This window comes from Drosophila mauritiana, chromosome 2R, assembly GCF_004382145.1.
Source record: "Drosophila mauritiana strain mau12 chromosome 2R, ASM438214v1, whole genome shotgun sequence".
NCBI lineage: Eukaryota > Metazoa > Arthropoda > Insecta > Diptera > Drosophilidae > Drosophila > Drosophila mauritiana.
Window position 1 is genome coordinate 1,235,082 of NC_046668.1, and position 129,298 is coordinate 1,364,379.

The window sequence follows — 129,298 nt, forward strand, 5'->3', positions numbered from 1 at the left end:
GACTTCCCGTACTACGCCTATGCCATCAACCGGGACTCTGAGCAGCACCAACACACACAACTTACAGAAGTATGCGAGACAGGGACAGAGAGTTACCACTTTCAGTGTTCCCCTGCAGACTTCCCGTACTACGCCTATGCCATCAACCGGGACTCTGAGCAGCACCAACACACACAACTTACAGAAGTATGCGAGACAGGGACAGAGCGATCTACTTGCGGAACTATGTAGCAAAACACACACATATATATATAAGAGCTGCCTGTGAGCAGCACAATTATCACTATCAAAATATAGTCGTTTTGTTCATTTCAACCAACGAAGACGTGTTTAATTAGAACAGTTTAAACATTCCATAACCAATACTACTAGGAAACATAGTTACCCTAACCCACGACTGGTAACTCGCGCACCAGCTCTCTCTCCTCATCCAAATCCATCACTAAGGATTTCTTTATTAACAAATTAAGCTCTAGATCATTCGGAAGACGCATTTCAGTGCCAGTCAAGATTTTAAAAGGCGACACTAAAGTGCTTCTAGGCGGTGTACTATTGATTACTTGCAGCACTTTACTGACATGCTTATACCAGTCTCGTACACTTTCATGACTTAACTTCGACAACATCGACACTACTGTCTTATGCATTCTCTCAACTTGACCATTTCCACGTGGTACACCTGGTTTCTCACAATACAACTTAAATGCCTGTGCAGTGAACGCAGTTCCCCTATCAGAGATAATCCGTAAAGGATTTCCAAAATTAGTAGCCTGACGCTCTAGACAACTTACAACTTCCTCTGCTCCTGTGCTACGGGTGGGATACAACCATACAAATTTCGAAAAACCGTCAACTATAGCTAAAATGTGGTTGTAGCGCTTGCTCGTCATCTCCATTGGCCCAACATGGTCAATGTGATACGTCATCAACGGCCTATCTCCCTTTTCAATCGGGGTCAAGAAACCTACTTTCTTCCCAGCTTTCGAATTAAATATAATACACTCCACACAACTGTCCACAACCCGAACCACCTTTTCTTTAAGTTTTGGTAAGAAGTAAGATTTCTCAACTAAATCTTGCGTTTTCTTCGCAGCAAAATGTCCTTGCTTATGAACAATCGTAATTATTTCATTTTCCATCTGCGACGGTACAACAATAAGCTCGCGATTAGGATCTTTAAAAAGTATTTGATTTTCTATATAAAAATCTTCATACCCTTTATTTTCTACAAGGCTTCTCACTACTTTCGTCCATTCATCGAGTAATTGAGTAACGATACTCTACTCAACGCATCAACATGTCTCATTCTCGTCCCTGAGCGATGTTCTATTTGATAATCAAAGTCTTGAAGGTATAATGCCCACCTAGCTACCCTCAAAGGAACGTCCTTCTTCTTCATCGTCATAGTGAACGCGTTGCAGTCAGTCACAATCTTAAATTTCAAACCCAACACATACACACGCCACTTCATTAATGCACCGATAACTGCAAGAACCTCAAGCTCATAAGAATGATACTTTTCTTCGCATTGGTTAGTCTTACGACTCATGTATTGAACCGCATGAAACAAACAATCTTCTGGGTCTTTTTGTAACAATACACCACCGAAACCATATTTTGAAGCGTCTGTATGGATTTCCGTTTCTAATTTGGGATTGTACAATTTCAATACGGGATTAGAAGTTAGGGCTACTTTCAACTGTTTAAACGCTACCTTCTGCAGCACATCAAATTTAAACTTAGTATTTTGCCTTAAAAGGTCCGACAAAGGCTTAGCAGTCACTGCAAAATCTTTGACAAATCTACGAAAATACGACGTCAATCCTAAGAATCTTTGAACACCTTTTTTATCATTTGGCAACGGAAAATTAACGATAGCACTTGTCTTCTCTCCAGAAGGCTTAATAGTACCACCCTCAACTATATACCCCAAAAAGTTAACTTTCTTTTGCAACACCTGACATTTCGACCAATTTATTTTTAATCCATTTTCACTGGCAACACTCAACACCTTCTCCAGCTTTACCAATCCTTCACACACATTTTTACTGGGCACAATCACATCGTCCATGTATACTACTACATCTCCACTGTTGATTAGTTCCCTTAAGACTGCCATTATGAATCGAGTAAAAACTGCAGGTGAGTTTGTAATACCAAAGGGCACATACAGAAATTCGTACTGTCCCTTTTGTGTTACAAAGGAGGTATATTTCTGGGATTCCAACTCAACGGGCACATGAAAGAAACCGTTAGTTAAATCCAAAGTCGTATACACCAAAGCACTCTAAAGCTTTCGATAACAGCGTCAACCTGAGGCATTGGAAAGTGATCACGAATTATCTTTTCATTTAATTTCCGATAGTCACAACACAATCGTTTTTTCCCATTCTTTTTCGAAACAAGCACCACTGGTGATGCGTATTCTTTTGTTCACACTCTGCCAAACGTCTTGGTTGTTGGAATACTGGTAAAGCATCGGTTAACAGTATTTTCATCTTCACTAGTGTCGAAAAATTTCGAATTGGCTTATAATCTCCAATTAGACTTAAAGCTTTTTCTTTTTGCACACTACTCAAATGTGATAAATCAACCTCATCCAATATGTCAGCCTGCTCCACCCCCAACATGCACATACTTTTGAATTCAACAAACAACTCAGCACATGATCCTTTGTCCAATGGCTGGATTCTCTGACTATCAACCTTTTTTTTGGTTTACAACTCGACTTATAAACTCTGTGCCACCTTTGGTTACTTTCATATCCACGCTGTTTAAGATTGTTCTTCTTAAAATCGAATCAAAACCCATATCCTCATCAGGAACTACGTGAAATTCAACTTGCATGTCTATACCATCTACCTCAACCGAAATTATAAAGCTACCGAATGTAAGCACCTGTCTATCACCTATGCCAGTCAAACACTTCGCTAAGCCTGTCAACTTATTTCTGCCCAACTTAGTATAAACACTTTTGCGTATAAGACAAAGGTCAGCACCTGTATCAACTAATCCTTGAAACATCATTGACTTATACTGCACAGTTTTCAACTCTAAGCCTGAAGGAGTGAAAATGCTTAATGGCTTTAACTCTTCCTTCCTATCTTTTACAACATTTGTATTTTGATCCTGCTTAACTTTTCCATCTATTTTACACTCTGATGCTCGATGTCCTGGTTGGTTACACTTAAAACAAACAAAATCTTTCTTCCTACAATCTTTTAGCAAATGGGTATCATCACCGCACTTAAAACATTTACGTGTCTTGTTGTCACTGTTAATCTTCTTGGACTCAGAACTCTGTTTATCAACGAATGATCCAGGCTTGTTTAACGACTTGCTTGAACTACAAACTTTTTTGTAAACAACCAAACTAAGTTTTAGCTCTTTTAATGTTTTTGCTTGATACAGCACTACTTTGTTTGCAGGGGAATCCTGAATGCCACTAATGAAATAATCTATAATACTCTCATCTTCAAGCTTTGCTGGCTTAGCTATTTCCATCAGAATTCATGTCAACTCTCATTTTTTTTCTTTTGCCGTCTATTTAATCTTCGATGTATTTCTGCTGATGACACTTTAACTTCGAACTCATCTAGCAATACAGTTTTCAATATTTCACAACTTCGAATGTTTTGTTGACTTTTGACAAACGATCTAGCAGCACCTCGTAAAAGCTGCTTCGCATAGACAAACATTTGTAATTGGTTCCACTGAACTGTATTCCCACATTCTTCCAACTCATTTATCCACTGGTCAACATCAACACTACCTATAGTAGCTGAGAATTCAAAAATACTACCTTCGACATCTTTTAGAGTAAACCATGACCTATTATTTTCATTTGTCATCATTGGTGCAGTTGCTACTTACTCATCGTCCGAAATGTTTTGTTCTTCATTGTTTAATCTGTAGTGAGCAAGGAGCCGCTGCTGCAGCATGCTTTTAGTACCACTTGTCTGCAAATTTAACTCAGACAGCTTATTTCATACCCTCATACATATGTATTCATACATACATACCCTCTCTTTAAAGTTTTCAAAACTACTTAGCCAACTATGTTAAAACTATGTTAACAGCAAACGATACACAACTTGCCGCGTCGTTTTCGCCTCTTCGTTGTCCTCGTTCTTTTGTTTCTACTGCCTCGCCTCTTTCTCTGTTGCTTCGCCTCTCTCGTCGCTGTTGCCGCTCGATCACCTTCGTATATGTGGCGGCGTATTTCGTTGCGCCGTTATTCTTCTTCTGCTTCCTCTGCCACTGAAGCGACCGTCGTTTTTCTGATTGCTTCAACGTTCTTCTTCTTCTGCTACACCGTAACCGTCGTTTTGCCGTTCTTCTTCAATTGTCTGCTTGCTATTTCTACGGCGTGGCCTTCAACTTTTGGTCACCGCCGTTGCGCTTTTGAATAAACACAGCGTCTCCAACACCTTTGGCTGCTGCCGTTTTCTTCAATTGTCTGCTTGCGATTTCTACGGCGTGGCCTTCAACTATTGGTCGCCGCCGTTGCACTTTTGAATAAACACAGCGTCTCCAACACCTTTGGCTGCTGCCGTTTTCTTCAATTGTCTGCTTGCAATTTCTACGGCGTGGCCTTCAACTATTGGTCACTGCCGTTGCACTTTTGAATAAACACAGCGTCTCTTACACCTTTTGGCTGCTTCCGTTTTTCTTCGAGCACTAGATACGGAATCTCCAACACCTTTCGGCCTCCGTCTTCTGAAGTCTTCCAATGAACACTGCGTCACAAACACCTTTTGCTCGCCGTCGTCGATTGACTTCTCATTGCTTCAGCTTCACCTCTTGCGTCGTTCTCGTTTTCCTTTTAATCGATGCGGCGTCACGTTCTGTCTCTCTCGCACTCATTAAATTCGCACTTATGCATACACAACTTGGGCCTTCTCGGACGAGCCCCCAAATTTGTAGCAAGTTTCTATTATAATGTGTTACTTTATTGTTTAATGACAATTTGTTATAGTACACTTTATATTGTTTGATGACAATAGTTCTCGCTTATTATAATTTAATTGTTTGATGACAATTGTTTGGTTCTAGTTGCGTAAGTATATAGCGCGATTGAAAAACTTGCGACTGCTCTCGTTCACCATTCTACTCGAAGTCCTCTTTTTGTCTGTTTCGTTAATAAGCGTTGCCACTGCGCGTTACTCTCTTGCTCTCTGTGTTATCGATCATTTTAGTTCGCTGATCTGGTTCATTTCCCACAATCGGCCCTCCTGATACATCATTCGATACGAATGAATTTCCCCACGGCTTCATATATTCTGCGACTGTCGATGTCTTAAAAGGTCCATAGCCGTCTCCAAGTTTTTCTACGTCATACCTTCCATGCTTGTTTACCTTAACAGTTTTGTGAGGTCCTAGAAATTTTTCTTTCAACTTTAACCCAGTTCCGTACTGAGTACGCTTAATAGCTACTAAACCATCTATCTTATAAATTATTTCACCTTTGCGCTTTAAATCGAAAACCCTTTTATTTTCTGTCTGCAACTGTTTTATGTTTTCGGAAGCTCTTGCGCGCACCAGCTCTCTCTCCTCATCCAAATCCATCACTAAGGATTTCTTTATTAACAAATTAAGCTCTAGATCATTCGGAAGACGCATTTCAGTACCAGTCAAGATTTTAAAAGGCGACACTAAAGTGCTTCTAGGCGGTGTACTATTGATTATTTGCTGCACTTTACTGACATGCTTATACCAGTCTCCTGCACTTTCATGACTTAACTTCGACAACATCGACACTACTGTCTTATGCATTCTCTCAACTTGACCATTTCCACGTGGTACACCTGTTGTAATCACTATATGCTGAATTTTCTGTTCCTCACAATACAACTTAAATGCCTGTGCAGTGAACGCAGTTCCCCTATCAGAGATAATCCGTAAAGGATTTCCAAATTAGTAGCCTGACGCTCTAGACAACTTACAACTTCCTCTGCTCCTGTGCTACGGGTGGGATACAACCGTACAAATTTCGATAAACCGTCAACTATAGCTAAAATGTGGTTGTAGCGCTTGCTCGTCATCTCCATTGGCCCAACATGGTTAATGTGATACGTCATCAACGGCCTATCTCCCTTTTCAATCGGGGTCAAGAAACCTTCTTTCTTCCCAACTTTCGAATTAAATATAATACACTCCACACAACTGTCCACAACCCGAACCACCTTTTCTTTAAGTTTTGGTATGAAGTAAGATTTCTCAACTAAATCTTGCGTTTTCTTCGCAGCAAAATGTCCTTGCTTATGAACAATCGTAATTATTTCATTTTCCATCTGCGACGGTACAACAATAAGCTCGCGATTAGGATCTTTAAAAAGTATTTGATTTTCTATATAAAAATCTTCATACCCTTTATTTTCTACAAGGCTTCTCACTACTTTCGTCCATTCATCGAGTAATTGAGTAACGATACTCTACTCAACGCATCAACATGTCTCATTCTCGTCCCTGAGCGATGTTCTATTTGATAATCAAAGTCTTGAAGGTATAATGCCCACCTAGCTACCCTCAAAGGAACGTCCTTCTTCTTCATCGTCATAGTGAACGCGTTGCAGTCACAATCTTAAATTTCAAACCCAACACATACACACGCCACTTCATTAATGCACCGATAACTGCAAGAACCTCAAGCTCATAAGAATGATACTTTTCTTCGCATTGGTTAGTCTTACGACTCATGTATTGAACCGGATGAAACAAACAATCTTCTGGGTCTTTTTGTAACAATACACCACCGAAACCATATTTTGAAGCGTCTGTATGGATTTCCGTTTCTAATTTGGGATTGTACAATTTCAATACGGGATTAGAAGTTAAGGCTACTTTCAACTGTTCAAACGCTACCTTCTGCAGCACATCAAATTTAAACTTAGTATTTTGCCTTAAAAGGTCCGACAAACGCTTAGCAGTCACTGCAAAGTCTTTGACAAATCTACGAAAATACGACGTCAATCCTAAGAATCTTTGAACACCTTTTTTATCATTTGGCAACGGAAAATTAACGATAGCACTTGTCTTCTCTCCAGAAGGCTTAATAGTACCACCCTCAACTATATACCCCAAAAAGTTAACTTTCTTTTGCAACACCTGACATTTCGACCAATTTATTTTTAATCCATTTTCACTGGCAACACTCAACACCTTATCCAGCTTTACCAATCCTTCACACACATTTTTACTGGGCACAATCACATCGTCCATGTATACTACTACATCTCCACTGTTGATTAGTTCCCTTAAGACTGCCATTATGAATCGAGTAAAAACTGCAGGTAAGTTTGTAATACCAAAGGGCACATACAGAAATTCGTACTGTCCCTTTTGTGTTACAAAGGAGGTAAATTTCTGGGATTCCAACTCAACGGGCACATGAAAGAAACCGTTAGTTAAATCCAAAGTCGTATACACCAAAGCACTCTGAAGCTTTTCGATAACAGCGTCAACCTGAGGCATTGGAAAGTGATCACGAATTATCTTTTCATTTAATTTCCGATAGTCACAACACAATCGTTTTTTCCCATTCTTTTTCGAAACAAGCACCACTGGTGATGCGTATTCTGACACACTCGGCTTTATAATCTTGTCTCGAAACCATTCCTGAACTTGATCATCCACGATCTTTTGTTCACACTCTGCCAAACGTCTTGGTTGTTGGAATACTGGTAAAGCAACGGTTAACAGTATTTTCATCTTCACTAGTGTCGAAAAATTTCGAATTGGCTTATAATCTCCAATTAGACTTAAAGCTTTTTCTTTTTGCACACTACTCAAATGTGATAAATCAACCTCATCCAATATGTCAGCCTACTCCACCCCCAACATGCACATACTTTTGAATTCAACAAACAACTCAGCACATGATCCTTTGTCCAATGGCTGGATTCTCTGACTATCAACCTTTTTTTTTTGGTTTACAACTCGACTTATAAACTCTGTGCCACCTTTGGTTACTTTCATATCCACGCTGTTTAAGATTGTTCTTCTTAAAATCGAATCAAAACCCATATCCTCATCAGGAACTACGTGAAATTCAACTTGCATGTCTATACCATCTACCTCAAGCGAAATTATAAAGCTACCGAATGTAAGCACCTGGCTATCACCTATGCCAGTCAAACACTTCGCTAAGCCTGTCAACTTATTTCTGCCCAACTTAGTATAAACACTTTTGCGTATAAGACAAAGGTCAGCACCTGTATCAACTAATCCTTGAAACATCATTGACTTATACTGCACAGTTTTCAACTCTAAGCCTGAAGGAGTGAAAATGCTTAATGGCTTTAACTCTTCCTTCCTATCTTTTACAACATTTGTATTTTGATCCTGCTTAACTTTTCCATCTATTTTACACTCTGATGCTCGATGTCCTGGTTGGTTACACTTAAAACAAACAAAATCTTTCTTCCTACAATCTTTTAGCAAATGGGTATCATCACCGCACTTAAAACATTTACGTGTCTTGTTGTCACTGTTAATCTTCTTGGACTCAGAACTCTGTTTATCAACGAATGATCCAGGCTTGTTTAACGACTTGCTTGAACTACAAACTTTTTTGTAAACAACCAAACTAAGTTTTAGCTCTTTTAATGTTTTTGCTTGATACAGCACTACTTTGTTTGCAGGGGAATCCTGAATGCCACTAATGAAATAATCTATAATATTCTCATCTTCAAGCTTTGCTGGCTTAGCTATTTCCATCAGTGCGTACAAGAATTCATGTCAACTCTCATCTTTTTTCTTTTGCCGTCTATTTAATCTTCGATGTATTTCTGCTGATGACACTTTAACTTCGAACTCATCTAGCAATACAGTTTTCAATATTTCACAACTTCGAATGTTTTGTTGACTTTTGACAAACGATCTAGCAGCACCTCGTAAAAGCTGCTTCGCATAGACAAACATTTGTAATTGGTTCCACTGAACTGTATTCCCACATTCTTCCAACTCATTTATCCACTGGTCAACATCAACACTACCTATAGTACCTGAGAATTCAAAAATACTACCTTCGACATCTTTTAGAGTAAACCATGACCTATTATTTTCATTTGTCATCATTGGTGCAGTTGCTACTGACTCATCGTCCGAAATGTTTTGTTCTTCATTGTTTAATCTGTAGTGAGCAAGGAGCCGCTGCTGCAGCATGCTTTTAGTACCACTTGTCTGCAAATTTAACTCAGACAGCTTATTTCATACCCTTATACATATGTATTCATACATACATACATACGTTATTCTTCTTCTGCTTCCTCTGCCACTGAAGCGACCGTCGTTTTTCTGATTGCTTCAACGTTCTTCTTCTTCTGCTACACCGTAACCGTCGTTTTGCCGTTCTTCTTCAATTGTCTGCTTGCTATTTCTACGGCGTGGCCTTCAACTTTTGGTCACCGCCGTTGCGCTTTTGAATAAACACAGCGTCTCCAACACCTTTGGCTGCTGCCGTTTTCTTCAATTGTCTGCTTGCGATTTCTACGGCGTGGCCTTCAACTATTGGTCACCGCCGTTGCACTTTTGAATAAACACAGCGTGTCCAACACCTTTGGCTGCTGCCGTTTTCTTCAATTGTCTGCTTGCAATTTCTACGGCGTGGCCTTCAACTATTGGTCACTGCCGTTGCACTTTTGAATAAACACAGCGTCTCCTACACCTTTTGGCTGCTTCCGTTTTTCTTCGAGCACTAGATACGGAATCTCCAACACCTTTCGGCCTCCGTCTTCTGAAGTCTTCCAATGAACACTGCGTCACAAACACCTTTTGCTCGCCGTCGTCGATTGACTTCTCATTGCTTCAGCTTCACCTCTTGCGTCGTTCTCGTTTTCCTTTTAATCGATGCGGCGTCACGTTCTGTCTCGCTCGCACTCATTAAATTCGCACTTATGCATACACAACTTGGGCCTTCTCGGACGAGCCCCCAAATTTGTAGCAAGTTTCTATTATAATGTGTTACTTTATTGTTTAATGACAATTTGTTATAGTACACTTTATATTGTTTGATGACAATAGTTCTCGCTTATTATAATTTAATTGTTTGATGACAATTGTTTGGTTCTAGTTGCGTAAGTATATAGCGCGATTGAAAAACTTGCGACTGCTCTCGTTCACCATTCTACTCGAAGTCCTCTTTTTGTCTGTTTCGTTAATAAGCAACAACAGTGGCAACTGCGCGTTACTCTCTTGCTCTCTGTGTTATCGATCATTTTAGTTCGCTGATCTGGTTCATTTCCCACATAACTCATCGTGTATCTGATTATTTGGAATTGCTCTTAAACATTCATGAGAATACTTATATGTTCGTTTACATGTTAAAGATTTTAGCGTATATCTATCTCCATCCAATACTTCAATTATCTCAAATGGCCCTTTAAATTTAGGATCGAGTTTAATTTGATGACGTTCTTCGTTTTTGAGCAAAACGTGATCACCCACTTTGAAATGTACTATCTTAGCCTTATTTTTATCAAACCTATCTTTATCGTATTCTGCTTGAGTTTTCATGTTCTTTTTAGCCTCCTTTTTCAAATTTTCTTTGTCTACCTCATCATCGTTATCTTCGTTTAGCGGCAACAAGCCAAAAGGTCGAGCTTCTTTACCAATCAATAATTCCAAAGGGCTAAACTTAGTCACACGATTAATCGTGCAATTCATTGCTAGCTGCACTTCAGCCAACGCATCCTGCCATAATCTCTGACTAGACTCGACAGCCGTTAGCATACCTTTCAGGGTACTCATGACACGTTCTACCTGACCGTTTGCTCAGCTTGCACCCGTAGCAATTAAATGTAGATTAATTTTTTGAGAGGAGCAAAAATCGCGAAAGCTTTTACTTGCGAAACTACGTCCTTGATCTGCTATAATTCGAGTGGGTAAACCAAACAAGGACACGGCTGATTTTACAGCCTTAATGCAGCTATCAGAATCTATATTTAGTGTGTGATGAAAATAAACAAACTTGGTGAAGGCATCTATAAGGACGATGACATATTCCTTCAAATCATTTTGGCCACTCAATTTGCCTGTGATGTCAATATGTATCGTATGCCACGGTATTTCTATTTTAGGAATAGGATGCAGCTCAACCTTCACTTTTCCCGCTAGTGGCTTAGAAATTTTACATGTAATGCAATTTTCTACGAATCTACGCACATATTTAGGCATATTTTCGAACCAGTAATAACAATAGACTTTGTCCAGCGTCTTTTCCCATCCAAGATGCATAATGGATTCATGGACGTGATTTATGACGGCCCATCGAAAACCCCTTGGTATTACCGGCAAACATTTGGTCTTACTATTTCGCTGAATTTTTCTATGTAGTATTCCCTTTCCCTTTTTATCCAGATTTCCTGGTAACTCATTATTCTTTAACTGTACAATTATATCTTGTATCTCAGTATCTCGCTGTTGTTCTGAAACCAACCAGTTATCAGATACCTCGGTCAAATTGATTCGTAACTCTGAAATCTTATTCATACCTTTGTGTTGTTCAAGCACTGGATTTCGAGAGAGAAAATCCACATGCGCCATTCGCTCGCCTTTTCTATACTCTATTTCGAAATCAAATGCCTGTAAAAACGCCCACCATCTATGCACCCTCGGTGTTAAATCTAGTTTTGTGCGGCTGGCCTTTAAAGAATTACAGTCAGTATATACTACAAATTTACGTCCCTGCAAATAATGTCGGAAGTGTTTTATAGCATTTACCACTGCTAACGTCTCCAGTTCGTATGAATGGTATTTAGATTCGGCGGGAGACGTACACTTACTGTAATACTCTACAACATGAGGTTTATTGTCAATTTTATGTAACAGGAGCGCTTCATACCCAATACAACTTGCGTCAGTATGCAGCTCTATTGGGTGTTGCGGATCGAATATGATTAAAACTGGCGTCTGGGTCAATATAGTTATTATTTTTATTCGCAACTCTTCATGCACTGGTAACCAAACAAAGTCAGTGTTTTTCTTAGATGTGAGAAGATACAGAGGTTTAAGTGTTTGGAAGAAATTTAACATGAATTGACGAAAATATGTGGCTAAACCAATGAATTGTCTTAGCTGTGAGACATTTTGGGGTGATGGTAATGCTTTTAAAGCTTGAATTTTTCGTGAATTTGGCCTGACTTCTCCGTTGCTTATTTCAAATCCGAGATACTCTATTTTTGTGGTGAGAAAGGAACACTTAGTGACATTAAATGAAAATCCAGCCTTACTTAATGTCTCCAACACTCTCTGCAATCTAACTAGCGCATCTTCTTTGCTTTCTGCTATTATGAGAACATCATCAATATACACCATTGCATAAGTGTAAGCTAAATCTCCTCGGGCCTTCATTATAGCCCGCTGGAAAACAGATGGTGCGTTTTTCAAACCAAACGGCATTGTCAAGAACTCGTATTGACCATCTGGCGTTACAAACGCTGTTCGTTCAATTGAGTCCTCATGGACTGGAATTTGATAAAAGCCGCTTGCCATATCTATGCACAAAAAATATTTAGCACAATGGATACTTGTCAGCCACTGTGTTTTCATTTAGCATGCGATAGTCCACACACAGTCGATCGGTGCCATTCTTTTTTTTGACTAGCATCATGGGACTAGCGAAAGGTGAACAGCTTGGCCGAATAATCTTAGCTTTTAGTAATTCATCAACTTTACCCCGCTCTTTGCTTTTCTCTTCTTCACTAAGCATATATGGTCGCCGTTGTACTGTCTTTTGCTGATCTATTAATCTAATTTCCAACTGCCCTGTGGTGACCCTAGTCTTTGGTATTCCATCAATAAACCAATCTGAAAAACATTTTAGGATTTTTCTTCAAGGCTGTCTTATCAAGATCATCAAGTTCACGATTTGATTCTATTACTTCTTCATAATTGATAGTTACTAACGATTCCACTCTTTTGGTTGTGTAAATTTGAAATTTGTCAGCGTCCATGGTTACAAGCCCTGGCCTAAAATTTCACGACCAATTAATACGTCATATTTCAAATACTTATCCACAATAACATGTAGCAAAATCTCAAAATAACATTGATCAATATTTATATTACATAATAGTTGTTGAGTGCTACATACTGAATCATTACATATGTCGTTCAATTTTACAATGTTATTAATTCTTTTGCCACTAAATTTATCGGCGACGCTTTCCTTAACCAAGGAACATTCAGCGCCAGAGTCGAAGCAAAGTGGAACAGACTCACCAGTTGAACTTCTTACTATTCCTGATGGTGGAGCTACAGTACAGATGTCAACACGTTTCTCGGTTACTTGGTCGTTTCCTCGTGATCGTCCTTTGTGACAGGCGGATGGACTGTTGACCGGTCTTTTGATCCTTGCGTTTAACTTCCGTTGTGACTTTTTCCTTGATTTTGTGACCTCTGCCGAACACGACATTCAGCATATTTATGTCCAGTCTTTCCACAAAATTGCATTTCGCTTGAGAGAGATACTTAGACTTTTTACGCTCCGGGCCTGTTGTAGATGCGTCGTCATCAAGGTTCCGTTTTTTAAAAGTGTGCGCTTGTAGTTGTTGTTGCATGTCATTTCGAGTTTTAATATTGTTTGTAAAAACCCAGCGCAAAAATTTTTCATCAATTTGTGCCATGTGAGCCAGAGTAAGTGAAACCGCAATATCCTCCAGATCAATAGATTTAAATTTTGACATAATGTTAAGGATTCGGCTCCCATATTTGGTGTAACTTTCTCCAGACTTTGGTCGCCCGTTCAAAATTTTCATCAGAGTGTGGCAGCAGACGTTTTGATGCCAACGAAGCGTTGAATGAAGAGTTCTTTAAATTGTGGCTATGTGATGCCAGCAAAGCATATTTGGGACAGCCATTGTGATGCACTTCCCTCTAGCGCCTTACTTAAAGTTATCATCAGGCTGCTACCTTCGGGCATTTTATCAGCAAAAATGAGATCCACTGTTGTACACCAAGCTGAGGCATCTGCACCAGCTCCCTCAGGATGAAACTTTGGGAGAGTTATATGTTTTCCCTTTTCATCAGTTGCCGATGCCTTAGGTGTCTGCATATTTTTGGTGATCTCCAATAGGTTGTTGTTTTGCATTTGTAAAGCTGCCAGGTATGCATCGGTGATATTTGTAGGCAAAGCAGATCCCACTTCTGATGTCGCAGCGTTGGCATTTTCTTGCGCCTGATCTTCCATGTTGGCAAATAAACTTTTCGAGTGAAGCGAATTCCAACCGGCGTGCGCGATCGTCTGTATGCAACTGAACTCCAAAAAAGGAGGCTTCAGTGTAATTCTTTCCATGGTGGTCAGACAATTGGATTAATTTTTCAAAACTGCATTCTTCGTTCGATTGTTTTTGACCCAATAAGTGGTAATTTTTTTTTGCAAATGTAACCAATACATTTTATAGCCTCGGTCAACTCGGCTGCAAAGCCCTTATTTTAAATGCTAATTATTACTGAATTCAGCACAGCCTGAGCTTTTTCTGCATACGAGCCCTCTTTTGTACACCAAAGCTAAAAAATATGCATGCGTGAAAACACACACTTATAAAAAGCGCCTATGAAAACAAATTCGAAAAAAATTCGCGAAAAATAAAAAATCTTTAAGTTAAATATACAAAATTATACACAAAACACAAATGACAAAAACACACCAGAAGCACAAACATAAAGGAATAGTAGTGATGGCGTCATAAATCTGATATTGAAAAAAAGTAAGAAACCTTTTCTTTATACATGACAATACACAAAACGGCAAGTTACTGCAGCAAAACTCAACGATTTTATTATCTTAAAACAATAAACTCCCCAATTACGATAAAAAAAGTTCAAAGCTGTTGGCGTCAGTCTAGTGTTAGATGAGTAAAGGTAGGTTCACCTGTAGCTAGAACTTCGCTAGAACTAGTTATGACGGCCTCTTGCAGTCGTTTTCCTCGACTGCGTGCCCTTAGGTTGCCCCACCATTGGTGCTTAGCATTGTAATCCCCTCCTGCTATACACTTGGGGCCCAATGTGATCAGTAGCTGATCAAGTCCAACGCTTATTTGGAGGAAGATATAGAGAAGCTATTTTGATAATACCACCACTCGTTGGTACATTGAGACTGGTGACTTGTAAATCAGTGCGCATTGTTGATATATTTTGACTATGGCGAATATGGGCTTTGATGAAGATTGCAGAACCGTCTTTTGCGGTGTTACTTGGATGATTGGCATAATATTGTTCATAGCCAGGAGTGTATACTTTTAGTCCAGGGCGCATATGAGTTTCAGTAATTAGCATGATGTCTATAAAGTGGGCAATAAGAAAAAGTCGAAGTTCTTCATTCTTCTGTACTAATCCTCTTGCGTTCCATAATCCGATTTTTAAGTTTAAAACTATCATTTTTTAGAAATCAGAACGTGGACTAGGTCGTGAAAAGCTTTGTTGGACTCAATTGTTTCCATGACTAATTTAAAAAGTTGATCCAATCTGGCGTATTGGCTTGGTCGAAGGCAATACTTTACAACGATCGATATAGACAAGGGTTTTCACCAAATTCAGATGGATGACAATTGCGAGCACTTGAATACACATTCGTGCCCCTCCAACATTTCACAGATTTATGAACAATCTTTTGGAAGATCTCGTTTACCATATATAATTGTTAGCAGATTTGAAGTGGGTTGTAGTTCACTTCCGGAATGGCTTGTCCTTATTTCAGCTAATAAACATACATACTCGTAAAGTTAGATCGTAGAAGTTGATGGAGCAAATATTGAATCTGCAAGTAATTGCTGGCTAAGCGACGAGGTAACCTGTGCCTTATTTGTAGCGAGAAAGTCTCTTGTGGGGGCTTTTCCGCGCCCACAAATGTGTTTCCGTTGTCGGAATAAAGATGGTCAGAGGTGGCCTCTAAAAGAATGTCCTTCTGTAGCATTCAAATACGCGCACATATGTAACGATTCATAAGGCTAGGATGGTGTTATGAGATATTCCAGGACGCACGCGCGAAGGTCTATCTGCTCCTTGTCGGTTATGTGGGGTGGTGGTCGTGTCTTGGAATCTCAGCATAATTTCATTCTACTGATCATCAATGTGGTTGCGTTCTACGGCAATTAAGAAAAGGGCTGCAAAATCGCCATCCACGAAACAGAAAGATTATTTTACTAGTTTTCTTCTAGCTAGTTACAATCCTGTGGCCGAGGGAGGAAAGCTTCCAAAAAAAACAACTAAGCAGTTCTGAGGTATCCTGCAGTACTGGGTAGACCGAGAGAGGGGGTATGTTAACTCGCTCGATCCTCAGGTGTGGTGGAGGATCGTGTAATGCCCGCCCTACCTTGGTCATTCTTTACAAAAAATCACAAACAGTTGTCATCCTGAATGGCCCCTTTTGGTCGCTAACAGCGGCTCACAGGGAATACATCCTAGTCATAGGCAAACAAGTTAGGTTTCCAAAACATTATATTACCATACATTTCTTACAGCTATCATACATTTTAATTAAAACTTAATAAATTTCAGTCCGTCAATAATAATACTGAAATTTGCAGTTTCCGATTCCCCTTAAAATACTTTACCTAGATGAAATAATTTAAGAGTGGAGAGACCATTTTGGCAACTCAAAAATTAATTAAAGATAAACATACATTTCTTTCGGACATACGTTCGTGTGCTCGGTCAGCAGCCAATAATTAAACGGATCAAAAAGAAACAAAGAAATAAGCGGTATCAATCCATAAAATGCAAAGACAAATTGCAGAGAAAAATTCTGCCCTTGAAAAACAATTCCGATCTTGAAAACGATACCGATTCCACTAATACTTAGGCGATAAAAACGTTGCGGCACCTCTTGCACCGTGGGACCAGGACCGCGATTTATGAATTTAATTTCACTTCTTATCACATGCTTCTTTTTTATTAAAGGAATCAGTCAATAAGCTCACTTACCCACTTTTGGGAATCCACCGACGAAAGCGCTTCCGGGTGATCTTCGTGTGGAATTCAAGGCTTATGCAAACAAAAGGTTAACGATAAAAAAATATAATAATGCGGAGACATGCTGCGGCACTTCCGTTTTTTATTTTACTCTTCTCGCTTATTCCATTTTTCTTCTTAAAAATGCCCTTCAATTTTGGGCTGCACTACACTCTCATTCTTGGCCGACCCCTAAATTTAATGCGGTGTCTCGCTTTCACTTACACTTATACATATAACTTCAAAAAAAAAAACACTAAGAAATTATCACTAACTTTAATTAGTTAATTATTCCGGACCGAGCTCGCTGCCTTGTTACGGAATCCGCCAACTTGGCCTTAAGGTTTACGTCGACGTATCCACGATATTCTCAAAGAAAAAATAATGCCGCAAAAGCCGCGACCGTGTTCGCCGTGTTCTCTTCCCGAACCGTTTGGAAAATTAGAACGCGGACGGGAACCGGGAATATCACGCTGCTCTTAAATTCTCTTAAAAATTGCGGGAGGTCGCAAATTTTTCCCGAACTTTGGAGACTGGCGGCTCGATCGCTATTTCTTTCGAACCTTAAAATTTTCTGAAAAACCAATAACGACCCTCACAAATGCATGCCAGTTTTCCGTATTTCACTCAAAAGTTAGGTTTTCTATCCGTCCTTCTATCCTTCTATCTTCGCCTGGTGATCCAATGCTTCACTCCAAACGACTTCGACTTTGTTCACTTCCAAGACTTCCGTATCCAGCGCCTCCTCCGTCCCACTGCTCCGTCGGACCGTTTGAAATGGAAGAAAACCATTTTGCCCTTCGGATTCCGGCCGAACCCATCTCTCTCTCTCTAAGTACGCCGCCATTCCCATGGAACTGACAATCAGCTCTGTCCGAAATTCTTGAACCGAATTCTGCCCCAATCTTAGTTCTGGGAACCGATCATAGATGGCGGACCCAAACCTTCTTACCCCCATAGATGACGCTGCCGACACTAGCTTCCACAAGCGCTACACATAGCCTTTGGTAATTCGACAGGCGCTACCTGATTAGTTCTTGACATCAAAGGGTCCCACCAAGTCGACTTCTGTGTGCGTAAAAGGTCGCGAAAAGGTTGCTCTGGGCTTAGGTAATCAACGTCAGAGATTTACGTTGAAAATTTTTTCTGCGCTGGCGCGTTCGGTCCCTTTGACATACACAACCAAAACCACGACTCTTTTAGTTCCCCCGTACCAGACGATCCCTCCTCTTCACACTCCTTCCGAGCCCTGGAGCCCTCTTTCACCTGAGAGACTTCGCCTCAAAAATGTTACACCCGCTCTTACGCCGATAAACCGCTCAAAAATGCTACTCCCACACTTTTGCAAAATGTTTTGATATATTTTCATAATTTTAACCGAAAAACGATTTGCCACGCCCACTCTAACGCTCTAAAGCTGCCAAACTGGTCACGCCCACACATTTTAACAATTTTTAAATTTTTTCTCATCTTATAGATTCCCAAAAAAATTATGAAATTTCGCGTCGGCATTCGCACTAAATGAGTAACGGGCATCTGATAGTCGGGGAACTCAAATATAGCATTCCCTCTTGTTTTTAAGCTATTGTGTTCCGATTTAAATTTCGTCAATCTCTAACAAGCCTTCTTGGTTTTTTAAAGAGTTGACACACCTAAGAAATGTAAAGTTCAGCCTTCATACAAAAATTAAAAATACCGGTCTATCCTTTTTCAATTTTAAAATGCTCGGTTAAATGTTACTGTGCGTCAATGCTCAGTGTTACAAGAACTATTGTACTGTACGTTCCAGTTCGCAAAACAATTTCTTACCCCTCCTCGCTATTTTTGAAAATACCACGGATCAGGAAATTTACAAAGTTTTTTCAAAACAAATATTTCACGTTACCACATTACGAACATCCATACTCTTAAACAGTGTCAAAGTCGAATTCAATATATTGTCCCCTTTCTAAAAGAATGCTCATTGCTTTACGAACTTCAGCCTGTCTAAATGTTATCACTGCTAATTTGCAGCACTTCTGTAGTTCAATTATATCACCATGTCAGTACAGTCTTATGAAACGCAGATCAACAACCACTATTGGAGCTAACTTCCATCGAATACAGTGCTTCAAAAATAATCTTCAAACAGATGTCATCTACACTGACTTTAGTAAAGAATTTTACTCTGTCAATCATTCTCTTCTAGTACGGAAACTTTATTTATTAGGTTTCCCTGTTGATCTTCTAAATTGGATTTTAAGTTATTTGAACGACAGGACGCAACTGGTCCTCTTTAATAGTTCTCTTTCTTGTATTTTCCGAGTGACATCTGGTGTTCCACAATAGAGCTACCCTGTTCCGATCCCTTTTAGTTTATTTATTAACGACCTTCCCTTAGCAATAAAACATACTCGTGCATGTTCTTATTTTCTATTCAAATTTTCTCGGTAAGGAGAAAAAAAAATGTAGGGGAAAATATGCTATAATCGAGTTCCCCGAATATCAGATATCCGTTACTCAGCTAGTGTAATTGCGAACGCGAGAAATTTTTCTGGAATATCAATAGATTTTGAGGAATATAATAAGACAAAATTTACAACTTGTTTATAAGTGTGATCGGGACCGTATTTGGGCTTTTTTATGCTGTGAGAAGCGGCGTAGCCAAAATGTTTTTGGTAGAAAGATATTGGCAAGACAAACACCTTGCCATGGTCAATGCGATTCCACAAAATAATGTATTTGATCCCTTGTAATGCTATTGGTCTCTCGTATTTCTTGGGTCAGCATATAGTTAAAATTGATTTTAACCTAACATTATACTTTGCATTTATTTAATAAGTGTTATAATGGTACTAAGGAAAACGTCCATATTATTCTCATTTTTAAACTTCTTTAGCTAATTTTCAAAATCGTTTTCAATCCTGTTATAATTGTTCACTTGTTAACTTCAAATTCCCAGTGCTATTTCATTTGATTTACTATAGTAGCTTCGAGTAAATATTGTTGTAATTCAAAACTTTTATGGAATAATAGACTTTGCGTTTTCATATATTAATCTTGATTTATTTTTTTAATTATTCAAATTTAAACAAAAAATTGTGCATATAAATCTCGACCATTCTTGAAAACAGCCGGTCTGGTATTGAATTGGTTATGTTTGGATTTTTAAACGGTCGCCCCGAAATTGTCGCCACTCATTACCTTATACATATATACTTTATATCACCCGCTAAGCCAGGCAGTTTTTAGTACCGACGAATCCGTTCTAGTGCCGTGTGCACGACACCATGAGCGGCCAGAGATTGATCATGCGCATTTCTCCGAGGGTCCCCTTAAACTGCACTGGAACAAAGATTCCAACCGTATACATCTTGAAGTGACCCACCAGCTACCTGCTATGAGCGCCGGTAAACTAAATGCTCCACAACCCTTATGTCTGAAATTTTTTGGCGGTAATACTTTGTATGAAGTTTAAATACTCAGGACTGGAACAATCCATGAGACCCACCAATACCTGCTTATTCGTCCTCTTTGACTCCGGAAAGAGCATCCCGGACAACGGTAAGCGATCCTCGGCGGTGTACTATTTTAAATCGGAATATTTGAGAAGTCCATTATCGAAGTTTCCTGCCAATTAAGCTAATCCAATCTGAAACAATGTCTTCTCTTTAGTCGGACAAACATACAACCCTACTGAGCTAGCAGTTGCAATTCGAGAGAATTGCACGCACGCTGCGGTAATCGAATTCGTAAGAATTTTCCGATTTCGATTTGAAAAATGCGTGCTACCGCTGTGAAGAGTAATCAGGTGAGAAAATTGTATTAGAAGCCGAGACAGTCTACAGTCGTATAAGAGATGGAGTTCATCATATTGTTGGCCTCTGGAAGCAGTGAGGCATCCGCATTCCCTTAAAAGTCCGAGTTGGTCCATGAATGGAAATAGATTCAGTAACGGACTGGACATTGGAAGGGGAATTTTATTTGCCAGGTACTTTTGCTCTTCACTAGTGGGCCGGGAATTGGGCGGGATCGAGCCCTTGTCGCAGCGCTTAAGGAAACGTCGAACATATGCCAGAACTCGAAGTGCCTTGTCCAGTTTGGAAAAACGTTCGAGGACAAAATGCACTTTGGCCGCGCTCTGCTCTGCTCAGTCTCTGGTGATGATTACCTGCTTATTCATGTAGGTATACGCCTAGACTGCGGCTGGCTTTTGGAAATGGCATTTGGACGTCCTCTGCAGCTGTCGCAGCACTCGAATTGTGAAGATCGGGGCGCAGTTGACCCGAAGGTAAAAGTTTACAATTCGAAGTCTCTGATATCTACTTTGGAACAGAATTCTTTGAAATGGGGTATGCTTTGGGTCGACCCAGATCTGACGATATAATTGTGCAATGTCCGTACTGAAGACGTGTTGAAAATACCGCCACTTCAGGATCTGGATCGTTAGATCGGATTGTACCAGCATGAACGACATCGTTTAAACTCAATTGACCTCAAATATCCTAAATTGGATATGGAATTCTTGGGCTCACAGCATTGGAGCGTCACCAAATACCACCCGCACGCGTCGTTCTTGGTAGTTTGGATAAAGTTCCTTTCGCAATAGGAATCTGAATCTTTTACCATTGTTTGGGAACGAGACAGCCTGTATACGCGAACAAGTCACCCTTTATCTTTGTTTACATTTGTCTGCAGCTTCAGCGGAGCTTATCAGCGGAATCAATGTAAGCATCGCACTGCTGTAATTGTCCGCGAGCTTGCCCAGTACTTTTCCAAACTTCTACTCTCTTCTAACTGTAACTTGTTTACGTCTTATGCTAGTTTAATCGTATGGCGTGAGTACAGCCAAAGCTTAAGTTAGTCACATTTTTGATCGTCGAGAAAACGTACGCATCGGTGTCGAATTAATTAATATTAAGTGTCTGAAATAACCAATAAATCACACTAAACAGTAACACTGGCGGGTTTATTTATGAACATAAAAATTGGTCCTTCGAGCCGGATTACCGGAACTGCGTTTCTTTCGGGCATTTGATTTTGATTATTGGCCTTTTGGCAAACGATAATCTATAGATTCCTACATCGTATAGAATCGTTCCCTTCTTTCGACCACCATGCGGAGTGTGATTCAACAACGGGGCTTCTGCAAAAGCCAAATTACTCGTGCGCATAATAATGCCTTAAAATTTGTTGATGACATTCATTCAATGCATTTAAATCGGAAGCCGATTGGGAGAACCCTGACGAGGATTTTGACGCATATGAGGACAAACATTATGCTACACACGCTATTCTCAGCAATACTTTGGAGGAGTTGAGACGGGATGTCACCTCAAACAGTATTGATGCCACAGTTCAAGCCGCAGACACATCCCAGAGAAGTCATGTCAATTTTCAGTTCGAGCGAATTAAACTTCCGACTTTTTCTGGAAATTATGAGGACTGGAAACATTTTTCGGACATGTTTATTGGATCGATTGCTTCCAATTCGAGCCTGACGGATTGCCAAAGATTTCATTATTTAAAATCGTACCTTGTCGGAGACGCGCTTGCATTAGTTAAACATATTCCAGTTACTAATGACAACTATCGGGAAGCATGGGATCGGCTGGAACAGCGATATAACAAACAATCGCTAATTATTCGATCGTTCTTAAACAGTTTCATGAGCCTTCCGAGTGCTATAAATTCAAATATCGGCACAGTGCGGAAAATTGCCGATGGTGCAGACGAAGTTATTCGTGGTCTACGAGCTCTTAATTGCGAAGAGAGGGATCCCTGGCTAATTTTCATTTTACTTTCAAAATTAGATAGCGATACCCGCCAAGCCTGGGCTCAGTGCGCAGAATCCGAGGAAAAAGGTGTGACCATCAACCGATTCTTGAAATTTCTCACATCACGCTGCGATACGTTGGAGGCTTTTGAATTAACTCGATCAACCCAAGCTCGACGCGCAGCTACCACGCACCACGCAGACACGCATCCAAGACGGGAAGAGCCGAAGTGCACATCGTGCCAGCAGAATCACCATCTGTTTAAGTGTCCTCAATTCATCGCACTCGACATTGCATCTCGCCGAGACTTCCTCAAATCAAGAAAGCTCTGTTTCAATTGCCTCAGCCCGGCTCATATGATGGGCAACTGTACATCGAGGCATACTTGTCGGATCTGCCGCCGCAAGCATCATACTTTGGTTCATGGCTCGTCGCAGCCAATTCAAAATGGCAACCACATTGACACAGCAAGTGTTGACAGCCGCGATCGACCAGCAGTCTCACATGCGGGATCTACAATTGGCCACAATCAACCGCTAGCTCGAGAAGGTCATCGCTTGGGAAGCGAGACTCCCGCGGAAAACAACTTTACGCATCATACTCTGGAGAATATTCCGGCGGCTGGTTCTCAGACTCTGTTGCCAACCATCCTTGCTGACGTCATCGACGCCTGGGGAAACACTACAACCTGCAGGCTGCTCCTGGACACTGGATCTACAATAACCTTGGCATCGGAATCATTTGTTCAGCGAATAGGCGTGCATCGAACGCACGCACGGATTTCTATTCTCGGTCTCGCCGCCAACAGCGCGGGCGTTACCCGAGGACGCGCACATATCAAGCTGCGCTCTCGACATTCGGGCCAAACTGTCGAATTGGTTCATTCTCAACTCGCTGACGTCATCACTTCCTGCCCAAGTTATTGACACCTCATCCTCTACGTGGAGGCAAATCTGCGAGCTTGCTTTGGCAGACCCAACGTTCTGCACACCTGGAGCAATCGATGTCATTGTTGGATCGGATCAACTTTGGTCTCTATACACAGGAGATCGGAAACACTTTGGTAATGACTTTCCTATCGCTCTCAATACTGTATTTGGTTGGATTCTTGCAGGCTCTTACTCTGCATTCGATGATCACCCTACTTCTGCGGTTACTCATCACGCGGACCTAGACACGATGGTTCGTTCATTCATGGAGATGGACAGCATTCAGCCTAACCAGGCTCTCCTGGACGCCAGCGATCCCACAGAGCGTCATTTTGCTGCCACACACAAGCGCTCGACGGACGGGGTGTACGTCGTCGAGTATCCCTTCAAGGAGAAGGCACCGCCTATTGATTCAACCTTGCCACAGGCCATAAATCGCTTCTTCTCGCTGGAACGCAAATTTCGTCGGTATCCAGAATTGAAGCAGCAGTACGAAGCTTTCCTGGACGACTACTTGCAACGTGGACATATGGAACAACTGACCTCGGCTCAGGTTGAGGAGTCCCCAGACACCTGCTTCTATGTGCCGCACCACGCTGTCATCAAACTGGACAGTCTGACTACCAAATGTCGTGTAGTTTTTGATGGATCAGGAAAGGACAGCTCTGGAGTATCGCTCAATGACAGACTACATATTGGTCCACCGATTCAACGCGATCTTCTTGGCGTTTGTCTACGCTTCCGTCAGCACCAATATGTTTTATGCGCAGATGTCGAAAAGATGTTTCGAGGCATTAAAATCTTTAAGCCACACGCCAATTTTCAGCGCATTGTTTGGCGCACGACTGAGAATGAACCTCTGCTTCATTTTCGCCTGCTGACGGTTACCTACGGATTGGCACCGTCACCATTTCTGGCTGTTCGCGTTCTAAAGCAACTTGCCGACGATCATGGCCATGAATACCCTGCAGCAGCTCACGCTCTTCTGCACGATGCCTATGTGGACGATATCCCTACAGGCGCCAACACGTTCGAGGAGCTTATGATTCTCAAGGACGAGCTTATAGCCCTCTTGGATAAGGGAAAATTCAAGCTACGCAAATGGAGTTCTAATAGTTGGCGTCTTCTGAAATCATTACCAGATGAAGATAGATGTTTTGAACCTATCCAGCTCCTCAACAAATCAGCTGCGGATTCACCTGTCAAAGTTCTTGGTATCCAATGGAACTCTGGGAAGGACGTTCTGTATCTCAACCTAAAGGGATGCGATGCGACCATTTCTCCGACGAAAAGAGAACTCTTGTCTCAGCTATCAAGAATTTATGATCCGCTTGGACTGGTAGCGCCGGTCACAGTTCTACTCAAGCTAATCTTCCAAGAAAGCTGGACAAGTGTCCTGCAGTGGGACGACCCCATTCCTGAAAGTCTACGTACGCGCTGGAGAGCCTTAGTAGAGGATTTGCCAGCACTTACGCAATGCCAAGTACCACGGTATATTGCGTCACCATTTCAAGATGTTCAACTACACGGATTCGGCGAGCATCCTCGCACGCCTACGGTGCGGTAGTTTACGCTCGAGTTGCAGTTGGATGCAGCTTTCAAGTAACTCTGGTTGCCGCCAAAACACGAGTGGCCCCGATCAAGCCCGTATCAATTCCACGTTTGGAGCTAAACGCTGCGTTACTTCTATCTCGATTGCTTTCTATTGTCAAAATATCATTAACAATTCCTCTTTTCAGCACGAGCTGCTGGACAGATTCAGAAATTGTGCTACACTGGCTTTCAGCTCCCCCTCGACGGTGGAACACCTACGTCTGCAACCGAACTTCTGAGATATTGAGCGACTTTCCCCGTAGCTGCTGGAACCATGTTCGCACGGAAGACAATCCTGCAGATTGTGCTTCCCGAGGACTTCATCCGTCAAAGCTTCTGGAGCATCGACTGTGGTGGAAAGGTCCGTCCTGGCTGGCCACACCCACCTCTGAGTGGCCACCTTCTACAAGCAAGTTCAGCGTATCTTCAAGTTTCGATGTCAACACCGAAGAACGAGCCATAAAGTCCACGACTCTACATAACTTTCCTGATGAAAGTATACACGAGTTACTCATCCACAAATTCTCAACCTGGACGCGTCTTATAAGGGTATCTAGCTACTGTCATCGCTTTATTCACACTCTTCGATCCCATCATAGGAATTCGGCACCATTCCTTACGTCTGAAGAGTTGCTGGACGCACAGCGCCGACTTATTCGACATGTGCAACAAAAATCCTTTGCCAGAGAATATGCGCAGCTAGAGAATCGACGCCAGCTTAACGCTAAATCGCATCTTATCCGGTTTTCTCCGTTTCTGGATGATTATGGAGTAATGCGAGTCGGTGGGAGAATCGAGCAATCTACACTCAACTACAACGCCAAGCACCCGATTCTGATACCTAAAGATACACCACTAGCTGGACTGCTGGTTCGACATTTTCATGTCTCCTATCTGCACACTGGAGTTGATGCAACGTTCACCAATCTTCGTCAGCAGTACTGGATTCTGGGAGCCCGCAATCTCGTCAGAAAGGCAGTCTTCCAATGCAAATCTTGTTTTCTTCAACGAAAGGGCACAAGCAACCAGATCATGGGAGAGCTACCAATTCCTCGAGTTCAAGCTAGCCGCTGCTTTCAACACACAGGGCTGGACTACGCTGGACCGATCGCAATCAAGGAATCGAAGGGAAGAACTCCACGCATCGGAAAGCCATGGTTTTCTATTTTCGTGTGCCTCACTACAAAGGCACTTCACATCGAGGTTGTTAGTGAGCTAACTACATAGGCTTTCATCGCAGCCTTTCAACGATTCATTGCCCGCCGAGCGAAGCCTACTGACCTGTATTCGGACAATGGAACTACATTTCATGGAGGCAAGCAAACTTTGGATGACATGAGACGTCTGGCCATTCAACAAGCCAAAGATGAGGAACTAGCAGGATTCTTTGCCAATGAAGGGATTTCTTGGCACTTTATACCCCCGTCTGCTCCCCATTTTGGAGGGATGTGGGAAGCTGGAATTCGCTCAATTAAACTCCATATGAAACGGATACTTGGATCAAAGGCTTTAACGTTTGAGGAGCTCTCTACTGTCCTGACCCAAATTGAAGCTATCCTGAATTCGCGCCCACTGTGCCCAACTGGGGATAATTCTTTGGATCCACTGACGCCTGCTCACTTTTTGACTGGATCTCCGTATACTGCATTGCCTGAACCCTGTCGTCTGGATATGCAAGTCAATCGATTGGAGAGGTGGAAGCAGCTGCAAGCCATGGTTCAAGGCTTTTGGAAAAGGTGGCATATGGAATACCTGACATCTCTTCATGAGCGGACAAAGTGGCATCTGGAAACCGAGAATCTGAAGATCGACACACTGGTAGTACTCAAGGAGCCCAATCTACCGCCCCCTAAATGGATTCTTGGCCGCATCACCGCAGTGCACGCAGGAGTCGACAACAAGGTCCGAGTCGTTACAGTGAAGACTGCTCACGGATTATACAAACGCCCAATTGCCAAAATCGCTGTACTGCCTCTCTGCTGAACAACCGTTCAGGGGGGCCGGTATGTTTGGGAACGAGACAGCCTGTATACGCGAACAAGTCACCCTTTATCTTTGTTTACATTTGTCTGCAGCTTCAGCGGAGCTTATCAGCGGAATCAATGTAAGCATCGCACTGCTGTAATTGTCCGCGAGCTTGCCCAGTACTTTTCCAAACTTCTACTCTCTTCTAACTGTAACTTGTTTACGTCTTATGCTAGTTTAATCGTATGGCGTGAGTACAGCCAAAGCTTAAGTTAGTCACATTGTTGATCGTCGAGAAAACGTACGCAACGGTGTCGAATTAATTAATATTAAGTGTCTGAAATAACCAATAAATCACACTAAACAGTAACACTGGCCGGTTTATTTATGAACAACCATCTTGACTGGTAGATTCTCCACCGCCCATAACTTGCTGAGCAACGTGTTAAGCGAATAAGGGTCGCCTATTTGATCCACCCACCTGAAAATAGTTTATGGTGCCTCGCCTTATAGGTAAAACAACTGTGTGTGCTCGTGCAGTCACGTGGCTGATGGCCTCTCGCTAAGCAACTTAGACACAGCAGCTTCTTTTTGATGTAGCCGGAACGCGCGTACATTTAGAGATAGCGCGGGCACAATCATACCGGATCGGTCACCATGGGGCATAAGTCACACTCGCCCTGTTTTTTTTTTTATCGCACGGGTCCCACGGCCACACTTCCCGCCCAACCGACCGGGGGGCGCTGATATGTATCTTAAGGCTCGATTCGCGAGAAGATAGACGCGTTATAGAAAAGAGAACAGAGACGAGGAAATGAACATAATGTAATGAATAATAATTAATAATGTAACTAAATAATAACATAACTCTAATAAATATTAGTGTTATTAGGATCTAATTATGTACTAAAAAAGTTAAAATTGATTGCTTTAAGAGCGGCAGAGAGTCAAGATTACAGATAATAGGATAAAGTCTATTGTAGTCAGAACATAATACTCTGTAAGGGTTATGCAACTCATAGTTAGATCTACAATGATTTAAGATAATTGGTATATAGTTTCTAGTGAATCTAATTGGAACCGAGAAGTTAAGCCGAGTAATGAAGTCGGGACTCTCAACATCACCACGAATAAGCTTACAAATAAAGACTGTTCCAAGCATAGTTCTACGCTTAGCTAGGAAAGGTAAATTAATTTGAAGACGTCTACTGGAATACGGAGGTAATATACGGTTTGCATCTACTAAAGTCAGTGTAGATAACATCTGTTTGAAGATTATTTTTGAAACCCTGTATTACGAAAGAAGTTAGCTCCAAGAGGTTAGTGGTTGTAGATCTGCGTTTCATAAAACCGTGTTGACACGGTGGTATGATTGATCTACAAAGGTGCTGCAAATGAGGAGTGATAACATTTTCGAAAAGTTTTGGGATAGCCGAAAATTTAGAGATTCCTCTGTAATTGCTTGCATCCTTTTTTGTGAAGAGGAATCACAAAGGACTCCTTCCATATATGAGGGAATTGTGAAGATTCCAAAGAAGTTGCAAAGAAGTTGAATATGTTGTTTGAAAAAACTTGGCGAATAGATCGGCTATTGCCTGATCCGATGTAACCGTAGTGTTTTCAAAAAATATCGAGGAAGGGTAAGAACTTGTTTTTCGCTTAGTGCTAACGAAATTATAAAACTGTTTCGGATCCTGTGCAAACTATAACTTACAAAGGTTTAAATAATTCGTGTAGAACTTAGCATTAAGCACGGTAAAGTTAAACCGAGCGCTTAAATATTTAGAAAGGATGGACTGAGAACCGGTATTTTTACATTTTGTATAAAGTCTGGACATTTCTTTTCTTAGGTGTTTTAACTCCTTATTAAACCAAGGAGGTTTAGAGATTGACGGATAGTACATCGGAACACAAGAGTTAATTGCGGTATAAAACATATTAATCGCATCCGCCATTATGTTGCAGGAGTAAAGATCGGACCAATTAAAGCCAGCTATAAAATTGTTTAGCCTCCGAAAATTTGTCTTGCGAAAACAGGGAATTCGCTTTGTTGACTTCTCTGAATTTACTTTTAATACCGTACCTATGTCGATTTCCACCTCGAAAGTAGGATGATATTGATCTTCAGGTTGAGTAAGAGGTGCTACCCTGGGCGGTAAGGCGCTGATCTTTGTCTCGAAGGAATAAAGTTTTTCTGAACTTTTTCTAAGTCGGTTTAATATCCTCGATGGCCTCCAATGTCCGATACATTTCGCTCAGGAAGGTGTTCATTTCTTCTCAAGCTGGGATCTTAAGATATTTGGGCGTTAAGGACTGTTTCAATAAGGAGAGGGCTAGCTTTGACAGTTTTCTCGCGCAGAGGAAAACCAACAGACAATCCCAGTTGTCAGTGGATATTTGAGAATGCCCTACCGCTGATAAAAACACCTCTGAATCGTGGACTGCAGTTCGTTAGGAGCATGAGCAGATTGTTGGGATATCGAACTCAAGTTGAAAAGGAGCTTGAGTGGCCGTCGTTTGTTTTGGAACCGATCTTGAAGCCCTTATTCGTAATAGGGGATTTGGATACAATGGCTTTTGCTTCGCCGCTTGTTTTTGTGAGGAGTTGAAACATTTTCTCGACCGGTGTGCAAGCCTGGGGTTGTTAATATAAACTGCCGTGAATAGGTCTCGGAAAGTTGGCCATCAGAGGTGGTTGCCATCGATGACTTCGGTATAGGCAAGCGGCAATCGGACGAAATTTGCGGCTCGGAGGGGCTTGCGCGACTTGACGCGTTGTCTGTCTATTGTTTTTCCGTTTTGTGCTGCGCATGACTCGTATACTGAGTAGCAGTAGTCTGTTCTGAGGATTCCATTTTTTTTGCTAGATCAGGTTTCCCTTAGGAATTCAGTCTGAACTGCAGAGGGATTTTTGGGGTTTTAAATTCTTGGAGTTGCACTCGAACTGATCGATGGTAGGTCACTTCCTTTGGGAGTTGAAATTGCGGTTCTGCCCGCTGAACTAGCGGACTTCGCGGCTGGCTTAGCGCAAGCGGGGATCTGAGAGTGTGGGCTTAGTTTGGGTTCTTTTTCTGGTGTCTTTTTGTATACCCCTCTATGGGCATACTCAGTTATGGTCGAGAAAAGGAGGCAAATAGGCCTGCACACCGCAAAAAACTGGAAAAGGAAAAGAAATACCAAACAACCCGTTTATGGGTGGACAAGCCCGTCGGAATACGAAAAAAAATAGGAAATGGAAAATTTGAAAAAAAACGCTTCAAAAAATAGCTGAATCCAGCTATTAATATTTTTCGAAATTATTAGCCAATTAAATAAAAGTTAACCCAATCAAGTAAAAATCGGAATTGAAAAAAATTAAAAAAAAAAAAGGAGGCAAATAGGCCTGCACACCGCAAAAAACTGGAAAAGGAAAAGAAATACCAAACAACCCGTTTATGGGTGGACAAGCCCGTCGGAATACGAAAAAAAATAGAAAATGGAAAATTTGAAAAAAAACGCTTCAAAAAATAGCTGAATCTAGCTATTAATATTTTTCGAAATTATTAGCCAATTAAATAAAAGTTAACCCAATCAAGTAAAAATCGGAATTGAAAAAAATTAAAAAAAAAAATTGTACATTAAATGAAAGAAAATAGCTGGAAAAATAGCTATTAACAACTTCTTTTGCAGCAGCACTTAGCCGTTCTTGTAAACATCCTAAAGCCTGACCTATACAGATTTGACTGCTCTCTTTGAATCTTTTTTTACAATCTTAAGAATCCAAGAGCGAGGCTTTCCCGAAATACAAATATTGTTAAAATACTGAAGCTTCTCCTCAATCCAATTTACATTTGATTTTTAGTCTTAAGCTGATATCCGAATAAAGAAGTTCAATAAAAACCTTCGTTAAATAATTCTTCCCGGCGTTGTCCTTAGTCAACTGACGGGACATTTATTCCACTCAAATAAAAAAATATTACAACTAATGTTACTGGCGCAGTCGGTAGGATACAAAAAAAATCCGAAAAAAGAACTTTCGAGTGGAAAATAAGTTAAATTTTATAATCCAGTGCTCGAAACATTTCCCAAAATAAATTCGTGAAGACTCTTCAACTTGGATTATAATTCCAATTCGGTTATCCAATAAAAAGTGGAAAAGTGAAATACGAAACAAAAAAAAAACTTTTATAAAAATAAGAAAAAAGAACAATACCGAAATTTTATAATAAAATACCAAAATTAAAAATTTATATTAGAAAACTTAAAAAAATAGCATTAAATCCAAAACAAAAAAGAAAAAAATTAAACACAAAATTAAAAATTTTACAATAAAAATATCACAACCAATTATTGCCGCACCCCAAATCGTTGCGCTGAGCGACAACAACCTTGCCGAAGCCCGTCGGCAGATTAAAGACATTATTCTATTCAATGGTGATCCAGAAACCGTTCACACCTTCGTCAGCAGAGTGGATTACTTAATTTCGCTCTACCAAAGCAATGATGTCCGACAACAGAGGATTCTACTGGGAGCCATCGAAGGAACTTGGACGGACAGGTTAAACGATCTTTTGGGCTTCCGAACATCGAAGATTGGCCTTTTGCATTTTGATCGGCTATTTCAATTCCTTTTATTCGTTAATGGCCAGGAATCCAGATTTAGCCAGAAGCCAGAATTTTAATTTTAGGCGCATGTTGCGTTATTAGCGCTCGTATTCTGTTGGGGTAGAAGTTCATATTATTTGTATTTTGGATTGAATCTATTGCTGATAGGAAGTCGGAACAGATAATAAGTTTGCCTCTTAGGTTTTTAATAAGTTCTATTGCTTCTAGAATGGCCACTGTTTCGGAGGTGAGGACGGATGAATGTGGAGGCAGTAATGGCGAATGTTATTGTGTAATTAATTTTTGAGTGAATATGTGTGTTCGTATAATTTTCTGTATTGATCTGGAGATGTTTGTTCTTTCTTATGGATTCTGAGTGATGTGTCTATTAGATTGGAGAGGGTCCATGATGGCCTGTATTTATGGAGTTTTAGTGGTTTGTAGGGTAGATTAAGTTCTAGGCTTAGATTGATTGTTTGGTCTATTATTGGTGTTTTTTCTTTTTAGTTTTTTATGCTTGACGAACTTATGAATTGGTGTGTTTTGGGATAGTTTGGCTATTTGAAGGTCTCGTTTCATTTCTAAAGAGAGAGTATTTGATTCGTAAAGTAAGTTATTTATTGGGGTAGAGCGATAGGCTCCGAGAGCTAGACGGATTGCGGAGTTAAACGGTGTTTTTATTTTGTTTATAATGCTTTTGGGAGTGTGGCCATACAGAAACAAACCATACTTTATCTAGTTTGGCTATAACTGTTGCCTATGCGACATTACGTAGTGTATACGTGTTGCAATTAAATTTAAGACTAGATAGGCATTTTATTATATTTAGCTTATTGTGTAGTTTGGGTAGAAGTAGGTGTATGTGTGTGTTCCATTTGTATTTGTTGTTTAAGGTCATTCCTAGAACTTTTAGGGAAGTAGCGGTAGGAATTTTGATGTTGTTGCAGCTTATCTTGCATGTACAGTGGGGTTTTCTGCATATGTGGAGGCATTTGGATAGGGATAGCGATGCCCCAGACTAGGACCCCAATTTTCTATATCGTTAAATAGGTTGTCAAAGTTAAAGTTTGTATTTGTGTTTTTGTTGACATTTTTTATAAGGAAGAAGTCGTCGGCGTATGCATTAAATTTTATTTCTCATTTCGCTGATTTTTGTTGTGGCGCAATCGAATTTGCTTGGAATTCGGGAGTCAGCATAATATTTTCGAAAGTCTTTTTGGATACCACCAGCTATAGTCGCGCCTTTTCAACAAAGAGCAAGCATAGGGATGAAATAAAAGAGGGGAAGGAAGAAAGCAAAGAGAGCAAACCGATAACAGTTACTCAGAACACACGCACAGCTGACCCAGAACCTGGCCTAACGGTAAAGTGATTGTGTCGTACAACAAGGGAAACTTGACAGCGAAACGGAACCGAAAGTCGCCTAAAATCGCGGAGCAGAGAGGAGCAGAGTCCGCCAACCGCGGGAGCCGAAAATCGAAATCACAGTCCACAAAAGCGATTCGCAAAGTACTATCTTGGTGCTACTCTTATACAAAATGTTCCAAGTCCTGCCCCGTCCGTCAAGGTCCACGTTCCACTGCATAGCGGCATCCGTGGTTACAGTCGTCTTAATGGCATGGGCCCGACCGCTGGGCGTGCTATTCCTGGACTACTTGGCTACTGGATCTACTGGACGCGGTGCAGCTTCCGCGTTGTGCCTACGGACGAGCTGCGCGGCAAGATGAACACCTGGCGGCAGAGGATCGACGACTGGCGCCACAGCAGTCCCAGCATGTTCTGCTTGGGCACCCTCTTAGTGCTCGGTCACCTTATCTCCGGATCCACGCTGGTACTGACCATCCTGGTCGTCTCCGCACTAGTCTCCACCAAGTACACCTTCAAGCTGCTGAAGATCGAGCACAGGGACTTTCAGTGGTCGGAGAAGCTGAACTACAAAAACTTGGAAGACGAGGACGATGACGATCGCAGCGACGATATACCGTCGGAGCTCCTCATTCCGGATGCAATACCCGAGATTGACGAGCATTCCACAGACGAAGACGAGGAATTAGCTCCGCTGGCGCCCAAGAGGCAGGAGAAGCCGCAGCCACAGGAGCAGCTGGCCAAAGAGCGAAGATATGAACTTCCGAAAAGGTCACTTCAAGCATGACTCGTCGCTGTCCATCACCTCCTCCTCGTCGGAGGAAAGCCTGTCAAAGGGGCTGCAGTTCCCCGATCACAACACCGTAGATACCGCTGGCAACCCTCAGTTGCGTCAGATAACCGCTGGCACGGATGTGAAAACGCAGGCTCAGGCGCTCCTGCGAACAGCGGGAAGCTCCTGTCCAGCCTTGTTTCCGGCCTGGTGCAATGGGGAGCAGGTGGTGCTGTTGCAGTCGGTACCAGCGATGGCACGGATGCAAGTCGAGATCGTGACCAGCAGCGCATTGTCACCGCCCTGGATTCGTCGGACGAGAGCGATTTTGAGATACTCGAATCGGATGACTTTAAGTAAAGATTGGATAAATCGGCGATCGGCTCGATTTGTCGTATTATAAAGCTAATGTCTTAACATAAATATGCATACACAAATAGAACTTAACAAATCGACAAATCGATTCCCTGGTGGAGATCAGTTATATATTTTGCTGCACACTAGTGCTATATATACTTACATATATACTAAACTAATCATCCTAAAGTTAAGCCAAAACTTTTCCCCATTTTTGTTTTTCTGCCTCTTGCTTTGTACATTTTTTTGTTTTTATAACCCTATGCTTATTACTATTTTACTTTATGACTTTAGTTTGTATTTGTCCTGTGTGCGCTTATCTACTGACCACAAACAAAAGAAAAAACGAGCGACGGCACGCAACTTGTACATATAACACAGATCCACTTACACTTACCTATATGTATGGGTTTATTTTGATGTCGCTGTGAGGGCGTTAGCTACTTATGAATCCAAATCAAAGATTGATTGATAAAAAACCAAAAAGGTGCAAATAAATAACGCAGACAAAACCATGAAGAGATTTGGTTCGGCGCTGTCTGAAAACGTATTCGCCATAAAACGTGCACAAATCATTTCAGCGTTATACAAAATTAGAAGACGCTATCCTTTTTCTGGCGACTGCGCTGGCCATCATTTTGCGTTGTACAACATAAATACAGTAACACACTTTCTTTGTATTCTTAATATTATTTGCGCTTAAAATACATAAGTTATAATTTAAGTTGCAAACCAAAACTAAATGTGATTTTGTAAAAACAAAAACTAAAAAATAAAAATCATAAAGGCATATGATGTTAGATAATTTTGATTGATTTAATTGATTGCTATGAGGAATAGTATCACGGATATGGGTGAACCTTGGGAGATTCCGTTGAATAGGGGTAATGGGTTTGATGTATGCGGGCCAACGCGGAGAGTTATTTTCCGGTTACTCATAAAGTTTTTGATGTACTTTATTATTTTGGGGCCAGTTCTCCATTGCTGCAATTTCTGGATTATGGAGTGCACACCTACTCGATCGAAGGCTCTTGAAAAATCAAGAGTGACGAGGGAGGTGTGCATTTTTGACTTCGTTATGAGAAAGCCTTCGTATAGTCCGAAGTCGATTTTCCTTTTTTAAATCCGAATTGGTTGTCGTTAAGTAGATTGTTATGTGTCACTAGCCACCAGAGTCTTTTCGCTATTATTTTATCTATCGTTTTTGCTATACAGCAGTTGAGAGAGATGGGTCGGTATGAAGAAGTTTTAGTTTCGTCGGGTTTCGGTTTGAAGATTGGGATAATTAGACTTGTTTTGTAGGCTTGTGGTATGTGGCTATTGAATATTTCAGTAAATAGTTTTGTTATTCTGTTTTTTGTTGCAGTGGAACTATTTTTGATCATTTGATATGAAACTCTATTAAGACCTGGAGCACATCCTTTTAATATTTGTAGGGCTGAGCTAAGTTCGAGATATGTTATGTTTTCTTCTGTATTTTGTGCTATTGCGGAGGGGGTATAGTGATGTGGGTTATTTCTATATTTATTGTTTCGGAACTCCTCTAAAAAGTTCCAGTCGCCGGAGAGGTCAGAAAAGTGTTGTGCGAATATGTTAGCAATTTCGTTGCTACCCAATGTAGTCTCATTGTTTTGTGGGTTTGCGATGGCATTTGCTAACTGCGTAATAATATTTTGCAGCTCCCCACGTATTTTGCATAATTTCCACTTGCGAAACTTTCACCACACACACAAAAAAAGAGGTACGAGAATGCAAGCGCTGCTATACAAAAATAAAGTAAAGTCAACTCCAACTCAACAAACAGAATATTAAATTTCAACTAATATACATTTTTTGAGCACATCCACTCTTTAAAGTCGAACTGGAGCCATCGAGTCAGAAAAACAACAAAAATGAAGTACATCCTATATATAAGCCAATATCCTATATATAACCATCCTATCCTATATCGAGATCGTATCACACCAACAATTCACAAAGTAATGGAACCTACAAATACATAAATACATAAATACATCCCTTCGTCTGCCAGTCAGCGAACAATGCCAAAATCTTCCTTTGCAAGTGTATTAAAATCAGGAATCCAGTTACCGACAGAAGTCACCTCCAGCATCCAGCATAAAATTCACCAAACACAAATAAACACACAGAACATGCAACAGCAGCCTATTGGCCTTGAAGAGATTATGCTCTCGATGCAGCAAAGCATGAAAGACTTCATGACCTTCATGCAAGAAACTATGCAAGAGCTTATGAAGAACCAAAACATCCTTATTCAAATGCTCGTTTCTTCTAAAACAGGATAATGACTCCCTTAATAATAGCTACCTGGAACGCTAATGGCGTTTCGCGGCACAAGCTAGAACTTGCTCAGTTCTTAGCCGACAGAAACATTGACGTTATGCTACTCTCAGAGACTCACCTTACCGAAAAGTACAACTTCCAAATACCAGGATATAAATTTTACTTTACGAATCACCCGGATGGCACGGCCCATGTAGGCACTGGCATACTAATACGATTGCGAATTAAGCACCACTTTTTTGGTAATTTATGTACCTACAATGTACCTCTATAAGCCTCCAATGCCATAACGGTGCTCTCACTCTGGCTGCTGTCTATTGCCCACCTCGCTTCACAATCTCTGAGGAAAAATTCACAACACTTTTTGACTCGTTTGGTGAAAGGTTTGTTGAAGCTGGCGATTGGAATGCCAAGCACATGTACTGGGGATCTCGGATAGCGAACCCTTAAGGAAAACAGCTGTACAACGCAATCATCCAACCGCAACTCAATCCTAACTCTTTTTCCCCGGGAGCGCCTACATACTGGCTTTTTGACTTTGCTTTGATTGATTTGATTGACTTTGCCATCACAAAAAGGATATCCCAACCAGTGATTACAGCTGAGGCACTTCCAGAACTCTCATCTGATCACTGTCCGGTGCTCTTTCATCTTTCAGCTACAACGTCTGGAGAGACCGTGTTGGCTTACAAGCAATGGGACCAACTGGGCGAGGTACATAAAATATGTTTGTTTCCATACCGGTTTTTCTAGCCCCCTGGAAGACGAGCAAGACATTGATCAGTTTACTGGTGATATAGAATCAATACTTGAAGCAGCAGCAAAAGCGTCAACTCCACAAGACAACCATGTATGCAGTATAAAGTTTAACAAGACAAGTAGAGATACTGAACTGCATGTGCTTGAAAAATTACGTCTTCGAAGGGACTTCTCGCAGACTTACCAAAGCGCTTAAGAAAGAAGAAGCGGACGCACAACTAAGGTATATCGAGAATCTCACCCCCACAGGCAAAAAGACCACAGGAACCTACAGGCACCAACAGAAACGGTTGTACCTCTCCGTAACTCTACCGGAAACTGGTCTCGCAGTGACACGGACAGAGCAAGAGTCTTCGCTGATCATCTTAAAAAAGTATTTCAACCAAATCCAGCCACTAACTAATTTACTCTCCCGCCTTTAACTGCATCTGACTTAGCACCACAAGATCCTGTAGAATTTCGGCCAAGCGAGATAACGAAAGTCATTAAAGAGCAACTGAAGACTGGAAAATCGCTTGGCCCCGAAAGTGATCATCGAGCTCCCAATGTGTGCAGTTCTACGAATCTGATTGCTCTTCAACGCAATTACTAAAATTGGATACTTCCCTCAAAAGTGGAAGAAATCAATTATAATTATGATCCCTAAGCCTGGAAAAGACAAAACACAGCCATCATCATAGAGGCCAATAAGCTTACTTACTTGTCTATCCAAGTTCTTTGAAAAAGTGCTGCTGCTACGCATCAGCCCCCACCTCAAAACACACAACACACTCCCATTGCACCAATTTGGTTTTCGGGCAAAACATGGATCCATTGAACAGGTTAACCGCATCACAACAGAAATTCGCACAGCCTTTGAACACCGTGAATATTGCACAGCTCTCTTCTTAGACGTTGCACAAGCATTCGATAAAGTATGGCTGGATGGACTTATGTTTAAAATAATCACACTGCTGCCTAAAAATATATATAAGCTTCTAAAGTCTTACCTATATAAAAGAGTGTTCGCGGTCAGATGCAGTTCAAGCACTTCAAGCGATTGTACTATAAAAGCCGGAGTGCCTCAAGGAAGTGTTCTGGGCCCAATTCTATACACCCTATAAACGGCGGGCATACCAACAAACTACCAGCTAACTATATCCACATTCGCTGATGACACTGCAATACTAAGTCGATCCAGATGCCCAGTAAAAGCTACGATGCAACTAGCACGCCATCGTGTGTCGAACATTGTCTTGCAGATTGGCGCATACGAGTAAACTAAGAAAAGTGCAAACAGGTAACATTTACCCTAAACAAACAAAGCTGGCCTTGGTAATAAACCACGTGCACATCCCACAAGCCGATAACGTAACATACTTAGGTATTCATCTGGACAAACAGCTCATCTGGCGGAAACACATAGAGGCCAAGACGACGCACCTCAGACTAAAAGCAAGGGATCTAGACTGGCTTATAAACGTTCGCTCTCCCCTAAGCTTGGAGTACAAGGTCCTCTTATATAACTCCGTTTTAAACCCCATATGGACCTATGGCTCCGAGCTATGGGGCAACGCATCGAGAAGCAACATCGACATAGTACAGCGAACACAGTCTAGGATTCTGAGAATCATGGTATCTTCGGACCGAGAATATACACAGAGACTTTCAAATAAAACTTGTCATTGAGACAATAGCAGAGAAGAAAGTAAAATACAATGAAAAACTAGCCTCACATCCAAATCCTCTTTCAAGAAAACTTATTCGAGTATGCAGCCAAAGCCGACTGCACTGGAACGACCAACCAGCCCAGCGTTAAATTTGTTAGGCCACACAGCACGAATCATTTCATAAAATGATATTTAGTTAGTTTAGAATAAGATTTGAAAAGTTATTGTTAGTCTCATAAGTAAAAGGGAAGATTCAATAAATAAGGAAAACATTGAAAAAAAATCACTGGATAATGTTTTGTCTGAATGTATTCGAGTGGTTCAAGATTTGTTACATTGTTTTTTACATAGATAGTATGAGTATAGTCTATAATTATGTTGGTGATTCATATTTCTTCTAATTGGACAGAACAATTAAATGTTTTTATCATGTTATTGCCTTCTATTATAGTTTCTCTATTGATACAGTTTTGGTTTAGGATAGTCTTGGGAAGGTTCCAAGTTGTGATTATATTAGGTTCTACATATTTTATTTCAAAATCAGAATGTGTTTTACTGTATCTACATTGTGTTGGGACGTGGTTTAGTATACCAGTTATACATTTATTTACAACCAAGCTTTGAGAACTTGCCGTGTATGTTTGAATATTGTCTGAAAAATATTTGTCATGTATTGTTTCGGTTAGTATGTTACTTTTTCCGTCTGGGTAGGGTATTATTTAAAAAACTGGTGTTTTGGTTATTTCTCTTGGAATATGGGATATTATCAGAATTTCGTTCGTATCAGATTTAAGCAAAGCTGACGTTTTTATATTAAGAAGTTTTTCAGAATTGACGTGGATTAATGAATCGTGTTTTAAAATTTTTGGATTAAAGATATGTACCTTAGCTTGTTAGTTTCAAACCAAGCTCTATGTTTCAATGTATTCAGTGAATTCCTGTAAGTTAAAAAGGTTTAAATCTATCATATGTTCTTTTTCAAAGTTATGATTTAAATGACTATTCAATTCGATTCTTTTGTTAATGACTTCTATTACGTGGTTAAGTTCGCTTATTTGTACATTATTTTTAGAGATGTCGGCTATTTGTTGTAATAAAGCTTCTTTGCCTTCTTAATCTAAAGTACCGAATAAGAACAATTTTATTTGTTCCCATAAAGTTAACAAGACCGCTTTTACTACGGCTTACAATTAAAATTAAATTATACCGTTCATTTCTCTGTTAAGTTTTTCTACTAGATACTGTATTTGTGGTGAGTTATTAAAAGGTTGAGTTTGTTTAATAAGTTCTTAATAAGTATTTTCGGGTTTAGTAAAGTTAATAGATAAGTAATGATATTCGTGGTTTATCGGCAAATCTATTGATCTGGTTTGAAAGATTAGGTTTTTGGCCTGGATAGGAGTTACTTCTAGGTATTGTGTGTTAATTGACGATAGGAGGCTTAATATGAGTTTCATGCTCGGGAGCAGGCCTGGAATTATCGTTATTAGATTTACTTTTACTAATTTCATTATTTTATTTTAAAATTAGATTTATAGTGTATTATTTTTCTACCTCTATTTGTTTCTTCGGAATGTTTATCATCTATTTGTCTTAAATTTCCTGTCTTTTTGAATGGGTTAGTCGTTTTTGATTTAAGTAGAGGGGATTCTTTAAAGTTTGTGTCTATGTTAAAGTCGTGTCTGTTTTCAGTGAGTTTGTCAATTTTGTTTACATTATTTTGTTGAGGGTCATAGCAAAGACACTAGAATATTTATTTATTCTAGTTATTCTAGTGTCTTTGTTAAAGTGCAATGCACATGAAGGCGGAGTCTCTCCGTAAAATAGCTCTTTTAGTTTCAAGTCAATCTATACTGCTTACTTCTATCAGGAATTCTTCTCTTCTCTTCTCTTTTCTTATACGCCTTGCCACGCCTACATAATTGGATATTTCTTTCTTTTGTAAGCCGCCCAAAACGGCCAAGCCCACAATTTTCAACAATTTTGGATATATTTTCGTAGTTTTAATAGTCTTGTAATAGTTTACCTTTTATTGTTTACCTTTCAGCTTGTTAATACATAGTATTTTCTACAAAAAATCAATATATAAGGTGGAGTACACCTTTCTGTTCCTTAACTACATATATCGATCATAGCAACCACTTTGTTTATTTACAGACATATGTGACGTTTGAAAAATATACAACATTACGAAGGCCGAAATATATTTAGTTTTCAACACCTATTTTTACATATATTATAAAATGTCTGATCCTGAAGACATTGATTGTGATTTCCCCATTAGCTTTGAGCCTAATCCTGAGACATCTCCTGAACCAGAGGAAATGGGCCTTCTTCCCCCAAATCACCCACTACTAAGCAAGTTTCAGGACTGTTTAAAGGGTCACTTAATACGTACTAAACGTGATATAGAAAATGAAATTGCAGAAATAAAACACCATGTTAAACTGAGAGAACAGCGACGAGAGGAGCAAGGATTGACATTGTATGATATGCAACAGAAAATGAAATTTCAAGAAAAACAAATTATGGAGTTATCCGCTGTTATAGAAAAACATTTAAAAAATCGACAAGATGAAGAATTTAACACAAAAACCTTAAAAGCGGAAAACGAAGAAAAAATTAAGTTAACTAAGTCACAAAAAACTCTTTACCATGAAAGAATGGCAGAACTAGGTGACATGCAAAGTTTAGGAAGTAACATCAAAAGATGGGCTTGTTCCGTTGAGGATGAAGTAAAAAATGCTAAACGCATTGTTAGTAGAGACGCCCAGTTGCAAGACCAGCTATCACAGGAAAAACGAAAATCAGATATACTCTTTTATCGGCTGGATATAGAAATAAAAAAGAGAGAAAACGAGTTACTGTCGATTTGTGAAGAAGAAGCTACAATGAAAGAAGTGATTAATATTTTAAATATGAGCATAGCAAATGCCAATACAGATTTAGAGGTTTTGCAAAATGAACACAAACGGCTCACACAGGCATGGAACGAGGTTATTATAGCCATTCAGTTGAGAGATAAAATTTTATTTCAAGTACAAAGCGCAGCAAGGTAAGCTAAGCAAATTAAAAGGATTTAAGTTTTTTAACATTGATCTTAAGAAAACACAGGGAGGCAATGAAACACAATATAGCGGGAATAGAAGCTATCAAAAAACAAATTGGAAAGGAAATGGAACTAAATAAAAAATTGGATTCATTTAAGCAACGACTGGCAGATGAAACTAATTCCTTAAGAAGGGAATGTAAGTATTTCATTGTATATTTCTAGTTATCTGAATACCTGTTATATCAGATTTCCGATCATATCTGTACATGTCCGTCTGTCCGTCAGCATACACTTCGGGATTACTGGAACAATTAAAGCTAAAAAGTTTAGATAAGATATGCATATTCCAAAAAGACACAGCCCAAGTTAACTGTTAACTGATGTTGCCACGCCATCAATCCGACCAAAACTGTAAAAATGTAAAATATATAAAAATGTATATATTATAGTATATTGTATGTTATATGTATTATATAATATAATTATAATTATAATTTATAATAATTATAATTATATCTATTGTATGTATATGTACATGTATGTATGTATATTATATACATATGTATGTATATTATATGTATATATGTGTATATATAACTTTGTCGTCTTTGTCTGATAGGTGAAGAATTAATTTAGTTCCATGAGTCTTCTTTTTCAACTTACAGTCATATATTATACTCAACGGCAATAAATAGATTTTCAGCTTATCAATCACAAGCTTCAATTCATTCAATTCACAAATGCAGATATTTTGCAATGCTCCCAAATATATATATATATATTACAAGAACAAAATACTACGTGATAGATATACCCCTATATGTATATGTTCAACCATTCCTTCCAACCATTTAGACTATGTAAAATTGTCATATGTATATACTCCCACAGTTCAATACACAAGTTTTCATCAGTGAAACACCGCACAATTTGTATGAAAACTATCTATGTATGAATCGCTAAAACAAAGCATAACAAATCACTAAATCCTCAATGATTTTTAAAGAGACAGAAATTTCGATTGTGTAAGAGTATTGCCCTTTTAGGCGATTTTCATGTCAGTTTTTTCATCTCCTTTCATCGATGAAACATTACTTCTTATTAGTTAATTATTATTTCTATGCGTAGGATTTAAATTTAAGAATAAAAAATACATATTAAATTCCAAAATCTGGAGCGTCTTGTTGTCCTACGGAGTTAGGGATAGTTTCTTTTGTGGAACTTGGGTCCACATGTCCGTCCGATTAACCTTAAAGTAAAATATGGTATAATGTATGCAAAAATGAATTACAACTTTACTTTAAATGATCGATTCTGTGAGTAGTATTTATTGTTGTTAATAAATTAAATCAATTACTTGAAATAATTAATGGATTAAATTCTTAAAAATGGTACTTAATTAAAATCGCTTCTGCTTCTCACAAAAATCTAATCGCAAGTGATCCACGAAAAAAAGGGCATGTCTTTTAGAAACACAATATGTTAGTCCATTTCGTTCTCTTATTGTTATTTCGCTCTTGCCAATTCCCGTCCCCTTTATCTACTTACAGTATGTCAAGAAACTGTTTACACACTGTGAAATAAGTTGAATTTTTGACTTTAAAGGTAAAAATAAAGAGTTCTTTGCTTAAATAACCGCAATTTTTTTAAACAATATAATAAAACAATATTTATTTTACTTATAAATCGAAAAACAAATTAAGCATTTTAAATATACAAGAAAATAAACAACAAATTCCAGTTTACACACTTTTGGTACATATGTATGTACATAATTAGTCTTTTAATGTTCCGATGCACATTACAAATTTACAAATTTCTTACTTGAGTTTTATTTATTCTTTATTATTTCGAAGATAAAAGTTAAATGTCTGAATATTTAATCAGTCACGGCTGCGCTGCTCGCATAAGATGCCAATTTACATAAGATGTTGTATTTATGTAAATTAAACAATTATTAAGGTTTTTCAAATAATAATTATTCTTCTTTATTAAGTGCATCAGAATACGACTGATCCCTTTTGAGCTCTGTCTAAAACTAAAGTACAATTTCATATTCAAATATTTATAGCGGCACTTCTGCAGCTATTTCTGTCAACGTTGCGCCTCGTGACTTCTCACACCACCACGTCCAGAATGCTAACGCTGCGCCTGTGGGTGTCCGTTCACAGTAACCCCAAATTCCGCTGATTTATCGCAATAGATTCCGACCGGATACAGACTTAGCATTCAGTTCAGTATCATTGACCTTACTTATGATAACTTGTATGTACATGCATCGCTTGTGTGATTCGATTGTGCGAACTTGCTGACACTTGCACTTCAAATATATTTTGTTATTTTATAAACATTTTTCTATGGTTTTAATGGTTAGCATATGATCTGTTTATAATTATTATTATTATTTTTTTTTTTTTGTAAATTTTATTAATTGGAATAAAACAAGTTTAGTGCTACCTATGTGGCAGCTTTACCAGGTTTTACATAAAATTTTACAGCATAGGCATACCAATATATACATTACTTATACATTACTTTACAAATTAAGTTATTCTAACAATATTTAATTGATTTCTTTTCCATGAACAAATAATTATAATAATCTCGATGGGAGATTATGTGGGTGGAATCTTTTTAGCCTTCTTTTTTTCGGGGGATGGATAAGCCTTCTCGTCAGGGTTTTGGGGTGGGAACCTAGTCGCCGCATATAACTTTCCGCATGGGTCCTCAATGCATCGCCTATCTTTGGAATATTAAGATCTCTTTCTATATCTCTGGTTCTCATGTACAAAGGGGAGTTACATAGTGATCTAACTACTTTACTTTGAGCAACTCTTATTTTATTCAGATTAGTTCTGGCCGTAATTCCGTATATTTGCAACGGATTTTTTTTTTTGAATTTTTTTTTTTTTTTATTTATTGAATCTTCTTGTATAAGAACTAACAATAAGTTTAAAAATCTTAACTATAACAAGTATTTTTTTAACAGTTGTATTATTTTTCCAACTGTTCTATGATTAAACGGCCCTAATAATTTATTCGCTGGGTTGGTAGGTCCTTTCGCCGGAGACGGGAACGGCTGCTGAGCTGGATTAGATCTCGCGCTAGGTGGTTGGGGTGCGTGTAAAGCTTGCTATGGTATTTTTCCTTAAGTTCCGTGATTGCGTTGGTAACTGATGGGATATTTAGGTCTCTTTGGATGTTTTCACTCCGAACGTACCACGGTGCCCCAGTGATGGTTCTCAGAATCTTTGATTGTGCTCGCTGTATGATGTCAATATTGCTGTTGCTGGCATTGCCCCATAACTGTGAGCCATAGGTCCAGATAGGTTTCAATATAGAATTGTAGAGCAAGACCTTGTGATCTAGGCTGAGCGGAGAACCAGAGTTGATGAGCCAGTGTAAGTTGTTGGCTTTGAGTTTAAGTTGGGTTTTTTTGGCTTCAATGTGCCTGCGCCATGTGAGTCTTCTGTCAAGGTGTACTCCTAGGTACGCTACCTCATCTGCTTTCGGGAGTGGTATGTTGTTCAACAAGAGCGGAGGACAGTCTTGTCTGTTTAGCGTAAACGTCACGTGCTTGCATTTTTGCTCGTTTACTTTTATTCGCCAGTCAGAGAGCCACTTCTCAATGTCGATGAGGTACAGTGCCAACTGTGCTGTAGCTTGGATAGGGGACCTTGAACGGCTAAGGATAGCTGTATCGTCGGCAAATGTGGATACCGTTAAGCGACTATTTGTAGGGATGTCGGCTGTATAGATGAGGTATAAGGTTGGCCCAAGAACGCTGCCTTGGGGGACTCCAGCCTCAATTGTATGATCAGTGGAAGTGGCAGTGTTGCACCGTACTGCAAACTTTCTGTCATAGAGGTAAGACTTTAGAAGTTTGTGTGTGCTTTCGGGTAGGGATGTTTTAATTTTAAACATTAGGCCGTCGAGCCAGACTCTGTCGAATGCTTGGGATACGTCTAAAAATACTGCTGTACAGTATTCGCGATATTCAAATGCAGTTCTTATTTCCGTTGTAATACGATTCACCTGTTCAATGGTTCCATGGCTTTCGCGAAATCCAAATTGGTGGGCTGGGATTATATTGTGGTATATCAGATGTTGATTAAGACGGATCAGCAGGCATTTTTCGAATAGTTTCGAAATACATGAGAGTAGACTTATTGGTCTGTAAGATGAAGCGACTGTGTGGTTCTTACCAGGCTTTGGAATCATTATGATAATCGACCTCTTCCATCGTTGTGGAAAGTAACCAAGTTTGGTGATGGCATTAAAGAGCTTGGTTATGTAGCGAACTGCAGAATGTGGCAGCTGGATGATCATTTCCGGTGTTATAAGGTCGCAGCCGGGGGATTTTTTCGGGCTGAGATTGTCTTTGATTATTTTAGTTACTTCTTTAGGACGAAACACAATTGGGGTGTGTTGCTGGTGGCGGTTTACGGGATAGGACGGCAGCGCGAATGTACTAGTAGCCTGGTTTGGCGTGAACACATTTTGTAGGTGAGCGGCAAATGTGGTGGCTCTGTCTTCATCACTACGGGCCCAGCCACCTGAGGAATTCCTTATCGGCAAAACGGTTTCAGTCGGTGGGCGAAGAGTTGAGTGGGCTCGCCACAGTGACTTTTGTTTTGTGCCTGTCGGTGTGAGTTGCTCTATGTATCGGCGCTGATCGTCGCCCTCTTCTTGTTTCAGAGCGTTGGCCAGTTTCCGTGTGGCTACTTTTAGCTTTTGTTTTGCAGTCGGGGATCTGGAAGATTGCCATTCTCTGCGTAAGCGTCGTTTTACGTGGACGAGTTGCTCGATTTGTACGTTGGTCTTTTTTGAATTAATTGTATTATTTGTTATTTTGGGTGTTGCAGTAAGAGCTGCTGCAGTAAGGATGGATTGCAATGCACACGTGCAGCTCTCTATATCAGATTCAGTATTGAGTTTTGGGCTTAGCTCAATATGTGAACTTATATATTTTTTATACCTGAGCCAGTTGGTTTTGTGAGAAGTCAATCTGAATGGTGGTTTCACGTTTTCTGCGTACCGGCGGAGGTGAATTAGTACAGGCGAGTGATCAGATGACAGATCCGGCAGACATTCAGCTTTAACCAAACTGCGGGAAATATTTTTCGTAACTGCGAAGTCGATCAGGTCAGGCAGCTTATTGAGGTCTGATGGCCAGTATGTAGGACTCCCGGGGGAAACATGGTCAAGTTTATTAGTGGCTTTTATTATAGTCTTATAAAGCTGTTTTCCTTTTGGGTTCACAAGTCGCGATCCCCAGTGAGTATGTTTAGCGTTGTAGTCGCCTGCTGCAATGAAGTGTGGCCCTAGTGCTTGGAAGAAATCCAGGAATTGAGCTTCTAATACTGTGAAACGGGGGGGCAGTATACGGCCGCTAGTGTAAGGAGAGTGTTGTCATCCAGCTGAATGCTGATGGATGTGGCCTGAAGATGATTTTCCGCAAATTCTTTGTAAAAGTGGTGCTTCATACGGTTCCTTATGAGTATGGCGGTGCCACCGTGTGCTTTTCCGTCGGGGTGATTTGTACCGTAGAAATGGTAGTCTCTTATTTGAAAATTGTATTTGCTTGTGAGATGAGTTTCCGAAAGAAGCATTACGTCGATATGCTTCTCATGTAGGAATTGAGCTAGCTCAAGTTTGCGCTGTGAGACGCCATTGGCGTTCCACGTAGCTATGCGTAAAGTAGCCATTATTTATTTGATTGTTGGGCTACAAGCATTTGTATCAAAAGGTTTTGATTACGCATCATGTCTTGAATGGTGGTCTTCATAAATGTCATAAATTCCATCATGCTCTGTTGTAAGGCTTGCATCATAGCTTCAGTTTTTGTTTCCTGCTGCGCAGCTGGGTTATAGTTTTGTTGTGTGTCTAATTTTGTGTGCACTTCATGTGGAGTTTGGGAATTTTGGGTTGGAGGCGTCATACCTGATTTTAAAACGTTTGCAAATGTTGTCTTGTTAGTGTTGGATGTAGGCCAGGGAGCGAAACTTGCTGCTTTCGAGAAAATTACTTCAGGATTTGTCTCTGATGGTATCAGCGTAGCTGTTCCTTGGTGTGCCCGCGCCGTGTTCATTCTATTGTGAAGACGGATTTTCAGCTCTTTGTAGATTGGACAGCCTCTGTAGTTTGCTGTGTGGTTGCCCCCACAGTTATTGCATTTTTTCTCGCATGCATTTTTTTTGTTAGTTTGACACTGTTTGGAGTCGTGGAGATCTCCACAGACTACGCATACCGGGCGAAGTGTACAATACGACCTCGTGTGGCCATACTCTTGGCAGTTTGTACATTGTACAGGAGCGTTACTCGATAAAAAAACGTCTTCACACTGCGGCGGTAAATATGAAATTAAAAAAAAAAAAAAAAAAAAAAAAAAAAATTTGCAACGGATGGATGGATTTATACAGGCGAACTTTATTTGCCATTGTGAGTTTGTTTCTTCGGCGATAAGAGCCACGACATTTTTGCAGCCTTTGAAAGTACTGCTTGCTTGATCATAGTCGTATGTCTTTGAAACGTTAGTCCTCTGTCCAAAATCACCCCGAGGTATTTGTAGAAGGACTCGTGTCGAAGTGTGGAGCCGAGCATGGAAATTCCAGAGCAGTTCAAAGGTCTCTTTGTGAATGTGACGCAAGCACATTTGCTGCAATTAATGCCGATATTCCATTCCGTTGCCCACTTCTCGAAGGCCGTCACATATTCCTGTAGGCTCCTGGTTGCATCACTTATGCTTGTACTCCTGACCATTACCGCGGTGTCATCTGCGTAGGTTGCAATAAGAACATTTTCGTATTCAACTTCTGTACAGCACCAGGAATCCGGCATATCAGAAGTATACAGCGAATAAAGAGTCGGGCCTAAAACACTGCCTTGGGGTACGCCTGCTGAGATTGTACGCGTAGACGATTTGTCGCCATCGACAACCACACTGAACTATCTGTTCGATAGAAAGCTTTTGATAAGAAGAAATAGCTGTGGCGTCAAAATGGTCTTAAGCTTACTTAGAAGACCATCATGCCAAACTCTATCAAAGGCTTGTTGTATATCAATGAATACAGCTATTGTATACATCTTGTCCTCCATGGCCTCCAAAGCAAAGTTTGTCACTCGGTGTAGTTGTTCTGGAGTGCCATGACTTTTTCGGAAACTGAACTGCCACTTTGGAATAGCTTGGCTCACGCTTGGAAGTTTGAGGATGCGTTCTAATATTACCCTTTCCAACATTTTCCCTAGCGCGGGTAGAAGACTAATGGGCCTATATGCATCTACTTCAGTGGGTTGCTTTCCAGGCTTCGGAATCATCGTTATGATTGCAGATTTCCATTTGCTTGGAAAGTGTCCCAGCCTTAGAGGGCTATTGAACAGTAGGACTAAGAAAAGTACAGCTTTGATGGGAAGGAGTTTGAGCGTCCTGTTATCTAGGAGGTCCTCACCAGACGATTTTTTAGGTTTGAGCTTTTTGATCTGCTTTACTACCTCTTCCAAATTAACAGGGTTTGTGGGAAGGGTCATTTGAAAAGGTTGGTCCAACAGTATTTGCACCCTGTTTCGGTGTTCTGTCGGAGTAAAATTCAATGGCTTAAATCTATCCTCTAAGCTGTTTGCAAAGATATAAGCCTTCTCCTGACTGGAGCCGCACCAACCACCAGCTGGATTTCTGATGGGAGCCTTTGGAATAACTTGTCTTTTAAGGTTATTCATGAGTTTCCACAGCGAGTAGTTAGTCGATGCATCAGGACTTGCATTTTCCAGCATTTGATCAAAGTGGTCTTGTTTGTTTTTCACCAGAACTTTGTTAAGACGATTTGATAACCTTTTGTAAATGTTGTGGGCGCGTGCGTCTCGTGTTCTGGAAAATTCTCGTCTAGCTTTTCGTTTGAGATGTATGAGAACTGAAGCGTTATGTGGAAGTACACTGCGTCTACTCTGGGTAGGAGAATTTCTGCTTGCTGGTGTAGCAAATGTCGCAGCCACGTGAATTTTGTCCATGAACATCACTATAGCATCTTCGATGTCTTCCGGATAATTTATGTCCATGTTTAGGTTAACGCTTCTGTCTAGGACATTCCTAAATGTTTCGACAGAGGAGCCGGGAGCTAGTAAGGATTTCTTTCTGGATTTATATTGGGGAGAGTGGCTTAATGTTGCTACTTTAGGTAGGTGATCAGAAGATAGCTCGTATTTTGTTTCAATTGAAAGTTTATTTATTGGCACCCCTTTTACAATAAAAAAGTCCAAAGCTGTTGGCGTCAGTCTAGTGTTAGATGAGTAAAAGGTAGGTTCACCTGTAGCTAGAACTTCGCTAGAACTTGTTATGAAGGCCTCGTGTAGTCGTTTTCCTCGACTGCATGCCCTTAGGTTGACCCACCATTGGTGCTTAGCATTGTAATCCCCTCCTGCTATACACTTGGGGCCCAATGTGATCAGTAGCTGATCAAAGTCGTTTTTAGTCCAACGCTTATTTGGAGGAAGATATAGTGAAGCTATTTTGATAGTACCACCACTCGTTGGTACATTGAGACTGGTGACTTGTAAATCAGTGCGCATTGTTGATATATTTTGACTATGGCGAATATGGGCTTTGATGAAGATTGCAGAACCGTCTTTTGCGGTGTTACTTGGATGATTGGCATAATATTGTTCATAGCCAGGAGTGTATACTTTTAGTCCAGGGCGCATATGAGTTTCAGTAATTAGCATGATGTCTATAGAGTGGGCAATAAGAAAAAGTCGAAGTTCTTCATTCTTCTGTACTAATCCTCTTGCGTTCCATAATCCGATTTTTAAGTGTTAAGACTATCTTTTTTTAGAAATCAGAACGTGGACTACGTCGCGAAAAGCTTTGTTGGACTCAATTGTTTCCATGACTAATTTAAAAAGTTGATCCAATCTGGCGTTAATGTCCAAGATTGCCTTCTCGAGAGTGGCAAGGTTCCTGTTTTAATGGTCTAATTTTTTTGCTAATATCGTTAGGTATTTAATTTCAAACAATTTAGCAAATGTTTCACTTTTATTTCTTCAATATTTTCGAAAAATATTCACATAAATAGCAGTACTATGAAAAAATAGTAAAAAAAATCAACTTGACTTAGAACGAACTTAGTTTTTCTTTTTAATGTGTTAATTAGGGCCTTATACTTGGTTGGATAGCCTTTGTTAGCCAGCACAGCCTTACACCCACGCGAAATGGAGTCCACCAGGTCCTGGCAACGTTCGAGGGGTATTTTTGACCATGCATCCTGCACAACTTGCCAAATCTGAGCCTTAGACATCGGGAAGTTTTTCGACACATATTGGTTAATGTCCCCCCACAGGTTTTCAATCGGGTTTAAATAGAAAGATGATGCTGTCCACGGCATTACATCTATTCTTTTTTGGGTGATCCTATTCTTAGCCGATTTGCTTCTGCGTTTCGTATCTTTATCCTGTTGGAATGTCTATTTTAAGGGCATATTATATTCAGAATATGACAGTAAGACATCACTAAGTATATTTGCATATGCGTTTTGATCTATAATACCATAAATTATATGTTATAGACTCATACCATTGTAAAAAAACAAGCCCATACCAGAATTTTCGGTCCACCATGATTGAAAGTCATCAGTGGGTGTTTTGGGTGGTACTCCGTGTTTGGAGGTCATCAGATATACTGTAGTGAACCAGTTCCACCAAATAGCACTAAGTTTGACTCATCAATCCAAAGGATATTACGCCATTTGGAGACTGGCCAGATTAGGTAGGTTAGGTAGGTTTTAGGGAAGCTTAACCTTGCCTTAATATGCCTAGGGCTAAGTAGGAGATCCTTTCGTGGACTCCTCGCACTTAAATTTTGATTCAGTAGTCATCTCTGAATAGTAACGTCGCTGATTCCCAAGTTCAGCTCAGACTTTATGTCCCTAACGGATGCAAAAGGATAGACTTTGCTCTAACGAACTATGCGCCGATCCTCTCTATCTGTGCATTTACCAATGGTACCACGGTTTGCGGGCTTCCATTCATATTTAATGGCATTGTATACCATTTTGGCAGAACATTCAAGGGTTTTTTGAATGCCCTTATATGTTTTTCCTTCCTTTCTAAGCTTAAAAATTGACATTCTTTTCTCGTGGGAAGAGTGGTGTCCTTTACGTACTAAAATATAATTTTTTTATTTTATTTTTAATTTATTGCCCTTTTAAATATACGAATTAACTTAACCAAACTTACTTTTTAGAAAATATTGATAATTTCGGGACTTTACGTTGGTCAAAACCAGACACTGCTATTCTTATGAACAGCCTAAAAGTTGTGATTTTGCTCAAGAATGCAAATAAAAAAATAATAATATGAAAAACTATCGGGGTTTTCTTTTTTCCCTATCTATTTTACAAAAATAAGTGGAATAAAAAGTGGATTCCGAAAAGGGATGTGGAATTTTTTAGCTTCCGTATTTTTTAGCTTCCGTCGCACTGCTATTTTTTTGAACACAGCTGTATACATACATACATATACATATATGTATGTATATGTACATCACTTTGTATTTTTAATTTTATTTAAATTGAATACTTTTTAGTATTTAATTTTTTCTTATATTATTTAATCTAACTACGAATACATTTTTAGAGTGTGCGCGTTTAAACTTTCGGGTTAAATTTAAAAAAGAACAGTTTATTTAAATTAACCTTAACTAACTATTGTGCACTTTGAAATTTTCTGTGTATTCGTATATTTTCAAAGTATTCGTGGAAAATTTCACGCTATTAATTTCAGCTCATCTGGGGCGGTTGATCGATCTTTAGTCGAGGATTTAAAATATGAGGTAGTTTTAGTTACATAAATTTATATATATACACTGAGATAAATAACGAAGAGAAATCAACTTAATAACCAACAAAATTTTTTTTCCAATTATACACCAGGAAAAATCATGAAAGCTAAATGAACAAAATTAAATAAATTTAAAATTGTTCTTTTTATTTATTTTTTGAATTTGCTTCCCGTATGATTTAAAAAAAAATGCAAATGAATACACTACGAACAATTTATTGGACCGTAATGATATTGCGGAAGTGGGCAATTAAATATGAAAAAAAATCTAAGCCGAAAAATCTAACCGAATCGGTTACTTTTATCTATTTCTATTTAATTATAACATTCTTCTATAACTTTTATACACTTTTTTTTTTTGGATTTACAAAAAACTGACATTAACTGACATTTATACTTAAGTTACTTGCCATATATGTTGGCCGGTTTAATGATAACTGTGTGCTACATGAGTTGGCCGGTTATGTTGTTATGTGCTAGAAAAACGAAATATTGACTAGTAATAATTCAAATGAAATGTAATTATTCTAAGAAAGAGCAGTATATCGAAATTGTTTTTGTTGTGTATCCGTACAAGGTTGAGTTCCAACTGTTTAATTAATAAGTATTTACACGACATTATGTAAGTTGGTGGTAATCAGAGTCTTATGAAATAGATACAAAGATAAATGTTAAGGAATTAAGAGATGTTTGTTGATGTTCTAAAAAAAAAATGTATTATGAGTTATCTACAAACTGTAAACGCACGAGGACGTGTGTAGGTCAGGAAGGCCGTGTCGTATATTCCTTTTTAATTTTAAATTATAACGTACATTTTGTATTTGCTAAAAGTTGGACATATTGTTTTGTTTGGGTATTTCTTCTGTATTCATAAAGCGAGGCAGAAATAGTTTCTGTCAACGCAGCCTGTCATGGGCATGAATGGGACGCATAGAGTCCGTTAAACTCGGAACGAGCGATTAGGAACGAGCTGCATCAGGAATTAAAAGCCTATTCCTATGGTACCACGTCAGCACCATCAGCGAAAAGAGTCAAGACATTCCCTCACATCAAATGCCAAAAACTTGGTCATAAACAGGCTGAGTGTCGTTTAAATAAGGATGCAACTCAAAGCCATAATTCTGCTGGTCAACGTTCTGACTATACTGAAAGTAAACACCTGTCAACCTTCACCTGTTTCAAATGTGGAATAGTTGGGACATGTGGCCAGCGTATGCCCCGGATAATGTGGTGCGTCCAACTACAACCAAAAATAATATTGTGAAGGACGTCAATATATGCAAAGTACTGGAGCCTGTGGGAACGCTGTAGCAGTATGGTGAGTCGTTCCGATTTTATTTTGATTCTAAAGCAGAATGCTCGCTGATTAGGGAGGCTGCTACAATGAGTCTATCCGGAACTAGGAAAGGCAACGTAGTTGTATTAAGAGGCATTGGAAACAGTACGGTTTGTAGTACTACTCAGATATTGGAGAATGTTACATTAAGCGAACACACATTCGAAATTTTATTCCATGTAGTTTTAGATGATTACATTAAGTATGATATCTTAAGTGGGCGAAAAATATTGAGCCGAGGTATCGGTGTTTCAATAACATCTAACCCTCTAATTATATTTAGTAAAAAGCCCGTTTCACCTGTTTTGATTCCTGAATGTAACTTTGATTTCACTAATGTCGATAACTTTCCGCATGGGTCCTCAATGCATCGCCTATCTTTGGAATATTAAGATCTCTTTCTATATCTCTGGTTCTCATGTACAAAGGGGAGTTACATAGTGATCTAACTACTTTACTTTGAGCAACTCTTATTTTATTCAGATTAGTTCTGGCCGTAATTCCGTATATTTGCAACGGATATTTTTTTTTGAATTTTTTTTTTTTTTTATTTATTGAATCTTCTTGTATAAGAACTACCAATAAGTTTAAAAATCTTAACTATAACAAGTATTTTTTTAACAGTTGTATTATTTTTCCAACTGTTCTATGATTAAACGGCCCTAATAATTTATTGGCTGGGTTGGTAGGTCCTTTCGCCGGAGACGGGAACGGCTGCTGAGCTGGATTAGACCTCGCGCTAGGTGGTTGGGGTGCGTGTAAAGCTTGCTATGGTATTTTTCCTTAAGTTCCGTGATTGCGTTGGTAACTGATGGGATATTTAGGTCTCTTTGGATGTTTTCACTCCGAACGTACCACGGTGCCCCAGTGATGGTTCTCAGAATCTTTGATTGTGCTCGCTGTATGATGTCAATATTGCTGTTGCTGGCATTGCCCCATAACTGTGAGCCATAGGTCCAGATAGGTTTCAATATAGAATTGTAGAGCAAGACCTTGTGATCTAGGCTGAGCGGAGAACCAGAGTTGATGAGCCAGTGTAAGTTGTTGGCTTTGTGTTTAAGTTGGGTTTTTTTGGCTTCAATGTGCCTGCGCCATGTGAGTCTTCTGTCAAGGTGTACTCCTAGGTACGCTACCTCATCTGCTTTCGGGAGTGGTATGTTGTTCAACAAGAGCGGAGGACAGTCTTGTCTGTTTAGCGTAAACGTCACGTGCTTGCATTTTTGCTCGTTTACTTTTATTCGCCAGTCAGAGAGCCACTTCTCAATGTCGATGAGGTACAGTGCCAACTGTGCTGTAGCTTGGATAGGGGACCTTGAACGGCTAAGGATAGCTGTATCGTCGGCAAATGTGGATACCGTTAAGCGACTATTTGTAGGGATGTCGGCTGTATAGATGAGGTATAAGGTTGGCCCAAGAACGCTGCCTTGGGGGACTCCAGCCTCAATTGTATGATCAGTGGAAGTGGCAGTGTTGCACCGTACTGCAAACTTTATGTCATAGAGGTAAGACTTTAGAAGTTTGTGTGTGCTTTCGGGTAGGGATGTTTTAATTTTAAACATTAGGCCGTCGAGCCAGACTCTGTCGAATGCTTGGGATACGTCTAAAAATACTGCTGTACAGTATTCGCGATATTCAAATGCAGTTCTTATTTCCGTTGTAATACGATTCACCTGTTCAATGGTTCCATGGCTTTCGCGAAATCCAAATTGGTGGGCTGGGATTATTTTGTGGTATATCAGATGTTGATTAAGACGGATCAGCAGGCATTTTTCGAATAGTTTCGAAATACATGAGAGTAGACTTATTGGTCTGTAAGATGAAGCGACTGTGTGGTTCTTACCAGGCTTTGGAATCATTATGATAATCGACCTCTTCCATCGTTGCGGAAAGTAACCAAGTTTGGTGATGGCATTAAAGAGCTTGGTTCTGTAGCGAACTGCAGAATGTGGCAGCTGGATGATCATTTCCGGTGTTATAAGGTCGCAGCCGGGGGATTTTTTCGGGCTGAGATTGTCTTTGATTATTTTAGTTACTTCTTTAGGACGAAACACAATTGGGGTGTGTTGCTGGTGGCGGTTTACGGGATAGGACGGCAGCGCGAATGTACTAGTAGCCTGGTTTGGCGTGAACACATTTTGTAGGTGAGCGGCAAATGTGGTGGCTCTGTCTTCATCACTACGGGCCCAGCCACCTGAGGAATTCCTTATCGGCAAAACGGTTTCAGTCGGTGGGCGAAGAGTTGAGTGGGCTCGCCACAGTGACTTTTGTTTTGTGCCTGTCGGTGTGAGTTGCTCTATGTATCGGCGCTGATCGTCGCCCTCTTCTTGTTTCAGAGCGTTGGCCAGTTTCCGTGTGGCTACTTTTAGCTTTTGTTTTGCAGTCGGGGATCTGGAAGATTGCCATTCTCTGCGTAAGCGTCGTTTTACGTGGACGAGTTGCTCGATTTGTACGTTGGTCTTTTTTGAATTAATTGTATTATTTGTTATTTTGGGTGTTGCAGTAAGAGCTGCTGCAGTAAGGATGGATTGCAATGCACACGTGCAGCTCTCTATATCAGATTCAGTATTGAGTTTTGGGCTTAGCTCAATATGTGAACTTATATATTTTTTATACCTGAGCCAGTTGGTTTTGTGAGAAGTCAATCTGAATGGTGGTTTCACGTTTTCTGCGTACCGGCGGAGGTGAATTAGTACAGGCGAGTGATCAGATGACAGATCCGGCAGACATTCAGCTTTAACCAAACTGCGGGAAATATTTTTCGTAACTGCGAAGTCGATCAGGTCAGGCAGCTTATTGAGGTCTGATGGCCAGTATGTAGGACTCCCGGGGGAAACATGGTCAAGTTTATTAGTGGCTTTTATTATAGTCTTATAAAGCTGTTTTCCTTTTGGGTTCACAAGTCGCGATCCCCAGTGAGTATGTTTAGCGTTGTAGTCGCCTGCTGCAATGAAGTGTGGCCCTAGTGCTTGGAAGAAATCCAGGAATTGAGCTTCTAATACTGTGAAACGGGGGGGGGCAGTATACGGCCGCTAGTGTAAGGAGAGTGTTGTCATCCAGCTGAATGCTGATGGATGTGGCCTGAAGATGATTTTCCGCAAATTCTTTGTAAAAGTGGTGCTTCATACGGTTCCTTATGAGTATGGCGGTGCCACCGTGTGCTTTTCCGTCGGGGTGATTTGTACCGTAGAAATGGTAGTCTCTTATTTGAAAATTGTATTTGCTTGTGAGATGAGTTTCCGAAAGAAGCATTACGTCGATATGCTTCTCATGTAGGAATTGAGCTAGCTCAAGTTTGCGCTGTGAGACGCCATTGGCGTTCCACGTAGCTATGCGTAAAGTAGCCATTATTTATTTGATTGTTGGGCTACAAGCATTTGTATCAAAAGGTTTTGATTACGCATCATGTCTTGAATGGTGGTCTTCATAAATGTCATAAATTCCATCATGCTCTGTTGTAAGGCTTGCATCATAGCTTCAGTTTTTGTTTCCTGCTGCGCAGCTGGGTTATAGTTTTGTTGTGTGTCTAATTTTGTGTGCACTTCATGTGGAGTTTGGGTATTTTGGGTTGGAGGCGTCATACCTGATTTTAAAACGTTTGCAAATGTTGTCTTGTTAGTGTTGGATGTAGGCCAGGGAGCGAAACTTGCTGCTTTCGAGAAAATTACTTCAGGATTTGTCTCTGATGGTATCAGCGTAGCTGTTCCTTGGTGTGCCCGCGCCTTGTTCATTCTATTGTGAAGACGGATTTTCAGCTCTTTGTAGATTGGACAGCCTCTGTAGTTTGCTGTGTGGTTGCCCCCACAGTTATTGCATTTTTTCTCGCATGCATTTTTTTTGTTAGTTTGACACTGTTTGGAGTCGTGGAGATCTCCACAGACTACGCATACCGGGCGAAGTGTACAATACGACCTCGTGTGGCCATACTCTTGGCAGTTTGTACATTGTACAGGAGCGTTACGTTTGTGCGGCTCTTCTACCGTGATCCTACGGTGCAGAAGGAGCTGGAGTTTGTAAATTGGGTGAACCTCGTTTTTTCTAGGAGGCTTGTTTTCTGGTTCAAGCTCAATCTTGAACAGTGGTTGGGGCTGCCTGTTTCTGTTTTTGATATTGAACACGCTTTTGGCGTAAAATCCCTTTTCCTTTAACGCCTCAGTTATCTCTTCGGGCGTAACATCAGACTCAATGCCCTTCAGGACTACTTGCAGGCCCTTGCTGCTTTTAAGCTGGTAGGTGTAGAAGCCTATTTTTTGTGCGGTAAAATAGTTTGTGACTTTTCTGTAGTTGTCCTCCGTTTTCGTCTGATAGTTGATTTCGTTGATAGTACCTCTTACGAGGGGAATTATATGAAAGCTATCTTTTCCAATAAGGCCAATCAAAGTATTTACAAAACCGCTTGTGCTCTTCTCGCGAATGTATATTGGCGGAGGTTTTGTTTTCTTCGGTTCGATATCAACGGATCCCAGCGGCACGTCCTCAGCGGTGTCTACCAGCAAGGCAAATCTGTTGGTATTTGCAGGGGCTACATTTTTGATCAAGGTAGAGTTGTCGCGTGTATTTTTCGGCTTCTTTTCCAAATCTGAATTTTTCGGGCTGAGCTTTCGCTTTATTGTAATGTAGCGGTCCATTCCAGTCTGCCAGGTCGACCCAGCTTTTTTGTTTACGTTTTCGTTTTGTTTTGCTGGTAGTGCAGCAGTACCGTTTATTGCTTGCGGTTTTGCTTTCGCTGACTCAGTCAGAGCGTGAGCGGGTGCAGCCGATGACGAGGTAGAGCGGGCTTTCGGTCTATCTCCAGCTGTTGTTGTTGGAGGTAGCGGGGCTTCTGTCGGAGCTAAGAGAGCGGGAGAGCAGGAGCGCGCTCTTTCTTGATTTGTTGGTAGAAGAAGGTTTATTGACCGCTCGATGTCTGCGTTTGGGATTGTCGGTGAGACGTAGGAGAAGTACGCGTTGTTGCGTTGAATTGAGAGCCGGCGTTCGTCTTGCTCGCGCTGTCGCTGAGCGCGAGTGTCGTTCTGACTCATAGTTTTATAATTTAAGATAACAAATCAATATATATTTAAGCGATCTTGCATCGCATAGAGCGTCTCTTTCGCTTTCGGATTTTTTTATTTAGTTTACTTTATTTGGCGTTCACTTCACTCAAAAACAACCGATTTTGTGCGGAGCTCGATAAAAAAACGTCTTCACACTGCGGCGGTAAATATGAAATTAAAAAAAAAAAAAAAAAAAAAAAAAATTTGCAACGGATGGATGGATTTATACAGGCGAACTTTATTTGCCATTGTGAGTTTGTTTCTTCGGCGATAAGAGCCACGACATTTTTGCAGCCTTTGAAAGTACTGCTTGCTTGATCATAGTCGTATGTCTTTGAAACGTTAGTCCCCTGTCCAAAATCACCCCAAGGTATTTGTAGAAGGACTCGTGTCGAAGTGTGGAGCCAAGCATGGAAATTCCAGAGCAGTTCAAAGGTCTCTTTGTGAATGTGACGCAAGCACATTTGCTGCAATTAATGCCGATATTCCATTCCGTTGCCCACTTCTCGAAGGCCGTCACATATTCCTGTAGGCTCCTGGTTGCATCACTTATGCTTGTACTCCTGACCATTACCGCGGTGTCATCTGCGTAGGTTGCAATAAGAACATTTTCGTATTCAACTTCTGTACAGCACCAGGAATCCGGCATATCAGAAGTATACAGCGAATAAAGAGTCGGGCCTAAAACACTGCCTTGGGGTACGCCTGCTGAGATTGTACGCGTAGACGATTTGTCGCCATCGACAACCACACTGAACTATCTGTTCGATAGAAAGCTTTTGATAAGAAGAAATAGCTGCGGCGTCAAAATGGTCTTAAGCTTACTTAGAAGACCATCATGCCAAACTCTATCAAAGGCTTGTTGTATATCAATGAATACAGCTGTTGTATATGTCGAAGAGTCATCAGGATGCCCTTCTTCCTCTTCACTACTCTCGTTATGGTTCGCGCGACGTTTTCTGGCGCTTGAGCGAGGCATGTCTGTTATGCGTAAAGATCGAAAACAGACTGACTGATCTCTTCTTCACAAAATCAGAATTATGCGTAGTTCTTGACTTTACATGCAATACCAACACAATTATGACAGTTGTTCTAGTCCGCATTCACCAATACTTATGCACACCGCATTTTTCTGTATGCTTCTCGTTTTCGTACAGAAATCTACTTCCCCCCCGCTCCTACCCGCGACCAGACTACGTTCGGCAGAAACTCTAACGGTTGTCTGCCGCGCATCAGAAAAATAAAAAGAGGCGTCTGCATGGCGCGTGCCAAGCAGAAACACGAAATTTCGTTTCATTTAAATGATCTGCGACACGGCCTTCCTGACCTATCACACGTCCTCGTGTGCTAACAGTCTCTCAATAATTAAACAGAATCTTTCAAAGGCTTATTTTTTTTTTTTTCAAAATATAAAGTTATTCTTCATTCTTTTTTACTTTAAATCAAACCAATACAAATATTTAAAACATTTCATTTATTACATTTAAGCCATGAGAACCGGACTACCATCAGCTTTCAATCAAACAATCATAATTTTGTCTTCTTCAAACATAAATCGTTAACGTTCTTGATTTTCAATACATTTTTCTACTAGCGCACAGTTTTTCAAACCGGCCAGTCCATCTTTTGTTAGCCTAGCTCACAGCTTACAACTCGACAATCCGGCCAACATACGTGGCACCCAGTTGGCGCAGTCTATAAGCCGGCCAACTAACTCACACCACCAACCATTACCAAATTTAAACTTAACTCCAACAAAATGGCGAACCACATAACTCGGGCAACCATGAGGTAGAGAAAGTCGTATTTGGAATAGGTCCGGAGGTTTACAAATTTTTAGTCATTCTCAAGATCACAGCCCTCACTGGCATCTTCTGTGCCTTCATCTTCAAATACTGTGGTAATCCTCTTCTCAGGCATACATCGCAAAGATTCATGAGAATATTTAAAAGTTCGGTTATTATTTAATGCTTTGAGTTTATATCTCCTGGTAATACTTCGGCCACTACAAATGGAAGAAGTTTCTTCGTCTCTTTGCTGTTCAGCCAATAACCAGTTGTCGGATATTTCTGTCAGATTGATATGCCTTTCGACTACGCCTATGGAATTCTTGACAATTTTTGGAACCGGATTCCGAGACAGAAAGTCAACATGAGCCAGTAGTAAGGACAGGTTCATTAGTTAAAATAGATATTACTTTTTGCCGTATTTGTTCATGCTCCAATTCCCACAAAAATGACCTGCTCTTTGAAGTAAAGGCGTAAAGAGGTTTCATCAGTTGTGAAAACTTGGGTACAAATTGTCGAAAATACGAGACTAGCCCAATAAATTGTCTCAACTGAGTGACGGACTGCGGAGGTGGCAAATTCAAAAGGGCTCGAATTTTCCTGGGATTTGGCCGAATCTCACCTGACTTAACCTCGAAACCCAAATATTCAACACAAGACTTGAGAAAGGAACATTTTGTAATATTAAAAGAAAATCCAGCATGCGTAAGTGCTTGCAGTACTACTCGAAATCTATCAAAAGCTTCTTCTTTTGTACGTCCAATTATCATTACGTCATCCATATAAACAATGGCATACGAATGGGTAAGATCACCTAAGGCACGATTAATAGCTCTTTGGAATACAGAAGGTGCATTCTTAAGCACGAATGGCATAGTCAAGTATTCGTACTGGCCTTCTGGGGTAACAAATGCCGTTCGCTCGACTGAATTCGGGTGAATTGGGATCTGGTGAAATCCGCTTGCCATGTCTATACAGCTGAAAAACCTGGCACCACTCAGCCTGGCTATTTGTTCAGAAATTAGCGGTAAAGGGTACCTGTCATTTTTTTTTCGGACAAGTAACATTGGGCTCGCAAAGGGGGAGGAACTGGGTCTAATAATGTTTGATTCTAACAACTGTTGAATTAAATGCCGAACTTTTTCCTTCTCCTCTACACTCAACCTATATGGGCGCCTTTGAACCGTCTTCTTCTGATGAATCAAGCGAATTTCTAACTGGCCCGTAGTCACACGGCTTAGTGGAATTCCATTTATGAATGACCCTGAATATTCTTGTAGTATTGACAACAATTGGTCTCTATCAGGTCCTCGCAAATCGGTGTCAACATTAGCCAAATCGGGATTCTTTTCGGAAACTTCAACAGACAATATAGATTTTTCGTTAAACATAGTAAGAGATTTTGAAGTTATTGTCACACCGACTCCCTGGCTTAAAATATCTCGACCAATCAGAGCGTCATACTTAATAGTGTAGTATAGTGTTAGACAACACTACATGAAACAATATTTCATATGAGCGTTCACTTATCAAAACATTAGCCAATATCTGCAAAGTGCTACAAATAGTACAAAATGGTAGCACCAAGACCCCTTAAAATAACTACGTTGCCCATTCTGGATCCAGATAGTCTCTGCGAAGTAGCCTCCGTGATGAGTGAACACTCGGCTCCAGAATCAAAACAAAATTGGAACGACTCACCAGATTGCGAAAACGTCCCTACGGGCTCAAAAACGGTACAGATGTTGACATCTTTAACAATGTTATTTTTGCTAGACGATGAACGCTCCTGACGATCAGGACATACGGTAGAGATGTGTCCAGCTTTTCCGCAGTTGAAACAAGTCAAAGTAGACCGGTCTTTCCCTGATTGTTGCCTGTCGGGTTGCTGAACGTGCACTGCCACTGTTTTTGATCGACAATCCGCCTTTTTATGACCAGGCTTTCCGCAGTTGTGACACTTGAAGTAGGGCTTAGCTCGTTTTCCTGGCGGCTCTGATGTACCATCGTTTGGAAGGTGGCTCGGTCTAGCGTCGAATGAATAGGCCTTTAGTTCTTGGTGCAGCTCGTTCCGAGTGTTGATGTCGGAAGTGAAAACTAATCGCCGCAAACGCCTGTCAATTCCAACTGCATGCGCCAGTGTAATGGAGACTGCGATTTGCTCCACGCTCAGCGTCTTCCATTTGGCCATAAGTGAAGTAACCATTCGGCTTCCGTATAACGACAGGCACTCGCCTTCCGCAGGGCGTCCATTTACCAGATTCATAACTGCTGCCGCTAATGTTTCTGTTCCCGCAAAATTTTGCAAAAACAATTCTCGGAACTGTGGCCATGATATACCAGGAAAGCAAGTCTGTGAAAGCCAATGAGACGAACTTCCTTCCAGTGATTTGCTAAGGGTCATCACAAGAGCGCTGCCTTCCAGTTGGTTTTCGGACAAGATGTAGTCCACCGTTGAACACCAGGATTGCGCATCTGATCCCGCACGTTCAGGATTAAACCTGGGCAATACCACAGCAAACGATTCTCTTGACTCTCTTTGTGAGTGTTGCACTTGTTTCAAAAGTTCGGAAAAATGGCGATTTTGCGACTCCAAAATTGTCAGCAAACTATTTTCATTGTTCAAAGTAGGTATAGGCGATCCCACTTCTGATGTCGAAGAGTCATCAGGATGCCCTTCTTCCTCTTCACGACTCTCGTTATTTTTCGCGCGACGTTTTCTGGCGCTTGAGCGAGGCATGTCTGTTATGCGTAACGATCGAAAACAGACTGACTGATCTCTTCTTCACAAAATCAGAATTATGCGTAGTTCTTGACTTTACATGCAATACCAACACAATTATGACAGTTGTTCTAGTCCGCATACACCAATACTGATGCACACCACATTTTTCTGTATGCTTCTCGTTTTCGTACAGACATCTACTTCCCCCCCGCTCCTACCCGCGAGACTACGTTCGGCAGAAACTCTAACGGTTGTCTGCCGCGCATCAGAAAAATAAAAAGATGCGTCTGTATGGCGCGTGCCAAGCAGAAACACGAAATTTCGTTTCATTTAAATGATCTGCGACATATACATCTTGTCCTCCATGGCCTCCAAAGCAAAGTTTGTCACTCGGTGTAGCTGTTCTGGAGTGCCATGACTTTTTCGGAAACTGAACTGCCACTTTGGAATAGCTTGGCTCACGCTTGGAAGTTTGAGGATGCGTTCTAATATTACCCTTTCCAACATTTTCCCTAGCGCAGGTAGAAGACTAATGGGCCTATATGCATCTACTTCAGTGGGTTGCTTTCCAGGCTTCGGAATCATCGTTATGATTGCAGATTTCCATTTGCTTGGAAAGTGTTCCAGCCTTAGAGGGCTATTGAACAGTAGGACTAAGAAAAGTACAGCTTTGATGGGAAGGAGTTTGAGCGTCCTGTTATCTAGGAGGTCCGCACCAGACGATTTTTTAGGTTTGAGCTTTTTGATCTGCTTTACTACCTCTTCCAAATTAACAGGGTTTGTGGGAAGGGTCATTTGAAAAGGTTGGTCCAACAGTGTTTGCACCCTGTTTCGGTGTTCTGTCGGAGTAAAATTCAATGGCTTAAATCTATCCTCTAAGCTGTTTGCAAAGATATAAGCCTTCTCCTGACTGGAGCCGCACCAACCACCAGCTGGATTTCTGATGGGAGCCTTTGGAATAACTTGTATTTTAAGGTTATTCATGAGTTTCCACAGCGAGTAGTTAGTCGATGCATCAGGACTTGCATTTTCCAGCATTTGATCAAAGTGGTCTTGTTTGTTTTTCACCAGAACTTTGTTAAGACGATTTGATAACCTTTTGTAAATGTTGTGGGCGCGTGCGTCTCCTGTTCTGAAAAATTCTCGTCTAGCTCTTCGTTTGAGATGTATGAGAACTGAAGCGTTTTGTGGAAGTACACTGCGTCTACTCTGGGTAGGAGAATTTCTGCTTCCTGGTGTAGCAAATGTCGCAGCCACGTGAATTTTGTCCATGAACATCACTATAGCATCTTCGATGTCTTCCGGATAATTTATGTCCATGTTTAGGTTAACGCTTCTGTCTAGGACATTCCTAAATGTTTCGACAGATGAGCCGGGAGCTAGTAAGGATTTCTTTCTGGATTTATATTGGGGAGAGTGGCTTAATGTTGCTACTTTAGGTAGGTGATCAGAAGATAGATCGTATTTTGTTTCAATTGAAAGTTTATTTATTGGCACCCCTTTTACAATAAAAAAGTCCAAAGCTGTTGGCGTCAGTCTAGTGTTAGATGAGTAAAAGGTAGGTTCACCTGTAGCTAGAACTTCGCTAGAACTAGTTATGAAGGCCTCGTGTAGTCGTTTTCCTCGACTGCATGCCCTTAGGTTGACCCACCATTGGTGCTTAGCATTGTAATCCCCTCCTGCTATACACTTGGGGCCCAATGTGATCAGTAGCTGATCAAAGTCGTTTTTAGTCCAACGCTTATTTGGAGGAAGATATAGGGAAGCTATTTTGATAGTACCACCACTCGTTGGTACATTGAGACTGGTGACTTGTAAATCAGTGCGCATTGTTGATATATTTTGACTATGGCGAATATGGGCTTTGATGAAGATTGCAGAACCGTCTTTTGCGGTGTTACTTGGATGATTGGCATAATATTGTTCATAGCCAGGAGTGTATACTTTTAGTCCAGGGCGCATATGAGTTTCAGTAATTAGCATGATGTCTATAGAGTGGGCAATAAGAAAAAGTCGAAGTTCTTCATTCTTCTGTACTAATCCTCTTGCGTTCCATAATCCGATTTTTAAGTGTTGAGACTATCTTTTTTTAGAAATCAGAACGTGGACTACGTCGCGAAAAGCTTTGTTGGACTCAATTGTTTCCATGACTAATTTAAAAAGTTGATCCAATCTGGCGTTAATGTCCAAGATTGCCTTCTCGAGAGTGGCAAGGTTCCTGTTAGAGTTTTATTGCTCCCCAGTATTTAGAGTGATTGTGTTCTTAGCAGGAACTGTAGTTGTTTTCAGCTTTAGTTCTTGTTATGTCAGCAAAGGAGACTCCATTTCTGACAGCTGACGACGACGCGTATTGTACATGGCGGATTTCATTATTTTTGTTAATGGTGTAGTTTGGTGGTCTAGGCCATGGCTTTAATTTTTTGCTCAATTCTATTCTGACTTTGCAGCCTTTAAAACTGGCAGGGTGATTCTCCATGCAGTTTGCACATACGTGTTGATTGTTTAGGTGTGTCTCACATTATTTAGAACCGGTAGGATGCTCACCCGCACAATTCCCGCAAACTGGGCTTAAATGACAGCGATTGCGGGCCAAAATCTTGGCGATTGTAACATTGAGCTATGTCCTTGTTGCGAGTAGCCTTCTCCACTGTAACCCTGTGCCTTCCAATACGGCTTACTTTTAGAGACTCGGCCACATTCGGAGTTGGCTTAAGATTGACAAAGAACAGATTTTGTCTAGTTTGTGCATTAATGGCTTCTTCGTCGTCATTTCCACCAGCCAAGATTTTATTCCAGCCAGGCTCCCTTGGGGAGTAGATGTTCAGTACAACGAAGCCTTTGTCTGTGAAGCAGCGCTCTATTTCTTCTCTTGGGACAGTTGTATGTTCTTCAGCACCAGCCCATATGGTTTTTCCTCACGGAGGTGATGATGCCAAAACTGGCAATTCAGGGCAGTCAAGTTACGAACCACACTTCTGAATGACGTAGCATCTGCTGTGTAGATTCGAGAGATTCCCGATCTGGAGGTACGTATGTCGTATTTTTCTTCAGAGATTATCTGGTTGAGGGTGCTTTCTAGCTTACTGATACTGTTAATATTAGGAACACATATTGTGGAGTAGGTTTTGGAGCTGCCGTTTGAAGCGGCTGGTCAATATTTGAGTTGTCAGCGCTAAATTCAATAGATTCCTGATCAGTATCCATATCTTCGATAAGGCTTATTTCTTCAGCTAAAGGTGCGAAACGGTTTTTTTGTTTTGTTTTTCCCTTAGACGCACGGGAAATGGTTTCTATGCTTTTTTTCAATATTGTAGGATCTTTTCCAGAATCGGTAGGGTTCCGCTTCCTGTGTCTAGAAGGGGGGATGGTCTGAAACGAGCACCACAGACGGGAAACGTCTGGTGAAGTAGTATAACCTGTGGACATAACTGAAGCAGTTCTTGTCGAAACAGTACTTGTCGGAGCAGTACTTGTCGAAACTCCCACAGTGTACGTTGTTGTTGTTGAACAAGCAAGAGAAGTGGTAACTGTATTAGTTACTGTTGAAGCAGAGCTGGTTTTACCAAGACTTCCTTGTGAAAGGCCAAAAGAATCGTATTGCCTTGAGGCAATCATGGCCCGGTTCAGCTCTTCCGAAAGCGGTGGACTAGAAGGTGTGTTTTTATCCATTTAATAAATAACTAAATTTTCAACTTGGAAAAAATAGAAATCATTTTCTTATCTCACGCCAGCCTGTGTGTGAGATACAAGTCACCAGCCCAATGGGCAGGGTCGTTTTCAGTTTCACTCTGGTGTTTACTGTTTTTGAGAAGTCGACAGAGAGATGGGCCCAATGGGCACAAATTGCAAGTTTAACGCATCTTATCCACTGTTTTTTGTTGTTGTCCATATGCCGACTCTGCAAGGCAGAGTCCAAAGTTTAGGAAGCGTGCTGTTTTGCACAGCAACGACTGCAGGTTTGCGGCTAAAGTTAAAGATATTTATAAACTTATTTTCGAAATTTTTATTTGATTTTGATCACCGAACTTTACTGACGTATCGATCGAATGATTGTTTATAATTATGCGAGAATAAATGATAGTTGGTATTTTTTTGTGTATATTGTTGAGAATCAAATAATAAATATATAATATAGCCGTGTTCAAAAAAATAGCAGTGCTTGAGACCTGCGAGTTTAAGATAAAAAGTTCCTATGATTTACAATTTTAATGGTCTAATTTTTTTGCTAATATCGTTAGGTATTTAATTTCAAACAATTTAGCAAATGTTTCACTTTTATTTCTTCAATATTTTCGAAAATATAGATTAAAACAACATAATGGGCAGAAATTCAGGTGTTCACATAAATAGCAGTACTATGAAAAAATAGTAAAAAAATCAACTTGACTTAGAACGAACTTAGTTTTTCTTTTTAATGTGTTAATTAGGGCCTTATACTTGGTTGGATAGCCTTTGTTAGCCAGCACAGCCTTACACCCACGCGAAATGGAGTCCACCAGGTCCTGGCAACGTTCGAGGGGTATTTTTGACCATGCATCCTGCACAACTTGCCAAATCTGAGCCTTAGACATCGGGAAGTTTTTCGACACATATTGGTTAATGTCCCCCACAGGTTTTCAATCGGGTTTAAATAGAAAGATGATGCTGTCCACGGCATTACATCTATTCTATTTTGGGTGATCCTATTCTTAGCCGATTTGCTTCTGCGTTTCGTATCTTTATCCTGTTGGAATGTCTATTTTAAGGGCATATTATATTCAGAATATGACAGTAAGACATCACTAAGTATATTTGCATATGCGTTTTGGTCTATAATACCATAAATTATATGTTATAGACTCATACCATTGTAAAAAAAACAAGCCCATACCAGAATTTTCGGTCCACCATGATTGAAAGTCATCAGTGGGTGTTTTGGGTGGTACTCCGTGTTTGGAGGTCATCAGATATACTGTAGTGAACCAGTTCCACCAAATAGCACTAAGTTTGACCCATCAATCCAAAGGATATTACGCCATTTGGAGACTGGCCAGATTAGGTAGGTTAGGTAGGTTTTAGGGAAGCTTAACCTTGCCTTAATATGCCTAGGGCTAAGTAGGAGATCCTTTCGTGGACTCCTCGCACTTAAATTTTGATTCAGTAGTCATCTCTGAATAGTAACGTCGCTGATACCTAAGTTCAGCTCAGACTTTATGTCCCTAACGGATGCAAAAGGATAGACTTTGCTCTAACGAACTATGCGCCGATCCTCTCTATCTGTGCATTTACCAATGGTACCACGGTTTGCGGGCTTCCATTCATATTTAATGGCATTGTATACCATTTTGGCAGAACATTCAAGGGTTTTTTGAATGCCCTTATATGTTTTTCCTTCCTTTCTAAGCTTAAAAATTGACATTCTTTTCTCGTGGGAAGAGTGGTGTCCTTTACCTACTAAAATATAATTTTTTTATTTTATTTTTAATTTATTGCCCTTTTAAATATACGAATTAACTTAACCAAACTTACTTTTTAGAAAATATTGATAATTTCGGGACTTTACGTTGGTCAAAACCAGACACTGCTATTCTTATGAACAGCCTAAAAGTTGTGATTTTGCTCAAGAATGCAAATAAAAAAATAATAATATGAAAAACTATCGGGGTTTTCTTTTTTCCCTATCTATTTTACAAAAATAAGTGGAATAAAAAGTGGATTCCGAAAAGGGATGTGGAATTTTTTAGCTTCCGTATTTTTTAGCTTCCGTCGCACTGCTATTTTTTTGAACACAGCTGTATACATACATACATATACATATATGTATGTATATGTACATCACTTTGTATTTTTAATTTTATTTAAATTGAATACTTTTTAGTATTTAATTTTTTCTTATATTATTTAATCTAACTACGAATACATTTTTAGAGTGTGCGCGTTTAAACTTTCGGGTTAAATTTAAAAAAGAACAGTTTATTTAAATTAACCTTAACTAACTATTGTGCACTTTGAAATTTTCTGTGTATTCGTATATTTTCAAAGTATTCGTGGAAAATTTCACGCTATTAATTTCAGCTCATCTGGGGCGGTTGATCGATCTTTAGTCGAGGATTTAAAATATGAGGTAGTTTTAGTTACATAAATTTATATATATACACTGAGATAAATAACGAAGAGAAATCAACTTAATAACCAACAAAATTTTTTTTCCAATTATACACCAGGAAAAATCATGAAAGCTAAATGAACAAAATTAAATAAATTTAAAATTGTTCTTTTTATTTATTTTTTGAATTTGCTTCCCGTATGATTTAAAAAAAAATGCAAATGAATACACTACGAACAATTTATTGGACCGTAATGATATTGCGGAAGTGGGCAATTAAATATGAAAAAAAATCTAAGCCGAAAAATCTAACCGAATCGGTTACTTTTATCTATTTCTATTTAATTATAACATTCTTCTATAACTTTTATACACTTTTTTTTTTTTGGATTTACAAAAAACTGACATTAACTGACATTTATACTTAAGTTACTTGCCATATATGTTGGCCGGTTTAATGATAACTGTGTGCTACATGAGTTGGCCGGTTATGTTGTTATGTGCTAGAAAAACGAAATATTGACTAGTAATAATTCAAATGAAATGTAATTATTCTAAGAAAGAGCAGTATATCGAAATTGTTTTTGTTGTGTATCCGTACAAGGTTGAGTTCCAACTGTTTAATTAATAAGTATTTACACGACATTATGTAAGTTGGTGGTAATCAGAGTCTTATGAAATAGATACAAAGATAAATGTTAAGGAATTAAGAGATGTTTGTTGATGTTCTAAAAAAAAAATGTATTATGAGTTATCTACAAACTGTAAACGCACGAGGACGTGTGTAGGTCAGGAAGGCCGTGTCGTATATTCCTTTTTAATTTTAAATTATAACGTACATTTTGTATTTGCTAAAAGTTGGACATATTGTTTTGTTTGGGTATTTCTTCTGTATTCATAAAGCGAGGCAGAAATAGTTTCTGTCAACGCAGCCTGTCATGGGCATGAATGGGACGCATAGAGTCCGTTAAAACTCACCACAGTGTGTCTGTGTATAGGCGTATGAATGAGAATGAGAATGGGCAACGCTTAGTTTTAGTCATTCTTGGTGATGAAATAAAGAGGGATAGTCATGCCACGTGCCAGAAAGCGTTTCGTTGAGGAAACAGAGGAGGAGTCTTGTAACGAGGAGTCTACAGACGTTGGATCGACATCAGAAGTGGGGTCTCCCAAGCCTCACAACTGTGGAAACAACCTGCAAACACTCTTGGAGTAGCAAAATCACACCTTTGCGGAAATCCTACAGGCTATGCAGCGAACGCAAACAGTGCCAAATGACGCAGTAGCTTAGTGCTTCCAAAAGTAAACCCCGATCGCACTAGTTCAGACGGAGCATCTGAAAATCAACTAAATGGCAGCTCTCTCGTTATGGCTCTCAGCAAGGCGCGTCTCGTTAGTTATCCCTAACATGCTTTCCGGGAATCAAATGGATGCAGTTTCGGAAGTTGTTTTTGCACAATTATGCAGGAACTGAGACATTGGCCGCAATAGTTATGAATTTGCTGGATGGACGCGAAAAAGAAGAAGATTAAAAGTCACTGGATGTGAAACAAATTTTAGTTTCGGTTGTGCTGGCGCATGCAACTTGTTTTGATAAGCGACTCGGAACGAGCTGCATCAGGAATTAAAAGCCTATTCCTATGGTACCACGTCAGCACCATAAGCGAGAAGAGTCAAGACATTCCCTCACATCAAATGCCAAAAACTTGGTCATAAACAGGCTGAGTGTCGTTTAAATAAGGATGCAACTCAAAGCCATAATTCTGCTGGTCAACGTTCTGACTGTACTGAAAGTAAACACCTGTCAACCTTCACCTGTTTCAAATGTGGAATAGTTGGGACATGTGGCCAGCGTATGCCCCGGATAATGTGGTGAGTCCAACTACAACCAAAAATAATATTGTGAAGGACGTCAATATATGCAAAGTACTGGAGCCTGTGGGAACGCTGTAGCAGTATGGTGAGTCGTTCCGATTTTATTTTGATTCTAAAGCAGAATGCTCGCTGATTAGGGAGGCTGCTACAATGAGTCTATCCGGAACTAGGAAAGGCAACGTAGTTGTATTAAGAGGCATTGGAAACAGTACGGTTTGTAGTACTACTCAGATATTGGCAAATGTTACATTAAGCGAACACACATTCGAAATTTTATTCCATGTAGTTTTAGATGATTACATTAAGTATGATATCTTAAGTGGGCGAAAAATATTGAGCCGAGGTATCGGTGTTTCAATAACATCTAACCCTCTAATTATATTTAGTAAAAAGCCCGTTTCACCTGTTTTGATTCCTGAATGTAACTTTGATTTCACTAATGTCGATACTAATTTACGTGGATAGACAAAGATAAATTGTTATCTTTATTACTAGACTACTGAAGTTCATTCTTAAGTGGTATTCCACAAAGCCGCGTGTCTACGGGACAATTAGAGATTCGTTTAATTGATCCAAACAAGACAGTCCAAAGACGCCCATATAAATTGAGTGTGGAGGAGAAAAAGAAAGTTAGATATTTGATTCAACAATTAGCACTCATCAAACATTTTAAGACCCAGTTCCTCTCCGTTAACGAGTCCAACACTACTGGTTAAAAAGAAAAACGGTACAGACCTTCTCTGTGTCGACTACAGAGAATTAAATTCGAACACAGGTTCCGATAAATATCCGTTGCCACTTATTTTGATCTGAGCTAGGTTGAGTGGCGCTAAGTTTTTCTCGTGTTTAGATATGTCAAATGGATTTAATCAGATCATTCATTCTTAATCATTAATCATTCTTAGACTCCAGGGGGACAATATGAATTTATGGCAATGCCTTTTGGGCTTAAAAATGTCTCTTCTGTTTTTCAAAGAGCGCTAAATTGTGATTTAGGTGATCTTAACCATGAATATGTCATTGTTTATGTTATGGACTATGTACTAATAGCTGCCAGCACTAAGGAAAAAGCTTTCGATAGATTACAGGTAGTTTTGCAAACACTTATTATCCCTAACACAGTTGAGACAGTTTATTGGGCTAGCTTCGTACTTTCGCCAGTTTGTGCCTAAGTTCTCGCAATTGCTAAAACCTCTTTATGCTTTAACATCGATATGCCATATCATTTGCATGGAATAGAGAGCACGAGCAAATACGAAAGAAAGTAATTACAATTTTGACTAATGAACCTGTTTTTATAATATTTGATTCACAGTTTCCTATTGAGCTTCTTACAGATGCCAGTCCAGACGGATATGGAACTATTTTGTTACACAAAAAAGAAAGCAAGCCTCGTGTGATTGAGTACTTCAGTAAACTGGCGTCTCCCGAAGAATCCATTCATACGAGTTGGAGACGTTGACTGTTTATAACTCTATAAAGTATTTTCGCCATTTTTACAGCTAGAGTCCTTCGCTGGTGGTCTTACATGCAGACGTTCGATTTTGGTATAGAATAAAGACCAGGTGCACGTATGGCTCACGTTGACTTTCTTTCCCGAAATCCTATACCTAAAGGCAATTTAAAGCCTATCGATATAGTTGAAAAACACATTAATTTGACAGAGATCTCTGACAATTGGTTACTAGCCGAACAGCAAAAAGATGAACAGGTATCGTCTATGGTTTCTAAGTTGCGTAATAACGAACTTAGGAATATTATATCGAAAGATTCAAAGGAACGGGAATACCCCTTGCCATCCTATTATACCAAAGTCGTTTAGGTGGTCTGCTGTTAATAATGTGTATGAGTACCCTTAATAAAATGTATGAGTACTATTGGTTTGAGAAAATGTCAAAATATGATTGTAAATTTGTTGACAAACTGCATCACTTGTAGTTTATTAAAACCATCATCTGGCAAAATTCAAGTTGAATTGGATCCGATTCCAATGATCGATATACCGTACCATACCATAGATATTGACATAACAGGGAAGCTTAGCGGTAAAAATGACCAAAATGATTGTGATGTTAGATGCATTTACTTAATTTGTTTACTTTTCCCATACAATAAAGTTGGATACAGATAGTTGCATTTAGGCCGTCTAATATCATTATTTGGTGTCCTTTCTCGTTTAGTTGCTGATCAAGGCCGTAGTTTCTCTGGCTCTATGTTTAGAGATTTTTGTTCTGCTCAAAAAATTTATCTTCACTTAAATGCAACTGGCGCTAGTCGTGTCAATGGTCAGGTGGACCGTGTTATGAGTACACTTAAATCATTGGTAACTGTAGCTGAAACAGGACAGGGGTCTTGGCAGGACGCTGTGGGTGAGGTTCAATTGGCTGTTAATTGAACGCCCAACAGAGTGACTAAAGTAAGCCTATTAGAGTTACTCATTGGTAAAGAAGCAAGACCATTTGGTCTTGTACCTGTTGTTGAAAAAGTAACTACTGTTGATGTCCCAGTAGTAAGAGCAATGGCAATGGAAAAGAATTCTTGGTAGTTGACATTACAGGGTGATCTGTATAAACATGAATAATAATCGCTCATATAAGTGTTCCCATGAGTTTTTTCAAAACTCATTCTCTCTCTCTTTGAGGATAAAAAAGAGGTCCTGAAAAGAACCGTTATCTTTTTAATTCTGCTTTGTTTTATTTTCGGCGAAAAATTGAACACGTATTTTGCAGCATCAGATTAGCGCCCCCAATACAGTTTTAAATATCTTCCATAATTTGAAATGTAGGACAACAAAATGTTGTATGCTCTTAAATTGAAAAGTTTGAAAAAAAGTACAACTGAGTTTTGCTCGAGCTCATATGACCTGGAGGAACCAGACGGCTATAGTCATCACTATAATGATTTGCGTAAAGAGGAGCACATTGGGTTGGAAGTGTCATGGTATGGGGCGCTGTATCCTATTATTGCCCCTGTGAATTGCAGTTTTTAACGCCAAAAATGATCGCGAAAGATTAAAATAGTGTATTAAAAAATGTATTAGTTTGTATATTTATTTGTATACTTTAAAAACGTTTTTGGAAATCTAGAATATCATTTTCAGCACATGGATTCAAAGCGAAAATGTAAAAGTACTGGAATTTCGCGTTCGCATTCACTCTAGCTGAGTACGGGGTACCTGATAGTTGGGGAACTCGAGTATAGCATTATGTCTTGTTTTTTACTTGTAAAAATTATTGGTTGATTTCGGTTCGGTTTTAATTCCGAATATATCTACGCACTTGTGCATATTTCGTTCCGAATTCCTTTGAGTTGTGGTGGAAAATTCTTGTTTAGTTTATGATTTACTTGTTGTTTGTAAAGTATCTGTCGGATATTATTATTTTGTCTGTTATTGGTATAGTTGTTGTTGTTAGTGTTTCCATTATAGGCTTCATGCCGGTTGGTTCTTCTGTAATTTCCTTCTCCACTATTGTAGTTATTGGACTGGTTATGACTTCTGTAGTGTCAGTTATTTTGGTAATAGCTGTTTTGGTAGTAGTTACTACGATTGTTTCATCTACCACAATAATTACATAGATAGTTATTACCGCGATAGGGCTGACCCTTCTGGTAAAAAGAATTGACTGGTCATTTCCTGTCATGTCGTTGCTCTATATATTTTGTGACCGCTTCGTTCATAGTCGAAATTGCCAGATGTCAGGATTGTCTTTATCGCGTTATTGGCTTTCTTTGTACTGAATTTGTCAGAATGTTCGGCTGTTAAACCTTTATCTACGTAGTATGCTTCAAGTTTCTTTTTTAAAATATCAATCTTAGATATGAATTTTTCTGATCAAAAGTCTGATCAAAAATATTGATACTTTAGACCTTTTATAATTTGTCTCTCTGCTCGTGTATAAGTGTACTTGCGATATTAAAACTGTGTACTAATATTCGGGCATGTTTATTTATGGTGACCTGTTGAATCTGTCCATTCTTGCTGAGACATTTATACGATTTGTCAAATGTCGTTTTAGTCTCCTTAAGATCTTTTATAATGGTTTACCAGTCCATTTATATCTTTTAAAGTGATATAGGTTACCTTTGTAAGGGAACCAACAATGTTGTTGTTTCTGCGAGATACCCAATATCCTCAGTGATTTCTTTAATAGTTACGTAAGGTTATATGGACAAATCTATTGTTTTTTCTAATGTTTCCTCAATTGTCTTTGACATATGACTGTTCTTTTTTGTATATTTTTTTACCATAAATTATGGTGCCATTATTATTATTTTTATATTTTATATTTTTCTTTGAAATTTTTTTGTTATTTAATTTTTAACAAAATCACATATTTTTTTTGAGAACTTGTGTAAGTCGACCTACTTTTAATTCTTCTTTTGGTTAAACATTTGTTGTGAATCATACAATACTTAACAATTAAATATCCAGTTAATGAAAGGTATTAGCAACAATATGTTGATTCTACTTTATTTGTTACATTTTCTAATGCCATTTTTGGTAAATCAATGTTATATTTCTTAAATCTGTAACGAATAACGTTGAGCTGGTGGTATTCCCTGCCGCTAAGCCCGCACGCACTTAGTCCTCGTCCTCGTCGTCGTGGTCTCCTTCTGAGGTTGCAGAATATACGAATTAAGATTCTATGCGTGCTCACTCGACACTAGTGGTAGTTATGCAAAATGAATATATGGATAGAAAGGGAGTTTCTTTCAGTGCACACCCCCAGATATCACCCTGCCCACCTTGTCATGGCCAATGCGATACCAAATTTATTCTGAGTTTGCCCTTTTATATGGAGGTCAGAATGGAGTTAAAAATTGTTGTTTCTGCTTAAACATTACAAATGGATTTTATTTAATAAGTGTAAATAAAAACGACAATTCTAAGACAAACTTAAATACCTTTCGCATTTTTTCTGAATTCTGCACCTAATGTAAGCCGTTCTAACTCTATTAATAATTGTGCACTTGTGCGATTCTTCAATGCGATTATTTTTTTTTTATTTTTACTAATGAGGGCGTGGCAGGACAGACGGACATGGCTAGATCAACTCGGCTATTGATCCTGATCAAGTATATATATACTTTATATAGCCGAAAACGCTTCTGTTACATACTTTTTATCGAATCTAGTATCCTCTACGAGTAACGGGTATAAAAATGTTGTTGCTAAAACTTCGTGTAGCGCTTCTTGAAATCTTTGGTTGGTGTTGCAGTTGGATGATAGAGCCTTACCGAAACGTAACGCGATAGGGCGCCCTCCTTCGGGAATCCAGTTGGGCGATTTGACCGCTTGAATTATCCCGGTTCGCTCCGGGTTTACTCTTAAATGGCCCGAAATATCTGTGTGTGAAATTATTAGAAACAGTGAGTTCAAAGGTTAGGTTTCACGTAAAGGGTGCCGACATAAAGGGCCCCGGATAATATTACATTGGAAATCCGGTAATAAACATTCCGTGGAGCCAGTCTGCAGAAACCTCGACGCCGGAAATTCAGATATATTTTTTTGGAAACTTACTTGTTCACTATTCTAGGAAGTCACCATCATCTGCCCCGAGGCAAATCCGATGCCGCCGGTGAGTCAGTTCCAAACCTTCGAATAGCCGAGCGCAGGGATGGCCGTGTTTCTCGGAGTATTCTACAAGGACAACCTCCCTTGACTCCCGTATATTCCTTGTACAGTCCGAAGGCGTCGACCGCCACGATTGTTTACAGAGGCTATAAACCGCTGGTGCTAGGATATTTTATTAAATTAAGCTTAGTTATTGTGTAAATTATTTTGTAACGCTTACCTGAATTTGTCACTCAATCCAGAGTCAATAGCGAGTCCGAATTGTCGGCGTCGTGCCATTCAACTTTGGGTCGCGAAAAGCTGGTTAGCCTGACAGAGGAAACAACAACACACACGTTTAGTTGCGTATCCCTTCTGATCCCTTGGAGCTCCTCAGGGTTAGGTGACCCAACATACGTGAATACGTCAATAGTAAAAAAAAGCAGTCGACGATCCAGGGTAATAGCTACGTGATGAGGGATTAAGAGAAAAAGAAAGAATTTAAGAGTTAGTCAATAATGATATTTATGTAATATTAGTGTAATATTTATTTATTATATCAAAGTTAAGTTTAAGAGTATTTACAAATATGTAATATTTAACCGACTGAACTTCACGCAACACTACTTCTACTTTCAACGACTGTCCGACTTGACTAATCGTTTCTGAAGAACCGACCGACTTATTCGCTTTTCCACAACTCTTCTACTTGACTTCTTGGCTACGACTCCCCTCTACCTTCACGATCTGCAACTTCTTCTTCGATCATTGCTTACATTTATGTGTAATAAAACAAGAAAGCATACCAGAATGTTTAAGTGAGTGTTCTCTGTAGGGGAGATGGAGACGTCTTAGTCGTCTTGAGCGACTTTGACGTGTGGATAATAGGTGATGTCCACAAATCCTTCGGGCATCCTAGGTATGGTGGGTGCGCGTGGTCATAACATCTGCGACCACCAGAACTGTACGATTTTATCGTTTATGTTAATTTAATTCGTTTGTTTACCTTTTTCTTTTTATCAGATCGTATGTAGAGTCGTGAAGCGTCGGTAGTTATCGATGTTTATGTTGCGAGCTGTGTGGCACGGAGAAAACACTGCCCTGACAAAAGCCTGAGCTAGCGGCACTGCCACTAAGGAAAAAAAGCAGTTCGTAACTCTTTCCTTCGTTGTATACACATGCATCGCTTATGTGGTTCGATTGTGGGAATTTGCTGACTCTTGCACTCCACATAAATTTTGTCATTGTATAAACATTTTTTAACGAATTTAATTATTATGCTTTATAATTTGTATTATGCGTGAATAAATGTTAAATTTTATTTATTTTTGGTTTTGTGTATATTTTTGAAAATGAAATAATAAAAATATGTGTGTTATTTCTTATATATTATATATCATATATATATTGTCTTACTATGCATTATGATTAAAAAAGCATTAATCTATTTTAATGTACTTTTTGTTTTTAGTTTTTATTTTTATATTATTATATTTTCATTGTTTTCTACACTTTCTATTTTATTTGGTACAGTGTACTTAAAATCTAATTTGTGACCTGTCTCGTTTGTTAGCAAGACTTGATCTCCTATTTTTAGTTGAAAATCTTTGTTTCCTTTTATTAACTATAAAAGCTAGAAGGTTGAGATTTAGCATTCCAATTATTTTGACAAAGACACATCCCAAGTTTGTTGACCTATGTTGCCACCCCCACAAACCGTACAAAACTGCCACGCTCACACTTTTAAAAAATGCATTGATATTTTGTAAATTTCTATCGTTTTCCAAAACGCTAACGCCCTAAACCGACCAAAAATGCCACGCCCACATTTTTGAAATATTGTTAGATATTTTTTCATAATTTTATTAGTATTGTAAATTTTTATCGATCTCTCTCTACTCTAACTCACTAACCTTTGAACTCACTGTTTCTAATAATTTCACACATATTCCAAATCCTCTCCCGCATTGGGCCATCGGACATATTTCGGGACATTTAAGAGTAATCCCAGAGCGAACCGGGATAATTCCCAAGGGAGGGCGCCACTGACTGTTTGAAGTCCGAATGCCCATCGTCCATATGAACGTCGAGATCTCAGGAACTATAAAAGCTAGAAGTTGAGATTCAGCACACAAATTTTAGAGACAAAGACGCAACGCAAGTTTGTTGAGCTATGTTGATACGTCCACATCAACGCCCTAAAACCGCACACAACTGCCACGCCCACATATTTGAACAATTTATGGATATTTTTTCATAATTAAATTAGACTTAAATTTCTATCGATTTGCCAAATGACTTTTTGCCACGCTCACGCTATGGATATTATGGATATTACTTCATAATTTTATTAGTCTTGTAAACTTTTAGCGATTTGCAAAAAAACTATTTGCAACGCCCACTCTAACGCCCTAAAACCGCAAGAAACTGACTTTTATAATTTATTACTAGCGGCCCTTCCCAGTGCAAGAATACGCATTAATAATTTAATAATTTAATTCTGTTGGAGTTCTGCGTTTTAATCTTCTTGGTTCCAACTCTGTCATCGGTATTTGTCAGGAGTACAAGCATAAGTGATGCAACCAGAGGCCTACAGGAATATGTGACGGCCTTCGAGAAGTGGGCAACGGAATGGAATATCGGCATTCATTGCAGCAAATGTGCTTGCGTCACATTCACAAAAAGGCCTTTGAACTGCTCTGGAATTTCCATGCTCGGCTCCACACTTCGACACGAGTCCTTCTACAAATACCTCGGGGTGATTTTGGACAGAGGACTAACGTTTCAAAGACATACGACTATGATCAAGTAAGCAGTACTTTCAAAGGCTGCAAAAATGTCGTGGCTCTTATCGCCGAAGAAACAAACTCACATTGGCAAATAAAGTTCGCCTGTATAAATCCATCCATCCGTTGCAAATATACGGAATTACGGCCAGAACTAATCTGAATAAAATAAGAGTTGCTCAAAGTAAAGTAGTTAGATCACTATGTAACTCCCCTTTGTACATGAGAACCAGAGATATAGAAAGAGATCTTAACATTCCAAAGATAGGCGATGCATTGAGGACCCATGCGGAAAGTTATATGCGGCGACTAGGTTCCCACCCCAACACGCTGGCGAGAAGGCTTATCCATCCCCCGAAAAAAAGAAGGCTAAAAAGATTCCACCCACATGATCTCCCATCCCAATTAAATATTGTTAGAATAACTTAATTTATAAAGTAAGTAATGTATAAGTAATGTATAAGTAATGTATAAGTAATGTATAAGTAATGTATAAGTAATGTATAAGTAATGTATATATTGGTATGCCTTTGCTGTAAAATTTTATGTAAAACCTGGTCAAGCCGCCACATAGGTAGCAGTAAACTTGTTTAGTTCCAATTAATAAAATTAAATTTACAAAAAAAAAAAATATTTGTCTCAAGTTTGAGTTTTGATGGCTAAGTAGTTGATTTGTGTGTTTTTTGCTGTTTTTTTTAATAGTTTCGTTGACTGTTTCTATGTTTAAATCATTATGGATATCTTCGTTTCTAATGTACCATTCGGATTTGTGATTATTCTAAGTATTTTTGATTGCGTTCGTTGAATTGGCTGTAAGTGGGATTTACTGGCAGTTCCCCAGAGTTGTATTCCATAGGTCCATTTTGGTTTTATTATCAGCTTGTATATTGTATAGTTTTATTATGTAATTCTAATTTTGAGTGTTTTCCTATTAGCCAGTTAGGTAGTCGAAATTAGTTTTTTATTTAATTTCATTTAGAATGTGCTGTTTCCATGTTAGCTTTGAGTTTGTCCAAGGTACTTGGCATATGGGTGAAATAATATTTGATTGTCATTGATTTTAATTGCGAAGTTTTTGGGCTGTCGTTTTGTGTATATTACTTGTTGAGTTTTGTCTTTATTTATCTCTATACCCCATCTCTCAAACCAGGATACTGTTTGTGTCATGATTTGTTGTAGTGTATTTGCATCTGTTTTTTTTGCACGCTCTTGACCACATTAACACAGTATCGTCTGCGAACGTCGCAATCATTGATCATTGATAAATCAGGTATAATATGGGCCCAAGCACACTACCTTGGGGAACACCCGCTGAAACTGGCATAATATCTGAGCATTCATTGTCGTATTTATCATAATATAGAAATATTTGTCCGTTATATAGCTTTGAAGGATGGTATATAGGTTATATGGTGGTATATTTCTTACCTTATGCATCAGTCCTCTGTGCTTTACTTTGTTAAATGCTTTAGCAATGTCCTAGTACACAGCATAGCAAAATTTTTTTTTGTCAAAATCCTCTGTTATTTTGTTAATTACTCGATGGACCTGTTGGACAGTCGAGTGCTGCTTCCGAAAGCCGAATTGGTGAGGAGGTATTAGATTTTTTTGCTTTACGGTTGTCTCGATTCTATTAAATAGGACTTTTTCAAATACTTTTAAGAGGACACGTAATAAGCTGATTGGTCTGTACGAGCTTACAGTATTGGCGGTTTTGTTTGGTTTTGGAATTGCTTTAATTTCGCCTACCTTTCAATGTTTGGGAAAGTACTGCAATCGAAGGATTCCGTTAAACAAGTTTCTAATATAGGTGATTATAGAGTCCGGTAGTTCTTTAAGAATTTTTCTTCCGATTAAATCATATCCGGGGGCTTTCTTGTTTTTAATTTGTTTTATGTGAGATTTAATTTCTGCCTTTGTTATAGTTTTAATTGAACAATTTAAGTTGGTGATTTGTCTTGCAAGCTCAACATTGTCGTTGTCCAAGAGTGTCTGCTTTTTCTTTGTTTGATCACGCGCATGTGTTTTTGTTTCTTTTTATAAGTGGCTTGTGTATAGTTGAGTTCGTCAATTTTTTGGTCGCTTTCCACAGGGAATAATTTGTAGATAAGAAAGTTCGAAGTTTGCTAAGGTAGTATTGAAGCCGCTTATCTTTGTCTTTCCTGAGAATTCTCTCGATCTCGTGTGTTGCTCTATTAAGTTTGTTTTTATCTTCTGTATGCCTAGTCCTTTCCCATATCCTCTTAAGATTACGCTTTTGCCTGATTTTGTCTCTAATATATGCGTTCCTGCAGATGTTGTCATTTAAATATGCTATTGCAGAGTCCAGTTCGTTGTTTGTCTTTAGAGAGATATTTATTTCCATGTTCTGTTCCAAAATGTGTTTGGCATTTTAGTCACCTCCTGCCAAGTACCGATTTCCCAGTGATTTTAGAAAATCGAGGTATTGCTCTTTTGTATTATTAAATTTAGGTGGGCTTATACTTACTTATACTTACTTCAGATATATTTATTGGAACGCGTGAAAATATTCATCATATTTGTCATTTGGGCTATTAATTGTTTCATAATTTGTTTAAGTTCGTCAAAATCATTATGTGCAGTTTGGCCTAATTGAGTTGAAGGCTGTATATCAGGTACAATAGTAGGTTGAGTTGTTGAGTTGGTTTGATGGCTAGTTACTTGGTTTTTAGTTAGACTTCGGCTTAGGATAAAGCTGGCGTCTTATTTTTTGTACTGTATTGTGTCGTTTGATGTGTGTTGATGTGTGTCGTTTCTTTTTTCCGAAGAGTTGGGTATTTTTGAATTTGCAGTGCTTTTGTACACCATACAACCTTTATAGTTTGCAGTGTGCTTTTCACTGCATAGTGCCCATTTAATGCTTGTTCTGTCCGATCTTGTGTTAATAGTACAGAATGATAAGCTGTGTTTTCCAGCGCACTTTACGCAAGTAGGGTCTTTGGTGCAGTAATTTTTTGTATGTCCATATTTTTGTCAGTTTGTACATTGAGGAAGTGTTCGCTTTTGTCGAGGTGGCTCAAAGATTACTTTGCAATGAAGTAGGTGCTCGATTTTATAAATGACTTTATTGTTGTCTTTCATTTTGAGTTCAATAGAGAATAAAGGCAATGGTTGTTTGGAGTCGTCTGGATGTTGTGTAAATTTATAACTTCATGCCCTTGCTGAGCTAGTTCATTGATAATATCGTCTTTGTCTGTAGCATGATGGACGTTACGAAGAATTACCTTAAACCCTCTCTGGTCTTTTGGTCTGAAGGTGTAGTATTTGGTCGATTTATCTTTTAATAGTCTTAATAGTAGTTTCTAGTTCATATATATGCTTTTAGTTCATATCGTGTTTCTTCCAATGAACTTAAAGCAGTAGTTAGTGCATATATGTTTTCAACATTTTGTACATATATAGGGGGCGGTTTTGCTTATTTATGCTCAATTTGCATTTGCGTATTTATAGTTGCATTTTCCCCATTATCAGTTTGGTTTTCGTCTTCGTCATCTTGTGCTAATAGCTCAAAACGGTTGCTTGAGTGTGGCTCGGCTAGCCAGTACTCTTTGAGTGTTTTTTGGGTAGCGGGTTTGAGCTTTATTCCTCTGTTTCTTGTTGTTATTTAAGAGATCTTTGGAACCGTTTGCAGACTGATTGCCTCGGTGACGTTTTAAGTTTTGTTGGTTTGGGAGAGAGGATTGAGTTTTGCTTATTGTTGTTGAAGCGGGTATTGAGGTTGTGGGCGATATAATATTCGCTGAAGAAGAGCATATCGGCTTTGAAGCATAGCAAACTGTAGTTGTTGCTGCTATAGTTGCTGCAGTTGTGGTATTGGTTTCTGAAGTTGCTGAGAGCGGAAGAGTTGAGAGTGGGAGAGCTGAAAGCGTTGCTGTTGGTGTACTCGCAGATGAATTTGGCGCGCATTCTGCGCTCCTGTGCTGAGAGTAACTGTTGGGTCTCTCCAATGCTGGAGAGCAAGATCGCGCTCCTTCATCTCTTAGGGTGTAAGCTTTGATAATTGTTTGTGTAGTTTGATATGTGGGTGAATGAGAGGTAGGAGTTGTTTTTGTTTTGTTTAGCTGGAGCGTCGGATGCGCTCATATTTTTGTTTTGTTTATTGTTTTCACAGAGATATTGATTCACAGAGATTGTTCACAGAGATATATAAGGTTTTTTTTTCGCTTTTATATGATGATTGCACTTGGGCTTGAATAAATAAGTGCTTGCAATTGGGGCACTTCCCTTCATCATGGAAACGCGCCGAAGTAGTTATGATCCTGAAGCCTGGTAAACATGAAGCCAATCTCGCCTCCTACCGCCCGATCAAGGCCACCGAGTAGCGCAATATATCCTGGACGCCTTTGAGAATAAGAAATACTGCCTAGCAGTAATGCTGGACATTAAGCAAGCCTTTGATCGTGTTTGGCACCCCGGTCTCCTCCTAAAGCTCAAAAACGGCCTGCCCCAGCCATATTTCAAGTTCTTGAAGTCGATCCTGGAGGGCAGAAGATTCGCCGTCAGGTGTGGAGAAGTGCGCTCAGACGTCAAAGAAGCCCATGCAGGAGTTCCCCAAGGAAGCGTTCTCGGTCCGCTCCTCTACAACGCGTATACGGCTGACCTGCCGGTGATACCGAGCCAGTACATTATGGCAGCCACTTACGCCGATGATACTGCGTTCCTAACAACAGCAGATACCCCAGCAGCAACTAGATCTACTGAACACGTGGCACACGAGATGGAATATATCGGTAAACAGCGACAAGTCAACCGCTACCACCTTCGCAACTAGGCGCGACACTTGCCCACCAGTCCGTTTCAACGGGTTCCCAATCCCAGAGGTAGCCAATCCAAATTATCTTGGCTTTACACTGGACAGGAGACTTACATGGAGACCACACCTGCTAAAGAAGCGGAAACAGGCGGAGAACCGAGTCCGTGAATTCTACTGGCTGATGGGCAGACAATCTAAGCTACCGACTTCCACTAAGCTCCTTATCTACAAAGCGATCATAAGGCCAATCTGGACGTATGGCATTCAACTGTGGGGCACTGCATCGAAAAGTAACATCAACATTATCCAGACATTCGAAAACAAAACGCTCCGCACAGTCACAAACGCTCACCCTTTCCACGATAATGCCACTATACACGAGGTCCTCAGCTTCCCCTGGGTGAAGGATGAGACTAAGAAAAGCAGCAGGCAGTACATGCAGAGGCTTCAAGACCACCCAAACAACCTGGCACAAGACCTGCTGGACACCAGTCAACGCACCAGGAGGATGCACCGATCACACCCTTTGGACCTCTCTGGGATTAGACACGCAAATTAAATTAAATTATATACATACATTATTATATACATCATACATACAATATCGACAGTTATTGTATAGTTTCGCAACAATTTATGTAATCAATTAATTCTCTACCGTTAAGTTTAGTCATCAAATTTAATGATTGTCCGCGAAGGACAGTTTTAAATTATACATCAAAAAAAAAAAAAAAAAAATCTACACTGACTTTAGTAAAGCATTTGACTCTGTTAATCATTACTTTCTAGTAACAAAACTTGATCTATTAGGTTTCCCTGTTGATCTTCTAAATTAGATTTCATGCTATCTGAATGGCAGGACGCAAAAGGTCCTCTTTAAAAATTCTCTGCTTGTATTCTCCGAGTCACATCCGGTGTCCCACAAGGAAGCCACCTTGGTCCGCTTTTTTTTACCTTATTCATTAACGACCTCCCCTTAATAATAAAAGATTCGCGTGTACTTATGTTCGCAAACGATGTTTAATTATGCCTCCAGTACAAGGAAACTTCGTGCCATTTGGACTTACAATACGATCTAGACCGATTTCAAATATGGTGCCATGATAACGTATTAGACTTAAATGGCTCCAAGTGTAAAGTTATGACCTTTTGTCGTGCCAACCCAATACGCACGACTTACACTCTAAGTGGGTGCTCTCTGGACAGAATAACACGAGTTGATGATCTTGGTGTTCTTCTGGACCCAAAACTAAAATTTTCTGACCATATTTCGTCTATTGGCCATTTCAATAAGGCCAGGGGTGTGCTTGGTTTTATAAAAAGGTGGTCTAAGGAATTTGATGACCCTTACTTGACTAAAACCTTATTTATTTCGTTAGTCCGTCCGATTCTCGAGTACGGATCAGCTGTTTGGAATCCACAATACGCAGTCCACTCGGACCGCATTGAATCGGTCCAAAAAAACTTCTTACTTTTTGCCTTGCGGCGCCTAAATTGGGATGCAAACCATATATTACCTCCTTATTCCAGTAGACTACTTTTAATTAATTTACCATCCCTAGCTAACCGTAGAATTATGCTTGGAACAGTCTTTATTTGTAAGCTTATTCGTGGGGATATTGAGAGTCCCGACTTGATTAGTCGGCTTAACTTCTCGGTTCCAAGTAGATTCACTAGGAACTATATACCCCTTATCTTAAATCATTGTAGATCTAACCCTTACAGAGTTTTATACTTTTATTACTGACTATAATAGACTTTATCCTATTATCTGTAATCTTGACTCTCTGCCGCTATTAAAGCAATCGATTTTATCTTTTCTACTACATAATTAGATCCTACTAACACTAATAAATACTAATAAATAACACTTATCAAATACAAGCCTCTATCTTTAACAGTTCCTGAATCTATACAAACAGACTATCTTTAAAAGTTTTTATTCTAACCAGTTTTCTTGTTATTATTTTAAGGTCAGGATGAAAGCGATTCTCTTTCGAAGATGCAAGCAAAGCTAGATGACCTGCCAGAGTTTTTGAATACAACAGAAGCTGATTTACAAGATGCTTTACGAGAGGGAACTCATCTATTCACAGAAATTCGAAAACTAGACATCGCCTTGGATAAATTTTTTACGCAAAAGTTTCGCACTGAGGAAACAATTTTAAGGTTAGCGCAGGATCACTTAATAACAGACAAGGCTACCGCTTACCGTTTGAAGCTATTAGGTAAATCTCAGGAAAAACGTCGAAATGTCGATTTATCATTATCTAAAGTTCAAAATCAATTGTCAATATCAATGCTTGAGGTTGAAAAACTAAGATGCGTAGTTTTTAATGAAAGAGCCTATAATGATAGTACGAAAACAAAATTAAAGAACGCAGAAAATAAATCTTCTACATTGGAAAATGGTTTAAAAAAGATACACATTCAAATTGAAATTAAAATGAAATTATACGAAAAGATTAACTGCAAAATTGAGGAAATGGATCATTTATTTGGCGATGCGTCCGGAAATCCAACAGACTTAAAGGTAAATTACTAAAACTGTCTTATTAAGTTAGACTTACTCGTAAAATAAAAAATTCTTTGATAAGTATGTATATCTTAATCACCATTATCTGAGTAGATCCGGCATTATCCGTCCGTATGAACAGCGAGATCTCGGACGCAGCGGCCGGTATGAAAGCGACTGTTTCTCAGATCGGCCATTAAATTTATTGCTTAAGACTTTCTGACTGCATTGGCCATGGCAGGTCTTAATATCTTAATTTATGGAGAGCTTGAGTGGGTCATATCGACCTGGAAGAGTTTTCATCTACCTGTACACGGTTTTTAACGAATATACAAACACTTGTATTAATTTCTTAAATGATTAAGTAACATAGGTGTTAAGTCATACACTACGTAATATTTTACCAACAAGGCAAGCTTTTTTACCCGTTAGAGTATGAAAATATAGTAGATTCGTTAAAAAGTTTGTAACATGTATTTATTTTATATTCTTGATCAGAATCAATATTGTAGTCGATCTGGTCTTGTCTGTCCGTCCGTATAGCATTCTATCCTATTTTAAAGTATTTTTACTTCCGTTTTTTTATTCATACGTTTTATGTTGACTATTTATAGTTTTTATCGTGTTTTATTTATTGGTTAACATATTTTTCAGATTAAACAGCTTGAAAAATCCATTCACATAGGAGAACTGCAAGTTCGTGAACATCAGCAGTTTTGGATAATGCTGCAGAATCATTTTGTAAATCTGTCCCAAAAAAGAAACGATCAGCTAAATGAAATTCAAGTCACTCGGAAACGTAAGTCAATAAACTATAATTAGGTCTCAGAAATTATTTACAATGGAATCTCGCTTCTAATTTGTGGGCATAATATAGTTTTTATACCCGTTACTCGTAGCGTATCGGCTGGCGTTCCATTCTGCAAAATCCGAAGATCTCGCGACCCACTTTAATGCAGAGCCCCGGACGTTACTCGTAGAGTAAAAAGGTATACAAGATTCGCTGAAAAGTATCTAACAGGCCGAAGAAAGCGTTTCCGACCATAATTTGAAAAAAATATGAAAACATTTTGCAAATGTGTGGGCGGAAATTGGCCCTACCGTCAACCTAAACCATATATTTAGTAAAATAGATACTCTGGTGCATCCCTTTCTCTGACATAATGGCAACATCTTCATGTTTGCAGAAAACACAGATGCCACTGCACAATCACAACCCAATACTCCCATATACTTAACAATATACGAACAACTTTCTTTCCGAAACGAAACCATTACTTACTTCATCATTTTATAGCATACCTTGGTCTTTTCTTATAAGGAGTCTTAATTGAAGCTGGGGCCATGAAGGTGATTTCACGAAAACGCTAGGTCTTGTCTGGCATCCGATATCTGATCTGCTTTTGCCACTTAAGGGCATTCCTTTCGCGTTCGATTCAGAATGGTGAGCTAATAGTTTTAAGACACCGCACCCTTCATCGAGGGACTTCAGCACTCTTCGCACAATGCTGAAATTAAAGAGGAACTGAACAAACAGGGCCACACTGTAAGAGATCTGTACACTCGAATTGGGAGGAAATCCAAAGAACCACTGGTTTTGGTTAACTCAAGCCAAAATTGAGGATCTTATAAAAACTGACAATATCTCGAGGTAGTATCTGGAATGGTATCGGAATCCCAGTTTGGCGCAGATCTCATTTTAACATCAGAGGGTATGACTTGATCCATGCCAACCATACCAACCATCTGGCATCCATAATCAGGAGCCAATACAGCCCATCGCACCAGAAGATTGCAAAAGATCGCTTCCCTAAAAAGTGGCAAGTCACCAGGTCCGGATCGAATAGATGCATGTTACCCCTACTTTGTTCCCGGAATACTATGTTGCAATGCCGGCGCAGCACTTTGACGAAATGACAATTGAGACAGTGGGAAAAACCGCTGCAACGGCACTATCGTTTACACATGTTGATAACGAATCTTCGGAAAAGGTTCGTGTCTAACAATACGCACCTGACAAAGTGGATAAAGTGAAATTAGTTTTCGCGGTAATAAACTTATGGACAAGTCCAGAATACTGGCACATATAGCAAATAGTGACCCCCAAGTCACTAACAGTGAAATAATAGTGAAACGAAAACATTTTCATTTTCATTTTCATGGGGCTCCGCTGCCCAGCTGCCACGCGATCGCACAAACAGCTGTTTGCGAGCTTAAAGCTTTCTATCCCAGGGTTCAAGTTTTGGCTAGAACCCTGGTGATTTGGTGCACACTTCAATATGAACTCTTTAAATGAAACCGCTGCGGCTGATGAATCGTTGGATACTGCGTTTCTCCCGAGCCCCCAATGTGCTGCCCCGCAGCGCTTTCAAAAAATAAAGCGAAAGTCTCGTGCTTCTCCGGAGACTGAAAGGAAAAAACCAAAATCAAGCATCGGCAAACAAGGGGAAAACCCTTCGTCTACAGAACCTAGATATGGCGGCAATTCAAACCGATTTGGTTTACTTGCGCATCTCACAGCCGACAAACAAGTAGGCAATGAAATTGACGATCTGTATGACCAGCCCAGTACCAATCATCAAGCTGCTATTGCTGCCGCTAAGCGGGATGCAGCCTCCGCTGGTACCACTAGTTCAGTCAAAAAGGCGCAGTCCAAACCACCTCCTATAGTAATGGAGGGAGTGGACGACGTATGCCTGATGATGCAGAGCATTGAAAGTATAGTGGACCTAGAAAAGGTTGAGGCTAGGGCGTCAATGAGCGGTGTTCTAAGGCTTTACGCGGCTGACGCTAATACATTTCGCGCCATAGTGAACTGGCTCGAGATCGAAGAGTATGAGTTCCACTGCTACCAGCTTAAAGAGGACAGGCCTTACAGGGTATGCGTGAAAGGCCTGCACCACAGTACGCTACATCATCAAATCAAGGATGAGCTGGAAAAGATCGGGCACAAGGTTCTCGATATTCATACACCGCTTAGGCAAAACGAACCGGGTACCTCAAAAGCGTCGCCAGTCAACATGTTCTTCCTAAATATTGCTGCTGCGACAAACAATAAGGAGATCCTGGCGGTAAAGGCACTATGCCATATGAGAGTAGTTATTGAGCCTCTCCGCAAGCGTAACGCTATTGTCCAGTGCCATCGTTGTCAGCAGTTTGGCCACACAGCCAAATACTGCCGTAAGGCCCACAATTGTGTGAAATGTGCCGGCGAACACCCAGCCAAGGACTGTACCAGGCCACGCATCGAGCTGTGCACTTGCTACAACTGTGGGGGTCAGCATCCTGCAAACTATAAAGGTTGCAGCGAGCTACAAGCGTTCCTGCAGCGATGCAGACCCAGAAGTGGAGTGGCTGGAAGAGCAGAAGTAAGCGAGCGACCAACTTCACGGGGCTTAGCTGGAGGTAAGGAGATCCCCTCTTCTCGAGGCGGAATATCTTATGCAGATGTGGCTAGAGGATCCATTCACCACAAGCAACCACTGAGCCTGACGCACCAACAACAGAAGCAACAGCAACAGCCCAATGATGGAAGTCCCAGTCGTCAAAGGAGCCGCAGCCGGACAAGGGCGTCTAGGGGTACACTTCAGCGCTCGACGGATGTTAGCAGCAGCATTGAAGCCATCCTGCAGACGCTTAATGAAAACATTAATTCTTTGCGCTCGATTCAAGAGAAGCAGATGGAATTAATGATGATGATGATGAAGCAACAGCAACAACAGACACAGCAGCAGGGGCAGATTATCAATCTGCTCACTGCTCTCCAAGCGCGTCAAGCGCCATAATGATGCCGCTGCGCATCCTAGTGTGGAACGCCGACGGCGTATTCACGAAGTTGCCTGAAGTAGAGTGCTTCGTGCGACGTCACGAAATCGATGTATTACTGCTCAGCGAGACACACTGCAAGGGGGCAGAGACGCCTAAGCTATTCGGATTTGTAGCCTACACTGCCAATGATCCGAGTGGTGGCAACGCCAAAGGCGGAGCAGCTATCTTAATCAAATCTAGCCTTGCCCACTTTCCGCTAACACCAATAGCCACTGCCAAGGTGCAACTTGCGCCGGCGGTTATTGAAACGGCACTCGGTCCTATAAGCTTTGGAGCGGTCTACTGCCCACCGAGATTTGCATGGACTACGGACGAGTTTAAGGAAATTTTGGAAGAGTTCCAGACGAAGTTCATTGTTGCAGGCGATAGGAACGCGTCCCACTGGCTCCGGGGTGCGGGAAGGAGCAACCAAAGAGGCATTGCATTAGCGAATGTCGTCCTAAATTCGGAGGTGGACTCGCTAGCAACAGGAGGACCAACAAGATACCCTTACGGCAGTAGAGGATCACCAGGATACATCGATTTTGCACTGACAAAGGGTGTGCTGGGCATCCACGCTAGCATAAGTGCGGTTGTTGAGCTTAGCTCCGACCACCTGCCTCTGGTAATTACGCTGGATGCGGGGGCAATATCCTACCCTAAGATGGAGCGGCTTATCACTAGGCGTACTAACCTGGAGGTATTCCAATCGCAACTGGAGACCACACTGCCCCTCAACACTGCCTTAAACTCTGGACAGGACGTTGATGATGCTATCGAACTGCTCACCAACAATATCAAGTCAGCAGCTAGATTGGCAACTCGCAGAATATCCCGGCAGCCCGCGGCAGATCGAATCCCAATACCCAGGGAGATCCTGCTGCTTATAGCTGAGAAGAGGCGCTTACGCACTAGGTGGATGAGGTCTCGTCACCCGTTGGACAAAACGGAATGGAATCGAGCACTGAGTAGGCTCCGATGCGCGTTGGTGCTGCACAAAGCCGCATGGTTCGACAAAAGGCTTGCCAATACTGGAGTCGAAAGCGAAGCGACGCATTCGCTGTGGAAGGCCACGCGCGCAATCAAAAGGCGTTGCACGAGGAAGGCGCCTTTAGTCGATAGCAACGGAATACGGTGTCGGACCGACTTGGGATAAACGGAGGTATTCGCTGCGCACCTCGCCGAGCGATTTCAACCATTCAAACTTGCCAGCCTGCAACAGGTTGAAGAAACTCAGGACCAGCTGCACCAAGCGCTTCAAATGGATCTGCCAATCACGCCGTTTAAACCCTGCGAGGTAACCGAAGTCATTGTGCGCCAGAGTAGCAATAAAACACCAGGACTTGACGTCATCTGCAACGCCACAATGAAGGCCCTGCCCAGACAAGCGATCCTCTACATAACGTTGGTTTTCAACGTTATTATGAGGTTGCAATACTTCCCTTATCAGTGGAAGCTCGGGATAATCTCCATGATCCACAAACCTGACAAGCCGGAAAGGGAGCCCGCCTCCTACCGGCCGATCAGTCTCCTCCCTTCAATTTCGAAGGTGTTTGAGAGACTGATTGCTGTCCGGATTGTAAGGATTATGGAAGCCCAGGGGATTACCCCTGAGCACCAGTTCGGTTTTCGTGCTGGCCACTGTACTGTCGAGCAGCTCCATCGAGTCGTCGAGCAAATTCTGACTGCCTACGACAGTAAGGAATATTGTAACAGCCTCTTCTTGGACATTCGAGAAGCGTTTGATCGAGTGTGGCACATTGGACTCCAACTGAAAATCAAGCAGACGCTGCCTGCTCCATATTTTGGGTTGCTAAAATCGTACCTGGAAGGAAGGAGGTTCGCTGTGCGCTTTCATTCAGCAATTTCCACCGAGCACAACGTGGCAGCTGGTGTTCCACAAGGTAGTGTCCTCGGCCCCCTGCTCTACTGCCTGCATAGCCACGACATGCCGCAGCCGGATGTAAGCCTTTACGGGAAATCTATGTTGGCCACATTTGCCGATGACGTGTGCGTCACCTACAGGTCCCGATGCGAGCACGACGCAGCCGATGGTATCCAGGACTTTGCATACCGGTTCTCGGAATGGGCAAGACGTTGGAACATTGGCATCAATAGCAGTAAATCCAACAACGTCTGCTTTACTTTAAAGCGGAGAACGCCACCGCCCGTCTACATCGAGGAAGCCCCGTACCACAGCCGAACGCAGCAAAGTTCCTTGGAGTGCTTCTGGATCGCAGACTCACATTTTCCAAGCATGTGACCGACATCAGAACGCGCCTACGTGCTAAGGTGGCGAAGCACTACTGGCTACTTTGTTCGCGCAGTAAATTGTCGCTATCCAACAAGCTGACAATTTACAAACAGATCTTAGCACCAAACTGGAAGTATGGGTGCCAAATCTGGGGCTTGGCATGCGACAGCCAAATCAAAAGAATCCAGGCTATTCAAAATAAGGTAGCAAGACTTATCACCGGCTGCGAGTGGTTTGTTCGAAACACCACTCTGCACAGAGACCTGAAACTAGCAACGGTATTTGACGAAATAAACCAGCACTCGAGCAGATACCATGACAGGCTGGAGCGCCACAGAAATCGGCTGGCCAGCGCTCTAAACAAATCTCGCCCACCAAGGAGGCTCAATAGAAGGCAACCGAGGGATCTCACTACCCGTTCTCCTTTGACAAGGGTCCGCAGAAGCTGACGCTTATCTTAAATCCTATTTGTTATATGTGATTGTTATGTAATTTTAGTTAAATTACTGTAAATTTGAAAAAGCTAACTATAGTTAGCCGGCGAGCCCAAATGGACTGAATTAATAGATAAGAAGGACACAAAGGGGCTTCAAGACTTCCCCGTATGCCTTAATAAATAAATATATTAAAAAAAAAAAAAAAAAACGAATATTCGATACATTTATCTTAGCTTAAGAAGCAGCATTTATCTTAAAAGAACACCTCAAGCCGTTCCTGCAATTTAACCCCACTGTTTAGCCAATGAGCTTTTTAATTATCCTTTGAAATAACAACACTTATTGTTCAAAACGTGTTCTTAGTTCTTTGTAGTTTATTTTGACAGCGAAAGGGTCACATCAGCGCGAGAAAAACGTTTGTATGCAGGCTGAGAGTTCGTCTCTCCGAGCGCTCTGTATACCGATGAGCGTAATGATATGACTGTATGCAAACGTTTGTTTAAATAAATGACAAAAAAAAGCTCAAAACGAAAGCAATGATTAATATACGTTAATCTTAACTATTAAAATTGGTTTCGTTTAATGCTGCCGACTGCGTGACCCGGCACCCACTATAAATACCAACTGCAAGTCCGCACCAGGTAACTGGCGTAGTCACTCATCGAACAACTCTACGATCCCAGAGAAGGGAAAACATGAATGGAATACAAGAAAAAGAAAATAAAGTAATTTTAGTACTGTAAATACTAAATATAATATAAATGGAATAGAATATGTACAAAAAATAAAGACAAAAATATTAATAATTCAAATATAAAAACCAACTCATATACATTATCGGGTCACGCAGTCAGCAATTCCGAAATTTGTTCTTTGTAAATATGGCAACTTTGTAGACAGCTGTGCAGCAATGTCTCCGTTATCTAACCTCCCCTCTCGCACATTCACCTGTGGCCTTTTGTTTTACTGTTCGCTCTGTAAATAAGTCGCTAATTATCATTCGCTTTCGGAACCTATGCACGTGCGCATCGATGCTGAATCTCGCTCGCTGTCCTGCATAGCAGAGAGTATATACAGAGAGAGGATGAGTCGCTCATTTGCAGCTAAGCTACATTCTATTTGTAGCTTTGTGGTATGTGGCCTCGCATGTGTACGTATGATCTACGCAGCGTCAGAGGATTAATGAAAGCGATAAGAAATAAAAAAATAGTTTTTAGGAGAAATAGTTTCACGACTTTATTCTTTGGATCTCAGCATAAGACTAAAAATCAAATGCAAATTGGATTGAGGAGAAGCCTCAGTATTTGAACAATATTTGTATTTCGGGAGAGCCTCGCTCTTGGGTTCTTAAGATTAGGAAGTGTTGAAAGAGGGCTGTCAAATCTGCTTAGGTCAGGCTTTAGGATGTTTACAAGAACGGCTGCGCTGCCAAAGATAAACGAATGCTGCGCAGCTGGGATGCATTATGGAAAATTACTAGAGTGAATTACTGTTTTCTTTGAAATAATAGAAGTGGCTGGTTGGGACCACCCAAATACGTCACTATATATATGTACACACATAAATGCATTGAGTTGCAAATATATAGTAATGTATAATGTATAATGTAATGTATAATAAATTATCTTTATTTGAACTAAGATCAACGCCGAAATAAAGAAAAAGAAACTGCGATTGAATCCGCCTTGCGTTTTTATTGACTGAATGTCGGCTTAAGACTAAAACAATTGGTATCAGAAAATCTGAGATGTACTGGGTTAGTGGGTTGTTTACTTGATCTGCGCGAGAGCGCTTCTTGCTTCTGCTTATGTGCATACATATGGAAAAATAACTCTTATGTACTAAGTGGCTATGTGCGTGCCTAGTGGCTGGGTTTTGGTTACGGCTTGAGTGGATGCGCAATATCGAGAAATGTTTGTTTATTTAACGAGGAATCAATACGGCGGACCACCGCGTTCGATCTTTTGTATAAGTGTATTATGAGGAAGGCATTATTACGTTACTAGAAGAGAAGACTATGCATAGGCTGATGCTGTTGGGTACAATAAGGGGGATTGTAATGGATAATAATGGATTTCATTCAATTTCTATTTCTTGAGGCCGTTCTTGATTTGTTTTCGGTTGTTTTCTTATCTTCGTATATAAAATTATAAATTGGTTATAGGTTACATATTTTGATAATCCGTATAGTATAATAAGTACAATAATAATAAATGTTATGATAATATAAAATATTTTTTGATATTAGTTTTACAACGTCATTGTGTTTTATCGTCTGTATCTTAAAATGTTATCACCGTTAACACCGCTCGATTATTCTCATAAAGTGTACCAAATAGGAATTTAAGAGATGAACCTATTACATTTAATAGTCCACGCTTTTGGTGAATAGTTTTTGGTGAATAGTTATTCAGTTTAATTCTTTATTTATTTTTTTATTTTTTTTTTTTCGCCCGGGCCCCACGGCCACACCTCCCGCCCAACCGACCGAGGGGCGCTGCCGTGTATCGTACGGCTCGATTCGTGAGAAGATATAGACGCGATATAAAAAAGAGAACAGGAACGAGGAAATTAATATAATGTGGAATAACTATGTTAAATATTAGTGTTAGTAGGATCTAATTATGTAGTAGAAAAGATAAAATCGATTGCTTTAATAGCGGCAGAGAGTCAAGATTACAGATAATAGGATAAAGTCTATTATAGTCAGTAATAAAAGTATAAAACTCTGTAAGGGTTAGATCTACAATGATTTAAGATAAGGGGTATATAGTTCCTAGTGAATCTACTTGGAACCGAGAAGTTAAGCCGACTAATCAAGTCGGGACTCTCAACATCCCCACGAATAAGCTTACAAATAAAGACTGTTCCAAGCATAGTTCTACGGTTAGCTAGGGATGGTAAATTAATTAAAAGTAGTCTACTGGAATAAGGAGGTAATATATGGTTTGCATCCCAATTTAGGCGCCGCAAGGCAAAAAGTAAGAAGTTTTTTTGGACCGATTCAATGCGGTCCGAGTGGACTGCGTATTGTGGACTCCAAACAGCTGATCCGTACTCGAGAATCGGACGGACTAACGAAATAAATAAGGTTTTAGTCAAGTAAGGGTCATCAAATTCCTTAGACCACCTTTTTATAAAACCAAGCACACCCCTGGCCTTATTGACAATAGACGAAATATGGTCAGAAAATTTTAGTTTTGGGTCCAGAAGAACACCAAGATCATCAACTCGTGTTATTCTGTCCAGAGAGCACCCACTTAGAGTGTAAGTCGTGCGTATTGGGTTGGCACGACAAAAGGTCATAACTTTACACTTGGAGCCATTTAAGTCTAATACGTTATCATGGCACCATATTTGAAATCGGTCTAGATCGTATTGTAAGTCCAAATGGCACGAAGTTTCCTTGTACTGGAGGCATAATTAAACATCGTTTGCGAACATAAGTACACGCGAATCTTTTATTATTAAGGGGAGGTCGTTAATGAATAAGGTAAAAAGAAGCGGACCAAGATGGCTCCCTTGTGGGACACCGGATGTGACTCGGAGAATAGAAGATAACGAATTTTTAAAGAGGACTTGTTGTGTCCTGCCATTCAGATAGCTTGAAATCCAATTTAGAAGATAAACAGGGAACCCTATAAGATCAAGTTTTTTTATTAGAAGGTAATGATTAACAGAGTCAAATGCTTTACTAAAATCAGTGTAGATGACATCTGTTTGAAGAATATTTTTGAAACCCTGTATTACAAAAGAAGTTAGCTCCAAGAGGTTAGTGGTTGTAGATCTGCGTTTCATAAAACCGTGTTGACACGGTGATATGATTGATCTATGGTACAAAGGTGCTGCAAATGAGGAGTGATAACATTTTCGAAAAGTTTTGGGATAGCCGACAATTTAGAGATTCCTCTGTAATTTGCTACCTGTTTTGTGAAGAGGAATCACAAAGGACTCCTTCCATATATGAGGGAATTGTGAAGATTCCAAAGATATGAGATGAGATAAACAGTTTCAGTAGAGGCTTGCACAAGGCTTCCGCACAGAATCTGAGCACACAGCCAGGGATTCCATCGGGACCTGGCGAATAGACCGGTTTAACACGCTGAAGATCGTTAAGCAGTGAGATTTAGTTTATAGTGGGGCAAAATATTAGATTCGACTTAGATACCGCATAAGAGTATGGCTGTTCGGAATGAGGTAAAGATGAATATGTTGTTTGAAAAAACTTGGCGAATAGATCGGCTATTGCCTGATCCGATGTAACCGTAGTGTTTTCAAAAAATATCGAGGAAGGGTAAGAACTAGTTTTTCGCTTAGTGCTAACGAAATTATAAAACTGTTTCGGATCCTGTGCAAACTGGAATTTACAACGGTTTAAATAATTTTTGTAGCACTGAGCATTAAGCACGGTAAAGTTTAACCGAGCGCTTAAATATTTACAAAGGATGGACCGAGGACCGGTATTTTTAGATTTCATATAGAGTCTGGACTTTACATTTCTTAGGTGTGTCAACTCTTTATTAAACCAAGGAGGTTTAGAGATTGACGGATAGTACATCGGAACACAAGAGTCGAAAAATGATTTAATTGCGGTATAAAACAAATTAATCGCATCCGTCATTATGTTGCAGGAGTAAAGATCGGACCAATTAAAGCCAGCTATAAAATTGTTTAGCCTCCGAAAATTTGCCTTGCGAAAACAGGGAATTCGCTTTGTTGACTTCTCTGAATTTACTTTTAATACCGTAACTAAGTCGATTTCCACCTCGAAAGTAGGATGATATTGATCTTCAGGTTGAGTAAGAGGTACTACCCTGGACAGAAACACACTTTCAGGACTTGTTACAAAACATAGATCCAAAAGTCGACCAAGAGAATTCGGAATATAATTACCTTGCGACAGCGAAAAGTCGAGCAAGCCGTCAATAAAGTCATGTTGTGCTAAAGGGAGAAGGATATTCGATTGTTTTTCTGGGGACCACATTGTGCCAGGTATATTAAAATCACCTAGAACTACCAATTGGTCCCTGTCAGAAAGTTTATTCAAGTTGAACTGTATAGCGGACAGATGATTCTGATATTCTAGGAATTCAGAAGATGGCGGAATATAGGAGCACGTAATATAAACTGATCTGTCGGAAAAAGACAGCTTTACACATACGAATTCCGAGTTACGGGAATCGTCCAAAAGTAACTCCTCCGACGCGAAGGTAGATCTAACCGCAATTAAGACTCCACCTCCCCGTCTGGAGGGACGGTCAAACCTATATATAGTGTACATACCTGGGAAGACTTCGGAGTTAAGTATCTCCGGCTTTAACCAAGTCTCTGTGAGCACTCCTATATGGGATGCAAATGAACGACTATCACAATACAATTTGCTTAATTTGTTACGCAAGCCTCTAACATTTTGATAGGAGATAGTAAGATAGCTATAGATAGTCCCTAGCGTAAGAGAAGTTAAATTTTTCCACTTTTACATTATCGGCTTTTGTTTTGTCTTGTATATAAGACAATACATCCGACGATGTTTGATCAGGGGAAAGCCGAGAAACAAAAATTTGTTTCTTTAGTGGAACCACCGCGAGAGGTTTTGGCCTTGCAGATTGTATTTCTGAATCGCCAACTTGTGCCGGTAGTCCGGACTCAATGTTCCCTTGTGGTGGTAAACTAATCGAGACAGGTGGAATCACTGGTTAAGAAACCAGTGCAGACAATTCGGAATTTTTACCAATCACAGGGTGGGGTCCAACCACAGCTGATTGATCGGATTGCTCCGAATCTTTTTTAGCTGCCGATCTTAGCAGCATATGTGGATTTGCTGCGATTGTCAGCTGATCAGTTGTGTCAGATTCTATTCTATTTATTAAACGTGTTTTTTTTCTACACTCTTTCCTTAGTTCCTTATCCTTAGTTTTAATTTGTTCAAGGGTTACGAATTTTGAGCAAACGTGAATACAACTAATGTAGTGCAATGTAGTGTTTCGACAGTGTTCAGAATTCGGTGTGATTTTAAAAGGCAATTTCGTATTTCTGTGTTCTGTCATAGTCAAGTTACACAAGTTGCATTCATTTATTATGTTTTAAATTAAAGGTTGACAATTTGGATAATAATGGCTTTCTTTAAATAACTTTGTCATTTTTTGGATACCTGGGTGCAAGAGTTTTTCATGTGATTGCAATATGATTTCTTTGAATTCTGCATATGAATGCACGTTTTGTAATAAACTGAGACTACGAATAATCTTTGTGTAGTTGGTATTAATGATTTCTTTATGTGCTGCTTGTATAAGTTCAAAATCTTCATCACTTAAAATGTACTTGGTAATGTATTTGTAAATGAAATGGTCAAGCAAAAATTGCTTTTCTCTTTCTCTTGTCATTTTATCATAGATGATTGTAGTAATTGATTTACCGAAATAGGTTGACTTTTCTACTTTATTTTGATCTGTTTTAACGAATATGATCTGTTTTTTAAAAATATTTATTGGTTTTTCTGTTAAATGAATGAGCTTAAATGAGTGAGCTTCTATTGTCTTTGCTATAATAATTCTCTTCAATTTTGATTCGTGATAATGCATCAGCAACTACGTTCTGTGTGCCCTTAATATAGTAGATAGTAAACTGAGATTCTTGTAATTTTGTTCTTCATCTTTGGAGTTTAGCATTTGGTTCTTTTAATGTATGTAATACATACATACATACATAGTACAATGTATCCACCTAAGAGGTTGATAGTCGCTAGCTATTTCGAATTGTCGTCCAAGTAAGTAGTTGCGAAAAGTTTTAGTTGCCCACACTATGGCGAGTAACTCCTTTTCTATCGCACTGTAATTGAATTCGTGTTCATTAAGTCTTCTGCTATTGAATGATATTGGATGACCGTTTCGGGAAAGAACGAATTTGTGGTAAGGACAAATTTTTTTTTCCAAAATCGGGGAGTTGTAAAATTGGTTCTCTTATTATCAAGGCTTTTAGTTTCTCAAATCCATCTAAATAATTTTGGTTTTTTGTGTCTATTTTCATTTCATTTTTAAGAAATTGTGTCAGAGGTTTTGCTATGTCAGCGTAATTAAGGATAAATTTGCGGTAATAACTGGTTAGTCCGAGGAATGCTCTGATTTCCTTTACTGTAGTTGGAATTGGGTATGAAACTATAAATTTTACTTTAATAGGGTTTGGTTTAATTCTGAATTGAATCTGGGTACATCTCTATTTGGTGGAAGCATTTTGCTAGATCTATTCTGGTAAAATATTGTCACTGTCCTAGTTTACCAAGTATTTCATCTATGTTTGGCATGGATCTATGATGATCTGGAATGATCTATCTGGAATTGTTATATCGTTCAACATCCTAAATTCATTTACAACTCTGAGCGTCAAGTTTTTTTTTGATACTACCCAAGTTGGACTATTATATGGTGAATTACTTTGTCTAATTAATCCTTGCTTAAGCCTTTCTTTTTCCTGATATTCTACTTCTATTTCATTTATATGAGCAAGTGGATATTGCTTTAAATAAATAGGAGAATTGTGTGTTGTGTTTATTACGTGTTTTATTATATTAGTAAATGTTAAAGAATCTCCTTCTTAATTTATTTAATAATATTTTTAATTTAGAACTTTAATCCTCATTTTAAATCAATTTTTTTATGAAAGTCGGAATTAATTTCTCATCCGATATTGGTATTTTTTGTTTTTGAATGTTTTTTACATTTTTTATGATTTTTATTTGGGTCTGAATTAACTAATGGGTGTACTTTATTATAAATTGAAACTGTTGAATTTTTATTATTAATAATAGATTGTCCATCACCGAGTAAGTTTCTTGCAATTAATAAATCATAATCTTCTGAGAAATCATGTAGATAAAATTGTTCAGGCTAGTTAACAATATTTTTACTGGGTAAGGTAATAGACTTGTTAAATATTTTGGCACCGTTAGATGTAAAAACTTCGCATTTAGTGTTTTGAATTTGGACACTAAAGATATTTTCTCTCATCATGTTAATGGTATGTATTTATGACCTTTGTGTGTAATTTCTATGTATTGGTGTTATCCGAGGCTGGTAATCAAAAATTCTGGTTAGATTGAGAAATATTTTCATTTAGTTCGGATGGCGTCATAAGTTGGTTACTGTCAGCCTGGGTTTGGTATTAATTGTAGTCAAAGAACTCTTATTCATAAAAGTGTTGATTACAGTTTGGTTCAGTTGGTCCATATTCTAGTGCATCTTGTAGTCTAAATTCGACGATAGACATGACATTCTTGATTGATCGCTGTCAGCTGGTCTAGGACGTTTAATAGTTTGTTTAATGTTGGGATTATGGTTGTTAGTTATAGTTTGTTGCATTAACGGTCTGTTGAACATTCCTCGTTGTGGAGTTCGCATGGGTGGATATTGTGATTGAATGGGGTGATAATGGTATGGATCAGGAAAAGTGTTATAGATAAAATCCTTTAGATGGTTTTCTGGAGCATAGCTCCGTTTATTTTTATCGTGAAGCTCGTATCAGTTGTAAAACTCGACTGATTCTTAAAACTAATACAATATTCCTCTTAGGCTATGAAGTGCACCTTCGCTGCCTGGTGAAGCCGGCAGCTAGACTTGATAGACTTTTTCACTTATACTATTACAATACACTTATTGGTAGTTTATCTTTGGCTTGAAGCGATCTCGTCCCAATTCAGACTGATCTCCTAATTCTTAATCATTATATAATCCACCTCGGCCAGAAGCTTTTGATTCAAGCTTTTTGAATTTTTAGTTATGTTTAGGATAAAAGGTTTATGCCTAAAGTATTTCACAGCATTGTGAAATTGAAATATGCTGACTGATGCAGTTTGATTGAAGCGGAATAAGTTGATCATGGCTTGGTCTCCAAGTGGATATTCTGTTTACTTTAATTTTGGTTATTTATCGGGTGGCTAAGTGTTGGCGACAAAAACAAGGGTAAGGGTAGCCTAATTGTTGGAGACAATTACAAGGATAAGAGCAGCCTTAGTTGCAGCCTAAGTGTTGGAGACAAATACAAGGGCAAAGTCAATGCTGCTAAGATTGGAGTTTGAAATTTGTTTATTAACTGGGGCAGATTGCTATATTTACGGGTTGGATAATTTGAATACTTATGGAAAAGATTTTCGTCACATACACAGAAGTGTTTTTTCCCGCGAAAACCACGACGCCACGTCGCGCCGTAGCTGGCGTGGGTAACTTTTCTTCTTTCTCTCTTCTTATTCTACCGTCACCATTAGCATTTCTAAGAAGACAGTTCCAAAGCAAAATCGAATACAAGTTGTGTGTATTGATTAATAAAAAAATGGATAAGGGAAAAAGAAATATTAAGCCATTTGATGGGGAAAAATATTCTATTTGGAAGTATAGAGTGAGAGTGCTTCTAGAAGAAATTGAAGAACAAAATATAGTGACTGTTGAAATTAAAAAGGCACAAAACAAGCAAAAAGCATAATTGTTGACAAATAGTGCACAAAAGAAGCAGACTCAAATCGCAACAACTAATTCTGAACGAGCCTTTGCGTTCATGATTAGAAAAGAAAACATAAACAAAAATATGGGCCTGATTAAAATTTACCCTGGACTCTGGTGCATCAGATCATCTCATCAATGACATGTCGTTGTTTTCTGAACATAAAAATGTGCAAAATCATATTGCCATCGAAAGCAAAGCGTGGGGAGTACATACATGCAACTGCCAAAGGAGTGGTTAACCTTACCAGTAGTGGAAGGGAGATAACGCTGAAGAATGTGCTGTACTGTAAAGAAATTCCACATAATCTATTATCAGTCAAGAAGATGCAAGATGCTGGAATAACGGTTGAGTTCAACCCTGATGGCAGCAGAGTAACTAAAAATCTAGCGTTTAATGGAACATGTGAGTACAATGTACCAATAATAAGATTTACTATGAATAGTAAAGTATATTCATCAAAAGTTAGAAATAGTGCTGAGTATCGCTTGTGGCATTAAATATAGGGTCATGTAAGTGCAGGCAAATCCTTAGAGATAAAAGAAAATGTACTATTTGAAGATATAAATATATTAAAAGGCATAGAAGTAAATCAAGATCTATGTGTATAAACGGAAAGCAATCTAGATTAAAATTTAATAAATTTAAAAACAAAGAAAATATCAAGAGACAAGAGACCGAGGGTCACAATATTCCCGTATTTATAATTACATGGCGTTAGTCTCGGAGTATGATTAAAAACTAACTTAAGAATTCGGTCCCGGTTCAACTCCAGGCCTCTGGTCCGCAGCAGAACAGCTGGCAGAAGGCCAGGTCAGCACTTCTGCACCAGGCCGATCCGTGCGGGCTCCGGGCAAATGCACCTGGAGTACGCGATCAGCAGTTTGTTTAGTGCGCGTGCAGACCACCGGATATGGCCTGCAATTCAGCAGTTTCACTCCGTGAGAACTGCTTGTGTTAACTTCTCCGGCTTTTAAGAGGTCGCCGTCCCGGTGACCCATTTGCTCCACATCACTGTTATCTCCTGGCTTTGTGTGGCTCCTGGTCTTTAGGTGGTGGTAGCTCAACCAAATGGTGGAGCACAATAGGAAGGCAGCAAGTACGGCGAAGGAATTGCTGAGGTGGGACCCCAAGGTGAGTTTCTCTCTAAGAGTCCCGATGTGATGAAGGTTCCTCAGACTTAGTTCGTGGAGAAGTGGAAGGCTTAACCTATTCTGATGAGTCGTGACGTTTACAACGGCGATTACCGACACAGCAGGTTTTTTATCTGAATTTCATAGCTGATTAATGTACCAAGTCCCATTGAGGGCTACCTTTTCGGTGTATGTTACCAGGTAGGTACCCGAAACTTTCTGGTCTTTCCCTTGGCTGTCGGTTATAGTCACGTTGGCATCATTCACAATGAGAGTGCCGTGATCCACAATGGTAACCGAATCCAGGTGGCCGGGAAGTGCACAGTGTGCAAAGGCCCCGGAGATTATCTGCTGAGCCAAAGTTACATTCTGCAGTTCTTTGCAGAAAGTGGCGCCGACCGTCATCTTGCAGTTCCCGATGTTGATGTTCCGGGATCTGCATTCCGCTACCAGATTTCAGTCCTCAAAGTTCATGATCTTGTTGTTGTGCTGGACCGGAAAGATTGTAATTTTCTTACGTTTAATCTTAGGGTTAGGGAATTTAATTAAAAAGTGTAAAATTTCTGAGTTTTGGAATACGCTTATGCTAAATACTTCTAGTAGCTCTATTAGACTAATATCAATAGGCTGTCTGTCTCTAAATTCGCCAATATCGGTTTCGTCTAAAATTGATGGACTTACAATGTTTAGTGTTGCTAGGGTTAAGCCCATAAGAATATTTTCTAAATCTGTAATAACAATTCTATTTTTAGCTAAAATGATCTCTAGTAAGTGTGTTTCTTTATCTGTTTCAGTGTTAGAAATTTGATTCATTGCTGTTGCAAGTTCATTCAATCGTGTTTGGAATTTGATATTTAATTCTGTTTGGCTTTCTTCTGTTCTTTTTAACTGCTCTTGGTTGAATTTTATTTCTTCGTTAAAGTCGGGGGTACCGGCAATGACCTTCAGTGCCGTTCCGATCAAATATAAACTCCTAGCAGTCCTATGGTGGAATCTTAGAGTGGCTACTAATTTGCGAATGTGTGTCAAGTCCGTCATAATTTCTGGTGTCCGGTGGTCGTCTGTAAATGTCCTTGTCATTGTCTCTGTCTGATCAGCGTAGTCCTCGTACGTTGTTATGTTTGTCGAGTGTTGCAAGTATCCGTACGATTCCCAGATGACGATTTCATTGTCCTCTATTGGGATGTAGTCTGCGTTCGTATAGTCGTTAAGTCGTACCGTCGCGTCTGTCTTAACAGCTATTAGTATAAGAATTAGAATGGGATACCGTAACCTAAAAGGATATAAAAAGATTGGAAACGGGGTCAGGACTCTTGCGAAGATGTTTATCGTAGATTGTCCTTGTGGACCACCCTCCCCTTTATTAGGACCGTGGTCCCCAGGTCTGCCTCTATGGTTTCTTCTGAACATAGTGGGGAAAGCTTGTTCCCTAAGCGCTTGTGGGTTTTTAAGAACACCTTTTCGCCAACTTGATAGTCCTTGTAGGTTCTATCTTTATTTACTTGATCAAGGGTCTTTTTCTGTGCTTGTTTAATTTTTCTGCGGATTTTTCCTTCGAATCCCGCAGACTTCGAGTGGATAATTTCTATCGGTTTTTCATTAGTTACTGAGTGAATTGTTGTACTTGTTGGTTGCCAACAGAATCAATTCGGTTGTGTCATTTAGGCCAGTTTCCAGCTTTAAGCATCTGGCTATTTCTGCCAGGGTACTGTGAAACCTTTCTACCTGACCGTTTAATGTGCTGTGTAGAGGCGGGGCGTTGGAAATGGTGATATTAAAATGATTTAGCAACATTGTTTTAATGGTTTCGGAATTTAATTATCTTTCGTTATCGCAGTAAATGGTTTTTATTTTTGGAAAGAAATTTATTATGTGTAATAGGGGAGATTTTACGTCCTTAATAGCCCTCGATGCGATGGTTTGCACTGTGTCAAATTTCGAAAATTTATCAATGCACGTAAGAAAAAGGGTTCCATCTGTTGTAAAGATGTCGATGTGGAGGATTTCCCACACATAGGAAGGTATAGTTGTTTCTGCTACCGCTTGTTTGGATGGATGACGATTGTATTTAGCCATTGAGCAGGTCTTGCCGTTTAAAGTGGTTTCTGTTGCTAACCGTAGCATTTTAGGGAAAAAGTCCCTCAAGATTTGCTTTACGTTTTCTTGTACTGCCCGGACAGCCCTTTTGTGCTCTGTTATAACAATTTCTCTCTGCTCAGTTGAATCCGTTATGTCCTGCACAAAGCTTTTCGGATTTTTGAAAGAGGTGCTTGGGAACAATTCAACTAATCGGTGCTGGATAAATGACAAGATCGGTAGGGAGCAATGTATTGCGTTAACTACTTCAGCATTTACCACATCTTGTAATGCATTAAGAAGATTTTCTCGTTTGGAAATCTTTATTATGTGTCTCACCTTGCTTTTAAACAAGATGAATGTGTCTACCGAAAAACTGTTTCTTCTTCGATTATGATTTGATTCCTGAAACAGTTTACCGGGTTGTCCGTTGTGTCAATAGTGTAAGTTAGCGACTGTTCGCTGTGTATTGTTGCTACATTTGACTGTTCGTCATTTATGACGTTTATTTTTTGGCGAGACAACGGTTCTGGCACCAGATTTTCTTTGCCTGGTTTGTAGACCAATTTGGCGCCGTGATCATCGATAATTCCCTTCCAGCGTTTTAGTTTCGCGTTATGGTTTTTATCCGAGACGGCAAAGGTAAGTGGTTGGTGATCGGTGAAGATCCGCAACCCTTTTACACCGTATAAGTAGTTTCGGAGGTTTTTCAGTGCCCAAACTATGGCGAGCAGCTCTCGCTCGTTAGTTGCATAATTTTCTTCACTATCTCTAAGGGCGCGTGATATCATTGTGATCGGGCGGGCGTCTTGAGATATTACCGCTCCTAGACCAAAACCAGACGCATCCGTTGTCAAATCAAATGGTCTCTTAAAGTCTGGGTAGGAAAGCAGAACGTCTTCCGATGCCAAGATTTCTCTCAACCTGTTGAACGTTTCTTTCTGTTCTTTGGTCATATCGATGTCGATTTTCCTTGACTGATATTTGCTTGCTTTTCCATTTTCTCCCTTTAGGATATTCGTTAAAGGCCTTGCGATTGTCGCAAAGTCTTTTATAAAGCACCTATAGTAGCTTGCTAGTCCCAGAAATGATCTGAGTTCGAAAAGCGTTTTAGGTAAAGGGAATTCTTTTATGGCTTTGACCTTTTCAGGTGAGGTTCGTAGACCCCCTTGCGACACTATGAACCCCAAGTATTCAACGCTCTTTTTGAAGAACTTTGATTTCTCCTGGGATACTCTCATGCCTGCCTCCAAGAGTTTTCTTAAAACCCAATCCACGTCCTTAACGTGGTCTTCCTTTGTTTTGGAGAATATTATGACGTCATCGACGTACACGTAGCATATTTTTGAAATTCTCTTAGGACATCGTTAATGGCCCTTTGGAAAATGCTTGGGGCATTTTTAAGCCCAAATGGTAATCTACAAAATTCGTACTTGCCGTTGTTTATTGAAAATGCCGTCTTTTCTCTGTCTTTTTCTGCCAGCTCTATCTGGTGAAAGCCTGACTTAAGATCAAGTGTCGTAAAAAATTTTGACTCTCCCATATTTGACAGTATTGTCGAAATTGTTTGGGTATTTATCGTCAACTGTTCTCTGGTTTAGTTTCCTAAAATCGATAACTAGTCGTTTCTTTTTTACCCCATTTTGGTCTGTTCCCTTATTATCTACAACCCAGGTCGGGTTGTTGTAGGGAGATTCGGATGGCCTTATTACGCCGTCCGCTAGAAGTTGTTTAACCTCTGCATTGACGAATTCGGTCACACCCATGGGATGCGGGTATGATTTTGAGTATACCGGCTCCCCATCCGTTTTAATTGTGGCGATAGTATTTATATTGAATGGTAATGCCTCGTCTGGGTCAGCGAAGGCTTTGTGATTTTTAACTATCATTTTATCGAACGAGTTTTTAATAGCAAGAGGAACGTCTCCATCATCGATTTTAATTAAGTTAACGTTTTCCGCTCTAGCAAACTGGATCTTTTCAGTTCCGTTACTAGTATTTAAAACATTTCCAGTAAAATCAAGTTTCGCATTTACTTGTTTAAGTAAGTCGAGACCAATAATACCGTCAAAGTCTTTAAGATTGTTCAGAATAAAAAAGGGTGTCTTTACGTTAAACACCGAAACTATACATTTTTTATCAATTTTGGTAAAGCCATGAATTGACTTTACAGTAAAGGGTTTTTCCGCTGCCACGACGCCTTTCAGCCCCGGGAGTGGAGTAATATAGTTTTTTGAGGTGCCTGTATCGAGTAATAGTTTTATTTCTCCTCCTGCCACCGTACGTGTAATGTAGGGGAGCACAGGGACCTTACCCTAAAAATTGCAGGAGTCCTCTGCATCCAGCTCGTCCTGTATTTCTATGGCGCTTGCCTGGGCAACGGAGTCATAATCTTCTTCGTCGGTGTTTTCTTCCGGCATGAAGTTGATTTTTTGCTGAGACCGTGCTGACCGCCCTTTTTGCCATGTTGTGGTTTGTTCGAACCGGGAGGAAGGGTCAACTTCCATTGGCTCTAGCGCCGGTTGGTTTTGCACATTACCTGCACTATTGTGTGGCCTTTGCTTAAAGGAACCGCTTTGATTGTTTGCTCTTTTCTTTTTAATCGCCCCCGAATTTTGGTTCGGTTCGCCGTATGACTGCGAACTTTTCCAACCTGCCTGTCTCTGGTTGTTTGGCCTATAGGCTCGTTCTTCGTTATGTCGGGCGAACGTGGCCGCGAATATACTTCTGTCGTTACTTGACTCAGCTTCTTGAGCTAACGCCAATGCTGATGGCAAGTCCCGCGGTTGTGCCGGAAAAACGGCAATTTTTAATGATTTCTTTAAGCCAGATATGAACGCGTGTAAAGCGTCATCCCTGTGCTGTTCATTAAGGACGGCCGCTGCGGCTGGGTCGTGTGTCATTATTGTTTTGCTTGTAAGAAGCGTTAGCTTCCGTTCTATCTCATCATAGTATTTGAGTAGTGGTAATTCTCCCTGCCTCGACAAACTTAATTCTTGTTTTATTACGTGTGCCGGAGTTTAGTCCACATCCGTGTCTAAGTCTAAGCGCGCTAGTATGGGGTGGAAATTAAATACCGTGTTAAATGAGGCTAATACAGCAGCCGCTGGGCCTCTTACTTTATTTTTAAGGATTCCGACGGCCTGATAATGCCGGCTGCTACCTTCGTAAGGCGCAAGTATTTTGTAGGCTGCAGTGGCGGCCTGTCTCCAGGAAACATAATTTTCCTGTTTACCGTCAAATTCTGGAACAGACTTGACCATATCATGGGGCTCATTACACTCAATGTTTGGATTCAATTCTATTTCCTGGAATGTCTGGATTTTCGGTTTTTTATCTTTAAGTAAACTTAACTCCCCCATAATTGTGGTTAGTTTTGCTTCGAATAGTTCTTCCTGCCTTTGAAGTGCGCAGGCTATGGCAGCCTCCATATTCGCAATTTGTTCCGCCAGCATTTCTGTTGCCCTACTGGTTGACGGTATCTCAATTATATTTTTTACTGCCACTTTTTTTTTACTTTTGGCACTTTCCGTGTAAAAGTTCTAGGACTTCTTCGTCTGGGGAAATATTCCCAGTATCCCTATACATGAGACAGTTTTTTACGTATAAAAAAAGTTTGCAGGTGTTATAGAATTAAGTCAAGAGTTTGTAGAATATTAATTATAGGTTTTTGTTGTATTTCCTAGCGAGAGTTAAATATCAAATTAATTTGTCATTTGCTAAAAATTCAACACCACAACTTGCTGGATATCATTTAATTGGTGTATTTTTATTTTGCATTTTCTAGCACATCTTAAAATATCTGGTTCAACAGTATATGCACTTAATAAAGAGCAGAAAAGAAAATTGTACGAAAAGTCAATTAAAAGAATACTTGTCGGTTACGAACCAAATGGGTACAAATTGTGGAATGAGAAATCGAGAAAATTTATGACAGCTAGGGATGTTGTCGTGGATGATATAAACATGTTAATGTCAATGTTGGTACATGAAGAACACACTTTCAACTTGAAAGTGTTGATGATTCCTCAAATGAAGAAAATCTAGAGTCAGATTTACCAATGGTGGAAAATGATGAATCTGTTGATTCAAGAATAAATGTACAACATAGTGAAAATTCCACATGCTCAAGGAATGCCGATCCAGTTATAGAAACTGGTGATGAAATAAAAGATAACAAAAGTGAGCAAGAAATCAGACGCAGTGAAAGAAATAAAGATAAACCTAAACTATCGTATAGATTTTTAAAAAAATGTCTAATGAATACTCAAGTCTGTTTAAATGATATTTCCAGTACATTTGATTAAATTGAATTTCGTGATCTTTTTGGGAAAAAGCCATACAAGAACTTGATTCACATTCAGAAAAAAAATGGAGTTTGTTGCAGAAGCCTAATAATAAAAACATAGTAGATTGTAAATGGGTTTTTAGTATTAAGCAAGATGAGTTTGGAAACTTAGTAAAGTATAAAGCAAGGCTAGTAGCACGAGGTTTTACACAAGAATATATGACTGATTATGAGACATTTGCACCAGTTGCACGAATTTCCAGATTTCCGTTTTTGTTGGCTCTTTCAAACCAATACAATTTACAAGTCCATCATATGGATGTTAAAACAGCATTCTTCAATGGAACACTAAAAGATGAAATCAACATTAAGGTTCCAAAAGGGTAGCCATATTGCGATGAGAATGCATTATTAAGCTTGTATCTTGATAAAGCTATTTATGGCCTTAAACAAGCTGCAAGATGCTGGTTTTAAGTTTTTGAAAATGTGCTGAAAGATGTTGGATTTGAAAATCTAAAAGTTGATCGTTGTATCTATATTTTAGATAAATTTTAGATATATTTTAGATTCTCAGATAATATCTATATTTTATTTATGTGGACGATGTAATAATTGTCACTAGTAAATCCGAAACTATGTCTGAATTTAAATCATACTTCTAACTAAATTTAAAATGACTGAATTAAAAGAAGTTCGATGTTTTATCGGAATCAAAATTTATAGAAATAAATGTCAGATATGTCTCAGTCAATCTGCATATATAATGAATGTCTTGAGAAAGTTTAATATGGAAGATTGCAATGCAGTTAGTGCACCTCTCCCAACCAAAGTATGAGGCTCTACAATCTGTAGAATCTTGTGAGGCACCATGTAGAAACTTGATCTACGCAGCGTCAGATGATTTATGAAAGCGAGAGTGTGTAGTTGTTCTTACAGTAAAGAGAAATAAAAGGAAAACAACCACGTTCCTATTTATTTCATGCTGGTCTGACAATATTTAATAATTGTATTCCACAATAATATTAATAAATAACCATAGTTTTGCATTGCCTTAACATTATTATTATTTAAATATAGCGTAGAAATAGTAATACTCTTATCTATGTACACAATATACCAAAATAAATTTCTAAAATGACTTTATATTAGAATATTTGTGTGCGACGTGTGAAAAATTAATAAGGCAATGATTGTTGAGTGACCACACTTTCTGCCTCAAGATATGACTTTTGCAATAAACAGTTTTCATATTTTTATTTATTTTATAAATGTTTATTACTCAATAGACTCGGACTTTGGGAAACTAAAGGAACCATTTTATCTTTTTTTTAATGTTTGTAAAACACACATTAAAGTTTTGAAATATGGTTAAAAAATAATAAAAAACAAATGTGTATAAAAAAATTGATTGTTGATTAAGTGCACAAATGAAAGTAGTGCTTTCTCATTATGGTTTTATGTAAATAATGAATGTCATATAAATATAATATATAAATATGTAAACGGTATCTAATTCGAGCGGCGATTTTAACAAACAAAGTGATGCTTTTCAAAGATCGGTTTAAGCTTTTTATATGGAGAATGAAACTCTCCGCCTTTTATATTTTTCCATGTCGTCAAGCGTTTATTTCTGGGTATATTTGTGGTACTGTATTTTCATTGTTTACTAATTAAGTATTTTTTTCTTTAACTATTTCAATATTTTGGTTTACTTTTTTATATAGTTTCGGTTTTGTTATAGGTTATTGTAATGTTGTTTGTTGTTTCATATAAAAATAAAATATTGCAATTTTAGCAAAGACATACAATAGGATTATTAATATATATCTATAATTTTTGTATAGCTCTTATTATTAAACATTTTATTTTTTTTTATTTCTAGGTGTGATATATGCTTATCTTTTGTTACATTGTGTTCGGTGAATATTAGGTTAATGTATTGTTAAATATTATTTGATATTGAAAGGCCTTTTAACTACGCTGTACAATTGAATACTTTTATAATTTTGTTATTTTCAATAAAAATGTCTTGATTTTTATGATTTTTCGTGTTATATTCAACGTTACAAGTATATTAGGTTACGTATTGAATGTAAAATGGCATACGTTATTTCTGGAAAGTACAAGTTGTATGTTCGTGTTAAAGAAAGACTATGCAATAGTCTTTTATAATACTCTTTGTTTGGGTATTTAAAACTTTATTATTGTGTAGATAAAATCTGCCCTCTATATTTTCATAAATAATTTGTCCATTATTGTTGCGGTAAGGGGAGATAGGGAAAGTCAGCTGTTCAATTGTATTTGTTGGAATATGAGACTTTAGGAATATTTCGTTAGTAGCGGTGTTATACCAGGCAGAAGTGTTTATGTTCATTAAATTTCTAAAGTTAACGTTACCAAGGTTGTCGTGCTTTAGAAGTTTTGGATTAAATATTCATAGAATTGTTAGTTGTGAACCCATTTCAATGCCTTCGATATATTCAGTAAAATATTATTATACAGCACGATGACTATGGTAAGCCTATGTAATCTAGGTTCGTTCTGAAAGGGGCATTCTGGACTAGACTGTCAAGTAAAGTAGAAGTACTTCAAGGTCAGAAATGGTCAAACCTACAAAATGAACCAGGCTGATCTCAAAAAATTTGCAGTCACCCAATTAAAAAGGTCGCTTTCGGAGTTTGGCTTACCAACCCAAGGTATTAAGCTGAATTCAGCCAATTAAAAAGGTCGCTTTCAGAGTTTGGCTTACCAAGCCGAAGTATTAAAGCTGAATTTATGGCTCATCTAGGCAAATATTGCCTGAAAAAAGGGACCAAGCTACAGAGAAAAAAAAAACACAAAACAATCGGCACAGGAAGGCGTTGTCGAGAATATTCCAGATCGAAATTAACTTCTCAGAATAATCACACAACTGAGGGCAGCACTTAATACCCAGCAAAACAAGTTGCAACGGGCGTAGCAAGACGTATACAACAAAAGCAGATAGTTGACAACGGTTACAATTAAGTCAACACTGAGAGCCCAATTAATAATTTATCGAGTGGCAACGCTGACGGCAATCATGGAGAGAGGCAATTTACCAGGGCCGGATCAGCAGTTTCATTATCTTATGCCAAGGAAGCTACCGATTTCAAAGGGAATATTTGCGCACGCAACTGGGTGGACTACCTTAAAAACAAAGGTCAAATCCATAATCTAAATGATGACTGCCTACGAATGTTGTTCCTTACCAAACTGAAAAGTGATGCACAGCGTTGGCTACACAATTTAATTTGAGATGATTGTCGTCGCTAATGAATCAATGAGACATTTTATGAACCAATATGGTTTGAGCATGAATCTAGCAAGCCTTGGCATTAATGAAAACATGTATAATATGGTTAAAATATCTGGTAAAAGAATCAAAAACTAGCAACTGCCGTAGTAGCCAATTGCGATTCCCAGTGAAACTGTTATAGAATATGAGGCAGTTCAGAAAAAACTATTCGACAATTTAACTGTTACAGAAAATAAAATGATTAAGGAAAAGCTAGCAGAATGTGAGACAATTGATGAAAAAATTAAATGAAGTTAATAAGGAAAACGAAGTGGAAAATATAAATTTTAATTTTCGTGAATCCATTAGGGCAATTTGAATTTTTAAGAATGCCTATGGCGTTTTGTTTATAAGACTAGTCAAGAAGTACCTGCGATTTTTTATCACTAAAAAATGAATTATAGCAGATGACAAGGGTTTTTATGCTTTTACGTACTTCCCAATTCCTAAAAAAAGTACACAATGTCAAAATTTCTTATTATTATGTTCCTATTCCAGAAGTTTTATAAAAAATTTCTCTCTAATTCTTCCTATAGATTTAAAAATACATAAAATAAGGAAGAATTAGAGAGAAATCAGCACAAGCTTTTTGAAATGGGAAATGGCGGTTGTGAACAAAAAAATAAGAAAAGCCGTTTGAACATCGACAATTACGGACCAGTAGTGGCAGGAAGAGGGAATAAGAGAACGCTATAGTCATCTTCCCTGATAATCAGAAAGCCGTTACTCAGCTTGACCAGGTGAGACCCATCATTTTCGAAATTGGGCGTAGCAACATGGGCCATTAAGTTTGCGCTGCGTCTCTAGAATCTGTGTATGGTCAATCTCAACCTTGGTATACCGATAGAAACTGGCAAGACGATGAATAAAACGAAGAAATGTCGGAACATTTTTCAAAAATGTTGGCACGGCAAATTTTATTTGGCATATCGATAGAAATTTAAAAGACCAATACAATTATGAATGAAGAACAAAGATTTTTCAAAATGTGGTCGTGGCAGTTTTGGGCGGCTTGTAGGCGTGGCAAAATGTTTTTTTGCAAATCGAAAAAAACTTACAAGACGAATACATAATCGAAAAAATATCCAAACAATTTTTAAAAGTATGGGCGTGGCAGTTTTGGGCTAATTGTTGGAGTTAGAGGAGGCGTGCTGCGTCTATGTATTTAGATTCTGTATGCCTAATCTTAAATATAGCATTCCCTCTTACTCTGGTAAAAACTAAAAATCTAGAAACAATGTTCAGGCATGCATACTTCATTGACTTCTATGCAGCGCAGGTTGGCGCCTTCCGCAAGCTTACGTTTAAAGTTAAAGAGCGCGTTAAACCTCAAGACTAGATACCAGGTGTTGAGTGATCAGCAATCGTAAACCGTCAACTTCTTGAATACAATAAGTTTTACTTATTTATGTTTCGATGGTTACCGTAATTTTTTAATTTTAAATAAGCCAACTAATAAATTATTTTCTTTTGCTTTAGAACTATCCATTATTAGGCAAAAGTCATTAAAAAGTGACCAAGAGCTGGAGATATCACATAGAAAAGCAAAGGAATTACAAATATTTATTAAAAAATTTACATCGAAATTGGAACTGCTTAACGACAAGATATATAAAAAAAGGATTCACCATGATGTAGAGGAGAGTGAGTTCGACCACGAACAGGCTGAGGAAACTCAAAAACTAAAGGTATACTTTACGCGTTATTAATTCGTTGTATAAATCCCGTTTTTTTGTAGATTGCTGAGCTGGAAATACTTAAATTGGAAGGAAAAATTGTTGAGCTACAAAACGAAATTGAACTTCACAAAGATTTTGTAATAGATAACCATAGGGAAACATTATCGTGGGAAACAAAATACAAAATGATCGAAGAAACTATTAAATGGGCGAAATTAGAGCGCTCTGTAAAAGGTGAAATCGGTCTTATGAAAACTGAAATACACCGCATGAATATAAGATATAGTCAACTTAAACGAGCACAGGAAAGTCTTGTTTTGGATCTAGAACATTGCGTTATGCATCGTGAACAAATCTTTGTCAATGCATCGGTCAAGGAGCACTTACAAGCCAAATTTAAGCAATTAAAAAATACTTCTCAAATTCAGGTTAGGCTTGATGAAGTTCACAATAGGACTAAGCTCATAAGTAATGAAATAACGTTTTTATCGGAAAAGCAATTAATTGATGACATTAATAAAATTGAACGTATGATTTATATGCTCCGTAGAATTCAGTCAGATCTTAACGATATCATTAAGGAGGATGTCAACATTCAGGATCGAATAGAAGAAGGAATATTAGCTAAGCATGCAAACTTGGAACAAATAATACGAAAACAGATGAGAGCAAAAGCTTATAAAAGGCTTAATACTTTAAAATCACAGCAAGTAATGCTCCGTTCAGAGTTGACAGTTCAACAGCTATCTCAAAAGCAAAGCGAGCTAAATTATAATCTTACAGAAATTGCAAAGGCTCTTTTACTAGACTATCCTAAAAAGAAATCATATGTTTTTAAAGTACTTCATGTTCTTAATGACTAGAAATACAATAAAAAATATAAATTTTCATAATACAGATAAAAATAGTGTTGTGATGTTTGACAGCCCGCGGTTTCGGAAGAAATAAAACCTATATCAAGTTTTTAAATTTCCAAGCCTTTTTTATTTAAATTATATCGAAAAAGCAGAACTTGGTATAACAGTTTAATACAATTGTTTTCAAAACAGTAGTTCGGCTCAATAATTGGGCGTTTACTTTTAAAGTGTTTAAAGTGACATTAAAAAACTCGTCCATTTTACTAAACAATTTAGTAGCAAGCACTTCAGTGAGAAATTACTCTCGCATTAACAATTTCAAAGCCTTTTACAAGTATACGGTGATGTCACGGTACGAGCACAGAAGTCAAGCTATAGACACGAGACACAATCTTTGATCCCCCTGCGACATCTACCTGGTGACAAACATTTAAAAGAACAAACATCATCCACGATTCATGTAAACAAAGTGTCACAGACTTGTCCTTGCTTAAGACTTGAATTAATGCCCAAGTAGATGCTAAACGTAATTGAAGATACGTTTACTTACCTATGAGATGTTGTCTCTTCTCAGTTTCAGACTTCATATAGTATGCCATTCTCTACCAACCTTAATATAATCCCTAGCATTTCCTTTGCTAGCGTTCTTAAATCATGAGCTAAGTCGTCTGCTACAGATAACCCAAGGGTTTTCATACAGTGCTTCAGACGACAAATATAAATGTGCAGGACTACCTGTAGCCACAGTCAACCGGCCTAGAACCGACATAGATTTCGCACCAGCAAAGAATTAGAGTTCATAACGTCCATGCAAAACTATGCAAGTGCTCATGAACAATCAAATTATTTTCATACAGTTGCTTGTGTCATCTAAGTCAACATGGTTCCATAACAATGTATAATGATGTTTTCCGGACCGATCGTCCTCGCTCCAGCACCGGTCAAATTGCTGACCAAGCATTTGTCCGGAAGCTCGCACATAGCCGTCAAAAGCTCTGCACATTGACAGAGGCCGCTATAAAGCCTTTTCTCTGTGTTAGCTTTTAAGCAGTTCGTTTTGGATATTCAATGAATAAAGAGCACAAGCTCATGAAACAATAACTCCGACTACCTGTCGTTAATCACTTTATTTTACAATAGCTAGCTATTGAGTCTACTACTGAGTCTTTAGGCCAGTAGCCAAAGGAAGACAGTCATCTTCCCAACATAATCATTCTAGATCTAACCACCCTACGCCTCTGCGCGCGGAAGAGTAAAAGGATATTCATCCACCGGCCAACTAGCGAATCAACCAGAGTGACTGGGGAGATTAACCCCCCTGCGGCACCAGAAAATAATTAATTTATATGCGGAATGCTAACGGCGTTTTGCATTAGTATTAGTATTAGTATTAGTATTAGTATTAGTATTAGTATTAGTATTATTTAGTATTAGTATTAGTAATTAGTATTAGTATTAGTATTAGTATTAGTATTTAAGTATTAGTATTAGTATTAGTATTAGTATTAGTATTAGTATTAGTATTAGTATTAGTATTAGTATTAGTATTAGTATTAGTATTAGTATTAGTATTTAGTATTAGTATTAGTATTAGTATTAGTATTAGTATTAGTATTAGTATTAGTATTAGTATTAGTATTAGTATTAGTATTAGTATTAGTTATTAGTATTAGTATTAGTATTAGTATTAGTATTAGTATTAGTATTAGTAATTAGTATTAGTATTAGTATTAGTATTAGTATTAGTATTAGTATTAGTATTAGTATTAGTATTAGTATTAGTATTAGTATTAGTATTAGTATTAGTATTAGTATTAGTATTAGTATTAGTATTAGTATTAGTATTAGTATTAGTATTAGTATTAGTATTAGTATTAGTATTAGTATTAGTATTAGTATTAGTATTAGTATTAGTATTAGTATTAGTATTAGTATTAGTATTAGTATTAGTATTAGTATTAGTATTAGTATTAGTATTAGTATTAGTATTAGTATTAGTAATTAGTAATTAGTATTAGTATTAGTATTTAGTATTAGTATTAGTATTAGTATTAGTATTAGTATTAGTATTAGTATTAGTATTAGTATTATAGTATTAGTATTAGTATTAGTATTAGTATTAGTATTAGTATTAGTATTAGTATTAGTATTAGTATTAGTATTAGTATTAGTATTAGTATTAGTAATTAGTATTAGTATTAGTAATTAGTATTAGTATTAGTATTAGTATTAGTATTAGTATTAGTATTAGTATTAGTATTAGTAATTAGTATTAGTATTAGTATTAGTATTAGTATTAGTATTAGTATTAGTATTAGTATTAGTATTAGTATTAGTATTAGTATTAGTATTAGTATTAGTATTAGTATTAGTATTAGTATTAGTATTAGTATTAGTATTAAGTATTAGTATTAGTATTAGTATTAGTATTAGTATTAGTATTAGTATTAGTATTAGTATTAGTATTAGTATTAGTATTAGTATTAGTATTAGTATTAGTATTAGTATTAGTAATTAGTATTAGTATTAGTATTAGTATTAGTATTAGTATTAGTAATTAGTATTAGTATTAGTATTAGTATTAGTATTAGTATTAGTATTAGTAATTAGTATTAGTATTAGTATTAGTATTAGTATTAGTATTAGTATTAGTATTAGTATTAGTATTAGTATTAGTATTAGTATTAGTATTAGTATTAGTATTAGTATTAGTATTAGTATTAGTATTAGTATTAGTATTAGTATTAGTATTAGTATTAGTATTAGTATTAGTATTAGTATTAGTATTAGTATTAGTATTAGTATTAGTATTAGTATTAGTATTAGTATTAGTATTAGTATTAGTATTAGTATTAGTATTAGTATTAGTATTAGTATTAGTATTAGTATTAGTATTATTAGTAATTAGTATTAGTATTAGTATTAAGTATTAGTATTAGTATTAGTATTAGTATTAGTATTAGTATTAGTATTAGTATTAGTATTAGTATTAGTATTAGTATTAGTATTAGTATTAGTATTAGTATTAGTATTAGTATTAGTATTAGTATTAGTATTAGTATTAGTATTAGTATTAGTATTAGTATTAGTATTAGTATTAGTATTAGTATTAGTATTAGTATTAGTATTAGTAATTAGTATTAGTATTAGTATTAGTATTAGTATTAGTATTAAGTATTAGTATTAGTATTAGTATTAGTATTAGTATTAGTATTAGTATTTAGTATTAGTATTAGTATTAGTATTAGTATTAGTATTAGTATTAGTATTTAGTATTAGTATTAGTATTAGTATTAGTATTAGTATTAGTATTAGTATTAGTATTAGTATTAGTATTAGTATTAGTATTAGTATTAGTATTAGTATTAGTATTAGTATTAGTATTAGTATTAGTATTAGTATTAGTATTAGTATTAGTATTAGTATTAGTATTAGTATTAGTATTAGTATTAGTATTAGTATTAGTATTAGTATTAGTATTAGTATTAGTATTAGTATTAGTATTAGTATTAGTATTAGTATTAGTAATTAGTATTAGTATTAGTATTAGTATTAGTATTAGTATTAGTATTAGTATTAGTATTAGTATTAGTATTAGTATTAGTAAATTAGTATTAGTATTAGTATTAGTATTAGTATTAGTATTAGTATTAGTATTAGTATTAGTATTAGTATTAGTATTAGTATTAGTATTATTAGTATTAGTAATTAGTATTAGTATTAGTATTAGTATTAGTATTAGTATTAGTATTAGTATTAGTATTAGTATTAGTATTAGTATTAGTATTAGTATTAGTATTAGTATTAGTATTAGTATTAGTATTAGTATTAGTATTAGTATTAGTATTAGTATTAGTATTAGTATTAGTATTAGTATTAGTATTAGTATTAGTATTAGTATTAGTATTAGTATTAGTATTAGTATTAGTATTAGTATTAGTATTAGTATTAGTATTAGTATTAGTATTAGTATTAGTATTAGTATTAGTATTAGTAAGTATTAGTATTAGTATTAGTATTAGTATTAGTATTAGTATTAGTATTAGTATTAGTATTAGTATTAGTATTAGTATTAGTATTAGTATTAGTATTAGTATTAGTATTAGTATTAGTATTAGTATTAGTATTAGTATTAGTAATTAGTATTAGTATTAGTATTAGTATTAGTATTAGTATTAGTATTAGTAATTAGTATTAGTATTAGTATTAGTATTAGTATTAGTATTAGTATTAGTATTAGTATTAGTATTAGTATTAGTATTAGTATTAGTATTAGTATTAGTAATTAGTATTAGTATTAGTATTAGTATTAGTATTAGTATTAGTATTAGTATTAGTATTAGTATTAGTATTAGTATTAGTATTAGTATTAGTATTAGTATTAGTATTAGTAATTAGTATTAGTATTAGTATTAGTATTAGTATTAGTATTAGTATTAGTATTAGTATTAGTATTAGTATTAGTATTAGTATTAGTATTAGTAATTAGTATTAGTATTAGTATTAGTTATTAGTATTAGTATTAGTATTAGTATTAGTATTAGTATTAGTATTAGTATTAGTATTAGTATTAGTATTAGTATTAGTATTAGTATTAAGTATTAGTATTAGTATTAGTATTAGTATTAGTATATTTAGTATTAGTATTAGTATTAGTATTAGTATTAGGTATTAGTATTAGTATTAGTATTAGTATTAGTATTAGTATTAGTATTAGTATTAGTATTAGTATTAGTATTAGTATTTAGTATTAGTAATTAGTATTAGTATTAGTATTAGTATTAAGTATTAGTATTAGTATTAGTATTAGTATTAGTATTAGTATTAGTATTAGTATTAGTATTAGTATTAGTATTAGTATTAGTATTAGTATTAGTATTAGTATTAGTATTAGTATTAGTATTAGTATTAGTATTAGTATTAGTATTAGTATTAGTATTAGTATTAGTATTAGTATTAGTATTAGTATTAGTATTAGTATTAGTATTAGTATTAGTATTAGTATTAGTATTAGTATTAAGTATTAGTATTAGTATTAGTATTAGTATTAGTATTAGTATTAGTATTAGTATTAAGTATTATAGTATTAGTATTAGTATTAGTATTAGTATTAGTATTAGTATTAGTATTAGTATTAGTATTAGTATTAGTATTAGTATTAGTATTATATTAGTATTAGTATTAGTATTAGTATTAGTATTAGTATTAGTATTAGTATTAGTATTAGTATTAGTATTAGTATTAGTATTAGTATTAGTATTAGTATTAGTATTAGTATTAGTATTAGTATTAGTATTAGTATTAGTATTAGTATTAGTATTAGTATTAGTATTAGTATATTAGTATTAGTATTAGTATTAGTATTAGTATTAGTATTAGTATAGTATTAGTATTAGTATTAGTATTAGTATTAGTATTAGTATTAGTATTAGTATTAGTATTAGTATTAGTATTAGTATTAGTATTAGTATTAGTATTAGTATTAGTATTAGTATTAGTATTAGTATTAGTATTAGTATTAGTATTAGTATTAGTATTAGTATTATATTAGTATTAGTATTAGTATTAGTATTAGTATTAGTATTAGTATTAGTATTAGTATTAGTATTAGTATTAGTATTAGTATTATATTAGTATTAGTATTAGTATTAGTATTAGTATTAGTATAGTATTAGTATTAGTATTAGTATTAGTATTAGTATTAGTATTAGTATTAGTATTAGTATTAGTATTAGTATTAGTATTAGTATTAGTATTAGTATTAGTATTAGTATTAGTATTAGTATTAGTATTAGTATTAGTATTAGTATTAGTATTAGTATTAGTATTAGTATTAGTATTAGTAATTAGTATTAGTATTAGTATTAGTATTAGTATTAGTATTAGTATTAGTATTAGTATTAGTATTAGTATTAGTATTAGTATTAGTATTAGTATTAGTATTAGTATTAGTATTAGTATTAGTATTAGTATTAGTATTAGTATTAGTATTAGTATTAGTATTAGTATTAGTATTAGTATTAGTATTAGTATTAGTATTAGTTATTAGTATTAGTATTAGTATTAGTATTAGTAGTATTAGTATTTTTTAGTATTAGTATTAGTATTAGTATTAGTATTAGTATTAGTATTAGTATTAGTATTAGTATTAGTATTAGTATTAGTATTAGTATTAGTATTAGTATTAGTATTAGTATTAGTATTAGTATTAGTATTAGTATTAGTATTTTTTAGTATTAGTATTAGTATTTAGTATTAGTAATTAGTATTAGTATTAGTATTAGTATTAGTATTAGTATTAGTATATTAGTATTAGTATTAGTTATATAGTATTAGTATTAGTAGTATTAGTATTAGTATTAGTATTAGTATTAGTATTAGTATTAGTATTAGTATTAGTATTAGTATTAAGTATTAGTATTAGTATTAGTATTAGTATTAGTATTTAGTATTAGTATTAGTATTAGTATTAGTATTAGTATTAGTATTAGTATTAGTATTAGTATTAGTATTAGTATTAGTATTAGTATTAGTATTAGTATTAGTATTAGTATTAGTATTAGTATTAGTATTAGTATTAAGTATTAGTATTAGTATTAGTATTAGTAATTTAAGTATTAGTATTAGTAATTAGTATGTTAGTATTAGTATTAAGTATTATAAGTATTAGTATTAGTAATTTAGTATTAGTATTAGTATTAGTATTAGTATTAGTATAGTATTAGTATTAGTATTAGTATTAGTATTAGTAATTAGTATTAGTATTAGTATTAGTATTAGTAATTAGTATTAGTATTAGTATTTAGTATTAAGTATTAGTATTAGTATTAGTATTAGTATTAGTATTAGTATTAGTATATTAGTATTAGTATTAGTATTAAGTATTAGTATTAGTATTAGTATTAGTATTAGTATTAGTATTAGTATTAGTATTAGTATTAGTATTAGTATTAGTATTAGTATTAGTATTAGTATTAGTATTAGTATTAGTATTAGTATTAGTTATTAGTATTAGTATTAGTATTATTATTAGTATTAGTATTAGTATTAGTATTAGTAATTAGTATTAGTATTAGTATTAGTATTAGTATTAGTATTAGTATTAGTATTAGTATTAGTATTAGTATTAGTATTAGTATTAGTATTAGTATTAGTATTAGTATTAGTATTAGTATTAGTATTAGTATTAGTATTAGTATTAGTATTAGTATTAGTATTAGTATTAGTATTTAGTATTAGTATTAGTATTAGTATTAGTATTAGTATTAGTTATTAGTATTAGTATTAGTATTAGTATTAGTATTAGTATTAGTATTAGTATTAGTATTAGTATTAGTATTAGTATTTAGTATTAGTATTAGTATTAGTATTAGTATTAGTATTAGTATTAGTATTAGTATTAGTATTAGTATTTAGTATTAGTATTAGTATTAGTATTAGTATTAGTATTAGTATTAGTATTAGTATTAGTATTAGTAATTAGTATTAGTATTAGTATTAGTATTAGTAATTAGTATTAGTATTAGTATTAGTATTAGTATTAGGTATTAGTATTAGTAATTAGTATTAGTATTAGTATTAGTATTAGTTAGTATTAGTATTAGTATTAGTATTAGTATTAGTATTAGTATTAGTATTAGTATTAGTATTAGTATTAGTATTAGTATTAGTATTAGTATTAGTATTAGTATTAGTATTAGTATTAGTATTAGTATTAGTATTAGTATTAGTAATTAGTAATTAGTATTAGTATTAGTATTAGTATTAGTATTAGTATTAGTATTAGTATTAGTATTAGTTAGTATTAGTATTAGTATTAGTATTAGTATTAGTATTAGTATTAGTATTAGTATTAGTATTAGTATTAGTATTAGTATTAGTATTAGTATTAGTATTAGTATTAGTATTAGTATTAGTATTAGTATTAGTATTAGTATTAGTATTAGTATTAGTATTAGTATTAGTATTAAGTATTAGTATTAGTATTAGTATTAGTATTAGTATTAGTATTAAGTATTAGTATTAGTATTAGTATTAGTAATTAGTATTAGTATTAGTATTAGTATTAGTATTAGTATTAGTATTAGTATTAGTATTTAGTATTAGTATTAGTATTAGTATTAGTATTAGTATTAGTAATTAGTATTAGTATTAGTATTAGTATTAGTATTAGTATTAGTATTAGTATTAGTTATTAGTATTAGTATTAGTATTAGTATTAGTATTAGTATTAGTATTTAGTATTAGTATTAGTATTAGTATAGTATAGTATTAGTATTAGTATTAGTATTAGTATTAGTATTAGTATTAGTATTAGTATTAGTATTAGTATTAAGTATTAGATAGTATTAAGTATTAGTATTAGTATTAGTATTAGTATTAGTATTAGTATTATTTAGTATTATATTAGTATTAGTATTGTATTAGTATTAGTATTAGTATTAGTATTAGTATTAGTATTAGTATTTTTAGTTTAGTATTAGTATTAGTATTAGTATTAGTATTAGTATTAAGTATTAGTATTAGTATTAGTATTAGTATTAGTATTAGTATTAGTATTAGTATTAGTATTAGTATTAGTAATTAGTATTAGTATATATAGTAATTAGTATTAGTATTAGTATTAGTATTAGTATTAGTATTAGTATATATTGTATTAGTATTTAGTAATTAGTATTAGTATTTAGTATTAGTATTAGTATTATTTATTAGTATTAGTATTAGTATTAGTATTAGTATTAGTATTATATTAGTATTAGTATTAGTATTAGTATTAGTATTAGTATTAGTATTAGTATTAGTATTAGTATTAGTATTAGTATTAGTATTAGTATTAGTTATTAGTATTAGTATTAGTATTAGTATTAGTATTAGTATTAGTATTAGTATTTAGTATTAGTATTAGTATTAGTATTAGTATTAGTATTAGTATTAGTATTAGTATTAGTATTAGTATTAGTATTAGTTATTAGTATTAGTATTAGTATTAGTATTAGTATTAGTATTAGTATTAGTATTAGTATTAGTATTAGTATTAGTATTAGTATTAGTATTAGTATTAGTATTATTAGTATTAGTATTAGTATTAGTATTAGTATTAGTATTAGTATTAGTATTAGTATTAGTATTAGTATTAGTATTAGTATTAGTATTAGTATTAGTATTAGTATTAGTATTAGTATTAGTATTAGTATTAGTATTAGTATTAGTATTAGTATTAGTATTAGTATTAGTATTAGTATTAGTATTAGTATTAGTATTAGTATTAGTATTAGTATTAGTAATTAGTATTAGTATTAGTATTTAGTATAGTATTAGTATTAGTATTAGTATTAGTATTAGTATTAGTATTAGTATTAGTATTAGTATTAGTATTAGTATTAGTATTAGTATTAGTATTTAGTATTAGTATTAGTATTAGTATTAGTATTATATTAGTATTAGTATTAGTTAGTATTAGTATTATTAGTATTAGTATTAGTATTAGTATTAGTAATTAGTATTAGTATTGAAGTATTAGTATTAGTATTAGTATTAGTATTAGTATTAGTATTAGTTTATATTAGTATTAGTATTTATTAGTATTAGTATTTATTAGTATTAGTATTAGTATTAGTATTAGTATTAGTATTAGTATTAGTATTAGTATTAGTATTAAGTATTAGTATTAGTATTAGTATTAGTATTAGTATTAGTATTAGTATTTAGTATTAGTATTAGTATTAGTATTAGTATTAGTATTAGTATTAGTATTAGTATTAGTATTAGTATTAGTATTAGTATTAGTATTAGTATTAGTATATATTAGTATTAGTATTAGTATTAGTATATTAGTATTAGTATTAGTATTAGTATTATTTAGTATTAGTATTAGTATTAGTATTAGTATTAGTATTAGTATTAGTATTAGTTATTAGTATTAGTATAGTTAGTATTAGTATTAAGTATTAGTATTAGTATTAGTATTAGTATTAGTATAGTATTAGTATTAGTATATATAGTATTAGTATTAGTATTTAGTATTAGTATTAGTATTAGTATTAGTATTAGTATTAGTATTAGTATTAGTATTAGTAATATTAGTATTAGTATTAGTATTAGTATTAGTATTTATTAGTATTAGTATTAGTATTAGTATTAGTATTAGTGTATTTATTGTATTAGTATTAGTATTGTATTAGTTATTAGTATTAGTATTATTTTTTTTTAGTATTAGTATTAGTATTAGTATTAGTATTTATAGTATTTTTAGTATTAGTATTTAGTATTAGTATTAGTATTTTTTTTAGTATTAGTATTAGTATTAGTATTTTAAGTAAATTAGTATTAGTATTAGTATTAGAATTAGGTATTAGTATTTTAGTATTAGTATTAGTATTAGTTTTATTAGTATTAGTATTAGTATTAGTATTAGTTATTTAGTTTAGTATTAGTATTAGTATTAGTATTAGTATTAGTATTAGTATTAGTATTAGTATTAGTATTAGTAATTAGTATTAGTAATTAGTATTAGTATTAGTATTAGTAAGTATAGTATTAGTATTAGTATTAGTATTAGTATTATATTAGTATTAGTATTAAGTAATTAGTATTAGTATTAGTAAGTTTAGTATTAGTATTAGTATTAGTATTAGTATTAGTATTAGTATTAGTATTAGTATTAGTATTAGTATTTAGTATTAGTATTAGTATTAGTATTAGTATTAAGTATTAGTATTAGTAATTAGTATTAGTATTAGTATTAGTATTAGTATTAGTAATTAGTAATTAGTATAGTATAGTATTAGTATTAGTATTAGTATTAGTATTAGTATTAGTATTAGTATTAGTATTAGTATTAGTATTAGTATTAGTATTAGTATTAGTATTAGTATTAGTTATTAGTATTAGTATTAGTATTAGTATTAGTATTAGTATTAGTATAGTATTAGTATTAGTATTAGTATTAGTATTAGTATTAGTATTAGTATTAGTATTAGTATTAGTATTAGTATTAGTATTAGTATTAGTATTAGTATTAGTATTAGTATTAGTATTAGTATTAGTATTAGTATTAGTATTAGGTATTAGTATTAGTATTAGTATTAGTATTAGTATATTAGTATTAGTATTAGTATTAGTATTAGTATTGTATTAGTAATTAGTATTAGTATTAGTATTAGTATTAGTATTAGTATTAGTATTAGTATTAGTATTAGTATTAGTATTAGTATTAGTATTAGTATTAGTATTAGTATTAGTATTAGTATTAGTATTAGTATTAGTATTAGTATTAGTATTAGTATTAGTATTAGTATTAGTATTATAGTATTAGTAATTAGTATTAGTAATAGTAATAGTAATAGTAATAGTAATAGTAATAGTAATAGTAATAGTAATAGTAATAGTAATAGTAATAGTAATAGTAATAGTAATAGTAATAGTAATAGTAATAGTAATAGTAATAGTAATAGTAATAGTAATAGTAATAGTAATAGTAATAGTAATAGTAATAGTAATAGTAATAGTAATAGTAATAGTAATAGTAATAGTAATAGTATTAGTATTAGTATTAGATTAGTATTAGTATAGTATAGTATTAGTATTAGTATTAGTAATTAGTTTAGTATAGTATTAGTATTAGTATTAGTATTAGTATTAGTATTAGTAATAGTATTAGTTATTAGTATTAGTATTAGTATAGTATTAGTATTAGTATTAAGTATTAGGTATTAGTATTAGTATTAGTATTAGTATTAGTATTAGTATTAGTATTAGTAGTATTAGTATTATTAGTATTAGTATTAGTATTAGTATTAGTATTAGTATTAGTATTAGTATTAGTATTTAGTATTAGTATTAGTATTAGTATTAGTATTTATTAGTATTAGTATTAGTATTAGTATTAGTATTAGTAGTTAGTATTAGTATTAGTATTTAGTAGTATTAGTTTAGTATTAGTATTAGTATTAGTATTAGTATTAGTATTAGTATTAGTATTAGTATTAGTATTAGTATTAGTATTAGTATTAGTATTAGTATTAGTATTAGTATTAGTATTAGTATTAGTATTTAGTATTAGTATTAGTATTAGTATTAGTATTAGTATTAGTATTAGTTAGTATTAGTATTAGTATTAGTATTAGTATTAGTATTAGTATTAGTATTAGTATTAGTATTAGTATTAGTAATTAGTATTAGGTATTAGTATTAGTATTAGTATTAGTATTAGTATTAGTATTAGTATTAGTATTAGTATTAGTATTAGTATTAGTATTAGTATTATAGTATTAGTATTAGTATTCAGTATTAGTATTAGTATTAGTATAGTATTAGTATTAGTATTAGTATTAGTATTAGTATTAGTATTAGTATTATTAGTATTAGTATATAGTATTAGTATTAGTATTAGTATTAGTATTAGTATTAGTATTAGTATTAGTATTAGTATTAGTATTAGTATTAGTATTAGTATTAGTATTAGTATTAGTATTAGTATTAGTATTAGTATTAGTATTAGTATTAGTATTAGTATTAGTATTAGTATTAGTATTAGTATTAGTATTAGTATTAGTATTAGTATTAGTATTAGTATAGTTAGTATTAGTATTAGTATTAGTATTAGTATTAGTATTAGTATTAGTATTAGTATTA

General features: G+C 37.4%; 1 protein-coding gene, 1 long non-coding RNA gene and 1 pseudogene across 10 annotated transcripts; 2 read left to right on the top strand and 1 right to left on the bottom strand.

Annotated features, from left to right (window-relative positions):
* The first annotated feature begins 33,233 nt into the window (after window positions 1-33,233).
* On the top strand, window positions 33,234-34,274 carry LOC117138509 (annotated as a pseudogene).
* A 5,014-nt stretch (window positions 34,275-39,288) lies between these two features.
* On the bottom strand, window positions 39,289-44,124 carry LOC117138510. 4 transcript variants are annotated; one of them, XR_004459205.1, is made up of 4 exons: window positions 43,860-44,124; window positions 42,699-43,284; window positions 42,270-42,444; window positions 39,289-40,454 (listed from the first exon to the last, which is right to left on the bottom strand). It is a non-coding gene; the product is annotated as an uncharacterized LOC117138510 (long non-coding RNA). The 4 variants fall into 4 exon arrangements; XR_004459204.1 differs by lacking the exon at window positions 43,860-44,124 and adding an exon at window positions 43,458-43,564; XR_004459202.1 differs by lacking the exon at window positions 43,860-44,124 and adding an exon at window positions 43,393-43,564.
* Window positions 41,156-116,718, top strand: LOC117138506 (coiled-coil domain-containing protein 40). 6 transcript variants are annotated; one of them, XM_033300639.1, is made up of 6 exons: window positions 41,157-42,038; window positions 42,098-42,231; window positions 86,788-87,347; window positions 87,984-88,128; window positions 115,609-115,817; window positions 115,868-116,718. In XM_033300639.1, the coding sequence occupies exons 1-6, from the start codon at window positions 41,227-41,229 to the stop codon at window positions 116,669-116,671; spliced, it is 2,664 nt and encodes an 887-aa protein (XP_033156530.1). In that variant the 5' UTR covers window positions 41,157-41,226; the 3' UTR covers window positions 116,672-116,718. The 6 variants fall into 6 exon arrangements, with proteins under 6 accessions (XP_033156533.1, XP_033156530.1, XP_033156534.1 ...); XM_033300638.1 differs by having other exon boundaries at window positions 41,158-42,038; window positions 42,089-42,231; window positions 115,868-116,716; XM_033300640.1 differs by lacking the exons at window positions 41,157-42,038; window positions 42,098-42,231 and adding an exon at window positions 70,906-71,697 and having other exon boundaries at window positions 115,868-116,716.
* Window positions 116,719-129,298: the final 12,580 nt, after the last annotated feature.

Excerpts from the sequence above, each read along its gene's own strand:
- LOC117138506 (XM_033300638.1), top strand. The coding sequence starts at position 41,227 with ATGTCTGATCCTGAAGACATTGATTGTGATTTCCCCATTAGCTTTGAG. Across the intron at positions 42,039-42,088 it reads CAAGTACAAAGCGCAGCAAG|AAAACACAGGGAGGCAATGA; the intron begins GTAAGCTAAGCA and ends ATTGATCTTAAG. Across the intron at positions 88,129-115,608 it reads AATTCAAGTCACTCGGAAAC|AACTATCCATTATTAGGCAA; the intron begins GTAAGTCAATAA and ends CTTTTGCTTTAG.